The sequence below is a fragment of the Leptosomus discolor genome, chromosome 11 (genome assembly GCF_034619465.1).
Source record: "Leptosomus discolor isolate bLepDis1 chromosome 11, bLepDis1.hap2, whole genome shotgun sequence".
Taxonomy (NCBI): domain Eukaryota; kingdom Metazoa; phylum Chordata; class Aves; order Leptosomiformes; family Leptosomidae; genus Leptosomus; species Leptosomus discolor.
Window position 1 is genome coordinate 715,703 of NC_141401.1, and position 141,094 is coordinate 856,796.

At 57.8% G+C, this 141,094-nt stretch overlaps 2 protein-coding genes across 5 annotated transcripts in view; one reads left to right on the plus strand and one right to left on the minus strand.

The window, feature by feature from the left end:
* WDR76 (WD repeat domain 76) overlaps positions 1-119 on the plus strand; it is a 10,933-nt gene extending 10,814 nt beyond the window's left edge. The window contains exon 13 of the mRNA XM_086471353.1: positions 1-119. This exon is cut by the window's left edge and continues 137 nt beyond it. Coding sequence (XP_086327479.1) covers positions 1-119 — 119 coding nt within the window.
* Positions 120-3,395: 3,276 nt separating this feature from the next.
* Positions 3,396-107,065, minus strand: FRMD5 (FERM domain containing 5). Of its 4 annotated transcripts, XM_086471509.1 has the most exons (15): positions 106,964-107,065; positions 27,348-27,452; positions 22,980-23,022; positions 22,325-22,403; positions 18,209-18,306; positions 16,211-16,334; positions 15,104-15,191; positions 12,621-12,709; positions 11,576-11,639; positions 10,775-10,866; positions 8,787-8,861; positions 7,978-8,046; positions 7,688-7,794; positions 3,630-3,982; positions 3,403-3,450 (listed from the first exon to the last, which is right to left on the minus strand). In XM_086471509.1, the coding sequence occupies exons 1-15, from the start codon at positions 107,063-107,065 to the stop codon at positions 3,403-3,405; spliced, it is 1,536 nt and encodes a 511-aa protein (XP_086327635.1). The 4 variants fall into 4 exon arrangements, with proteins under 4 accessions (XP_086327633.1, XP_086327634.1, XP_086327635.1 ...); XM_086471507.1 differs by having other exon boundaries at positions 3,396-3,982; XM_086471508.1 differs by lacking the exon at positions 27,348-27,452 and having other exon boundaries at positions 3,396-3,982.
* Between the last annotated feature and the right edge of the window lie 34,029 nt (positions 107,066-141,094).

Sequence of the window (141,094 nt, forward strand, 5' to 3'; positions counted from 1 at the left end):
ACTCCTTTTCTAACCTCGACTGCCTTGGGTCCGTGTGTTCCATTAATGTGCTTCATCCCACTCGGAACATCCTAGTGGGCGGCAACTCCAGCGGCCGCCTTCACGTGTTCAAAGAGTAAAAACATGGGGCTCAGAAATTTTTTTTTTTTAATTTATTTTTTTTTTTTTTACTTTTTGCATTAAATCTGTTTCATCTGTATTAAGCTGTTCCTAAGCTGACTGCTTTCTCAGGACAAAAGTGTATTTTAAAGGCTTAAAAATAAATCTTCTAAACTACCTTTGGCCTTCTCCCCTTCAGTTAAAAGAAGACGTTAATCCTGCTCTGGCAGTCCCTTTGTACCAAAACGGGTATTTTCCCCCAATACCGAAGGTGTGTTTCAAAACCAGAAGAAGGGCTGGAGCGGCAGGGTGCTCGCTGCGGCCTGAGGCACCGGATGATCGGCACCGGAGAACCTGGAGCACTCGCTCCCTGCCAGCGGGTGTGGGGATCCCGGTAAGATCCTGCGGCCAGCGGGTGCGGGGGTCTGAGTCTTCAGCAAAATTTGTCCCTTCAGTAAATGTCTGGTGTCTCGCTAAAGCCCTGCTGAGGCAGAAGAGCCTCTGTGTGGGCTGACGCGCTGGGCACAGCTTCGAGGGCAGCTCCGTGGCTGTGAGTTGAACTTGGAGCTGTGGCGGCGCCGGCAGAGCGGGCCGCGGGCGCTGCCCAGGGGTTGTGGCCCTGCTGCCGCAGGCGGCCCCCCGAGACGTCCCCCCGAGGCTCCCCGGGGTACTCCGGCCTCGGCCACTCGCGCCCGCGGCTGCACGAGGGTCCTCGCCAAGTCCACGCGGTTTCACTCAAGTGACAAATCGGCACCGACGCCGTCCGTGCTGAACAGAGCTCATGCCAACTCTGCTTTTCATGATATTTAAGTATTTATTTCAATTTAAAAATACTTTTCATGGCACCAATGATTTTATGCTAACTAAGATACTGAATATGTAGAAAAAGGTACATTTTGAAGGAAAAATGTAACTTACAGTATTTGGCACATGAAAGGTTAATGTCTAGATTTTTTTTTTTCTTATGAAAACTAAGAAATTCACATTTTCAGGTATTTTACTGTCTACTGCTTAAAGATGCAGTACGCTATTGTTGTTTTCTGATGTAAGAACCTATGGAAACAACATTTTAATATAAAGACGGGTAAAACTAACAGGTAGTGAAACACAAGACGCAAGATGGACCGTACAGGAAAAACGTACAATGGAAAATCACCAGTTCTCGTGGTTTTGCAGTAAAACGCTGGGTGGAAACTGCAGAGGTAAACTAGGGCTGGCATTTACCGCTAGTCTAGAGAAAGCCGACGGGGGAGGGTTCGGGGTCAGCACTCGGAGGCTGCGCTTCGTTCGGAAGGAAGATGTCTGGTGTCCGGGCGCCTCGCTGGCGACGGGGCTGTGCTGTCACGACATCACGCAGTACATCAGCAGTGGTGAGGAGGAGGAGGAGGGAACACCGCATCCTTAACCCGGGGCGAAAAACGGCAGGTTCGGGACTACCACGCACTGCATAGAAACGCCATTCACTACGGACTGAGGTAGGAGCACTACACTAAGAGTTAATTGCGCTATGTTGCATAAAACGGGATTATCGCGTAAAAATCGACCCTCGGGGCGGCTCCTGCCCGCTCGAGGGTGAGGGGCGGCACGCCAAACCCGCCCCGGCCCTCGCGCTGGAGGCGGGCGGCCGCGTCCTCAGTGGTGAGATGCGACGGCTTCGGTCCCTGTCCCCTGCCCCCACCCCGCCAGCCAAGTCGCCCAACGGGACCTCGCTCGTTATTGCAGTGACAAACGCTCCAAGTCCGGCCGGCTTGTGGCGTTGGATCAACCAACGTCAACGTCACTCGCCTTCGCCAGGCGCCGGCCGAGGGGGTTCAGCCCGGGCGGGAGCTGGCCTCGGCGGGGGGCGGCGCGCGCAGGGATGGATGTGGGATGCTCAGAGACAAGAACACGGAAATCAGGCTTTTTAAAACTGCAGTTATGGCCCCAGCTTACGTAAAATCTCTCCCTGAGATGAAATAAAACTTGCTCACCTGTTTTCACCTTTTTTTTTTGTTAGGTGTGTCCAACTTCTCAACCCAAACTGAACAGAACTGGCTTTTATTGCTCCCTGTGTAAATAGACTGCTGCGTCCCAGGTAACCCAAGGTCCCGGTGGCTGTCTCACAAGTACGATGAGTCGGTTTTACTGATTTTTGCTTAAGAACAGACAGGTCTAATGGTTGTCCGTTGGCTTGGTCAGTGTCACCTCCACTCCTGTAGTTCCATCCTTTTTTGTCGTCAGAAAAGTCACAAAACTACAGCTCCTTTTGCTATTCCAACACTAGCAACAGGTTAATCTGGTGTTAGGCTTCTGGGCTACAAAAGTGGCCGCTCTTAAACCATTTGCTCAACGTGAACCGCTTGGTACAGCGCACCACGGCCACCCAATCCGTGAAGTAAAAAAAAGACTTGATTAGATTCGATAACAAAATAGCATTTCGTTGTTAAAATAGACCTTGAAAGTCTCTTTTTTTTTTTTTTTTTTTTTTTTTTGTACAAAACAGGTACAACTTTAGGAGGCTAAAGGTCTTCCTAATAAATCCAACACGGTCACTACCGGCTACGCACGCAGGCTTGGCCAAGGGGGCCGGGGGTGCTCCCGCCTGCCCGTGCCCTCCCTGCCCCGGGGAGCACCGGCACGTCAAGGCTTAGGACCAGCGAGGACAGGCTGCGCCCGCAGCGCGGGGCGAGGGCTCCCGCCGGCCGGGCGATGCTGCGCCGCGGGGAGCCGCCTCGCGCACCCACCCGGGCGCGGGGGGAGCCGCGGCGTCCCCCGGAGCGCGTCGCGCCGCCGCGGAGGAGGCTCCGGGTAGCGGGGAGGGATGTCTGCGAAGCGGTACTTGGAAGGTGGTGGTGGTGGTGGTGTGCACAGTGGCGGATTTAATAACCTAACAGTACACGAGTGTTTGAATTCATACTCAGTAGCACCATTGCTAAAGCTCCTGCATACCGCGGCCCGGCCACCCGCCCGGCCGCTGCTCGTACAACGAAGGGTGGCGACAGTAAAATAAATTCCTCTCTTTGCTCGGTGCTGCCGAAGTCGTACGCGCGTCGGTGAGAATCGGAACGGTAAAGTGTTGTGCGGGCTCCGGGGGTGGGAGCAGCGCGGCTGAGCGCGGGCAGGAGGAGGCCCCGGGGGCTGCGCCCACCCTCCTCTTCCTCCCGGAAAGCCGCCTCCTGGGCCGCGCCGTGCTCTGGGTCGGGAAGGGAGGATTAGTGTGTGTGTGCCGAAGGCGCCCCGGCGGGTCCCCCCGCGCGGGGGGGACGGCGGCAGGTCTCTCCCCAGGCCCCCGGCTAGTTACGTGGCGACTCCTGCCTTCAGGTGTCAATGAGCAGGCTTACCACGGCGCGGACTTTGCAGGCAAACCATCGCCTGAGGGGACAAAAGTATTGGTAATGGAACTGCTCGAACTCGGGGGTCTGGCGGATATCACGGAAAAAGGCAGTGTCAAGGTCGGACTCGGTAAGGACGATCAGGAGGAGGAGCAAAACAAAGAGGAGTCCAACTGTCACAAGGAGCAAACGGAGGACACTTAAAACAAACTTATTCACCTGTTCGGCCTGCGCCGCCCCCAGGCCGCCGGCGCCGGGGCAGAGGGCCCGCAGCTCGCCGCCCGCCTCCTCCGCCTCGCCCGCCGCCGGCGTGCCGGCCTCCGACTCCTTCTCCTCCTCGATGCTGCACGGGGCCCCGTTCGCCTGCCGCGAGAGCAGCATCAGCTCCAGGCTGTGCTCGGCCACCGGCGTGGGCAGCACGCTGTCCGCCGGGCTGTAGTTCTCGTCGGCGATGACGGCCACCCGCTCGCTGCTCTCGGCGCGGCCGCTCCGCCCGGGGGCCGTGAAGGCGTCGCCGTGGGAGGCCGAGCGCACCGGGGTCGAGTGGGCGCTGTCGCGCAGAGACTCCAGGCCTGGAGGGGAGAGCGGGGTGGGGGGGGGAAAGGGGGGCGGTCAGCGGTGCGGAGTGGGGGTCTCTCCCACGGCTGGAAGCCCCCTCCCTCACCCGGCACTGCCCCCAGCCCCGTGTCCCCTGCAGGGACCAGGCGCGGCTGCCACGGGTTGGGTTTTGGGTTGGTTTCGGTCGCCGAGGCCGGCAGCCGCAGCCCAGCTCAGCTCGTGACTGCGACGGCGACGCTCAAACACCCGCGTGACTCGTCGCCGGCGGCCGCTGGCAGCCACCCTGCACCGCAGGCGGGGGCCTGGGCTCGGCGTCAATCCGTCACCAACACGTCCCCATGCTGTCACTGCTCTGAGGTGACGGCCCCTCCCCGGCAGCCGCCCCCGGCGCGCTGGAGGCTCCTCTGCCTCAACGCCAACCCGGGAGCAGGCGCTGGTGTGGGCAGGGGTGAGCCATAGCTGCGGGGGGGGGGGGGCGGGCCAGAAACACACCCCAGGGGGTCTGTGCTGTGGCAGCCGGTGGGTCCAGCGCTGAGCCAGGGATGAGCTCTCCCCGCGGCCGAGCCCGCTGCAGCCCCCGGGGCTGATCCTTGCGGGTTTATCCTTACGGATTGACCCGCCTGCCCCGCCAAACCCCTGCTCGCTGAAGAGAGCGGTGGGGTCCCCCCCTCAAGGTGACGAGTTACAAGTTGGCCCCAGGAGGGCACATGCCTGGCAGGGGGGGATGACATGTCCTGGGGCTGCAGCCCCATCCCCTGCAGGAGACTTCCCCGCAGCAGCGCAGGCTGCTCGGGGGCTGCACGCCAGGCTGGAGTCGCCGACGGCGCCGATTTCTAGCAATTCAGCACAAAACGCAGCGTTTTACACACACACACACACACACACGAACAAGAGCGGCACAGGGAGCTGTATGACTTGCCCCCACCCCCCCCCCCCCCTACAGCTACAGCTACAGCCCGGCTGCCCTTTGCGGCAGGCAGGACGAGGGGATCTCCTTCTCCGCACCAACTCCCCCTCCCCAAAACCCCCAAATTCCAAGAAACGCTGCAAGCGCTGGGACTTGTTCCTTGCAGTTTTCACAGCAAGACGGCAGGCGGTTCTGCCACCGCAGCGTCCCGTGCCTCGGCGAGGGTGTCTAGGGGTGGCGGCGGCCGGGAGATCAGGCTGGACCCTTCCCCAGGTTTGGAGGGCACAGCTCACCAACGCACCATGGCACGGTGTCACCGGGTGCCCTGGCCCCGTGTGCTGCCGGAGGGCGAAGCGGAGAGCCCAGAGCCCGGCCTGCCTGCATTCCCCGGGGCTTTGCAACCTCTTCTTGTAAATACTCCCCGGATGCCTCCGGAGCAGCTCGGCTTAACGCGCGTGCCGCCGCGGGCACCGAGTGCGAGGGGCAGCGCAGGCAATAAGCTCAGCAGAGGAACGAACACGTTCTCGCCCTGCCAGCCACGTTTTCTCGTGTCACAAAGCTCATGCAAATGTCCAAAATCCCCTTGCAGCACCCGCTGCATCCCCGATGGGGTGGGCACCTGCCGGGGCAGGCAGCAGCTCGGCTCCCCAGGGAAGGCAGCTGATGGGGGGGGGATTATCCCTGCTCATCACTGCAAGGAGAGTGGTGCTGGCCCCCCCCAGACCCAAACTGTCCTGCCACCTGCTTGCTCCACAGAACTGGTGTAAAAAAACCTAGAAAATCTGTGGAAAGCTGGGTCCAGCCCCCAAAACAGAGCTGCATCGTGGCAATAACAACCAGCCAGCACGGGAGACCCCAGCCCGCTGCCCATGGCACGTATCCTGCACCCCGTGTTCCTGCGTCCCGCACCCACCCGGCGCTGCAGTCACAGGAAGCCTGGGGGGACCCCCGGGGACACTGAAGAGCCCAGACCCGGCGCAGCACGGCGGCGCAGCGTTACCTGGCACGGATGCATCCCCGGGGCCGTGCGGAGCATCGCGGCCGAGGCCAGGCAGAGCCGGCAGGAGCGGCAAAGCCCCCAGAGCCCGGGCCAGCAGCCGCGGCCCCAGGGCCAGCACCCGGACCCTCACCTCCCGGCAGCAGTGGTTGATGAGCCGCAGGTGGACGCTGACTTTGGTTTTAATCTTTATCAGGCACTTCACCATGGCGGCACGGGCAGTGGCCAGCCTGGCCCGCGGCACCTGCAGGGACTGCGAGGGGGCGCAGGGATGGCCGCTCGCCCACCGGCGCGGCCGACGCAAGCGGCGCTGGTGCCGCTGGCCCCGGGGCCAGGGCTATTTTGGGCTCCTGCCTTTCCACAGGACCGAGCTGAAGTGAGAGCGAAGAAAAGCAGCTGCCGGGGCAGGGGTGGTGCCGGGAGGCCGTGCCAGCTCGGGGGAATTTATTGTGGGAGGCTATTTAATGCTCTGGCCACTTCGCAACGGCACGGGTGGGAGGCGGGGGAGAGGGTGCTCACATTTAGCTGGGCGGCAGAGGTGACCCTGTCTGCAGGGCTGCCGCAGCTGCCAGGCACGCTCTCGCCCCAAAAGCCAGCACAGACGTCAGCCCTGGGCGCCCTCGATGGAAATAAACCCCTCCCCTGCTCCAAGGAACCCGTCCCTTCAGGCAGGCAGCATTTCTGCACCTCGTCCGTGCCCGTAGCCCGGGGAGCAGGATCGGTGCGGTTGTGCTGGGGCAGGCGCTGGCCTCGCAGCCCGTGCGGGAGCAGGGCACGACCGCAGGGTGCACCCGTCCCCCCCCAGCCTGACGCTCCCTCCCCTCCCTGTTTCCTTGTCCACCTTCCACTTTTCCAAACTTCTGTGTATCTTCACATGGCCCCCCCACACCCCAGCAGCACCCACCCCACACACTGCTCCCCATCATCGCCCAGTGTCACCGGGAGCCAGACACTGCGGGTACCACAGCCACTGCCAGCAGCACAGCCACAGCCCCCAGCGTTGTCCCCAGCCCCTCAGGGCAGCTCCAGGGCTGGTCCTGGTGTTTTGCCCTCTGCCAACCCTCCTTCCCGGGTGCATCCCACCCTGCACAGCCCCAATCTCGGCTGCAGCCCGGCCCCGAGACGGGGGGGACCAGCCTCCCCGCCTCAGGCTGGCATCGTGCTCCAGCCTGGCAGCCTGACAAGCCGCTGGCCGGCCAGGGGCAGCTCCCAGGTGGGTGACGAGTTCTTTCGCAGTTTGACCCCCAGCCCGGCAGCTCTCAGTAACACTCTGCTCTGTTGGGAGCCCACCGGGTGCTGCTGACCCTCTCCAGGCTGGTTTGCTTTGCTTTCGAACCCGGGCAGTGCTGGGAAGAGCAGAGCGAGGCACGCCGGCACGCGGCCGCCGGGGTACCTTCACAGCAGGGCTCCCTCTCCGGGCCAGAGCTACCTGGGCAACCCGGGGCTTTCTGCTGTGGTTCCAATTTAATCTAAACTAACACTGCCAAGAAATTCTCCTCGGCTTTGCTTCTGCACTGGAAACTTCCGTCGCCCAGCCAGCCCTCCACTTGGCCTGGGCTCAGCCATTGGTGCCAAACTGGCCCCGAGCCGCAAGAGCAACCTCTGGCGCTGCCCAGCCTTGCCGTGAGAGCCCGGGGGGACACCAGGGACCTTCCCTGCCCCGGTGTCCCCACAGCAGCACCAGGGGCTGGTGGCGTGTGGCTGCTTCGTGTGTGCGCACACGTGCGTGGGGGCACGCGTGCGCTGGCGCCTCGCACCGGGGCCGCCCTGGCTCCCCAGCCCCGGCGGCGGCGGGAGAGCCGCCCCGCGCCCTACCTTCCATGATGGAGATGTGCACGGCTCTCCTCCGGGTGCGGGGCACGCTGCTCAGGCGGGGGCCGTGGGTGATGGAGGGGCAGCTCCGGCTCGGCACCAGCCCCGCCCTGGGGACGAGAACGGGGACAGTGTCAGAGCGCCGGGCGGTGCCGGAGCCCCGGGTGCGTGGCGCCTCTCCCGCTTCGGTCCTGCGCCCTCCTCCGCCGCCCCGGGGAGCCGGGTACCGAACCCCTGCGAGACCCCAGCCCCGGGGGCTGCACCGTGCCCTGCCGCTGCTGCCGGGCTCTTACCGGTGAATCTCGGGCGGCTCCCTCTTGATCTTGGCGCTGGACTCCATCACCTCCTTCGCAACGCGGCCGCTGCGGGTGGGTCAAGAACAGCAGCCGTGAGGACGGGAGCACTGCGCCGGCGAGCTGCGAGCTCCCCCCGCGGCACACCGCGCCCCGGCACGGCCTGGCCCCCTCCCCACACACAGGGGCCGAGCCGGGGGGTGTCTCCCCGTGGCTCCAGGGGCAAGCAGAAGTGTTTGCTGGAAACAGGGGTGACGGGGAAGGCTGGGAGGACACCTCTGCCGCCACGTTTTGCTGCTTCTGCTGGCACGAGATGCTGGACGCTGCGGGGTCACCGCCTCTCTATGGTGGGGGGGACACGCCATGGGTGTCCAGGCCCCCCCGTGCCAGCGAGTAAGGTGCTGGCATCGCAGCTGGGGATGCACAGGGGGTTGCTCATCCTGGAGACACGAGGTCCCAAGTCCAGGCTCTCGCTCCAGGGACAGGGAAGAGCAACACCCCCCAGGAATTTAGGAGCTGTGGTGACTTGTTCACTCTTTGTTGGTCCCAAAAAACAAACCCCAAAGCTCCCCCCCACCCGCCGTCCTCTCCCCTCCTGTCCCTCCAGAAACCTGCAGCTCTAGGGCTGGGCAGAGGGACGTCAGCTGTCAGACACAGAGAGAAGCCGTGACAGCCTTGCTGAGGCCGCAGAGCTGCGACGGGAGGACCTTTGGTGACAGGAGGACCCTTAGCACGTCCTCGGACCGCTGCAGCCCTGAGCTGCTCCCCACAGCATCCAGCAGCAGCGGCTACTTACTGCCGTTATTTACCTGTAGCGGAACCGGCTCCCCTTGAAGAACAAGTTACTGCTGGACACCGTCCGGACCTGGCTCGACTTCTCCAACCTGCAACGGCACCAAGAGCCGCGTGAGCACCCCACACCGCCGGCCCGGCGCCGAGCACCCGGGCAGGGTACGGCCCCCAGCATCGCTCCATGGCGAAGCCTTCGCCCGGTTTTGTTTCCCACGCGCCGCACCGGCGATGAGGATGGATTGCTCTGCCGATGCTGGCACGGCAGCATCCCCACCAGACTGACCCCCAGCATCATCCCCACCAGACTGACCCCCAGCAGCAGAGGGAGGGGCCGGCAAGCGGCAGCAAGGCGAAACAGCAAGAGCAAAGCCCGGGAGATGCGAAACGCCACCAAGAACGAAAGGAGCTGCCGGCAGCGGTGGGCTGGCACCGGCTGGTGGGCCACGAGCACCGGGACCATCACGGCATCGCCCCGCAGCCCTCTCCGCCAGCACAGCACGTCCCTGCCGGCAGCGGGAGCGCTGCCCAGCCTGCGCCCGGGCTCCACGACGGACCCGCTGCCGATGGCTTCGGGCTGCAGCTCACACCGGGTCCCCCAGGGCCACCAGCGAGCACCCACACGCAGGAGACGTGGGGGCTGAAGCTCCCCTGGGGGGGGCTAAGACCCTCACCACGAGCTCTGCATGGCAGGGCTGCGGGACCCGGCCCGTCCCAGGCAGGGTGGCATGCACGGGGGCCAGTGGTGGGCAAAACCGCCGGGAGGGACAGTCCTGTCTCCTCCTCACCCCTGGGGCGCTGGTCCCTCGGCCCGGGAGGAGCCCAGCAGCACCTCGGCCGAGCCCAGGGTCCACTCCACCGGGTGCATAATCCAGCGGTAATTCACTGACGTGATTAATCATAAAAAGATTTGTAAAGCAATATTGCAATTTCATTTCATGTTAAGATAACGAGGAATGAAACCTGCTGATTGCAGCTGCTGATTGCAGTATTCCCAAAGAGAATACATCACACGCTTTATCTCGCATCTTGCTGATTAAAATAAAGCTCATTACAAAGCACAAAGCAGGCTATTTTTAAGCACACCACGAGCAGGATGGTAAAACCAAACCTGGTACCTCCCTGTTCTTTCGGCAGACGGCCCCGCCCGTGACTGCTCCCTTCTGTCGGACAGCCCAGTTAACCAAACCGGGGGCACAACAGCTGCCTTGGGGACCACGAACCAGGGAGCCCAGAGCTCCCGGGGACGGGCAGAAGGACACCACCCCCCCCTCCGCCCCAGGCAGGAGCTCCCACTGCCCAGCTGAGACGCCCAGCACGGAGGTCCCCCAGTGCCGGGTCCCTCAAGCCACCGTCCCCAGCTGCCCAAGCTCATGGCTGCAGCCCAGACTGCACTTCACCTCCCTGGTCCCTCGAGTATTTCCCATGAATAATGAACTTGTTCCCAAAAAGCCTTGAAGCAGATGATTTCTGAAGGTTTTTGAGCCTTCCCCATCAAAAGGCAGGCTTTTCCAAGCACCCCGGGGCACTGGCTCGACTTCAGTGGGGATTTTCGTGCCGGATTCAGCACAAACAGACCCTGCGAAGCCATTTTTGAATATTAGGTCAGAAAATATTCCCTGAGTTTTGCCGGCGTCCATCCCTGCTGCATCCCACACCGCACTCGCAGCACCTGAGCATCCAAACAAGCCGTTAACCATTAGCCAGGAACACGCTAAAACACATCTGCTGTCGGACAGGCCGTGGGCCGGCTGCTCAGCATTAAAGGCTTCATCACCAAACTATTAATCTCCTGATTAAAGGTTCACTGGGGCAGATGAGCACAGCGGAGTGGGGTGGGAGAGCCCCCAGCCCAGGGGAACCAGCACTTTTGGTGGCTGGTGACTCTGCCGGGGCCACCAGGACACGGGTGCAATGCGGCTGGTGACAGCCAGTGCCGGAGCCCCGGTGCCTGGATGGAGCCCTCGGGCGGGCGCTGTGCGGGGGAGATGGGGAGCCCGGCACTTACTTGTAGAAAGCCTGGTTTTCTATCCCACACTTCCAGAGGTGTTTGCAGGCTTCTGGTGTTGGGGCAAAATAGGTAAGAACAATTTTCTTTTCCTGAAGGAGAAAGACAAGGAGTCGGTAGGGGAACACGCGAGGGATGCCCCCGGGGCAGCACGCCAGCAGTGTGGAGCGGGGCCAGAGCAGGCGGAGCTGGAGAGCGGCGCTGACACGGGGCAGACCCTCCTCCAGAGCCGCTCCGGACACGGGGAGATGCTGGAGCATCAGCCGACACCCTGGCACAGCACCTCGCGTGAGGGATGGGCAGCCGCGGGCGCCACGGACCTGCCACCCACCTCCTCTGGCTTACCCGCCTTCGGGAATATCCAGAAATACACTGCTTTTTTAAAAACCATGCTGATGGCTTGCATGGGAGCCAGTTTCAGCCAGTGGTTTTTGTTAACCAGGGTGGTAACCAATAACCACAACAATCCCAAACGCAGCACGGGGCCGTGGTGGGCTGGCACGGCGAGAAGCTGCCGGAGGTCCCAGGCTGGTGCTCAGGGCAGAGCCCTCACCACGGCCCAGCCCGGGGCTAACCCGGCGTCTGCGGGCTCCAACGCCCAGAGCAAGGTGCCGGCGGGAGCAGGGAGGTGACCCCAGCGCTGCCACCGACCCGCAGCCCCTGCCGCCGTGCCCGTGTCCCTGCGCCGCCAGGCACGGGGTGACGCCGCTGCAGGCTGCAGCCTGCCCAGTTCAGGGAGAACCTCCTGAAGCAACGACACGGCGGCGCCCGGGAAGTCCCACGGGAAGGGAAAGCACTCACCTCCTTCTGACTTACGTACAAATAGAAAGTCTTCCCTTCGAATTTCATCTTGGTCACCTCGTTCCTGAAAGGACAGGGCCAGGCAGGTGAGGGGCTGCGCAGAGCCCACCGTCGCCCGGCCGGCTCATGGGCACAGCCCCGGCCAAGGCTGGGAGCCGGCGCTCTGGGGATGGCAGCGGGGCGGCTTCGAGACCCTGTTTTCTGTCACCCCCCGGAGCTGCCACAGGGCAGCGAGATGAGCCCTGGCTCAGAGACCAGCAGCTGGAAAGGGGGATGCCCTGGGGGGACGCTGGGGTGCCCCAGAGTCACTGGGACCTTGTCACCGGTCGGGTGGTCAATGCCGGCCCCGAGGCACACACCGGCCAAAATCTGAGAGGCACCAAAGACGAGGATCAAGGCAGGCAGGTCCAGAGGGGCTGGGGGGGCTTTCGGGGCACTTGGCCAACGGGTGGACAATGCAGCCTGCAGATGCGCGGGCGCAGCTCGCACGGAGGGCCCTGCTGCGCGCTGACCAGGAGCGAGCTTCGGCGCCAGGGTGGAAAAGCCTTGGGGCCACCGGCGTGCGGCGGCAGCACAGGGGGCAGCCAGGCTGCTGGGCTCCTCCAGGCGGGGGACAAAGCACGAAGGGACACCCTGAATGCGCAGCGTGGCTCCGCTCAGCCCCGTCTCAGCAGCGTCCCGCTGCCCCAGCCATGCGTGCGGGGCTCGGGATGGTTCTCCAGCCACCGCAGCATCGCTCCCCTCCGCATCCTCTGCTCCGACCCCGTCCCAGCTCAGACGCGGGCACTGGGTGCACTTACCACCCCCCTGTACGGGCACATTGGCCCTACCCCGGTGCGGTGGGAGCGCCTGGGGAAGGCACCCAGCACCCAGCGCTGGGATCACCCCCATGCCCCGTCCCCGGGAGCTCACCCGAGCACCCCTCCAACACCCCGGGGTGACGTGGGGAGCTCACAGCCCCGGCCCCGCAGCACCACGCGCATCTCACGACGGAGCGAGCCGGCCGGCACGGCTCCAAGCGAGCGATGCCAGGGCGGGAACTCACCACTTGATGAAGTGAACTCTCTTGTTCCCCTGCAGAACCACAAAACCGAAGGGAGTGAAGGCCAAAAACGCCGCGTTCCCCGACACGTCCTGGAAGACAACAGCGATTTCTCACCAGAACGTCGCCGAGCCAGCAATGCTGTCCATCAACAGCGACCCTCAGCCCCAAAGGCAGCGGCGGTGCAGAAGCCTCTGTGCCGACTCCGCCAGCGGGAGGCTCCCAGCAGGTTCCCCCAGCCCGTGACACCCTGCCCAGGCAGAGCAAAACCCGCAGCCGAGTAACGGGGCAGCTGCTCCAGCGGCACTGATGAGGAGAAACCACAACACAGCTCCCAGCCCCAGCGGTCCCGTCCACTTGCTAGTGAGGAACAACCAGCGAAGGCAGTGCCCCACCAACCCTTTCACTAGTAATTACACCAGAACGTGGGAAAAAAACCCCGTTACACTCGACTCCCTCAAAGCCCAGCACAGCCAGTGCAGCCGGGCGGCATCAAGGCAGTTTAAAACCAGTAATTAGTGTCATGTACGGAGCGAGGCAGCAGTTTAACCTAATCATAATGTCTAGACTCCAGGGAAGTGATCATTAACTGCACTGGTGCGCATGGAAAAAAACAGAGACACACTGAATTTTTAAAAATACCATGAAACGGTTGTGGCCACTCGGTGATTGTTAGGTTCGCCCTGACTTTTAGCTGGCTGACAGACGTTCAGGCTCTCAAAGGATGCTGAGAGGAAGGGAAGGTGTGTGCCAGGCTCAGGATTTTACGGGAGTGGTTGCAGAAAAGCGATGCCTGTTTGGCGTTTGAGATGTTTTCTGGGGGGAAAGCGCAGCATGGGGTGTCTCAGCGGCGAGCAGAGCTGCCCTGCATCCGCGGGGCAGGTCTGCTCGCCGCTGGGACACCCCGTGCCCAGGATCTGCCCAGCTTGGGAGTACAACCCTCCCGCCTCTGCTGTTTGTTTTCCACCCCGGGGCGCTGGATCTCAGTTACTCTGCTGGCACGCTGCAGGAACAGCAGGGAACCAGCGCCGTGATAAGATCTTCCGAACTTGAGCGGAGGACAAAGTGGTTTTAAATCCAGATTCGATCAAAAAAATCTGTCTTAATCTGTCAAGGGTGAATGGCTAAAAGCAGAAAGCCCTGAACCTCAACCCAATACCCTGCACAGGGCGAGATGGGAACCCCCAAACTCATCGTGTCTGACACGCCGCAGCCCCGTCTCGTGGAGGAAGGAGGATTCCCGGGCAGCTTCGCAGAAACCAGCCCAGCAGCAGCTCCTGTGGCTCCGCCCTTGGGCTGCCCAAAGGCGCTTTGGCTCTTTCCGGAATCTGGGAAAACCTTTGGGAAAGGGGGAAACAGGGTCTGGGCAGAGGGACGGACCCCCTCGCCCCCCTGACACACCAACCCACCCGGTACCTGCCCTGGCTGCGGCTGACGGTGCAGCCGTGGGCAGCAAGAGGAGCAGCTCGAAGATTCACGGGGCGTCGGGCTGGAAGCTGCGGGGTTTTGGAGTCGCTGCTTCGGGATGGGAGGAGCAGGGCAGAGCTTCCCCCGGCTCAGGGCGGAGGGGGGAGCTGAGTGCCCCCAGGAAGGCCGGGGGATGCTGGGGGTGCAGAGGCTCACCAGGGGCTGGGGAGGCTAAACAGGGCACAGGACCCTACGGGGAAAAAAGAGCAAAGCACAGACCCCCTTGGCCAGCACTGGTGCTGAGCCAGACGTGCCCAGCAGGGCCCAGCATCGCTCCCAGGGCAGCACCGCCCCATCCAGGGGAGCTGAACTGGTGCAGCGAGTCAGCTCCTCCGGCCTGGCAACCTCTTCGGCAACCACAGGCTGCCAGGAAACGGGACACCCCCCACCCCCCACCCCGGGCCAGGTATATTTTTGTGGCACAAACGAGTTAAAAGCGCCTCTGTGGGGGCACAGAGCAGGCACTGCCCTTAGAGTAAAACTCCCCGTCAGCTTTGCATCCCGCATCCATCTGCATGTGACAGGATGACAAGGGACCACAGAGAGCCACACGCAGCAGCATCCGCAGTCAATAAAAAGCATTTCAAAGAGAAAACTGAATTACTGGCCAGGGAAGAGCACAGCGATAGACTCTCTCTGGCAGATTAATGCTTGTTGGTTTCTCAGATACATTACTGACCTTGTTACTGCCTCCAAATTACAGGCTTTAGCAGAAGATGATCGGCCACCGTCTTTTATGGCTGTCTGCACGTGAAAACGCTTTCTTACGGCTTCCCTAAACGCTCCCTAGAAGGATCCTGGAGCACTCGCCCTTCCCGCTCCCCTCTGCGCACACATGCCTGGCTGGGGCTGGGTTTTAAGGCCGGAGAGGGCTGCTGGCTCCAGCACACCCCACGTACCACAGCTCTGCCGGCGCCAAAGCCCGCTGGCAGGTGACCAGTCACCGGTACCTCTGCGGCTTGGTACCGGCTGGAGCGAGAAATCCAATGCACAGAACAGCGTTCGGAAAACTGTTTTACCTTGCAAGGGTGTGGGTCAACCCCATAGGTCTCCAGAGTCTGGGCTTTCCTGAGAAAATTCAGCTCTGAAGTAGCTGGTGTCTGCCCGCTACAGGAGGGAAAAAAAAAAGGTGGAAAAAAATATTCCATGGAAGACACGAATGTGAAAGTCAGCCCTTGGCTACAGGTTTCTCTTAACAAGAGGCATCAGTCAGGGCATATTCCTGTGACATTCGTCAGCACAATCAAGCAGCAGCAGCAGAGCAGCAGCGAAACCCAGCCTTTCTCCTGCCAGCCCGGCCTCGCAGGGAGACGCCGAACCGGCAGCACCGGAAAGGACCGATGCTCGGGGGCACCTGCAGAAGCCAGGGCTGGATTTCCTCCCCGCAGCGCAGGCACTTCTTTGGGGCAGGGAGGAAAGGGGGTTTTGCTGGGCAGAAGGCAGCAGCCCACAGCACGTAGGGGCACGGCTCTGCCGGGTTTGGGGGGGTGAAAACCCCACTCGGCCACCCGGGGGACCAGTGTGCGGCTGCCCGGTCCGGTGGCACTGCCAGTGCCACGGGAGGACGGGGCTTCGCTGACGGTCTCTCACACCCCGTGTCCCCAGACTGGGGTGAAGGCAGGACGGGATTTGAGGTGGGGGTGTTGGTCACTGTCCCCATCCTGCCAGGGATGACCAGGAATCCCCCGGGTTGTGGCAGCTGAGCCAACAGCCAGGAGCAGGAGGAACCCCTCTGCCCTCCCTGGGGCAGGAGGGATCGGGGCTGATTTTGCACCGGGACTGGGCAGCCGCATGTTGTTTTATTTGTTTGCACTTTTCTGCGGCTTGTCCTTGGCCGCTCGATCACGTTTTTCCTTGCAGCGAGCAGCGGTTTGGCGAGACACGGCAGCTCCTCTCGCACGGCGGTTTGCCATGATCCCAGTCCGCCACCAAAGCTTTCCCAAAGCCTGCGCTGCATTTTCGCTACTACCAACGCTGCCAAGAGCCCCGCTGGCTCCCAGCTGGATCCGACAGACCGGCATGGTGCGCGCTCATCCCATGGCACAACCGAAAATCCCGAACTGGGATAAAAATCAGCCGAGCATCAGCGATGCCTGCAGCAGCATCCCTACAGCCCCCGGCCGTACCTCAGCTCCGACTTGTGGATCTCCGCAATTTTCCTCTCCAGCTTCTCCGAGTGTTTGGGGAAGAACTGGAACTTGGAGCTGTAGCCTTCCGGGTGCTTCCCTGGGTCGTAGTCCCCGATCTCGGCTGGGGGGAGACAGAACCGGTCAGGGGGACCCAGACTGCAGTGCACGTCCCCATCCGGCAGCGAGGCCAGCGATGGCCGGGCACAGGGTTGGGGCTCAGAGCATCCTGGGGCCGCCACGACCCCGCCGTGCTGCCCACCGGAAGGGATCCTTTGTCAGGCATTAACTACGCCCAGTTAATTTCACCGTTTGCTTGGGAACCACCCAGCAGCAGATGGTCACTGTCCCAAATTTCTTAACTCCTCGAGCCATTTGCCAAGACCCTCCCGGCAGCCCCGCTGGGTCCGTGCGATGGCAGCCCTGGGGCGGACAGCCCTGAGCACCCCGGGCGCACCCCTGGCCCCCACCCCGAGCCCGGCCGGCTGGGGACAAGGCAGCGAGCAAATTCTGCTCGCCCAGTGACTGCGACTGCTCCTGGAAAAATCACAATTAGTTGGAAATCTGTAAAGGGACACTGAGAAAAACTCCTTCCCCCCTTCACCTACCCCGGGGACGTGCTGCCGGGCGATCACGGGACAGGCTGACCCAGCCGCTCTGCCCTCGCTGGGGCAGGCAGGGATTGATCCCCCCCGGAAAACCCGCTCCAAGGCTGGGCAAGCTGCACGCGCAGCAACAGGAGGTCTGTCCTCAAGGTGATCTCAGTGGCCCCGACCCCGAGCACTGAGACCAGGGTGCAGAAACACCCGAGATGAGCCGATGCCCGAGCTCAGCCCTGCTCTCCCTGGGGCGCGGGCTGGCGCAGCCCCGCTCCCTCTCCCAGCGCCCGGCGGGAGCCGGCAGTGATCGCTGCTGGCATTTCCCCGTAGCCCGGCTCCGTGGCTGGTGTCTCCTGCCGGCATTGACAGTAATCCAGCAGCCTCCCGCCACGGGGGATGAAAGGACTTTGCTGTGATCTAATTCCCTCCAGCCTCAGGTCCTAAGCGAAATGGAGACGTTACATTAATTTTTATGACTCCTGCTTAAAATACTAAATGGGGGGAAACACGCCAGCACTGTGAAATAACTCAAAAATGCTTCAAAGCTGAAAATGGGCTTTTTTTGATTGCTGGGACGCACCTCCCCAGCTCATCCCAGGGACACGACCACAGGCACCAGAGGACTGCAGAGAGGGGTCCCGGCACAGCGCTGAGCCCAGCAGCCTTGGGCGGGGAAGCCCACTCGCGTGCCTGGCATCACGGTGCTAGCAGCACATCAAGGCGCTTTTCCACCACGGCAGCACCACCCAGCGCTTCCAAACAGCCCCACGGCCCTCTCTGAGCATCTGGGTGTTGCAGCACCCTGGGCAAACACCGGCCACCTCCGCTCTCGCGGTGCCACGGGCAGTGGAGGCACAAGCAGGCAGGAAAACGGGCAGGAGGGCCAGTCAGGCAGATGGTTTGCAGAGGTTTTCCCACCTCCTGCTCCAAACTCCACCAGCGCCTCTGCAGCTTGCTGAGAGCCATGAGCTCAGCCGAGGCCGGCTTCACCCGTCCCGGCGATCGGCAAGACGGCGTTTCACGCCGGAGCCCTCTTGGCAGCTGCCAACCGCAGGCGCCTGCCAGGGTCCCCGCAGCCGTGCACAGCCCCAGCTGCCTCTGGGCCAGCACAGGACCAGGAGGCACGGGCTGCGTTAGCCCAGGGAATGCTCGTGGGGACGACGAGGTGGGACAGCGCGGGGAGCGGGCGGCAGCGCCGCGCTTCTGCTGCGGGCGAGACCCCAGCGCCCGTCCCCACCCGCCTCCCGCCAGCGCCACACGGCACAAGCGCGGCCTTGAAGCGCGAGCCCCGCGCCGGCGGGGTGACATTTGAATTCTAGGTGCAGTGATCTGTTGTAAGTGAAATAATGTAATCAGTACTTAGCATGAAAAGCAAATTTATCTTGTCAAAAAGCATTACCTTGAAGGATATAGGCGGCCAACAAAGCAGCATCCGAAGTCTTACAGAGGAGACGGCCATGGTAGAGATCCCTTTTGATCTGCAGGAAGACTAAATACCTGAGGACAGAAGAGACAGTCCATTTATTAAGCAAAGTTTAAATTACCTAAACAGGCCATTTCGACGTGGAATATCTGTCACCAGACACTTGCACTAACGTTGCTCTCGGGGCAGCCCGCTTACAAGGCGTTGGGCTCGCTGGGAGCCAACAAGTGCCAATGCCCAGGCACTTCCCCCGGTCAGGGCCGGTGCTGGGGCTCAGGTCTTCACCTCCCAGCCCCGCTCCAGCCCACGGGGACCCGGTGCCTGTTCCGGGGCCGGCACCTGACCCGCAGGCTGATGGAGGGCTCTGGTGAAGTGAAATTTTCTACCTTTGTATGAATTTTGGTTTTGCTGACATTTGAATCAGGGGCTGTGAAACGGTGTGAAACTTTGGGTCTGCACAGCCCGTTTGCTGCTGAGAGAGGAATGCAGGGAGGCGGCAGGAGCCGCAGGAGCTCCCCAAAGCCATCTGCCAGGTATCAGGGAGACAAAGCCGGCTGTTCACACCAGATATCCAGGAGACATCAAGGAGACAAAGCTATGCTAAGGAGATGCCAAGGAGACGCCCAGCAAACATCTACGTGGCTGATTGTTATGCATCAGAAAAGGGGCCCTGGCTTGTGCTCAAGAAGGAGGACTCAACCAGAGGACACCGTGAGGAAGATTGTGAACGCCGGGAACTCATCACCATAAGACTGTCCTTCTCAGGAAATCTGATGAATATGTATGATTTTTGTGTATAGGAACTGATGTGTTTTGCTAGCCCGTTGGAGCACGGATGGAAGGAGCCATCCCCCGGGCTGCCCGGCGCCGTAATAAAGAATCCCTGCTTAATAACACTGAGTTGTTATTGAGTTTTCTTTGATTCATCACAGAGCGAAGGAGCAAAGTGGAAACCGGAGTGCTCAGAAATGTGGTTTATAAATGATCAGCCCCGCACTCTGCAGTATCTCAGTCACGCTTCACTTCTCAAATCCGTATATATGATGAGAGAAACCACTAATTTTCACAGATAAAATATATTAAAGAGAAACACAGACATTAAAGTGCACTCGGTCCAGGGGAAAGTGGATTTTAAGCCCAGGTCTCAGCCGCAGAGCCAGGCGCAGCCCGCCCGCACCGTGGGGGACCCGTGGGGGACAGTCGGCCCCGGACCCCATCCCACAAACACCCCCCACCCCACCCCCCCCGGGCTCCCTTCAGGCGGGGGCAGTCTGTAGATCGGAGCCGGTTTTACAAACAAAAAGAACATTCAGCAGATTGCAAAGCCTCGGAAACGGCCCGAGGCAAGTGGTGGGGGGGTGTGGGGTGTGGGTGGGGGGATTTTGCTGGGGCAGTGCCGGGCTGGGGGATGCGGCTGCCTCGGAAAAGACGGGCAATACTGCCGAGGGGGGCTCCTGGGCCCCAGCTCCCACCCCCCCCCGCCAGGGTAAACCCCTGACCTGCGCTTCCATTCTCCGCCCCGGGCAACCGCGGAGGTTCGCTGAGCGCCCGTTCAAGGACAGAAACCCCGTTCACCCGTCGGACGGGCGGCTCCACGCCCGCACATCGGCAGTCGTCACCCGGCGGCGATGCTCGGAGCGGCCCTTTCACGTTCAAAGGAAGCCCCGACGGCTGCAGGGTCGCAGCTGCCGGGAGCAAACGTGAAGGCTGCAAAGGGAGCAAACGCCCCCCCCGAGCGAACCAAGGAGATGCAGTGAGGGTGTCCCCCAGCACTGCCGTGGGTCCCCTGAAATGTGCCTGTATGAAAACCAGCTCAGTCCCCCCCCCAGAAAGCCGACTGACTGCAGCCCATGTCCTGCACAGCGGAGGGACTGGCATTCTGGACGTGAAGACGCTATTTTAAACAGGCCCAGCAGATGTGCCCAGGGCTCTGTACAAATGCTCTCCTCCTAATGTGCATCTCCCGCCTAAGGACGGACCCGAAACATTCCCTAAAAAAACCCAGACAACATCTTGTTAGTTTTGGGTCCTTCTGTGAAACACGAGCAAAGCTTTCATTACTTTTGTGCATTATAATGGAGAAACCAAACTCCAGAAGAGTTTTTGAAACACCTCACCACCCTCTGCTTCTTCTAATGAAAATACAGAGCCTATTAATGCAAAACTGAAGGAAACAGCTGAGCCCAGGTATATTCCGATCATGCTGCATTACCGGCTGCAAAATCCCAGAGATCCTCTCTCATTTGCTGCCTGTGGAAATAGACTGAAAATCCCAAGAATTAAATCCCAAAATATATTTAGCTCTATCAGTAAGTCTCCTTAATTCTCGATGCGCTCAGCAAGGACCCCGGCTATTCACCGGGAACACGCGCTGGCAGCCCAGCACGGGGTCTGGGCACGCAGGGGGATTCGGGGCCACGTGGCTTCAGGCTGCTGAGCCCCATCCGCCCCGAGTGAGTGACAAGGGCTACTGGCCACCGTTCAAGGGATTCTGGGGCCCGGACGCCATCGGGGGTCCTGCAGTCTGCAGCAGCCGACTGTCCGCAGCGCCACAGCGCCCGGCCCAGCAGCAGGGCGACGAGCGGCAGAGCTGGGGGACGAGGCACTCGCTGTGCCCGACGCCCCGACAGCCCTCCGGGCTCCCCCAGCTCCCTCGAGCCCAGGCTGAGCCGACAGGCCAGGTGCGCAGCGGGTCCCACGGCACGCTGCCACGCTGCCTTTCACGCCCTCACCTTGTCTTTCAACGCAAAATCCCCCGCAGCACCTTTAAGCATCCCCAGCCGATTTTACCCAGCGTTTAACAACGCCTGTGCCCCCAAGACCTGCCACGTTTGGGAACAAAAAAGCGAGGCTGGCGGCGTCCACCCAGCCCTCGGGTGAGGCTGAACTGCTTCTTGCTCCCCTGCACCATTGCACAGCGGGGAAATGGCACAGCCTGCACCCCCCGCCGCAGCCTGCACCCCGTGCCAGTGGGTGACGCTGGGTGCCCGTGCCACGGCAGCGCTCTGCGCCCTCGGCATGCTCCCTCCGGCGTGCCTGCACCCGGTCCACGCCATTTATTACCTTCTCCCTAACGAACCCCAGGCTTGTAAAGACAACTATTTGCAGCAATAACGGCAAAATGTTGCAGGGGGAAAATGCAGAAACCTTCAGCCAAGGCGCCAGCCCGGCTGCCTCAGGCAGAGACCCGACCCCCCGCACCAGGGCAGGCGGGGGGGCCTGGGCTGTCGCGCCCCGGAGATCCACAGTCGCGGCTTGTTTTCCAAAGCTGCTGCGATTTCTCCGCGAGTGCTCCTCACGTCCTTCCTTCTGGCAGGAAGAGCGGCACGAAGAGCCCCTAAAGATAGCAACTCGAGGGAAGCGCTGTCAACTTTCTGCATCGCAGTTTATCGCCCATTTCTCCCAGAGCGTTCGTGCCCCCCTTATGTAAAAGGGACGCAGCTAATTACTTCCAGGGGACGACAAGGGAACAGGAGACGCTCAAACCCTTCCCGACAGCCCGAGCACACGTAATGACACCCCGAGCTAAGGACGTGCTCAGGCAGTGGCACTAACAGCTCACGCAGGAGCGGCAAGAGTCTGAGCAGGAGCAGAAAAGGGACTCGCAGGAGAACGGCTGCTCCTGCTTGAACCCCCCTTCCTGCACTGAGCGGGGCGGGGGGGCTCCAGCTGGAAGGAGAGGTTTTGGAGGGAAGGGCACGGGCCTGGCGCAGCCCAGGAGCCGTTGTGCATTGGCAGGGCGGTACCGAAGCCGCGACGGGCGCCCCGGTGAGCAGCGCGGCGCTCTGAGCTCTTGGCCCGGGAAACGGGGTTTTGTAACCGACCCCAGACAAAGACCAAGTCAGTGGGTTTAAGCCCCCAGCTAGTGCTCCCCGCAGCTCCCCACGCTAACAAATCCCCCGTTGGCATTTCCACGCTTCCCCCCCCCTAGTTGGGACCATCCAGAAACGTTCAGGCTGGTTTGCAAACGTAAACGGCTGCTGCTCTCCCCTGACGATAAAATGAAGCTCGGCAGAGCGTGCTCCTGCCTTGGCCAAGCCTTCGCTGCCTGGGGCCGGCTGGTCCCGCCGCCCCCCCATGCCCCATCCTTACCTGGTGATCTCCTCCTTCAGAGCAGCGGGGTCCGTGGGATAAAACTTCACGCGGAAGCACATGGTGAAGGGCGGCTGGGCTGCGGCGAGAACAGCGATACCGCCGTCACCCAACGGCAGGGTCTGTCCCCTTCGTCCTCCCAAATAACCCCGCTCCACAAGAGGGTCAGATATTGCTGGGGGTCCCACCTGCCCTCCCCGTTACCCCCAAACACACCCAGGCGCCCTTGGTAAGGGAGGGGGGCAGACGGGCGCGGGGCCATTCCCTGCTGCCGTGGCCACGGCAGAAGCAGATGCCCCCCGTAAAGCCACGGGGGAGCGGCCGTGGCACCATTTGCCGGCCACACAACCCGCTCACCAGGCGGGCCCCGGCGCTGGCAAATCTCGTTTGTTCATCCCCATCATTTCTGTCGTGGTCTCCGGCAGGGCCGGTGCCTCATGCCAGTGTGCTGGGGGGCACGTCTGGCTGCAACGGCAGTGGGACCAGTGGAGGATGATCTCACTTTTGACCCAGCAGAACAGCTTTGTGGCTAATCCAAAAGGCCCTTGTTCTGAGGGGAATTGACCCCAGAGGGGAAGGACTGGAGAACATGGTGATGTAACTAAAACGAGAGGAGCACACGGTGTCCAGGACATCTGCTCGCGGCGATACTCACCCCGCATCTGCTTCACAACCGACTTGGTAAATTCCAGCCAATGCTGAAACAAACAAGAAGGTAATTAAAGCAACTCACTAACAAATACTTTCGACTAATAACATGGATTTTGGGGGGCAAAATTAAAGAACCCCCCTGTGCTTGGAATAAAAGCCTACGCTGCGGCAGATCGCTAAGCAGCGCGACAGAGGAGGGGCTGCAGCCCGAGGGAGGGCCCCAGCAGGACCCGAGCCCCAGCGCCCCCCACCCAACGTCGCTTTCTCTGCACGGCCCCAGGCAAAGCCGCGTCCTCCACGTCCCCTCTTGGCAGCCCCGTCCCCTCTTGGCAGCCCCGTCGGGTCGAGGCGGTGGCACAGCCGGGCTCTGGTGACACCGGGCAAGCGGTTGCGTTTGCTCAGCGCCCAGCAAGGACCCGCCGCCAGCCCCAGGAGAGGTGCTGGGCAGAGCAGGGGCTTGCTGGGAAGCACCTTCCTTTGCTCAATGGGACGTGCTGTCCCCAAGGTCAGGCACAGTTTTCCGTCGGGGACAACACTGTGGCCAAGTTACAGGGCGAAGGCACCTTTCTTCAGCCTCAGCAACCTCCCGTGCTCGGCCCTCTGTGCACCAGCTAGCTGAGTGAGCGAGCACGGCGAGGTGGGCAACGCTTTTGTGCCCAGGAACCTGCTCCTCAGTTGTCTGAGTCGCCCTTCGCTGGTGCCACACGTGCCCCAGATGGCGCTGAAGAAGCGCTGGACCGGTCACTTCAAGGTCCGACTTTTAAAGCCTAACTCAAGGGGCTGGATGCAAAGAGCACAAACCCACCTCGCCACGGGCTGGCTGCTGCGGGGAACGTGGGGTTCCCCCGGTCTCTGCCCGGTGTCCCGCTGACCCCACCGTGGGGAAGGGGATGTGCCGCTCCTGGGGTTTGTGGCTGCTGGGGAGGGCAATGGCTCTGCCGCGCTGGCTGCAACGATCAGCTGAAATCCCCCGGGCTACCCCCAACAGCAACCGGGATCTGCCGTTGCAGCGTGGCGCCGGGCAGGTTCAGCTCAAGCCTGTATTTCTGCAGTTATGCTTCTGGGCCATCAAAAATAACCCACAAGCGCTGCCTGCAGCAAAGCCTCTGCGATAGCTGCTGCTTTGACGTGACGGCGTTTGGGCAGGCACAGGTAGGGAACAAAGTGTTGTCGGTCAAGAAGCGGAACAGGGAGCCCCAAAACACCAAAGCGAAGCGACCACGATCAGGCCAACACTAGTTAGCACGCGGGGTCACAGACCTACAAACACACACCGCTGAAATCTGGGATTGCCACAGAAAACTCTGAATATTGAGATCCACCGCTGAGACAAAACCAGCGAGCAGTCGCTCCACGCAGCTGCACAAACGGGGCTGGGTTTCACTCGGGGATTTCTGGGGTGCATTTGGCACCTGATGCCGGCAGCACTGCAAAAACCAGTGGCAGGGGCTGCGGGGGTCACGGCATGCCCAGTTACCTGGGGGTCGGGTCCCCCATGTTGGCAACTCCCGGGACTGTGCAGACACAGCCCCTTGCTGGGGAGGCTTTGGGAAGGCGGAGGCGCGGGGCAGCCCCTGGGATCCGAGGGCCGCTAGCAGCGAGCGCTCCCGGGGCTCTGACAGCGGCTTTGGGGACGGGGAACATCACGCACGGAGGGTTCCTGTGGGAAACGCCTGTCCTGGTCTCAGGAACCCATCGCAGGACGAAGGGAACCTCGAGGTGACGACGGTCCCCACCATGCTGGGAAGAAGCACCGTCGTCCTTTGGACTGGGCTGAAACGGTTTGAGTGCTGGTACCAGCACCCCCTGACCCAGACCCAGCAGAGTGCTGGGAAAAGCCGGGTCAGGAGGCAGGATTCGTTTCTTTTCTTGCTTCACTTGGCAGCCCCTCCGCTCTCCGTAGCCCTGGGCTCTCAACAGACACATCTCACTTGCAGCAGCCCCGGGGCAGGCACAGGCTCCCCTTGGCCACGCTTAAAAACGATGAGGTTTGCAATGATCGTCGTGTGCCCTCCCGGCAGGAGCTGGAGCTGTGCCGGCAGCACGCCGCGGGCTGCAGCAGCCGCCTCCCCCACATCACACGAGCGCTGCGGGTCCCAGCCCAGCCCCGGGCAGGAGCAGAATCCGGCCCCGCTCGCTGTGCCCCCCTGGCTTCTTTCTCCTCTGCCCCGGCTGCCAGTCAGGCACATGGCAGAGCACACTTCCAGTAAGGAGCATTGACTGGTGCACCAGAAATGATGGGCTGAAGCGAGAGCTGAGCTCATCACGGGTTTAAACGCAGCACTCCCAGCTAAGGAAATGCTAAAGCCGGGCAGCCCTTGACAGCCCCAGCGCCCAGGAGCTGCAGGGCTGGGGCTGGCTCTCACGTGGAGGGGTCTCGTCCTGGGATGCTGCTCAAAGCTGAGCGGCAGCTCTTGCCTCAACCCTCGTGACCTGAACCAGATCAGATTATTCCCAGGAGAAGCAAAGCACCGCTAAAAGGAGTGTCCTGGGCACCGCCGAGCGTGCCAGCTCTGCCTCCGCACCCCTCTCCCCAGGGGCTCCCACGCTGCTGCCGCAGCCACTGCCTGCTTTGGGCTTTGCATCCAGGGCAGAAGCAGGATCCGGACTTGGGCACTGACCCACCACACGTGACACCGGAGAAACGTCCTCTCCTTGCACCGGTTTGGACAAGGCACAGACCCTGCGTTCTCCATCTGCCATTTGCTGCAAGAGAAGATGCTCTGAGAAAAAAAACCACCCCAGTACACCCCCTCCACGCAGGCCGAGGGGTTCCCAGAGCGCCGTGCGGAGCTCTCGGTGAGCGCAGACTTCGGCAGCGCTCGCTCTCCACCGACCGTGCCCACAGAGACGGTGCATAATCACGCGTTAGGCCCAGGGTTTTATTTCTACATGTGTTTAAAGAGGCGATTCGCCAAAAAGCAGGGAAACAAAGAGCCGACAGCAGCGGAGCGGCAGTTAACGACCCCTCAGCATCACGCAAGAGTAACACTGCTCTCCAGCGCTGAAGAGCCGCAGCCCACGGCAAATCCAGCCCTCAGACAGGTCGATGACGACGGCCAGAGGCAAATCTGGGAGAGGGCTGGAGAAGTTGGGAGGGAGAGAGCGCAGAATACGCAAGCCAAGGGGCACAAGTGATGGGGGGGGGTGATGGTGCAGAGACACTGCGAGAGGCAGCAGCCTCACGTGCTCCCTGATGGCTGTGACTTAGCAAGGTGGAGAGGAGGAGGAAGAGGAGGCTACCGCTCTGGGTGAGAAAAGCCACGTGAGTGTCAGTGGGTGCCCCTGGGAGGGAGAAACGGGGAGCGAGGGGCTCAGAGCGGCCCCGTCCCACTGCAGGCAGCAGCGAGGCAGCAGCTCCTCGCTCAGCAGCGGCTGCTCCCTCCGCCAGGCAGGGCAGAAGGTGCCTCGGGGAGCTCACAGCTCTCCTCACGCCCAGACCTCGAGCGCTCCAAGGGCCAGCAGGGGCTGAACGCGGGGTCACACAGAGCTGGCGTGCTGCACGCGGCTTCCAAGGAGCGGGGAAATCCGGCTCGTTGGGACCGTGGCACACGGGACCCACCCGCGGGGCTCTGTCCCTGCCAGAGGCTGTGCCAGCTCTGCCCGGACCCGCCGCGGCTGCCCGGGGACTCGGCGGGACTCCGCATGGATCCGTGCTGGGAGCGGCACTGCCGGGTCAGACCAGGTCCTGCCGCAGGGGCGCTCGGCTCCGCGCACTCCGATGTCTTGTCTCACTCTTCATCGCCCGAGGCAACACGCACAAGCGTTTGGATTCTCGGCACAAAGCTGTCGCGCGGCCTAATCTCGGTGTTAAAACGCGACTCCGCGCTAGAAACAGTCCAGCAAACCCCGTGCCAGGAGATTTCCCCCTTCGCCTTTGCAACAGCGTCAAATCCTCTCTCTTTGCAAACGCGAGATGCTCTCACCGCTCGCACGGGGATCTGAGACCCGAGCGAGCTCCTCCGGCTCGCACATCCCGACCGACGCCGAGGATGTGTCAGCGGGTCCGGGACACTGAGGCTGCTGCTGCCGGAGCCCTGGTGCACCCTGACACCCCCCTCCCTGGGGCTGCAGCACGAGATGCAGCCCTGGCTCAGGTAGAAGGAGTGGGAAGGGGCAGGGGGTCTCCCCAGGGCACTCAGGGGACCACGAGCATCTGGGGCAAAGCGGTGACCCCATCGGAGCATCTGTGACCCGCCTTGCCCAGCAGCAGGATGGGGAGAACTGCTGGGGAAGAGCCCCTCATCACTGCCTGAGCCGAACTTCACCGCAGCCGTTTGCCTCATGCTCTGGTTCTCTGCTGCAGCAGCGAGGACAAGTCTGACACCACCGAGCTGCAAGAGTCCCCAGCCCGGGCAGGAAGGGTGCTCACCCTTTGCTTGTCGGGGTCCACAAACCGAATGCCGAAGTAGTCCTTCTCCAGCAGGTTCAGGTGGTGGCAGAGAAGGTCGAACAGGTACTGGCCCTTGGCATCTCTCTGCAAGACAAAGAAACCCGTTTACAAAGCGGCAGGAGGAGGGTGGTGGAGCCGAGGAGCTGGGGCACGCCGGGTGGGTGGAGGGTCCAAACCTTGTAAAGGGACACCAAGGACAGTGCAAATCCCACCAACTTCCCTCGTGCTTCACCAGCAACGCTTTCAGCTCAGAAACCATCTCCCATCCCACCTGAGGGGCAGCCCAACCGCAGCCGGGAGCAGGACCCCATCACACACCGGTCCCCATCCCCAGCCCGAGACCTGCAGCTCGTGCCCTGGCAGGAGGCTGAGGCTGCCCAGGGCTCGGCAGGAGACCGCAGCACCCACCAAAACCCACATTTGCTTGGACAACAAATCTGCATCCTGGCAGCCCCGGGCTGCGGAGGCGAAGCTGCCTGGATGGAGCGCGCGGCGAGAGCAGGAGCAGGGCAGAACGGCAACCGCCCCGAACGCGGCCTGAACGCCACGGAACACGCCGGGGCTTTTAAGAGCATAAAGAAAACGGTGACCAAGGTCAGAGCCTGCCTGGGAACCACCCTGCAGCTCGAGCCGGGCTGAGGCGTGAGGCGGGCAAGCTGCGGATTTCGGGGTCTGTCTGCCTGGTCCCTGCTTCCAGGCAGATCAGCAAGGACGTGGGTTTGCTGCTGTCGTGATCCCTGTTGGATCACACTCCCTTGCCGGAGACACGGCACAGGTCCCCGTCAGCTCATCGCTTCTCCTCTCTTCTGGCCCTGTCAGTCTTTCCCTGGTCTGGCACTACGGCGTTGGCATCTTTCTTCTGTGCCCTTCTCTGCCCTTGACCTTCCCCCTTCCTGGGCCCTGGGGCTCTGCATCGCTGCGGCCGTGGCAGAGGGGCTCCACAGGCTTCTGCTTTCTCCAGGACCAGCCTGTGCTGCCAGACCCCCACTCTGGGGAGGGTCGGGGTGTCTGGGCAATGAGCCCTACGGCTTACAAGGCCCTACGTGCCAGCACAACTTACAGATAGTGCTAGACTGAACATTAACAGGGAATTTTAAACTACTGTAGATATGAAATCTAATACCTCTCAAAATTATTATAAATGTAATTTCCAGCGATGGAAAGACTGAAGTACACACTTCATTCGAGTGCTGTAGGCTGCTCCACAGCGGTGCTGGGCCCAGGACATCATGGTCCTTCCTGCATTTGGTGTGGAAATGCAGCACCCAAGAGAGACAGGGGCTTCAGGACCCCGGTGACACCCACTCACAGCCCCCCAGGACCCCACTGACAGCTCGTCCAGCCGTGGGGTCACTGCTGGAGACGGGCTGTGTGTCCCCCCCCGTCAAAAAGATGATCACTGTTTTTTCCAGAATTGGTTTTCCTACGTGCTAAAGGTTTGAGGTCAGTAAACCAAGAAGAATAAGGAGTTATATCGAGGTTCTTCTGCTTCAACACCTCCTTTGCTCTCCAGAATCGCACCCCAAGGGCCAGAGCCCCCCCATGAGAGCTGATTTATCAGCTTTAATGGGATATACCCAGACCAAGTGTACAGCTGTGCAACGCTGTGTATCAAACCCCTTATACGACAGCAATTTAATGACTCCAAATTTTCCAGACAATTTATAACCAACCACTGTGACATTTTGCTCATGGACAAGAACTCAGATACACCCGAATAATTCGCGAACCTTTGCTCAGTGGAGCTGCCCGCAGGATCCGCCCCGGGGACAGCAGCTCCGTGCTGAGCGGAGCCCTCACCCCCTGAGGCTCAGCGCTGGCTAGTGGGGTCCTCTCAGTCTGTGTCAGGTTTGGGATCAAACCCAGCATTTTACCTATTTCTGAAAAGCTTAAACCAGGTGCTGCTGCCCTGGGAAACCCCCCTGCCTGGGGCCAGAGAAGAAGGGGTAAAACCAACTGCACCCTGCTGTCTCTGCCCCGGTGTGGCAGAGCAAAGAGCACCCAGGTGCCCGGGCGGAGGGGGATGCGCTGGCAGGATGGGGCCCCTCAGCCCTCCCTGCTGCCTGCCCTGGGCCGTGCTCGGGGGCTACAGAAGGACCCGGAACGGCTGCGCTGCAGGGGAGGGGGGACCCGCTTTACTTCACAGGGGATGGAGGGGACCCGCTTTACCTCGCAGTCGACGGGGGACCCGCTTTACAGCGCCGCATCTCCGCAGATCAAAGGCTGCTCCTGACAGCCCACGCTGCCTCCTTCAGATAACACAGGTTTCTGTTTCCCGACAAATATATTTAACACCTGCATTATCTGATCAAATAATCACTCGGCAGACACAGGCTGTGAAATGGGGGGAACACCGTGGATCTGGCATTAACCCGTTCCTGGGGCTTGGTACAAGATGACGAACATCTCTGCATTTCAAACAAATAGTGCTGCCTTTAGAGTCGTGAAGTTCAGGCTGCGACCGTGCAGCTGCTAAAACGAGCTGCCCCCGGTGCCAGCGCCCGGCGGGCAGCGGGGCAGCAGCAAGGCACAGCCCTGCAGCCCTGGGAGCAAGTCCCTGCTGTCCTGCTGTCCCCTCCCCAGCCCTCTTGCAGAACGGGGTAGGGCTCACTCAGGCATCGGCCGAGCTTAAGCCAAGTCTTAAAAACCCTCCTGTGGCAAATGTGTTTGATGGATCTGTTTGGGATGCAGCCAAGGGCGGCTTTTTATGCAGTGACCGATGCAGGGTAAAACACAGGGCGTTAAAAGGTATTGAGCCGTACCCGAGCCCTCGGGGGCGTGCAGACGTCTCTCCCCCTGCCAAGGGGCACGGGCCTGTTCACCGTCCTCAGAAGAACCACAGCTCTGCGGATGAACAGAGCTCCCCCCTGTTAGCCCCGTCAGCCGTGTCCCTGCGGGCTGCCCGCACACGCAAGAGAGAACTGACTCCAGAAGAGCTCGGTTTGAGCAGATGAGACGACTTGGAGAGAAGTGGCAGCAGACGGGCGCTCCCCCGGAGAGCACCCCGACACGGCCGAGCATCATGGCTGAGCCCTGCTGGGCTCTGCACCAGCCACACCAGCGGCTGTGGGACACGAAGCTCCTGTTCTGGGGGCGGTAAAACCCCTCCGGGCCCATGAACAGGTCTGCGGCTTTGCTCTCACACGCTGCGGGCATCAGCCAGGTTTTGCTTTCCTGCAAGTGAATCCCCCTGGGAGGGATCGCAGAGGATCTGAGGAGGAGCACTGGAGAGATGGGGACCCCACGTCCCGCAGCCGCGGCACCGGCAGCAGCTGCCATCGAAAGCCAACACGTGAGAGCAGCCCCGGCACGGCTGCCGGCTCATCGCTTGGTCCCGAGGGCACCTGCCCCAGCCCAGGACCTGCCCCAGCCCCAGCTCAACTCCAGACTCAGCCCAGTCCCAGCTCCAGCCCCAGCTCCAGCCCCAGCCCAGCCCAGCTCAGCCCCACCGCTCATGCTGCCCATGTACCAGCTACAGGTCAGCACCCTGCTCCAGCACCGCAGCTTGGGGTGGCACCCACCACCCCAAGGGAATGCAGCCGAGGACTCCAGATGCTGTTCACGGGGCCATGAGGCTGTCTGGCACCCGAGGGGATGGGTGTCCTTGTGCCGGCCAGGCTGCCGCCGCTGGCAGGGCACAGCAAGCTGCCCTCGCGTTCACGTGGAGGGGCCCGGCCCCTTGCAGCCTGGCAGTAAAAGGCTCGCCAAACCTCGCCTGGCTCACGCCAAAGTAAAACAGCGCTGGGCTCTTGGACACTGCTGTTAAAATGCAGCAGAGCAGCCAAGAGCCTGCTTGCAGAGGCTGCTGCTGGGGGCGGCTGCTGGCTGGGCACCGCAGTGAAGCCCAGCCTGGCTCAGCTCAACTGACTCACGCTGCTCCTCAATTTATTACCGAGTTTTTAAGCAACTCTCCTTGTTGTGGAAATGGAGACATGAAGCAGCTGTTCTGGGCAGAAAGAAGGTGAAGTAGCAGGAGAGTGTTGAGAGCGGTGCCAGGGGAGCTTGCACCGAGGCAGCTGAAGGGTTTTGCAGCCGCAGCACGGCTGGGGAGATGGGCTGGAGCTGTGCAGGCAGCGGTCCTGCCAAACCCATCCCAGTCCTTGGGAGATGCTGAGACCATAAACAAACAGAACTGCCTGCAGGCAGCAAGTCCTGCCAGCCGACAGGAACAACACTGACAGCGCAGAGCTAAAATTTCAGGAATCGGCTCTGCCTGTTCTCCTCTCCTGCATCCCCCTCTGCCTCCCTCCCAGGCCAGGCAGCAAAGCCCCCCACTCACCCTCACTATGATGTCCAAATGCACCCGGCACTGGAAAACACGACAGATTCCCATTTCCTTACACAGACGCCAAACGTCGTATTTCAGCCGCCGCCAGCCGCAGCCTGCCCTGCAGGCTGGACCTCACCAGGCTGGGTTCGTGGTGCTGGTCGGCCCCGCACCACGCAGGTCAGCTGCGTTTGTCACAGCCCTGCAGCCACGGCCGTCGGCTGGGGAGCCGGTGGCGAAGCCGCAGGCTGGGCACCAGCCCCGGGAGGCTTCGATGCGTTGCAGCCATGCAGGACGGGCACCCACGCAGCAGCTCCCGCGCAGCCCACAGGCACCCCTGGCGCTGCCCCGTGCTCGGGAAGCATCCTCAGCTGGTGTCCAGCAGAGACCACCCCGCAGAGGCACGAGATGCCAGTCCACGGTGGGGAGAGCGGACACACGGGGAGCAGGAAGGACGGCGAGGAGCCCAGGGCCCCAAATGTCCCTTTTTTGCCCGGCTCGAGGACCAGAGACACGGAGTTTGAGCTCAACCGCTCGGCTCCAGCCGGAGGCAACGGCAACTCCTCGGGCTGGCAAAGCAAGCGTCCCCCAGGACCCCAGTGCTGGCAGGGCTGAGCGCCCACCTCGCCCCGCAGCCCTCCCCGGCTCCGTGTGCAGAGACCTTCATTTAACGCGGCTGGGCATCGGCAGCTCCCTGTCATTGCTGCTCCCGCTGGGAAAGCGGGTGTGGACGGTCCTGGGCCGGGTCCCCACGGCTGCGGTGCCCCCCGTTCCCACCCCAAACCAGACCCTGAGCCCGGGGTCACAGAGCAAAGCGCCTCCGTCTCGGCTGAGCAGGGACCTGCTGGCTGGCTCGCCAGCATGCGGGGGTCACCGGCACCGCCAGCCACTGCTTGGGAAACGGGGCTGCTCGTTTATGAGCCTGAAGACGGATTTAGGTGCCGAACGTGGAAAACCGTGGCCTAGATCGCGCTGTATCAACGGGCTAACGGGTTCTCTGCGCGTCCATCACTGTCAAACACAGCCGCTGCCCGGTACGGGCTGCGTGCCCGGCTCAGGCACAAGGGCGCAGGATGGAAAGGAACAACAAAACCTGCCAGAATCCAGATCCCTTTCCCTGAGATACTGTTCTTTCATTAAATCATAGTCTTTTTTGTCAACGAGGACTGAAGCAGCAACACGGAGCTTTGTTGAGAGAAGCGGAAAACCGCAGCAGCATCGTGCCCGCCGCAGGACCAACACCCGCGCCCTGCTCGCCTGGCAGGCTCGAAATCACCCGCCCAGACCAGCCGCTACGTGCGTTAGGGAGACTGGGCCCCCTCCCGCGTTATACAGCGAACAGTAATAAACACCGATTTCACCTTCTTCCCCTGGAAAAGACGACTTCGCCGGCTGAGCTGAAGGGACATTTGACACAGCCACAGAGGTTAAAACAACTGACCGTAAACGAGAAATTGTAGTTGCATAACTAAAGACGTGCTCGGAAATCAGCCCCAGTTAGACCCGAAGGGCTGCTGGAACCGTGCGCTCTCCCGCCCCTCCCCGCCGCCAGCCGTGGTGGCCCATCTGGCCGGGCACGCTGCTCCTCGCCCAGCGACGGCCGCCCTGCCCCGCTCGTGCCGACACAACCTGCACGCTCAGCGAGGTCCGTTACAGACAGCCGTCATGGAAAGCGCCAGAGGAAGCTGCAAAAGCCTGAAGGTTTCCCACCAGCCGAGAAGAGCAGAGGGACGGCTCGCCACCCCCAGCATCACACCCCTCCTCGCCTCCCAGAGCCAGTTTTGGAGGGATTTGCTCCAGGCTCTTCTCCTTTTTCCCTACCCATGCCCCAAATTAGCACGAACGCCTGCATAATGCTTCCCTCTGCAATTTTAACACAGAGAAATGGCAATAAAAGACAAATCAGACATCCCCCCCAGTCCAACGGAACACGGTGAAAGTGTAAAAACGCAAACGGCATTACAGGGGGAAATGCTTTCCCTTTGATCTCTCTAACTTGAATTAAACATAATCTAAATTAATCATTATGAGTATGTCTTTCAGGAAATTATCCGAACTGTCTTTACAAATCACAACTTAAAAGAGCTGTCTATTGCGTAATATCAGCTTAAATATTCTATGTTTTGATCTTTATACGTTCTTATAAAATAAGACTTCTATCTGTCTTAAGGGCTGCCGGTTTTTGAGGCCAGCCTTTCAGGGTACAGCGCGAACGGGGAGACTATCGCCAGCTGCACCATCGGCAGCCCCCGCTCGCACCCACCGGGCACAGGTATATGCTGCCGCATACGAACACCCGCCAACGACTGTTTTCTGCCTTAAACACGAAAACTCGAGGAAGGGCAGGTCAGCGTGGCATCACGCCCAGCCCCGCCGGGACGCCGCAGGGTGGAGCGTCACCGTCACCCCTTTCAGGGGTGGGACTGAGCAGCACCAGGAGCGTTGCCGGCGCGGGCTGCTTGGCAGAGGCAGCGCAGGGGCTGTGCCCGGAGCCAGCTGACGCTGTGCTGCTCCTTCCCGTGCAGAGCTGCGGAGGGCAACACGGGCTGCCAGTGACCTACCACACCGAACCGTTCCGGCTCGTAACGGTCCCCAGTTTTGCCCAGCCTCATGGCAAAGGAGATGCAGAAGTGCCGCTGCTCGCAGAAGGATGCGTTGTGGCCCGGGCAGGCGGAACGGCTGCGTTTTGCTGTGGTGGTCCCTGCCCCCGCCCCGTGCATCGCCCCGAAGCGCGAGCGAGACCCGAACGGTCGCAGCGCCGCAGGGCAGTGGGGCAGCACGGGGCAACGCCATCGGGGGCCCGACCTGCCTCAGCTCAGCCTCCGCACCCTTCCCCGCACCCCACGTCATCCAAGGGTGCTGGGACATCACCGGGACCAGATCTCATGGCAGTCCCCGTTTCTACGGGATCTCTGGAGCCCTGAGCACACCCCAGTACCCCAGTCACAGCCTCGCTGGACCTCTGCAGACCTGCTGAGCTCCTCAGGGCAGCAGGCGGCTTTGGGGCCAGACTCTGGGAGAAGACTCATTTGGGGCTGGACGGGCTCAGGGGCTGCCTCAGCTGGAGATAGAGCTGCCGTCCATGAGTCCCTCTGTATCCAGGGGTGCAGGCTCTGCCCCGCTCCCCCAGCCCTGCCCACGCTCCCCGGCCAGACCAGGGGCTCTCCCGCGGAGGAGAGGAGCCGGCTGAGGAACAAACCCTGCGGAGGGGGACGGTGCCACGGGAGAGGGGAGCGGTGCTGGCTCCGGGAACCCATCGCCAGCCCTGCGGCTCCTCCACGAAGCACTTCAGAGCCGTCCAGCCCCGCAGCATCCTTACGAGGTACCTGAGGAGCATCAACATGGCAGCAGCAGCTTCACACAGAGATGCTCTGCTCGGGGAGGAGACAGGTTCGCCAGTGGCCTCGGGAACGAGCTCTTCCAGGGAGTTTTATGAACCCTTTTTATGGGGGCACAGAAAGTCAGTGCTGTGCATCGGCAGGGAGATCCTGCCAGGACTTTCCAGTTGCAAACGCACTCATCCCACGGCTCGGTGACAGGAACCTCCCTGTGCCGAGCGCTGCCGGGGCTGCTCCTCAACAATCTTCCCTTGGGACCCACCTGGCCCCAGACCCGCAGCAAGGATGCTGCCAGCCCAGCATCGCGGTTCCCCTTCCCGACGCGGTGCAGAGGAGCCCCCGAGCACCTCGCCACGCCGAGCATCAGCACCTGTAAAGTCTCCTAAGATGGAAAGTGCAGAATGCTGAAATTTGGCACCCATTGCTGCAAAAGAGCTTCGCACAAGGCACTGCAAAACAGAAACAAGGTTTCTACAGGGAGAGAAGCGCCTCCAGCACTATCAAACAGAAGAATCCCACATGATTTTTAAACTTTAAGTAGATTAAAGTAACCTTGCATTGTTAGCTTTTCTAAGCTGCTCAGCCAAAATTAGGGTCATCCACAGCTGAAAAAGTAGAGAGAGACATTTAAAAATAGCAGCTCATCTAAAACTGAACGGTGTGTCTCACTTTAGGCAGGAGCATTCCCCGTCCCACCGAGCACGGCAGCTCTCCAGCAGCACACCCGCACGCCCCAGCCATGCTCAGAGCCGTGACCTCGCGGTGAGGGACAGCTTTCCACCGCAGGATGAGACCCGGGTCTGTCCTAAAGCCTTGCTTACAGACATTGGTAGCAGAGCCGTTTTTTAAACCATTTACCACGTGCCGTGATGGTTTTGTTTCTTAATCAGGCATCACACTGCACCAAGCCCAAAGCCACATACAAGTGACACCTCCCGCGTCAGCCCGAGCACCACTGCCACCCAAACCTGCCACCTCCACGACCAATGCCACCCCAGGAAGGCCACTTTCCATGATGAAGCGGAGCACAAGCAGCCCCTTCACCAGCCTGGTGACAGCCAGCCGGGTCCTGCCGATGGCCCGTGCACGGGGACAGCACGCCGCGTCTGCTGGAGACCCCCCCTCAGCCAACCCGCAACGTGGCTCCTGCAAGGGGAAGGTGAGGGTTGGGCGCCACGCGCTCGCTCCACCGTCGCCCCACGCACCGCTCTTGTGGCACGGGACACCTCAGAAGTCCCCCGGCAGGCAGGTTCTTCCCACCCCCTTCAGCGTGCTTGCGCTGCAAAACTCTGCTCTGAGATAAGAAACGGCCTCAGAAGCACCAGAGCAGACGGGCTCACGCTTCGCAGGGCTCCTCGCGAGGGTCCTGCCCCAGCTGGGAGCCCCGAGCGGGTGGAGGGGCTGGTCCTGGGGACGGGACGATGGCGGGGGGGAGCCCAGGAAAGCACGAGGGGCTGCAGAGAGCGGCTGATGCCCCCAGCCCCCGTGTTCGCTTCACGGCCAAGGCTCTGCAAGGCAGACGAGCATGAGCTGTGGCCACGGGGAGATGCTGGAAGCGTGCTCGCTCCAGAGAGAAAGAGCAGGGGGTCGTTGGCGTTACTCAAGCGGGCGCGACGCACGCCTCGTGAGGTGGGGAAGCTCCTGGGAAGCAATTCTTACAGCCATGGGCTGCAGGGGAGGCTGGGAGCAAAGCGGGGGGAACTGGGGGGACTGGGGCCCTTCTGCCTCCCGCCAGGGGAAAAGAGAAAAGACGTCAGCAGAAGCTGGGAGGCATCCCGCAGCTCCCCGTGCAGGGGCACGGGAGCAGGTGGGACGCCCAGAGGCACAGACGAGTTCAAAGCCGCTCGGTGCGGGCTGGGAAAAGCTGGGGAGCAGCAGCGACAGCTCTGCTGCACCTCAGCCCCATCGACCACCCCAGAGAGTCGTCTGAGATCGCTCCAAACTGCCTAATTACAGATTCCCTCTCCCCTCCCGTGTAATAGTTTTGTGCTTCCATCCACACCAACTGGTGGGCACCTCTCCTCCACGGCACCCAGCACCGCAGCTCCGGCTGCACCGAGCCAGGGCTCCAGCGGCTCAGGGCAGAAAGGGGGTTCAGAGCCCCGAGCAGCCCCTCTGAGTGGGCTCACAGCCCCGGGACAGCTGGATCTGCTCCATGGATGGGGCCAAAAAGGGCTGGTGAGGAGCAGAGCTGAAGAGGGGCAGCAGGGCTCTGCAACCCCCCGGGCTGAGCTCCCACATCAACTGGCCCCGGGGCTGCAGGAAAATGCTGCTCACCCGGAGCAGCACCGGCCACCACCAGCCCCAACCCGACCCTGCCGGACCCCCAGCCCCACCGCAACGTCTGCACTTCTGGAGCTGCAATGATGAACTACCCCGCAGCCGCCCTGCGGATTAAGCACAGGATTTACGAAAGAAATAGCAGCGGTTGAAAGCGGCTCCTTTCTGCGCTCTTCGGTTTGGCAATCTCATTGCGGGGCTGGCCGTTCCTCCCTGCTGCCTGAGCTTAGGGGAAGATTACTTTTTTAAAGGAAACTGTCAAAAAAAGTCTATTTTACAAAGTGAAGTTTAAGCTTAAGTCTCTTTGGCAGCGACATCTGAGCTGGGAGAGATCAAAGACCCACCAGCTCCAGTGCCAACATGAAGAGATTTTCGCTAGCAATTTGATTGCAAAATTGTGGTTTAAATGCTTCATTTTCAAAATTCAGCATTGTACTGTATGAGCCCAGGATTTATTATCCCTCGGACAAAGTTAACATTCACTTTGCAGGCAGGGTCCTCCTCACCGAGAGCTCTCCCTCAGCCCTCAAAGTAAGCCGGTTTCTCATCTGAGCTGCGGTACGAGGAAGAAATGGGCAAACCCAGGCCCGGGAATTCATTTCCAGGCAGGGAACAAGCAGCTCAGACATCTGTGACCCCGCCGGGAGCGGAGCGCTCAAGCCTGCAGGGACAGGCTGTGACCCCACCGGGCTGCGGTACCTGCAGGGACCTCTCTTTCCCTACGGCCCCCCAGGGAGGGGCTGCGGGGCGGGGGGGCAGGAGCAGCCTCAGCACCGTCCCAAACGTCAGCCGGGTGTCCCCGAGGGGGACGGCACGCTCCCCAAGGGGGCGGGAGGGCAGGGCCCTGCGCAGCTCTCGCACCGCCCGCTGCTCCCGTGCGGGTGCCGAGACCTTCCTTCTCCTGCCCTGTCCCCCCGGGCCCTCTCCCGGCCCCTGCTCCATTGCCACAGAATGAATTGCTTATTATTGGCTATTTTGACTTATTATTATTGGCTATTTTGCTGCTCTTGCGCCAGCTGATGCACTTGCTCCACAGAAGCAGGGCACCGGGCACCCACCATGGTGAGGAGGGGAGCAGAGTCACCCGCCCTGCCCACGACCCCTCCGACTCCAACACGGGGGGAGCTCAGCCAAAGGCTGTCGTGCTCAAGCACGCTGCGGCAAAAGCTTAAACCCTGTTCCCAGAAAGGACTTCGCAACACCAAGGAGCCTCAGTGTCATAAGAAGCCCCCAGGAAGACGCTCTTGGAGCCACCGGTGAAGCCAGGACTTCAGGAGGGGGCCAAGGAACCGTTCCCAGGAATGGTCCCTTGGTTTCTGAGAAGACCCAGCGAGGACGAGCCCCGAGGACGAGCAGCCCGGCGCAGCAGGGAGGAGAGGGGCGAGCACGGGCGCGTTTCCAGGCAAACCCCTGAGCCCTGGGCTGGTGCCCAGCTGCCACAGCACCGTTGCAGTGAGCGGGAAGGGACGCAGGGGCGAGGGGAATGATTTTTCTTGGGGGAATGCCACAGACCGCTTCCAAAGGTAGCCCCAGCATGGGGGAAAAGGAGGACAAAAGGCCATGGAGGGGGGCCTGTTGCGATAGAACAAGGAGTAATGGATTTTGGCTAAAGGAGAGCAGATTTAGACTAGATACAAGGAAGAAAATTTTCCAACGAGGTGGTGAAACACTGAACCACGTTGCCCAGAGAGGTGGTAGAAGCCCCATCCCTGGAAACCTTTGAAGGTCCCTTCCAGCCCAAACTATCCGAGGGTTCTGATTCTAACCAGGCGGCCGGGGAGGACTCGGAACAGGGACACGCGGACCCCAAGGAGCATCAGCCCCCAACAGCAAGGTGCTGGGGAAGCCCACCCTGCCCTGGGCCACCAGGCGCCTTCGCACGTGCCAAACCAGCCGGTCTCACGCAACGCACACAAAAAGCCCTTTGAGCAAAGGCGGCAGCAGAAGCAGAGTCACCCCGTGAGCCCCAGCTCCCACCCGCTCCACCGCACGCTGCAGACCCCGGAGCCTCGCTGCCAGAGCCCGGGGCTACCTTGCCCACCGGAGGAGACTCAGAGTAAAGAAAAGGGGTTTTACATAACTCTGAATGTAATCCTGTTATATTTATAGCATATGCATTTCAGCATTAATTCCCTGTTATCTGTAATCCTTCTTCCTAGCTGACACAGTAATTTCTGTCTTCAAGACTTATCCGGGGAGTTTGCTCCAGAAGTTTATAAAGCTTTTGAGAAGGAAAGTTCCTAATGAAGTGGCTCTCGGAGCCTTAAACTCCAGATTATCGATTCCTTGTTTTAATCCACAAGCAGGCTCTTAAAAACCTTTGACATGCTGGCGTAAGCGAAAGGTCCTCCAGAGCTCTCCATCACCGAATTTCAGCCGCTGAGATTTCTGCTTATGTCTCCATTTGGGAAAGAATCCACTTTAGGACAGCAGCGCAGCACATTTCTAAATCCTACACCATAATCAGGGACTTACCCCCCTAGAACCCACCAGCCTCCCCTAAACCGATGTGGCTGTAACCCCGTCCATACCTCGCTGCTGCATCTGGTGAGGTTTTAGCTCCTCATTTGATGAGGAAGTTTTCCTGACAGCTCGGGGCTCTGGAAAACTTGCTCTGCACTTCCCCCTGCCCTTACCAAGCCCAGTCCCGATGTCTGCACCGCAGCTCTCCGGGCACAATCCCCCCAGCCCTGGCATTTTCTCAGCAAGGAGCAGGATCTCGCTGGAAACAGAGCGGAGAACAGCAAAGCAACGCCATCCTCCCGTCCTCCATCCCCGGCGAGGGCGGCTCGTCCCTGCACCCTCTGCGCGGTGGTGGCAGACCCCGGCGGGACCGACGCTGCCCGGCCGGCCCCACTCCTCCCCGGCGCCAATGCCCGGTGGGGCAAACGGCACCTCACTGCCGAGCCCCATCTCCCACAGGACAGGCGGCAGCTCCCCGGTGCCCGCTCTGGACCCTCGGGAAGGCACGGACGGAGGCACCGGAGCTGCTCTCAGAAGTCCGGCCCCAGCTGCAGAGGGGACAGGGCTGCCAGAAACCACCGGCCGCTGCGTTCTACACAAGCCAGAACACAGCCCAGCAGCTCCGTCAGAAACATCTCCTGTGGAGGCTCCAGCCCCGCCGCCCCGGTGCCGGCAGCAGGGCCATCCGTTTGCTGTTCTCGCAGCAAAACATCCTCGGTGAGTCACGGTTAAGAGCACACGTGGCACGAGTCTCTGCCAGGATGCTGAATTTGACACCATTCAAATATTTATCAAGGATAAAATACAGGGGATTTAAAAAAATTAATTAAAGGAAAAAATACTTATTTTTTCCTAAATAATCCCAACAAGCGCCGCAGTCACTCGCGGTTTCCAGGCAGGCTGCGGCACAGCAGGCGAGGCGAGCAGCGCGGTGCCAGCGCTGCTGCACGTTGCCCGGGGGTGTGCGAGCAAAGGACCAGCCGGCAGAGAAGCACAGGAGACCCCCCCCCCACCAGCAGGACCCCCCCCATCGCCTCTCCCGACGACCCCAAGACCAGGGGCCGTGCTCCCGCCTGCGCCTATTTCGCAGCCAGCTTCGAGGGCCAGCGTCAGGCGGGGAATTTTTCCCCAGAAATCCAAGCTGCGCCTCGGAACTCGAGCTGCCTCATTTCTGCAAGGGCAACCTAGAGCAGGGAGACGGTGCCTGCGCCAAAGCCCCAAGCTGCCAAAATACGCCGGGGAAGTTAATACCAAGCGGTGGCAACCTGCGTCCCTGGGACATCCCCGAGCGTCGGAGCTGTATTTAGTTTTTAAATGAAAACTCCGTTATTACTTCTACTCATTTTTAGGTCCACTAAAAGGCGGGAGGACTCAGCTGGCTCACCCCAAGCCCTCCTTTGGGGTGCAGGAGCTGGGCGCTCTGCTCCGGCACAGGCTCGCCCAAAGCCGCCGTGCCCCGACGTGACACGGCCCCGGCAGAAACGCGCGACGGGCGCTTCTCCTGCGCTCGCTTCCTAAAGCGACTGCGCTCCCCTCGTCACGGGGGGAGCTCCTGCTGGAAACAGGGCGGGTAAGCGCCTTTCGCCACTCGCCGGATCCCACCCGGCTCTGCTGGGTTTAAGGGCCGAAGGCAGCGCGGGCAGCAGCGGCGCCCGATGAAAGCCCCGACCCCCCCGCAGCATCCCCGGGGCAGCCGTGCAGGACACGAGTGGGTCCGTGGGTGAAGCCATTACCGGGATCTGCCGGGAGGCCCAAGACGCTGACGTGGCACGTCCAGGCTCGCTGGGAAGTGCCGCACCAGAACCAAACAGTCCTGGCCAGCCAAAAGCAGGAGCTATCCAGACTCTGCCTTCCCACTCGCTCCTCAGCCCATCTGAACAGACAGGGAACGGGTCTAAGGGAAATCTTTGGTTTTACCTCTGCATCTTCCCGAAACCAGCTTTAGGCGCCCCCCTTCCCCCCACCGGGGTGGGGGCACAAGGACACGGTTCTATATGGAAAATTAAAGGATGAGGACAGGTTACTCACAGCTGAGCGTGAAGGAGGCAGGACCTCGGGCCAGCGGCGAGGTTCAGCCCTTGTCCAGGATGACACAGCCCCGCGCTGTCCTCCCCAGCCCCAGGTCACAGAGGAGTTCAGACCTTTGTGTGAAATGCTCAGCCCGTGGGACACCCTCACAGGGCTGTTTTGGCTTTCTGCTGGTCCACGGGCTCACCGGAGGTTTAATCCGGATCCGGGAGCCACAGCCTTTTCTCATGCAAAGCCACCACCAAAATCAGGTGGAGCTGGGGCTCCCCCGTGGCCACCGCAGCGCCTGGTGACACTGCGGCCACACTCACCATTGAGGGCTTCATGGCATCATGGTAGCAATGGAAAACCTGAACACGAGTGCTTAGGGATAAGAAAAACAGATCCTGCTCTGCAAAGCCCGAGGTACCGACACTTTATTTTGTGAAGAATCCACTGCCCTGACTCATTTAAGGCAGGAAACAGTTTTTTCCGTGTTTCCCCTGAACACCCACAGGATCACCTAGAGCCCCAGCATCGCTTTGAGTTAGTGACTTCTTTCATCACCAAAAATATCATTGCCTCCTCCCGTCCCGACACGGGCCAGCGCGAGGCAGGGTGTCCCCGTCTGCTGACCCTGACCTGGGCTGAGCAGGTCCTCGCTGGCGTCAGCGCGGCTCCTGCCACAGAGCCTCCGCGGGGATCGCAGAGCAGCCTGCAGCCCTGAACGCAGCTCTCGAGCAATCCATACGTTAAGTCCCAGTGACTGATGACACGTCACCTTATATTTTGCTACTTAGTGCTGCCGTGTAACTTTTATGAATTAAATTTAGAATTTATGAGCCTATAATTTGGAGGCACTGAAAACCTCTCTCCATAAAACCAAATTGGTTCTTCCAATAACTCAAACTCACCTTTTTCATTCATGCAAGCCTGGAGCGGCTCCACGTGTGCTTTTGTTTAAATTGGCACTTTCTCCATCAGCATGCAAGAGATTCTTGGTGCAACTAATCCTGGTACATATTATTTAGAGGCCGATAAAAATGTTCACAGTAATCATCTGATGATGGATATTGCCTTGTCAGAAAGCAAGCCCTACTCGCTGCACACAAGAGACACTGCCCATGCAAGCCGTGCTGCCTGTAGCACATCGGAACCAAAAATGCTTTAGCAGCTTCACTTGCAGCGGCTGCACGACCCAGGCAGCGGCAGAGCTGCCTGGTTTTGCTTCTGCAAACGGGACGGCTGCACTTCCAAACCCAAACGAGGAGCCACCGAAGCCTCGGTGCCCTCTGATCGGCAAAGCAGTATTAGACGCCACGCGGTTGGTGCCAGGTAACGCTGTGCTGGAGCTTCTGCCTTTGTACCTGGGTGTCACATGGTGGTCGAGCGGCTCTGGTACCTGTGCAAACTGGTAACCGCTCCTTGGACCTGAGCCCCCTGTTCCCACGGGATCCCAGCTCTGTCAGCTCTGGCTCAGCACCCTCCGACTTCAGCAGAGCTGGGTCGGACCTCGTGGCGCTCGCAGAAGGACGGACAGCAATCACAGTGGCCGTGCTAAGCAGCACCCTCCCATTTATGCCACTGTGACCCCCAAAGCGGCGCAGAGGTGCTGTGAAACCCCCCCGGGACGCCGGGCATAAGGCAGCCCCGAGCCAATGGCCCTGCCCACTGGGGGGACGGGGATTTGCAGGGTCCTGTGGGGAATCTCCCTTTCCAAGCAGCGTCCTCTTCCAGACCCTGCGGGAATGAGCTCTGCACCTCGTGGCCAAAGCTATCGCACACGCAGCCGATGAAAAACAAAATAAAACAAACAACAAAAACCCGCGTGTGCTACTCGCAACCAGAAAACCAGGCCCCTTCCGTTTTCCTGGCAATGTTCCTGCCAAGAGGCTCCCTTCTCTTCCAGCAGCTGAATGCAGCAAAAAGCTCATGGGAGAAAAGAAAGAAAAGTATAAATGGTTCATTAAAAATTTACTTTTCATGAAAGCGAAGTGAGGCGCTGGAAGAAACACAGGGGTGAGAGCTGCAGTTACACCCAGCGGGGCTGCAGTCCAGCCGAGCTCTTCCTTCACCCTCCCCAGTCCCGGCAGGAGGCGGCAGCAGCTCCCCGAGCCCACAGCCCCCAAACCAGCAGCCCCGCGGGTCCCGGCAGCCGCCCTGGACCAACCGCTCGAGTGTCACATCCCAGGGATGGAGCTGCAGGTGAAGCCCAGCATCCCAGCGTGCTGAGGAAGGTGGGACGAGCTGTCTAAGCTGTTTGTGCTCCACAAGCCTCATGTGCCCCAAATCCCTGCTATCCTGTCGTGTACGCTACTGGAATAACCTGGTGTGAGATGCTGGACCAAAGCCCTGGGCCAGAGGTGTCTGTAAGACCCCTGAGCAAGCAGAGAAAGCCCATGAGCCAGACGTGAGCCCTCCCAGACCCCCCTCCTCCACTGAGACCAACGCCAAGGTTACAGCTTCCCCCCGAATTATTTCCCAGAAGAGACGTTCACCCCGGCAGGCTCCCGGATGGAGGGGAGGGGAGGCAGCTCATGCTCCTATGGTCTTAAAAAGAGAACCAAACCAAAACGGCAAAGAAAGAAGAGCAAAATCCAAATCCAACAAAGGTAGAAGTTCAAACCCTCGATTTGGAATCAAATCTAAGAGCAAGTTCAAAAGCAATTCATATTTACATCTCCCTGAACTGCACCTCAAGAATAAAGGTTGTCAGGCAAGGAAGGATGAGCACAAGCCTTGTGATTAGGGGAAAACAGATCTTATTTGTGCTACAGAAATGACCATATGTGGAATCCTTTTGGGAGCCCGTAATCAGTCAGATTAACATGATAATGAACTCTGATTTACCCAGCAATGGGAAGATCTTTGTCCTCGGAGACATCGCATTGCTCACTGAATATTAACAAAGATGACTTTTTTTTTTTTTAAACCACGGATATCACTTGACTGCAAGACTGTTAATCCTCCCAAAAGGTGATTTCCTGGGGAGAGGAAGGAGAGTCATTTTAAGGTGTAAATGATCCTCACTAATAGAGGGGCAGACAGCAGAAACTTTCCAATAAATCTGATACTGCCTTCAGCAGAAAATGAGATACAGAAACAGGCACTGCGTGATGTAGATCTTCAAGATGACAATGTTATTTTACCAATAACACCGTGGAATAAACCTTAGATAACAGGCTGGGCGCTGTGCAGAGGACCTGCAATCTCTTTCAGAGAGTCCATCCTTGATGAGAGCAGCCTCCCACGAGGCTGGAAAAGCACAAAATCGGGGGTAAAACCCTCTTTCCGAAAAGGGGCCCCAGGGAAGGCTGCGCCAGCATCGCTCTGCTCTGGGACAGCCCCTCGCCGAGCGGGGATGCTGCGGACGCCAGGGAAGCCGCACCAGGAGCCGCTCTCCCGCGGTAAGAGCCGTGCCACTGCCCGCTCCCCGCTCCCCTTCCCCACGTGAGGGACACTTTGCTCAGCGAGCTCAATTCGGGGGGATTCGGATGTGCAGAAGCAAACACGCTCAGCCGGCGCCCTGCTGCCAGCATCCTCATCACCACCAACAGGCACGGCTTGGCCAAAGGCAGCCGGGGAAGCTGACGCAGATGCTGCCGGACAGCATCGGGGTACAAGAAAGACAAAGCAGAGAGACCCTCGGCAGGGGAATCCACCCCCAGAGTCACCTGAAGGGACCGAGGGCAGGGAGGCAGCAGAGCACCCGGCCCCACAGACTGGCTGGCCCCTCCGTGGCAGCCGGCAAGGGCGGGCAGCGCCGTCCGGCAGCGTGCCCGAAGTCAGGCCTGTCCAAGGGAAGGGGCACCAGCACCGGCCCCTTGTCCCCTGAAGCTGTGGCCCAGGGAAGCGGGCAGGGGCTGCGGCGCAGGCAGCGGCGCAGGCAGCGGCGCATTGCTTGCGCCAGGCGGGGAGCCGATCCTTGCCAGCTGTCAGCCCCGGCTCGGGGAGCGTGCGAGCGGAGACAGCCGCACGTTTGATCACAGCCCCGCTCCTCCGCTAAACGCTTTACAAGCTTGTTGAGCAGCTGGGTGTCGACTTCGGAGCGCAGCAAAGAGCCTTGTTTTATTTATCAGAAGTCTGAGATAAAAACACTCCAGATGAGAACCCGAACAGCAGCAGAGCCCCGTAACTGTTTGTTTGTTTGTTTTACAGTGCGCGTCCCTCCAAAGCCCCGTGCTGGCTGGCACAGGACCCCCGCCCGCTGCCTCCCCTCGCAGAGCCTGGCCAGCGGCCCCGGCAGCCCCGTGCCGCTTCGGCAGACGGCAGGTCGGCTCTCACCTCCCCCGGCACCCAAAGCGCTGCCTGACACCACCCAGTGCTGACTGGGAATCAAAGGGACCGACTGGGCGCAGAAGATGCCGTGCAGGACTCCTGCCACCAGCAGCTCACAGCGCCAGAGACCGAGGCTGCTGCTTGCCGTGGTCCAAGCCCTGGTGAGTGGCCATCCCAGCCCTACCCATGTGTGCTGGTGCCGCTCGCTCCACCGTGGGGTCTGGGGGCCGGAGCCCCCGGCTCAGCACCCAGCCTGCCCATGGATGGGGCTTCGGGTTGCACCAAGGACTTAGAAAACAGACAAACAAACAACAAAGCCCCACTTTGCTTCCCAGGTCACCCCTAGCTGACCTGTTTTTTCCCCTCCTCTCTAAGCAGATTTTTCTCTTTTCATTAGGATTTTAGGATGAAAGAGAAGCTGACCTGGAACTGCGGAACAGTCCCGAGATCGTTCCCGTGCGCATCACACGCAGACCCCGCAAATCCACCAGTTCTTTTCTTTTATCATTTCAAGTTTCAGTAGCTCAGCTCCACACCAAATACTCATGGTAGGCTGTGGTTTTCAGAAAAAAAAAAGGTAGAAAAACTGCTTTAGCTGACGTGGTTTTAATTCTAAAGGCTGGCTGGTGTAATATCAGGAACAAGCACTAGAAGCAATGCATTTGTCATCTCAGCAAGGCCGTTATTTTGCCCGTGGGTTTAATGTCTCAAAATACATATTCATTTAAATGCAAATTTCTGGTTTCACCTGGGACCCAACAAAAGCTTTTGCAGAATTGAGTGTTGACCTTTTCCATTGACTCTCCAGCTCTCCCAGCTTTCTTCTGTAAATCAAAGCCTTTGAAGATGACCTGGACTCCCTGACCTTGCTGGGAAGAAAGCAGCCTCCTCCTTGGCGAACCGCAGCCATTAATTGCCGACCCCTCTCCGCCTGCCCCAGCCCGGAGCATCCTGAGGACGTGGGCCAGGAGAGAGGAGCTCGGCGATAACTGACTCCTGCGGGCAAAAGGCTCCCCGAAAAATGCACCTTGACTGCCCGGGAGGGGCTGGTGCCGCGGTGCTGCCTGAGCTGCCGCAGGCTCTTGCCAGGCACGGGGCACAAACCCCGCCGAGATGCCGAGCGTCAACGTGGCGCTTCCCAGCAGCTCCTCATCGGGCAGAGGACGCCGCGGTCCCCTCCCCGGGGGTGCAGGGGGATGCCCGGGCAGCCCCACGGCATCGCTCGGACGACCCTTCAGTGAGCAGGGGGGCTGCAGGGGCGGCACAGCCCCTGTCCCCCTCCGTCTGCTCCCTGTCCCTGTGCTGGGAGCTCTGTCCAGGGGACAAGCTGCAGGCACGGGGGTCTGCAAGGTGCCATCCTGCTGAAGGTACTTGTTCCCCACAGACCCCCGGGAGCCCCCCGGCCGGCACAGCCAGCGCCCTGCTAGAGCCACGTGCACTGCGCGCAGCCGCGGAGGAACCAGCCCAGAGACGGGCTCGGCCCAAAGCTCTCGTGGCACCAGCGGGATGTTTCCAGCAGCGAGGGAACGGGGCTTCGCTCGGCTGTTGCTATTTTTAAAGAAAAGCCCCCAAAAGGCCTCTGACCTTCCAGTCACGTGCCGGTGTCACACGCGACCTTTTCAGATTAACCCGAGAGGGCAAAAAACATTCTCTTGGTAACGTGATTCGGGGGATGGTTATGCGGGCTGACATCTCCCCCTGCAAACACCCACAGGACACAGCGCGTTGGTATTTCGCAGAAAACATGTCAGGGAACTTCAGGCCCTTTCAGAGCTCAGAGCTGGCGCCCGGCATGCGATGCTGCGCCCCCACGCCAGCTCCCCCTCCTCCGGGGTCTCTCCCCACCTTCCCCCCCCCCCCCCCCAGCCGGGCTTCCAGGGGCCGTGGCTGCAGGGGGCAAAACGCAGCCCGGCTTACAGCCCAGCTGGGGAAAAAAGAGAGATCGGTTCCTACGCAGGCTGTGAACGCAGAGGGGTCTGTTGATATTTAAAGCCATGGGCTGAGGCAGGATCTGCAGTTAACACCTGCAGGAAGGATGTGCCATCCTTTGTGGGAAACTCTTGGGGAAGCAGAAAGAAAACTGTCCTTCCATCCATTCCCCAAGTTCTCCGTCAGGACCCAATTATCCACAACAAGCCATGAGCAGAATGACTGTTTGTTTGGTTTTTTTTTTAAAAAAGTGAAACAAGTGACCTTATTTCTCTGTTCTGCCCTGACCACTGGGGTATTTTGCCCGCCTCGGCCCCATCCCACCCCGTGGCAGGGACAGCTGTGGAGAGCTGGGGGCTGTCCCCTCGCTGCCAGGCAGCAGGGCTACTCACGCTCCTGCAGAAAAACACCGTTTTAAGCCCAGATGGCTGCGTAAGCCCTACCGCAGCCCAGATCAGGGGATGGGAATCGTCCCCCCGGCCCACCGAGCTGCGCAGGGGGTGCGCAGCAGCCCGCAGCCCCCCGTGGGGCTGAGTCTGTCCCCTGTCCGTCCCCCCCCCCCGGGCTTCTGAACGCCAGTCCCGGGCCCTTCCACCTACGCAGCAAAACACCCCTGTACGGGATGTAAGGGAAAAGTCCGGTAAGAAACCACGAGCCTCTTTGCAAACCCCCCAGCCCGTTGGTGGTGGGCAAACGGGGGGAGCAGGGACCTGAGGTGGTGCGTGAGAAAACGCACGAAACCAGCCTGGATTTCTAACAGCAAAAGCGTTTCCTCTATTATGATGTGGGAAACAATCCACGCCAGCACCACGGCAGGCAGCGCATCGCTCCCATCGCTCTCTAATGCCCGGTGCACAGCAGCACCGCGCACACAGCACCCCCGGTCGCTGGGCACCCGCCCGCCTTCAGAGGGTGGTGGGGAGGGAACCCTGCCCACTGCAACCCAAACGCAGTTAGAAAGATGCCTTGATGTTAACTTGTTCACTTTCCATATCAAAGGCAGAATAAAGGATTCTTAGCTCCACTCCACAAAAAAAAACGTTTGACAAAGCATCACAGCTAGAGATAGGAAGCAGCCAGAGAAGCGGGCTGAGGCTTTACAGAAATGTTATTGCTGCATTTGCACAACAGCGAAGGAACAGGAGCACCCCCAGGGGAGGGGGAACCCACCAGGCCCCCCATAACCATGTGCCAAACCCTCCCATCGCTGCAGCCACCGCCTCGGGCTGCGCAGCCGAGGAGGAACCAAAGGCACCGCCACATGTCTGATGGAGATGCTGCCAGCGTGAAGGCAAGCCCGCAACCTGGAAAGGATAAAGCCCCAAGCACGGGCTGCTCCGGAGCCCCGTGAAGCCCATTTCAAACCCTCCTTGCTGAGCCCCTCCGCAGGGCAGGCGGTGGGCGAGCACCGGGAGAATAAGCAACTCCTGGACAGTGTGGGCTCCGAAAGGGTTCAGCTTCCCAACATCTGGGGAAGCAGCAGCTTTCTGTAAGAGCGGGAAACGAAGGACAAGGTCTCCAAACCCCACGGCTGCTCATGTGCAGAGGTGCCTGGCCAAGCCACCCCGCAGGGCTGGGTTACCCCACGGAGACCCCGGTCTATCTGCCCTGCAGAGAAGTTAGCTCCAGCATCTCCCCAAACCCAAAAAACCACCCCAACCCCCCAAAAAACCCAGCAGGCACCTTGGAGAACTGTGGCGTGAAATGACTCTGCCAAGGTCGGAAACAGGCGCAGCCTCAGAAAGGGCAGGTCCCAGGCTCCTGCCCGCAGCAGGCAGGGCAGGGCGAGGCACGTGGGGACCCGGGACCCGCCAGCTGCAGCTCTGACATTTCTGCATAACCTTTAGTTACTAAAATGACAAAAACTCTTATGGTTTAACTCCCTCGTTTTATACCGAGGGAGCAATACACAAAATCCTGTCTTGGAAGCCACGCAGGAGCCCTGTCCCCCCACCAGTGCGCCCCAAAGGCTGAGCCTCCCAGGGGCGCGCCACCCTTTCCGTGGGCCTAAGGTGGTTCTGGCAACACATGGCTCCCGTTCCCTGCTCCGGCGATGGCTGTTCCCGGCACAGCACAGCCGGCTGCCTATCGGTTTATATGCAAACCAGAGATGCCACCCTCGCAGCCCCCAGCTGGCAGGCTGGGGCTGTCCCGCCAGCGCTTTCGGGTACCAGTTCCCACACGAGCACATCCCAACCAACCTGCTGCCAGGCACAGCTCACCCTCCAAAAAAATGCCCTTCCCACAGGCGGCGGGGCCGCAGGGAGAGCTGGCATGGGCAGAGGGGTGAGCAGAATGAGTGAGAATCACCAAGATTTTCATTTTAAGTTGAAATGCAGAGCGGTTCCCACTCCCCAAAGCACTGGTGAACGCTGGGGGCAGTCCCTGGGAGCGCCCCGGGGAGGGCAGCCAAGCCCCAGAGAAACCAGGCAGAGCCCTGGCCTTCGCGTGGAGCGGGATGTGCTCGGGCAGCAGCCGTGCTGGTGCTGCGGCAGTGGGACGGGTGAGGAATTTTGGATACTGGAGCAGAGACAGAGCAGGAGGTGCAGGCAGCAGGACCGGTGCCTGATGAGCAGCCAGCTCCCACCTCTCCCTTTGTGCAACGGAAACCAAGAGGCATCCAGCAGGGCTTTAAGGAAAGAAGGGGATATTTTTAAAGCCACCCATTAAATGTAGCACCAGGATGAGTCCAGTCAGGGGTCCCACAGCTGGGCGGGGGCTGTACCAGCAGGGTGCAGCTCAGGCGGGTGCATTCCTGCTCCCTCTCACAGGGAGACCCCAGCTCCACCAGTCTCCCACCAACGATTTACTGTCCGGGAGCACTTGGAGACGGGCTTAACGCAGTCCCACAGGCGGGCTGCAATCCACAGGGATTCGTGCCCCAGTACTGAATGGCAGCCCCCCCCGCCAGAGCACGCAGGGGCAGGAGGTGCGGGGCAGGGCACACACTGCAGCGCTGCTCCGGAGCACTCGGGTTGTTTCTGCTCCCTGAAAGAACGTGGGAATTACAGCCGAGCAGAGCATAATCATCCCCTTCGAGCTTGGCCAGTTCATTAAACAGACTCCAACAAGTTCAAGCAAATCACTTTATCGCTTTTAAAAATCAACTCCTGGCAACACTGAGAATCACAGACATCAGAAGAAATGGGCTGAATTCTTGTGCCAGAAGCCACGTTTTCCATGTGCACGTCGATGCCCTGGACAGCCACCGCTGCCAGGGCAATGACATTAGTTTTAAATGCTGCTTAGAGATAATTTCATCTTTAGAGATAAAAATAATCCGCAGAAACATGGCCCAGGGCTCTCCCATGGGCTCGGAAGCAGCTGAGTTTGTACACAACCTGAATTTCAGGACAGATCTCCCCTGACAGCAGCAGTTTACAGGAGGGGCTGGCCCTGCTGCACCCCCCCTCAGGTGCAGGGGCCCTGGGGACACCCAGCCTGAGCACCTCCATCACACGGGACCTCAGCACCCCACCGCACAATTTGCCCTGGCTTCCCGGGCGCAGGCCTTCTGCACCACGGACCCCCACGCTCGGGCACGGGGCGTTTGTCCTTCGTGGCGGAGGCAGCTCTGGGAACCCGAACTGCACCCACGGCCCGGTGCATTCACACTGCCTTCAGACAAAATACTGATTAAATGATGTCAGGCAGCAGGATTACTCATGTTGATGCAGAAAGTCATTGTTTTAAGCCCAGATGGCTGTGTAAGCTTTACCACAGCCCAGATCAGCGGATGAGAATTGCACGACTTAATAGCAGGAGACTTCCGATCGAGCGCTTGATTGAAGCTAATGCGAGCTGAATATCCAAACACGAAACACGAGATTACTCTGCTAGCCGCAGCTCAGCGCTAAACACAAATTATTTTTGTTCTGTGCTGCGCAGAGCTGCTCTCCCTCTGGGTACCACAGGGCACGCGTTTTGCAGAGGCCAGCTCGGATGTCCACAAAACGAACATCTCCTCCAGAAAGCCTTTGGCGTGAGCTGGGGAGCCCGGCAAGGGCCGGCGAGCCTCAACGGTGGGCGAGCACGTGGAGAACCGGGACGCGCACGAGAGGCGAGCGCAGCTGCAGGGGGCTGTGCCATGGCGCAGCAGCAGGCGGGAGCTTGCCAGGAGGTTTTATCTTGTCAGGTGAAATCAGAGCTGGGTCACAAGCCTAAGAAGTCCTGCCTTTGAGTACTGCCCATTCTCCCAGCATCACAGTGGGGTCCCAGCTTCTGCAGGAGCCTCTCCCACCCCTCAGACCAAAGGCTAAGTTGAAAATCCATGGTACAGCCTTGTGTGGCAACACCCGAGCCCACCCCAGTAACCTGGAGAGGGGGAAGAAGCGAGCAAAGCTGGGTAAACCTGGCACTGCGGAACAACTGAACATTCAGTCCTTCAGGCAAAATGCAGTAAAGGAGATGAAGATGTAACCCAACACATCGGCTCCTGAGTTTATTTTAAAACACAGGCCTGCAGAGGAAACAAAAATAATGACAGGAATGGAGCCATTGTGCCTGCACCATCACATCCAGGTCTCTCAAGGCTGACAAGAGATGAGGCCCAGGGAAGAGTCTCCCTTTATGCAGCCGCACCAGGAGCGCTGCCAGGACAGCCCCCACATCGCCGGGCCGGTACGGCTCCCTGCGCCCTGCTGCCACCGAGGTTTCATCCGAGACATTATTTTCCTCCCCTTGCAGCGAGATGGTGAGGAGGAGCATCCCTGCCCACGGCTGCGGGCAGAGGATCAGCTCGGCGGCAGATGCCGGATCGCTCTGCTCCCCTGTGCCGCACCAAAAGGCACCGACCTTCTCCCAGCACAAGTCTCCCACCCCGCACACTGCAGAAATGTGCTTTTTCCAGGCTCTCTGCTACTGCTGCCGGCTGGCACCTTATCTCCGCTGTCACCGAGTTCAAAGAGCCTCTGGCACTATCTCTGAAAAGGGACTGGAAGGGCTCTGCAGGCGGCACCAGGACTCATTTAGCCCCAGGTCTCCTGTGACAGCACGGGTGCAGCACCTCTGCCCCATCAGCTCCCCCAACCCGGCACCTTTCCCCACTTCATCTGCTTTGCCAGTAATAAAGGAAAGCAAGACAGTGCCGCCAGCACCTCGGCAAGGCTGTGTCTCGGTTATTAGAGAGGAAAAATCCTTCCACTGCAGGCTTCAACAGCCTTCACATATTCCATAAGACAGAACAATTCACGGGAAAGTTCAGAGTTGTCACCAAGTTCCTCCAGAGCAAGGGGAGATGTGAAGGAGAGAAACCACTAAATGGTGACTCAGCTCTGGCAAAGTAGCTCTGCAGCGAGTATTTAAGAGATGTGAGAAAGGAGAACACAGGAGGCCTAACAAAGAGAAAAGACAAAAGAAAAACAGGCAAGTGCAGGCATCTCAGAAGCTTCCCAGCACCACCAGATTCTAGATGCCTCCACAAATGAGACCTCTGATCTGTCCCCAAAGGACATTTTTCCAAATTAAACCCTCTCCTGGCTGGGACCTGCAGAGCAAAGGGCAGCAGATGTGCCAACAGTTGACAATGACTTCCCACCAACCGGGAGCAGCCGAAGCCTCTGCCAGCTCCCGAAGCACCATCCCCGACAGCTCCTTTCAGCAGGTACAAGGGCCCACGCTCCCGAACGCTGCTGCCCCCAGCACCTTCAGCCCCACGGCAGGGACGCTCCAGGCCCACAGCCACATGCTTGGCTCCTTCTCCTGTCTGACATTCCTACGGTGCCAGACACCACAGCCCTGAGAAACCACCTCGAAATAACCACCACAGCCCAAGAACTTCATTCTGAGCATCCCAGGGTGTCCCCGCTTCCCAGATCTCGGGTACCACAGAAACAGGGAATTTGTGCCAAACACATCCCTGTCCTGCAGCCCAGCTGAGGCAGAGAGGAGGACACGGGCTCCGGGATGCTCCATCACTCCACGGTCTGCACCACTGCCAAGTCCCACACCTGCCTCTGAACCCGGGCTGGGATTCCCTTGGAAAGCGCTGGAGTTTACTTCAGCCCTCCAGTAACCAACACTTCACTCTAAAAAGCCTCTGCAATGGGCGGGTAGGAGAGACGCCCGCCCCACAAACCGCATCCTAGATCGCAGCTCAGCACCGTGACCAGGCGCCGCAGCACGCGGTGAGCTCGCTGGCCCTGGGGGGCTGGAGCCAAGAGCCACCAACTCCCGGGGGGCCGGAGCAGGGTCAGAGCGGCACAAGGGCCAGGCCCCCACAGCGAGGGGGCTGCGGGAAGTGTCCCCTGCCCGCAGGCAAACCCAAAGCCCTGCACAGCAGCGCCCTTGGGGGACGCTCGCCCCAGCTGCAGAGGGAGCCCCCTGCCCCGGTAGCCAGCCGTGTGTGCTATTAGCCCACGTCAGGGTCCGCACTGGCTATGCAGAGGACGCTGCCCACGCAGCCCCTGCCGGTCTGTCTGTCCTTCTGTCCACCAGCAGCACCCCGGGTACCTCCAGCTTTGAGGGAGCCCCAGTGCAGAGCGCTCCCAGCCACCAGCCAGGCGTGCCACCACCAGGCACAGCCCATGCTTAAAAAGGAATATTTTTTCCAAAGGGGAATGGTGAGAGGGTTCGTAAGGGCAAGGTTTGCTTCCACAGATGAGGTTTTAAGTGGTTTTGTGCTGAAGTTTCAGCTGACCAGAGTCACCCCTCTCTCAGTCTCATACATGCACACAGCTGTATAGGGAGAGAAATAAAAAAATCTTTAAGGAAATAATAGCTGGTGGAAGCAGGTGCACATTGTCCTTCGGCAGCCTTCAATCCTGCAAATTTTTAGCACGCCATAACTGTCAGCGTTACAGTTTTGCAGCTGGTTTATTAGGGCAGAAATCACCCCCACAAAAGCCTGCCAAACCAGGGAGATTTCACCAGAATTATGTTCGCTCTGCCTTCACTGCAGTTCCCCACAGATGGGCTGGGATCCTCGTCACCCCAGCAAAGAGCCCAAGCCTGGGATCTTAAGGCAAGCTTTGCAGTATTTGAGGGCTCCCTACACGTTCCACCTTTATACTATTGTATAAAAACATGTACTTGAAGCATTACTGGAATACGGAGTAATCTTGTTTTCTCTACAACAAACAACTGCAAGAATAATGAACACCAAAACATATTCCTGAAGCCACGCAATTATGAGCAAACCTGCAATTACGTCCTGCTGCTCGCCTGCAAAGCACGAAGTTAAACCCAGTCATTTGAACGGAGCTCTCTGAACGGAACGGGCTGCGGAGAGGTCTGTAATGCAGCACGCTGTATCTGGATTCAGAGATCAATTGCCATTGCAGATACAAAAAAAAAAAGGGAAAAAGAAAATGTGGCGGAACCATTTTTCACAGCAGGTATTATTGGATCTACCTCCGGTAGAGCCGATCTGAGCTAAGCCTTGTCCCTCTAACTGCCAACAATATCCATTTCCACTCCCTTCTGCGGTGCACGGCTCCTCACCTGCAACCATTTGCAAAGGACAGCTTCAGGCAGCAAAACGCTCCATCACTGACAAACGGAACCACCAAAGCTGGCAGGCGGGGAGAAACAGCCACGGGGAGAAACAACGCGGTCACCAAACGTGGTGAAACCCCCTCCCCCAGGACCCCACCGCCCCTGCCCCGAGCGCTGCCCCAGGCGCTGCCGCATTTGCCGCCTCTGTCTGCAGAAACAAAAAGGAGGATTTTGGGAGACGTGTCATGAAAAACGACCTAGCAACACCACACTCCACCGGATTTAGGTCTGCTTTGCCCTCTCTTTCCCCCCAGCACGGGCATGGACACAAAACACAGAACTACACGGAGTAAAACTCCAGCGATTAGAACAACAGGGAGGCATTTCAGTAAAAAAATCTGGTTCCAGCTAAACCACTCGGACCCCTCCCGTGTTCCTCCGCCGGGATGAAGCAGCAGCAGCGAGCGGGGCTGGGGACACGGCCCCAGAGGAGCAGCACGGCTGCTCGGTGCGTTCACCGGAGCAGGGTTTGGAGGACGAGAGCAAAGCGCAGCTCAGAAACCTCCCCAGCCCCGCGGCTCTGCGCCTCCAGCGAACCCGCCCAGGCTGCTGCCCTCCGTCCCCAAGCGCTCCCAGCCTCAGCTCCTCCACCTTCAGCGCCTGGTCAGATAAAACCCATCTCCAGCAGAACCTCGGCGTTCATTTCACCACCTCACCAGATCCCGGGCACAAAGACCCATCCCCTGCCCAGCCCAAGAGCTCCTTTCCCCCTCCTGCTGCATCTTGTATTACCAAGAGCATTTCAAATTATTCATGTTTATTATTCATGTTTAAAAGGCCTCTCGACCCACATCAGCAATATTTACCTCCCTTAATTAAAGATGGCAGTAATAAACACGAGATACGGACAAAAAAAGATTTTAATAAATACTGCCTCAGGGAGCTTGGAGGCGAGCTGGAAACACTTAATATCAGATGTGGCATTGTTACAAAATTAAAACAATATATTGCCACATAAAAGCAATATTAAAAATAATTATCATAAATTAGGCTCGGGTAGGCTGGAACCCCCCGGGGCAGGAGGGAAACCGCCTTCCCACAGCCCTCCCAGGACAACCCGTGTGCCTGCCTCCAGCCCCGGGGCTGCTCCTGCAACGGGACCGTCCGACAAGAGAACCAAACTCCTGCGTCTGCTTCCAGGAGCCGTGGCCATAAATCCTGTTCCCCAACCCCCCACAACCCCATCCTCAGTCACGGATTTCAAGGTGACCAAACCTGAAAAAAATTAGTCAATGCCTAATTAGCTTTCCCCTACTCAGCTCGTGGTTTGTATGCGATGGCAGAATTCAAATATTTGCATTCAGAAAGAGAAAACTCCTGGCAGGCTCTGGGTTTAAGCATTCGGATCGCGATTTCTTTGGGACAGGGGCTATCGGTCACTTCAGGGTTACGCAGTTTCCCTTACAGCCAGAAATTCATCTCTCTGCACACAAAGCAGCGCATTCTGCCAATAAATAGAATGGGTGGGCGTCAGCGGGGGCCAGCGCCGTCCCTCCAGCCCAACCTGAGCACGGGGAAGATAAAGGACCGGCCGATCCAAGCTGCTGACCCCGGGGAGCCCAACACAGCCTGTGAAAAATGAACCCTGTCAAACCCATTTCATTTTTCAATGAGTTTAAGAATTGGTTAATAAAGGCAACAGTGTTGATTTAATATATTTAGACTTCCGTAAAACACTTAACCTGCTATTGCATGACATTTTGATTAAAAATTACAACGATACAACATCAACATGACACGCACTAAAGGGATTAAAAGCTGTCTGCGATGCAATTAGGATGCTGAAACCGCTGGGTGCGTGTTTAACAGAGATCCTTGAGAAAATGGGTCCTGTTCCCAAGATTTTAACCAAAAATCTACAAGAACACACAGCATTGCTGCGAAGCTGGCAGACAACACAGAGCAGCAAACAAGAAGATGCCAGGCTGCTGGTACAGAGCAATTGGAATTGCTTGGTAAACTAAACACAAATTAAAAATCAACATTTTCTCTCTGCCAAGTGAAGCGCACACACCTGGGAACGGGAAGCACATATGTATTTCTCCTTCATTAAAGTAACGAAGCATCCCCTTCTCTTGGCCGAGAAGGAACTGAGGACCATGGGGTGACGGGATGATGGACAGAGGGACCAGGGGATGCCAGCGGGACCTGGGCACCAAGGCAGGGATGTCACCACCAGCCCCAGCGCTTCCAGAGAAGCACCACAACAACATAAAAAAAACCAACGTAAAAATATCACCCCCCAGGCCGGAGCAGAGCTTCCGCCCAGCCTGCCCCGACACCACTGCACAAAAGAATACAAGAAAGAGCGAATAAAGTGAATCTTCCCTAAGGACGGCACCCGCGCTCACAGCAGCCAGGCTTTGGGGACACCTCCGCTAGCTGCACGCAGCCCCCACGCTCTCCCCGAGCTCCGAGCACGCAACCTCGGGGGAAAAGCTGGTTTTGAGCTTGCTCCCCGACAGAGGAGCAGGGGTTTCTGCCCCCTTCCTCCACCGCTCATCACCCCATGCTCCCACTGCTGGTGGGCCCTCCAGACTGCTCCTGCTCTTCGCCTCCTCAGGTTTTGCTCTGCGAGGAACACCTCACACCTCCCAGCACAGCCACCGATCCCCCCACCGCCCCTTCCATCCCCCTTTGGCAGATTTAGCTAAAGGCGCCGCTGGAAGTGAAGAAACCACAGCGGGACCCAAGTTAAAAGTCACAATGGGATTCAGGAGGGAGATGTTTCCAGGCCACGGGAATTCCAGCCAAGGCAGCTCTACAGCACATCACCAGGGGGGTGAGACACCCCAGCTCCTTGCCTGTGAGCAGTGGTTGAATTAAAGGCAGGACGGATGGTGACAGCCCACAGCTAAGTCACTGCAGGGGTCAAAAAAAAATCCTCCAACCTCCCGGAGAGGCAAAGCGTTCCCATCCCACCGAGCTCAGCACAACCACAGAGCTTTGTAAGTGGCTTTGTACTCACTGCGGACCAGCACACAGCTACCTGCCACCAACAGCCCCAAAGAGCTCCCTGCCCCACAGCTGCTCCCCATAAACAAAGCCTGGTCCCACCTCAGTGGGGTGCAGCAGAGGGTACCCAGGTGGGTGCAGTTGGGACCCGTTAACACCAGGGAGGAGCCTCCACCCACCCAGCCCTCGTTTTTAGGTGTGAACTTCACTGTCAACAGTTGTCCCGAAGATGAATGTGAGATTTTCATCGCCTGACACTCCCCTGAATAAAACCTCACACCTTAATCCTGTCAGTGGCATTGAAGGTCACCTCATGGGACAGAGAGTGAGCGGTGTTTCCCACTCAGAGACCCGCTGCAGGTTATGCCCACGCAGCCGACACGGAGGCGGTGCGTCCCCCTCCAAAATCTTCCAGAGCAGCTTCAGCATTAAAACCAGCAAAAGCCCTTCACCTCACCTAGCGCCCAGCTTAAACCGGGCATGAAAAGAGCCCCGGAGCCCACGGGCTCCAGCCGGCTGTCAAGGCGGACAAAGGCACAGGGGACAGGCGGGCTGTCAGTCCCGAGGCAGGGGTGCCCACCGCCGAGCCCACGACCGCCCCGGAGATGGGGAGCGGGCTGCGACGGGCTGTCTGCCGCCAGCGTCTGGGCTTAGCAGACCTCCAGTGCCCGTGCCTTTGCCAAGACCGAGCTGCGATGCCAGAAGTGCCAAATTGCTGCACTCCAGCAGCTGAGGCGACAATATCTGCTGGTTATTTACACACAGAGCAGCATATGGCCACGAGCAGTAACTGTGTGTTAAGCAGAACATAAAACAGTTCTAGTTCCTCCTTAGCAAACCTTCACCATCCATCAGCAGCACAGATTATTATTATTAATCACCTTTTCTGCCCTACCACAGGAGTCAATCAAACGGGAACGCTGCAAAACAGTGTTCTGTGATGAACCTATTTTATAGTTACTGGTGATATCCATCATTATTTTAACATTGCTGATACTTAATATTTCTGCTTAATACAGAAGCTGTGTCTGTATCTCATGCGTGTGCAGACAAAAAATTAGGCCTTGATGGGTGTCATCTGTTGTAGCCTGGTTCAATGCAAGAGAAGAACGAGGGTTTGTCCTGGCAGAGGATCGGGTCTGAGCACCAGAAGGTCACAGAGCAGAAGCACGTTTGCAGGACCAGCCATGTACTTATCCTGCTCCTCATCCCCACGTGCAGGGCAACATGATGTAGTGCTACGGCAGGACTCGCCCCCCTTCTGTAGATGAAAACGAAGTGCAAAATGGGGGTTTCCTACGGAAATACTAACGGTGGCACCCCTAAAGCTGCAGGTGCTGAGCGGGAGGCTGAGCCCCGGCGGCAGCAGCACCGGCCCCGCACGGGTCTGCGGGTGTGGTGTCAGTCGCGGGGGAAGATCCATCTCCCTGAACGTGTTTCCTCCGACATCACGGGCGACCTCATCCGTCCCTCCGCAGTTCTAGGGAAGGGCAGACAAGCGCCTCGTTCTGCTTAATTCCTCACGCTGCGGCTGGCGATGCCGAGGAGCCGCGGGCAGCCGCGGCGCAGCCCCGCCAGCCTGGCTCCCCGCGCAGCCCCCCGCCCGGGCAGGCGCGGGTTAAACCAACGGCGGCTGCTGCTGCTGGAACCACCGGCACCGAACTCCCGAAACACAGGAACGGGCACAGCTCCGGGCCAGGTAAAAAGCACTAATCGGACGGCGGTTAGCTGGTTAGCTGGATTGATTCCATCTCGGCTTTCTGAAAAAAAATCACAGACGACTCGAATTCCCCTCGGACTCACCTATTTTGAAGTCGCCAGATAACTCTGACCTTCTAATTTTATCTTTCGAATAAAATATGCCACCACCACCCCCCGCCCCCAAATGACATGCATGCATTAACAACCGTGTATGATAAACCTAGCCATGGCTTTATAGATAACTTGAATCAGACAGAGAGGGATAAAATCTCCATCATTTCCCTTGGTAAATTCTTTCCACCCTTAAATACACTTTCTGTTAAAGTAACGCACAATCCTACCAACATCACACCAACATCAGCCCCCAGTGACTAGATTTTGTAGCATTTTGGGGACTAACCGGGATTAAAAACACATTTAATATCGGGTTTCTTCCCCAAATCCCTCTACCTCCCTCCACCTAGGCTGAACTTTCAAAATTACAGTTTCTAGTCTTCAATTTTTTACTATTTTTTGCTGGTTTGTGTCGTAATCACTTCTGGGCCTGACTGAGCAGCCCGGCTCCAACAGGTCCCAGCATCCCACCAGGTGCCTTCCAATGCAAGTGCAACGCTCAGGTATCAATAAAGGCCACGTTCCTCCCTCGGGAGGAAATGTTTTAGCATGTGAGTCCAACACCCTTGTTACCTGCTCTCGTTACTGCCACCTCTAAAACCCGCAGCGGTGCCCTTCCTGCGCCCTGCAGTCTGACTTGCAGCTAGCAACCAGGAATCCCAGGGCAGCTTTGCCTAACGCTCATCACGGCAATACTTTTTGACTAATTACTGCTATAAAAAGAAAAAAGCTGTCAAAGAGAATTATTCAGATTTTGCAGTCCCGAAACAGAGACATTTGTGATAGGAAATGGTGCCCCTTCAGACTCCAGCTCTGCCTGCAATAATCAAATCAACCCTCGCAGCACCTACTAATGACAAATTTCACCACACCCACCCTAAAATGCTCAAACTGCACAGAAAATTTGGGGGAAGGCAGCCCGGGGCAGCCGGAGGGGCTGGGGGAGCAGGAAACCCAGCCAGAGGGATTCGCCTCCAAGGCTTCCATAATCCAAATATCACCCATCACACCAGCAGAAAGCCCCGGGGGCTCAAGCCGGGCTCCCTCAGACGGTAAATCCCGATGTCCTTGCTGGGATGTGCCCCACCATGGGATGGAGCTCAGCACCAGCACGACCCAGCCCGTGATTCAGGTCTGCCCAGAAAACAGCTGGTGGTGACAGACGTGAGGTTCCGATTTGCCAACTAACAAGCAGCTTTTAAAGTTTTAAACCCAGCATTCCGTATCCTTATGGAGCAAAACTGAAGCCAGCCTCCTCCTCAGGCACCCTGCAGCAAAGCCACTTGTGAAGGGTAAGATTTAAACCCCCAACCTCTGGCACCAAAAAAGTGCATTTTCCGACACGACCTCAGAAAGAGATGATGTAGCAAACTCCCTCGGCTCGTGCCCTTAATACCTCCAAGAGCAGCCCCCTCGCAGGCACTGAAGCAGGAGAGAAAAGGACCATCTCAGCTAAGCCCCAGCAGGGAGGACCACCCTCTCAAGATGTTCATGGGCTATTTCAGGATTCCGAATTCCAACCCAGAGGGTCTTCTGAAAATGGCATGTGGGGAGGATACGTGAAACTTGCTTCCCACAAGGTGAAACACCTGCACTTTCTCCACATAAAAACACAATTTTCTTGCGGCTACCTCGCAATTTGAAAAGAATGCGCAATTTCAGATTTCAGAGTGATTCCAAGCAGTCGTGACACAAGTGACTAACGCGTTTATCAGCATCACGGTCAGCCTTCACAGGACATTGGTGCTGTCTCCAGGTCCTCTGGTGAGATCCTGTCCACGGAAGCTCTTCGGTGTCTGAGCCAGGCTGGTCCCAAGCATCCTCAAACCTCAAGCCGAGATGCTGCCACCCCTCCTCGGGGCCCTCGTTCTCCGTAGCCCCCAGAACAGGGCTCCTGCAGGCCCTGAAGGTGGAGGGCAGGGTGACTTGGACCGTAATAAACAACAGCAAAGTGCTGGGGACCAACGTGTCTGGGAGGTGATGTGGAAGGGGGCTTGCTCTCCTGCTGCCCCCAGCCAGGTGATGGGGGAATTCCCCGTGGAAATGCGACGATCCTTGGACAATCTCCTCTGTCTCAGCGAGAGCCAAGGCAAAAGCTCAGCCGGACCGTGGGGGTTTGCTCTGGAGGCTCCCCAAGCGCACACCAGCCAGTGATGGGACACCACCGTGTCCTCTCCGGCTCCTCCAGCCTGCTGACCGTGGGAAAATGGGGATTTTCCAGCAGCTCTGGCAGCAGCTGAGCCGGAGGAAGAGATAAATCTGCTTGAAAACTGAAATCCTAGAGATTCTGCTGTTTGGATTTTGTCGTGAGTCCCAGGCGACGCATCAAACCCAGCAACGTGCAGGACCGTTTATCGTAGCTTCTCTTCCCTGCAGCGATGGATGCCGCTGCTTTTCCTGCTGCTCCCATGGTTAAACAAACTCCGAGATCAACCCAGACCTTCGGCCACTGTTGGAGCATGGGGACAGGAGCCCAAGGAGACGGTGTGGGGCTACCGCCCTGCGTGCTGACCGCCGGGACAGCGGGGTGGCTCCTGAAGGTGGAGCTTGGGCCATCGGGCAGATGTCCGCAGAGACCCGCAGGGGCAGGCAGAGGTGAGCAGGAGGTAGCAGAGGGACAAGTTGATGAGATGGGTGGGAAGGAGACCGGGGAGCTGGGGCGAAGGGGAAAGCTGGGACTCTGCTGGGGGGGTCCTCTGCCATCATGGGGTGAACCCAGACGGCGCGGCTCTGGCTCCGCAAGCTGCTCCCCTTGCTCCGTCCCGGGGGGAGCTGCAGGGCGCGGGCTGGAGGCTGCCCCACCGTCGGTCTCCGAGCAGCACCGTGTTTAAAGGAGCTAGTTTGTTTTCCGAGGGTTTAATTTTCTGGCTGTGCACATGCCGTGACTCAGAGGCTCCCCGGGGGGAAGGCTGGCTGCCATCCTCGGCCCGACCTTCAACGTACAGAGCGGCTTTAAATGAGAGGATCTTCCAACACCCACCGACCACCGTGGTGCTACGATTCCTCCTGCTTTGCGGGGGGTGGAGCATAAGATGAATAAGATGAGACTGGAGAGAAATTAAGGCATTTGGGAATGGCCCCATACTGTTAGGAGCACCTCAGCTGAACGAAGCCGTGTTCGTGTCCTGCCCCGTGTGGATGCTGCAGTGCCCTGAACCCACAACCGCTGCTCCTGTGCCTCCACGGGGAAAAGGCAGGGAAGGGAAGGCAAGGCGACATTTCTAACCACCACCTTTAGGTATCGCCCTAAAACTTCATTTATCACCAGCCAAGTCATCTGGAAACAGCAGCAGCAGCTTCACTCCCCACATATTCTCCCTGTAAGTCAGAAATGCCTGTCCTTCAGCTGCAGACTTATTGAAAATATTTCCCTGTAACTCTAAATATTGCCATCTGCTCTTCCTGCCAGTCCCGCTCCCCTTGCACAATCAGTCCCTGCCTCTCCATCCTTTCTGCCAAGCACGAACTAGAAATTGTCCCGTCCCCTTTCTCCGTGCCCTGGCAGCGCTGAGCCTCGCTCCACCACCCACCACCCTGCCCGAGCCCGAGCCCCGCATCCCTCTCAAGCCCCTTCTCACTGCGCTGCCTCCTCCTCCTCCTCCTCCTCCTCCTCCTCCTCCTCCTCCTCCTCCTCCTCCTCCTCCCTGACACCAGGGCAGCCGAGTCGCTGCCTCATGAATTAGCAACATGCCCTGGCACAAAATGTCCCCACGCTGCGACGCTGACGGAGTGACCCTCGTAACAGCCTGGTGTCTGGATGAGCCTTCAAGATCATTCCAGTGCCTTACGCTGAAGTGCTAATGTCCTTTGTCACATAAGGTGACCTTGCAAAGGGTTTGTAAAGACTGTATATACAGCCTTTTCTCCCGTCTGTCTATCTACATACGTGTATATGTACACACACACCTCCCCAGGCGGGCAGAGGCAGCACAGTCCCACCCGGTGTGCGCTGCAGGAGCGGCAGGGAGGCCGAGGGGAAGCTCTTGGACAAGTCTTTAGAGGAAGACCAGGATTTGGAAGAGGCACCTCTGCTAAGAGAGACCATGGCTGTCCTGGAACACGCAGCCACATCGCAGCTCTGCCTCCCCGCAGGGAAGGGGCGCACGTGCCGTCCGGGGGACGCTGCAAACAGCACCGCGTTCCCTCTCCCTCCTTCTCCGGCGCTGCAGAGCGTGAGGCCGCGTCTCCCCACGACAGGCACAGGGCTCTGCTCTGCACGTGGGCCAGCCCTGAAGGGCTTGCTGGCAAACGCAAAGGATGGGGAGAGAAGAAAAGGGACAAAAAGGGCATGTGCAGCTCGCCCACCTTCAGTCTTCCGCCAGCGCACCGCTGCCATGGGTACCCTGACCCCGGTGCACAGCATGAACGAGTGACAACCGCTTTGTCCCCCAAACCGTCGGACGTCCTGCCCACCGCAAGCAAGCCGTGGCCGCAGCTGCCCGCCACCTCCCTGCCAACGACTGGCAAAAATCAGGTCTCGCGGTGTTAGAACCTCCTTTGTCTACCTCGCGCTCCTGGGGGAGATGGGCTCGGGATGCATAAAATTATTAACTGCGTACGACAGTATGGAAATTCACTGCCGTGGGCACCGCGGCCGCAGATGCCCCAGATTCGGCTGTTGCCAGCTGCGGCTGTACGAAGATCTCGGTGGACAGCCACGAGTATTTTTATGCGAGTGTGACATCATGCGCAAAAGTGTCACATTGTTTTATGTCACGCGGGCGTCCAGGAACGCGCCCGCACGCCGGCCAAGGGGAAGCGGCAATCTGCTGCCGCGGCCCCACCAGAAGGTAATGCCAGCAACAAGCCCACGCGGCTGCAAACAGTCCCCCCCCAGGCCCCCACGGGCTGAGGGGACTCGGTGGGCAGTTGCTTTTCCAAACACCTCTGCGACTCTCTCTTCTCTGGCAGATGCCCTGGGGTCTGGGGACCACCGCGAAACCCTCTGGGCGAGGCAGATGCCGGCCGGTGCTGAGCCCCAAGAGCTTCATGCCAGGTCTGCACCCGCTCTGCTCCCTCCATCCTCCTCCTCGCCTGGTGTGGGACCAGCCCAGACCTGCCAAGGCAGCCCCTCATTAAAATTAAAACCTCAAAACTAGAATCACAGGGAGCAAATGTGGGCAGAGTAACCCAGAAAGCCCCTCAAAAATATAGGAGCTAACCATCCATCGGTCTTGGGGGACAAAACCTGCAACTAGCTCGTTCTTGGCTGAGCTCTACTTCTAACCACGCCATTTCTTGTCTGTCACGGGCCCTTTCTCCTTCTTGCACTGCGTTTGTTGTCCAATTTGGTTGCTCTAAAGCCTCTTTCTGTGTTTTCATTTAAATTTTCACCTTCACTGCTTTCCTGAGCAAAAAGCCATCGGATGAGGAGCCCTGCACAGGCACGCGGGGACGCCACCACCGTGCCCACGGCTGGATGAGGCAGCTACGGTTCAAACTGCCACCCTCGGCTCTGAAATCAGAGTCCCAACTGGAGCAGCGTCCCAGCGTCCAGGGCACCCCCTTCCCCGCGGCCAGGTCTGGATGCGATGAAGGGCAGCCCCCTGAAGCTCGCTCCCCTGCGACCGTGACCTCCGCAGCAGGACGGGCTGACGTCGTTAAAGCTCGTGAAATGCAAGCGTGGCTTTTTTCAAGCTGGCTCTCGAGGAGAAGGACCAGAAGGGCCCATACACGCCACACGGCGATGCCACCGGCGCGGTCCCAGCAGCTCGGAGCCGCAGCCCCCCAGTACCTCCCCTGTGGCAGAGGCTGGCAGAGGGTGCTGGCGACGGGGGCAGAAGCAGATGGGACGTGCTGTGCTGCCCGCCTCCACACGCAGAAAAGACAACTACACAAAGGATGCAACAAGTCGGGGACACCGGTGTCACCTGGCTGTGTTGGCAGAGCTGGGAGGGGAGCGGGAGCTGGGGCCAGCCCCAGCACGGGCACCAAACAGCAGCGTGGTAGCTGGAGGTGTGAACAGGGGGCTCTGAGGGAGCTGTGGGGAGAGGCTTTTGCCTCTGCACAGCCTTCCTGGGTGGGATGCTGGAAGGCTCAGCCTGGCCTCGGCACCCGCGTCACGAAGGGGGAGGTGAAAATACTGGGGAGGCTGCAAAAAGAGACAGAAATGGTTTGGAAGCCGGAGAAGCCGCCGTGCAGTGGGAGTGCTGAAAAGCTCAGCCTCTCCAATATATCAAAAAGGAGAGTGAGAGGTGACATGATCATCATCGGTAAGTGCCTCCACAGACAGAAGATATCAGCTACTAAAGGTCTCTTCAATCAAGTGAAGAAAAGCAGCAGCAGAACCAGCCTCTGGGAGCTGGAAGCAGAGACATTTGAATTAGAAACAGGGAGCAGTTTTTAAGAACAAGGGTGGTTAAACAGAGGAATGAACTGCCCCGGGAGGTGGTGGATCCCACAGCTCACGGTCACCCAGGCTAGCGCTGCTCCGAACGCAGGCTCCAGAAAACGTCCCCGGCTGCCGCTTGCACGAGGCGGCACGGGGCTGGGCACGGAGCTGCCGGCGGGCGAGGCAGCGGGGCTGCACACCGCGGGGCCGCTCCACCGACGCGGCACACGTACGCGTGCCGGACACCTCCCCGCAGGTCACCCGCGGTTTTAAATCATCCGACTTGCACCGCGCCTCCGAGCGACCTTCCAGCGTGACCCCCGGCGGCACGGGGCACGCGTGGCTCCCGTGTAAAGGCGACACGAGGTGGGTGTGGAGGCAGGAATCGGTGGGACACGGGCACCCGCCCGGACCCTGCGGCCAGTGCCAGAGCTGCCCTCGCCTCTGCCGCAGGGGCTGGTGAAGAGGCGCCCTTCTCCCACCCCACTCTCCACCACTGACCACCGATTTTTAAACAAAGGCAAATGGGCCAATTCGCTGTAAATTTCCCCTGGTTTCCCAGCGGGGCAGCGGCACCGCCAGCACGAGCTTTGCCTTGAGGAATATTCCGCTCACATTAACCGCGGTATTTGGGAAAGGAGGCAGGAATAAATGGGAATGCTTTGTAAAATGGATGCGAAGCTGGCGGTTGGTGTGCAGGCATTCCTGACGGTTTAAAATGCAAATACCCCAGCCCGAGACGATACAGATCTGAGAAAGCACTAAGGCAAGCAGGCTCCACCATGGCAGCAGCTGGGAGCATCGCTGGAGGATGCCGTAGCCGTGGCAACGGGAGGGAACACGCCACCACACAAACCGAGGATGCGATTTTATTGTCCAAGCGCCGAGTCTTTCAGACCAGTTTCTAGGGACCGCGTGTTAATAACGGTTGCATCCTATTTATCATGGGCCTTTATTGTCTCTGTAATGAGCTCTCCAGGAAAACCTGGAGAGCGTTTCCTCGGAGGCTGAACGCCAGCAACGCAACTCCAAGTTAAGTGGCTTGCTTCGCTGGCAATTCCCTCCCATGCCCACACGCTTTGAAATACAGAGCAGACTGATTAACTATTAATAACAGGACAGTCACAAACAACATATTATGCCCCATTTTGTGCCACGTTGTTCCAAACACACCCGGAGCTTTCGCTGGCGCTGGAGCTGCCGGCAGCGTGGGAGGGCGAGCGGCGGCGAGGCTCCTCGCCCGCTGCAGGGCGGACGCACGAGGTTTTGCCCAGGCTCAGCTGCGCCCTGGGGTGAGCTCTGGCTTGGCCCTGGCACATCAAGGCGTTTGCAAACTCTACAGCAGTCGGACTTCCCAGCAAACCTTCGGCGGGTTCCCAGAGCCTCCTCCGGGCTTGGCTGGTTGAGCTGTGCTGGAGCAGCCCGGGGGTGGCACTGCCTGACGCCCGGGAGCTGCACCCGCCCTCAGTTTGGGCAGGGACCAGCTCAGGTGGGTGACGACGATGACAAACGGTGGGGCATGGCTGCGCACACAAAGCTACCCAGTGCACCTCAAGGACAACGCCATAACCACGTGAATAAAGCCTGGAATTGCCTTCCTGCTTACAAATACAGCAATAACCATTGCTGTGCCGCTAAATTACTTCCTGTAGAGAAGGAAATCTTGGCTGGCTCCGTAAGGTTTGCCTCCAAGGAACGCAATCCCTTATCCCTTCTGCATCGCAGCAGTGATTACCGGCGACCCTCGCTGAAACCTGCCTTGAAACCAGGGACCTCCAACGTGATCGTGTCCTGAGAGCCCAGACACGACCCCACGCAGGGTGAAGGCACATATTCACCAGCACTTTGGAGCACCAAACACCTCTGCATAAAAGAAATGCTCACGATACCATCGAACGTGATTTATTCTGGTTACCGCACTGTTTCTACGCGTAATGAACATCACCAGGCCATCAGCTTTTTAGTCTTCGAGAAGTACAAATGTCACCCTGAAGCGCTGAACGTTGCCCAGATGTGGCTGGAGAAGGGAAGCCGTTTGCCAGCTGCGGTTATCAGCTTTCCCCCCCCAAACCAGTCCTCCCAGCACCTTCCCAGCCTGCAGGCTCAGGTGGGAGCGTGAAATGGGGCGAAAGCACCTCCGGCTCAGCAGCGGCATGCCGGTTTCGCCCCATTTCACCCTCCCTCCTACCCGAGTGCTGAGCTAGAGATGCTTTCACCTCACATTGTTTAAATCCCGGTGGTCGCTGCAGCACTGGGGAAGAGCTCAGCAAACCTGCCGGCTGCAGGCGCTGCCAAGCCCGGCTTTGCAGCAGCTTTACCTCCGTGCAGCCTGGCTACCCTCAAAAGACCCGGGATTTACCACTCGAGCTGCCCTGTCTGACCCCGTGCCAACAGCCCAGGACCCTCCAGCACGGAAATCCCCACCGTGCCGTGACAGAGACCGGGGCTGCAGCCATGGGTGAGCACCAACGGCTTGTCCTGCAGCCTTGGGCAACTCGAGCAGCCCACAAGTGCCCCGTGCTGGCTCGTGCCTGGCGCTCCTCAGCTAGCAGCCGGCTCGGAGCAGAGCTCGGCAGAGCCCCGGCACCACGTGCCATCACCAAGAGTGGCCACCAGCTGCTCTTGGTTGGGGTCGAGCCGAGCTGGAGGCTTACCAAGGCACAGCTCAGAGGGCAGGCTCAGCTGGAACTTGCTCACCTCGCCCCGCTCTGGCAGGAGGCGGCTGGTGTGGGGTCTGAAACCATCGCCCTCGGGAAGGCGCCGGAGAAACAGCACCTAAAAACGCCTTAACGATGCATTTCACCTCTCGTCCATACCCATATTCTGAGCAGCTCTTCACCCCAGCGCCCACCACGTCCCTGTACGACGCTCGCCAGCCGCAGGACCTGCAGACCAGGTTTGGTTTTGCATTCAGCGTTGGCCATGAACCGTTATCCCTCCGCGGCACTGCCAGCTTTCTGCTCCACGACTAGCCCAAGCCAACCACGGTAAACAACTCGGTCATTCAAACGCACAGAAAGCTCGTCTTTTCTTTTTTAACCGACGAACACAGTCACTCAACCCCCCTTTCTGCTTAATGCAGTTTTGCATCAAAGCACCTACAAGGCAATTCATTTATACCAGGCAAACTTCTAAGGCTTGAATTTTCCCTGACAGCACCGCTGGAAGGCTACAATACCCCAGCAGGTCAGCAAGTTGAAAGCAGTATTTCATCTGGCAATTTATTCAAATAAATCCTTAAGAAACGTGAAATAAACTATAAAGATGGAGCCTGTCACATCGGCTGCGCTAGCTGAGCTCCTGAGCAGAATGACCAAGCATGAAACGCTGCAGCAGCAGCAGCCTGGAGGGCACCGAACACCACGGCCCGGCTACCCGTGCCTCCCCGGTAAGCTCCGCGGGGGCGGGAGGATTAAGCAGCCGATGTCTGCGGAGCACTCGGCGAGATAAAAGCTATAGGTTTAAAGATGAAAAAGTGTTTTTGTTAATTACTATCATTATCGTCACCATAGCACTGATGTTGTTCCTGCTATTACCATCCAAAGCCACAGTCAGAAAAATGGGAAGCCGAGTCCTTCACCTTGTCGGGAAGATTTTCCACCAGATCCCCCGCGACGGCCCTCTGGGGCGGGCGGCTCCTGCCCGCCGATGCGGCGCCTCCACCTCCCGGCGGCTTCGCACCTCCCCGCCGCCGCCCCGCAACACGCTCGTGCCCTTGGCACCGTGCGTCGCCCTGCGGTGGCACCCTGGCTGTGCTGCCCACGCGGGTGAGACCGGCCAGGCCTGTGGGGTCTGGGCCAGGGAACCCCTGTGGGGTTTTTGGGGACAGGATGGAGCCCCAGTCCCAGCTCCGGGCACAGGAGGTGCTGCCACAGTATGCATAATGGGGTAAAACCATGGGTTTTCTTTCCAAGCCAGCACAGGACAGAAAGGGGCAGGGGCTGACTGCGCCACCACCCGCACCGTGAGCCCCTGGGCTCTCCGGGAGCGGCGCTGGGGGCTGCAAGGCGACGTGCAGGACGAGGACTCGCCCTGCCCCGGCTCACGCCACGGGGAATGGCACGACCTTGGCACCTAAGAGACAAACGGACTGACCCATGTGGAAAGTCACCAGCTCCCACCAGCTGTTCCTTGGCACGGGCACTTTTTTAAAGAAGGCTACGAAAGCCCCAGGTCTGGGCTGAGCCAAAACCACGCAGCCCCTGCCTGGGAGACCACGAGAGCAACCGAGGGGAACTCCAGTGCAAACAAAGGTTTTCCTGCCATTGTTTGGGGGGGGGGGGAGGAGCTGGAGCAAGTGGCTGCACATGCTTTGGGTGAAGAAAAGCCCCTTTGTGCCGCGCACATCGTGGGCATTGTCCGCTGGCCGCTCGCACCAGGGCTGCCCTGCTCGGCTGCCAAGGTTAGCGGGAGCCTGAGTCATCGGTCACGTCAGAGCTGCCTCCGTTTGTGCCATTTACTTCTCTTTTCTAACATTTTACAATTAGGCTCAGCTCCCTCACCAAGTCCTCTTTCCTCTTCACTACATTAGGGAAGAGAAGAAGTGATGGGGACTCACTAATAGCACACATAAATCATTGGTACTTATGTTGGATCCATCAGGTACTCCAAAAACCTCAGCCTCAGAGGGAAATGGTTTTGCTAAAACCAGCAAAGGCTGACCTGGATTGGGCTCCTGCTTTATCAGGAATTCCGAAATTCGGAGGAAAAGGGAGCAAGTAATTGGATTTTTATGCTTGCGATGCAGCTCTACCTGCGCACAAGGGACTCCACCGAAAGGCAAACGCTCGGGGCCCTCCCCAGTTGCCCCGATGGAAACACGGTGCCGGCACGGAGGGCACGGAGTCACGGCCGGCTCACCAGTCGGACCAGTAGCTCCGCAGCCCACAGCGCCGGGAAGCGAATGGGCTGCTCAGGAAAACCCAGGCAACACAGGCTAATCCAGCAGCTGATGCGCTGGTGTCTGTTGTGAAGATTAAAGACCTGGTGGTATCTGTGGTCTTTGCTCTTCTTTCATGGATCCTCCAAAATTAATAATGGCTTTGAAAATCCTCGAATTATTGTGCCTTAACCCTGGATCTCACCGTGTGCATTTGATGGCCCCGAGGCGTTTCTGCAGTATCTGGTTCAGCCCCACTCTCCGGTCTGAAAAGGAGCTTTAGGACCTGCAACCCAGTTCCCCCACAGCGGGGAGACTGTGTCTCTTCTCCACCTCCCCTCCCGGTGGGGGACCAGCCCCTGCCTGCCCACGGCGGGTCCCTGCCGCGCCACCCCTGCTCCTGCTGCTGCCACGGCACGGCACGGCACAGCTTCACTGCGCTGGGCAAGTCACCCTGGTGATGTCCATCAGCCCTAATGGGAAGCTACACCACCAGTACTTCCCATGAGGGCTAACTGGGCGCTGCAGGGATAATGCGGTTACCTCTGCAGAGACACGGCAGCTTCCCCGTCAGCTACACAGCCCATCAGGGTGACGAGCCACGGCTCGATTCTCTTCGGTACAGGAACCAAACCAGTCAGTGCTGTGGACGGGCACAGAAGTCCATTAAAGTGGGATGATGCAAGAGGAGCGCTGGGCATCGCCCTTCGTCCCACAGCCCCCACGCTGCCCTGAAGCACCCAGGGACGTCCCGAGCCAAAGCGGGGACAGACCTGGCGCAGCAAAATCCTCATCCCACGTCACTCCAGCACCGTAGGACTCTGCAGGCTTCGACATCTCAAACCCCGTTAAAGTGTCTGGGCTTGGGAGAACCCTCTGGTCAGCTAAAGGAGGGATGGGGGGGCCCCAGACGTGTGTAGGGAGCCCTCTTCCCGCTCCAGCATCCCGCTCTGCTGGACCAGTTTCTTCCCGCTGTCCCGGCAGCAGATACGGGGACTCCTTGTTCATTTATTTCACACATTAATCACGTTCACTTCACATTAATTCAGCGTGCCTACTGGGTCATGAAAGGATTTCCACATTTATCTCCCCTTACAAACTCAGGATAAACTACAACTTGTTGTCGGGCTGCAGGGGGAGGGAGATGCTTTTCATCCCCCCCAGATCCAGCCCAACCCGCTCTCCGGAGCAGTTCGCAAGGCCAAACTCTTGATCCTCCCCAAACATCTTGGATTCTGAACAGAAACTTGATTGTTTCTGGGTCTACTTTGATGTGAAGTTTTCATAATGAAGCCATTTGCAGCATGAGAATTAGGATTGTGTAACGATTTCTACTGGAGATAAGGGCTCTGCAGGAGCTGCTGGCTGAGAGCACTGGCACTGAACGGAACTTGCAACGGAGGATCCCAGCCTTGGGAATTTCTTTTTAAGTGTTAGTATTTACTAAAAAAGGTTTTGATTTCTAATTCCAGAAAAATAAAGTAGCTGAAGAGCTTTGCCGGTCTGATTCGGGCTTGCAACAGCATGACATGGCCTCGAGGTTGGCACTGCCGCTTGGCAGGCTGATTCGGCAGTCTGCTCACATCCAGCGCCCTGTGGGCGATGGGAAACGGTCCAGAATGCAAACCCAGGGAACGTTTCATTTCTTCCCTCCACAAACTTACTCCCTTCATCCCCAGGATCAGAACACACAGAAACAGCCCCGTGCAGAAGATCAGGTTCCCGACTGCCTGGAGACATGTCAGGCACTTACCGGCTGTCGTCAGCACCGACATCTGTATCGCGACAGTGCTGGCAACCCCCAGCCCACGCTGCCGAGGATGGGGCAGGAGAGGAAGAAAGCCCAGGTGAGCCCCACCTCGGCACAGCTCCGCTCCAGCTCCTCTGCAGTCACTATTTTCACAACAGGCAGGTGGTGAAAATGCTGCGTCTGCCCCTCCCGGCAGAGGGGGACCGAATGCCCAAAGCCACCAAAGCCACCACACCGGCGACCCAACGAGATGGAGCCAAGGGCACGGCTGTGCCAGCGCGGCCGGCACCTTCCCACCCAACCTGGGGAGCCCCAGCACGGACACCAGCGCTGCTCCTCCACTGGGATGTTCCAGTCACCGGGGAGGAGGAGCGCCTTCCGGCAGATCGCTGCCACCACGACTGACCAGCTCTGCCTCTTCCCGGGGAGATGGCGGTGTCGGCAAGTGATGCGCACGGAAACCAGACAGCAAAGGTGCCTCGCCGCCAGCACACCTCCCGGCCCCAGAGTGCACCTCTCTGCCGCTGGGGGTTTGCAGCTCTTTAACAGAAAACACGGTATTAAAAGGCTCGGGCACCCGTGCAAGAGCAGCACCTCCAAACCACCGCGCTCGTGGCAGATGCAGGAACACGCCGCTGCGCTGCCACAGCTAATGGACCTCGGGGCAGCTCCAGAGGCCGCTCGCACGGCGCGGACTGTCTCGCTCTTCCCCCGGAGTGCCCAACAGCCACCGCTCCCAGCAGTGATATTAGGAGGGACCTCGGGAGGGACTTCTGCTCGGGGGTGAGGCGGCTGAGGCAGGGCAGAGCTGGGTGTGCGGAGCACGCGTGCGTGCACCGGCGCTCCCGCGATCCTCCCGGCGCACGTGAGGGCCAACCAAACCCACCTCGGAAACCCACGCTGAGACTCTCACTGGATCAAACTAATAATTACGAATAAAAATAGGACTGGAGCTTCTGGGTTGCATAACGAGGAATCGTGAGAGAACAACCCGGGCGGGACCAAGCCTGGGGGATGCTCGGGTTCGTTCAGACGGTTCCTACAGCTCCAGCATGGTTCGTGCTTTGTTTTGCTGCAGGAGCTGGGACCGCAGCTGGGCTGGCAGCTGAACCCAAAAAGAGGACAAAAAAAGCTGCCACAGTCCAGAAAGTTGCAGATGGCCTGGAGCAGAGAGAGGCTGGAGCGATGAGCTTATCTCCGCTCAAGTTCAGCTGCAGAGAGCGCACGGATGATTAGCCCCGCTCCAAGGCAGGAGCTCATCCCACCACAGGGGCCAGGGCACGGGCAGGAGCCCCCTGGGAGGGCAGCACAGACACACATTCAAGGCATGGCAGAAAGGGGTGTTCATGCAGAAGTCAGGAAAAAGAATAAAAAGGGGCTTTACAACAAGGGCAGCACAGTGAAATAATATGGGGAAGGGAAACTGGGCATCCAGGTTTGCTTCTGAAAGGGCAGGAGCAGAAGAAAAGGGCTGGGTGGGCAGCCAGCAGCACTGGCTCTGTCTGCGCTGGAGAGGGGTCTAGCTCCGCTTCAATCTGGGGAGGAATCGGCCCAAACCGTGGCCGCCAGCCAGAAGCATCAGGAATCCTCATTCCCGCAGCAGGAAGGATGATCCCGACACTGCCACCCCCGAGGGGCTCCATGGCAGAGGGGGCTCAGCAGAGGAGCAGGACCTGTGCCCCCCGGCAGACGCTGCCTGCAGGCACCCTGCTGCCCTCTTTTTTTGGCCGGGGCAGAATAAACTCTGCATTCGGGTAACATCGTACCAGCGGAGCGACGTCTCCACGGTGCGCACGCTCACAGCACGCGACGGGCAATTACGTCTTGAAGCATCTCGTTAAGCGTTCAAATTGAGGGTGACCCAACGGCATCACCGGTGTCCGTCAGGGCAAGAAAATAACGAACGTCAGCAGCGAAACTTCAGCTGGAAACCCTTCCTGCAAAATTGTCTTTGGCTTTAGCGCAGGTGATCAGAGGTTACCCAACGCCCACCCGGGCTGGAGGACGGAGCACCACAGCTGGAGCCCCCCGGCTCGTGCCCGCAGCCCAGGACACCCCGACTGGGGACCGCTCTGTGCCGGCACTGCCGCCCTCGCACGAGCTGCCCGGTGCCGATTCCCCGCAAGGGATGGAGGAGGTGTGTGGGCGCTGGGGCTCACGGTGACAAACAGCACCAGTTTCCCCCCCCGTTGCGTTTGCCCGTTGTCCTCCACATCCCCTTATTCCTCCACGACGGGCAGCCCTCGCCCGTGGCTCGTGGCCGCGGCGGCAGCACCGGCAGGTCGGGCAGGCGAGCGCAGGTGCGGCGGCGTTTCCTCGAAAGCCGCTCGCCAGACGCCCGCCGAGAGGGACCGAGGCCAAGGGCAGGGCTGGGGCCGGTGCCGGCCCCCCGCGCAGCCCGGGACTGTGCCCGCCGCCGCTCTGCCAGCAGCTCCAGACCGCTCGCCCTGCCAGCCCGCCCTTCCCTGCCCTGGCTCAGCCCTCCCACAGCCCCTTTCCCCACAGTCCCCCCTGGGCTTCGTCCCGCTCCCTGCCATCGCCCTCCTCTGCCGCCCCGCACAGCTCAGCACCCTGCACGGGGTCCTGGGCATCGGAGGATTTAACCTTCCCGCGGCTTCAGCCATGCCCTTCCCTGCGCCGGTACCATGTCAGTACACGAACAGCGTCCGACTGCAACAAGCCAGAGGAGCCCCGCGCCACTACCGAGTGCTGTTTGTACGCCAGAGCCCTCCTCAAACACCGTTAAATCTCCGCTGCCCTCTGGGACTTCTCTGCGTACACTTTAAAACATCCCCTGGTTGCTCCTGGGCTGGGAAGCAAACCATTTACAGCCTCATCACAACCATGACCAGAAGAATCCCCTCCTGTCCCATTTGCACCCCGCTAACGAGCCGCAGCATCCCCCCGGGCGCCCGGGTAGGAGCTGAGCCGACGGCAGCAGCTTTCACCACGACAGGTTTCCCATCAGGTGCTCCACGAACCCTTTAGCCCTTGTGCCCGTTTAGCACAAGAAGAAATATCACCCTGACGTTCCTGACGTACAGCCCTCTGTAATGGTACTTCAGTAAACACCCAGAAGCTGCTCAGAGCCCCACGCTCCGGCAGAGCCATCGCTTCCCCGGCACCTCTGAGTCCCCCCTAAGGTGTTGTGCTCAGTTTATTCCCTGTCGATCCGCACGGCGACGGGAAAAATGAGGTGGGGGCTCTCAATGTAATTTCAGCTTTTAATGCCCCTCACTGCTTATCAGCAGAGACACAGACACCCGAACAAGAGCCGACCCCCACTCAAACCACAACGTCTGTCCCAGGCACCTCAGGAGGGTGACAGTGACCCTCCCTGGGCAGCCACCCGGCCGTCCCCCGCTGCCCGCGCTCCCGTGCCACGAGGGCAGCCCGCGGATGCGCGCCAGCATTTGCAACCGCAGCCCCAGTATTAAACTGGAAGCACAAAATGGGAAGTTTATTGCGATGATCAGACCCACGGAGACACCAAATCCCCAACCGAAGCCTTTGTGCAGCTGCAGCACTGGGGGGGCTTTCCGGGCACCCGGCTCTCCGTAGCCAGGGGACGCAGGAGCAAGAGCTGCAACACGCCCGGCTGCTGGGTAGGGTGCCACTCGGCAGGGGGAAGGTCGGGAACGCCCATCCTCCTGATCTCCCAGACATAATTCTCCCACAAAACAAGACAAGATTTATTCTGTAATGTTTGACAGGGCAACAGGAGGAATCCAGCTCAACAAGCCCCTTGATGTGCCTTGTCCTACGGAGCTTCCTAGAGGGCTCTTCTCTGTCCTACAGACCTTCCTACAGGGCTCTTCTCCTCCAGGTAAAGGAACTGAAATTAGCTGCGACACAAATATCATTCTGAAAATACAACCGAGTTCTGTGAAAGTACAATTTAATTTTTAAGCCTCACGGCATTTTTGCACTTTCCTGTACCAATTCTTTGCTGTCTCCAAGGAGTGCAGATGAAGCTAAAGCTTCTCATCACCATTATCTAGAGAAAAACCACATTCTAGGCTGCAAACGCTCTCAGGCCAGTCTATTTACATGGAATTTCTAATGTTTACTTTTTACCCCACCTTTCTGTGCAGTCAGTGCACTGAATCATCTCCGTTTGATTAATGCCTAATTAATTGTAAGAAGTCCACGCACTCTAAAGGTACATTAACTGAAAAAGCCTGTCTGTGTGGGTGCAGGTTACTGATCTGCCATTCATCTGCGAAGACAAATGCCTCATTTCTAATCGGGACACGCAAAACGATTAATTGAAGTTTTATCTTTTCTGCCCATACCTAAACCATCCCAGCAGAGCCCAGGTACGCCTCCCCCCGGATTCACAGCTTTGTCCCCTGTGAACAAGGTGTCAACAAGCTGGAGAATTCATTTCAAGAACTTAAATCAGCTTAAACCAAGAGCTTTTCAAGCGATGTTTAGCCACTCCAAAGGAAAGGCAATGTTTATCTCTCAGTCCTTAAGCCCAGCCTGGGACTGGAAGCAGAGCCAGCAGGTTATGACCCAAAGGCACGCCAAAGCCAAGCAGAGACTCTCTCCTCTCCTGTGCTCGGACGGCTGGCGTGATATCAGGGAAACTAGTCCAGCTCCGCAACGGCACAAAAAATCTCTTGTGAATTCTGGATCCAATTAAAATTATTTCAGGCTTAATGATGTGAGGTGCTGCTGGTGATGGAGAGCTCCAAACCTTATTGCAGTGCCTCACTCCTATTTTTATGCTGTCCCTCAGAAGCAAACCAGAAAAGGAGTGTTCCCTGCAGCAACGGGTCTCCTGGACCCTGGGCCAAAGCTTTGTGGCAGTGAGAGACCCCGTGCCAGGGGACCCTCGTGTCCACCCCAGGGGCGTGGGGAGATGCCCAGCCAGTCCCACGCCTTTCAGCGGGGTGCAGGTTACCAGCTCCCCATCTATAGCACAGACTAGTAACAGGGAAAACGTGATGCTTTTCTCTGTAAAACACAAGAAAAGCAAATCCTTAGTCTTTGCACGTGGATACGGGCACTCGCCTTTCAGTACACGGCACCGAGCGGGTGAGGAAAGCTGCCCCGTGGAGCAGAAGGCAGCCCAGACGCGTGCAGTCCTGCCGGGTGCGAGCCTGCCCGCACCCCTAACGTATCGCCAGAGCCCGGAGCATTTCTCCAGTGGAAGAGGAGAGTATTTAATGCCCAAGCACGCCCGGAGCTCCTCTGCCCCCCAGCAAAGCCCTTCCCCCCCGGCAGGGCCGCCGTGACTTTGGCCGGGTGCAGGCAGAGCCCGACAGCGGGCAGGGAGAGCAGCAGCCCCGCTCCGGGGGGCAAGGGGAGCCCCTGCCCCAGGGCACTCGACTGCTGGAGGCAGCCCGGGTGAATCGCTCTTCACGGGCCTGCCCAGAGCAGCCCAGCGTCTCCCCGCCGGCAGCCGGTCGTGCCAGCGGCCCTGCGGAGATGGGAAGCAGGAGGCAGAACCGCCACCAACCCGCCGGACCACGAGTTGCTCCGAGGTTTCACCACGCTCGGACGCCTTGAGGGGTGGGGAGGACTTGTTGTCTGAGCTCCATCAGGTCTGAACACACGGCTGTCGGGCACCGTCCCAAGGGCTCCACCAATTGCAGCAATCTCCTCCTCTCTTGGTCTTCCTTCTCACTCTCATTTCTCCTTCCCCTCTTTGCTGCTCTAATTCTTATCCAGGCTGACAGCCTTTTACCCTCTAGGAGCTCCTGCAAATGCTCTGCCCAGAGCTCTTAAACCTTACAGATACCACCGAGCCCGCAGGAACAAGCGGTACTGGGACCTGCAGCCATCCCCTCCCAGCACCAGCTCCGCCAGGACCTCCCAGGGTAGTTACAGACCAGCCCTCAGAGCTGGAGGTAACTTGGGCGGGTTTGCTGCTGTTGTCTGCATCAGCCAAGGCTTTGCTCCCATAAAGCTGCCACTAAAGCTTTGCTGGCCAAGCGGGGACTGCACGTCCTCGCCAGTGCCCTTGGCCCTGCTGGCTCACCCGCAGCTAAGGGGGCCAAGGGACACCGAGCTGGAAGCCCTGGTGGCCGGGGCAGATGTCCACCGCCTGAACTGAGCTGGGTCTGTCTTCGCCGTGAATTCTGCAGGTGAAAAAAATACCACACGAAATTCCATATCAAACGCTGCTTTATTTCACCTTTGCTCATTTACTGGAAGGAGAGGGGAGCAAAACTACCTCCTCCTGCACAGAGTCACGGGAATAGCTCTCCGGGTGGGCATCGAGACGGGAAGGATCACAGCTCCCATTTCCCACAGGTTCTCCCCAGGGCTCGGCAGTGCTGGGGACCCCGCATGGGGGGTCCTGCCCCGCAACCGCCCTCCCACCCCACGCCCGCCCATGAGAGGGATGGGGCAGACCCAGCCGTGGGGACGTGGGGCTGAGCGAGGCAGCACCCTGCCCCCCCCGGGCTGGCAGCGATGCTGGGAGGGCTCCCACCCAGGAGGGGGACCTCCTCCCCCCATGAGCCCTCCTGGAGCCCACCGGTCCTGGGCACACCCCTGGCACCCCCTGCCCTACATCCAGCTTCCCCACATCTCTACCCTATGCCTCCCTCGTTGACCTGATAGAGTTTATCTCCTGTCTTAACGAAGAGGAGATCGCTGTGCCCACGCTAAAGCAGCAGACCCGCCGGCACTGGTGGGCCGAGCGCCCCAGGCAGCGCGGGGACGTGCGGGCGATGGGGGGAAGGAGAGCACGGGCAGCGCGTCCCCATCTCCTGTTGGGCAGAAAGCGATGGCTCCGCTGGCTCGCCCGGCGCTCCCCACTCTGCAGAGACCGGCTGCAGCCCCACGGGGACCTCCTGAGATGTGTCAGCACCGTGACAGGTCAACTCCTGGACTTAACGGCCTCGGATGTGCCCTTAAAAAACCCTGCCCAAACGAGCTGCCCGTAAGGCAGAGAGGGATCAGACTGGAACAGAAGCCCACACTGGACAGAGGGAGGCTTCTTTCTTTTTAATGGCCACAACAAAGGCAAACGAGGGAGCTCTCCCAGCAGCTCAACCTCATAATTTTCAGAAAGCAAGCGAGCCGTGCTGCCTCAGCAGTGCAGCCGCGTATCCCGAGAGCATGTAAAGCCAAGGTATCATGTCTGCAGATAACACTCCCCCAGCACGCTGTGTGCACAAGAGCCTGCGACTCGAGTTTAATGTAAAAAAGGTTCTGCCTGTCTGTTCCACTTACTCACATCAGACCAGGTTTCACATATGATTAGAGAGGGCCTCTGCTAAAGGGAGGCAATGTTTTGTGAAACCTGCGGGAAGGAAGACGAAAATGCACCTAAGGAACGCTCACACGGGTTAGAGATCAATGCAAGGTGCACTAACCTGATCAGGAATAAACGTTCCTATTACACTTTCCATCTCTCATGTATTATTTGCGCTACAAGAACCACTGAAGGGTCTCAGACCAGTGTCCGTTTACATGCACCCACACATCAGGGGCAGAGAAATCAAGTTAAGAAGGTTCCTCACCCCCGACTTCAGAGAGGGGCCGGCCAGCGCACCCGCACCCCACGGGCCGTCCCAGTCCCACGGCAGCGCTCGGAAAACCAGCCTATGGTCCCAGCAGCTCCCGGCTCCTCCCCAGTGCCCATCCCAGTGAGCCCACCGCGGTCACGGAGCAGCTCATCCCGCGGGCACGGCCCGGGATGCTGAGGATGCTGCTGGAGACGGCACCTTCCCTCCTTCGGCCCTGACTGGAACCCAAGCGAGGGGCGGCCACCCCCGTCCCCCAGTCCCACAGCTATGGCACACGCTGCACAGACGTTGGGCTTGGTGGGGTGGGGTTTTTTCTGGAAACTCCAATATTAGAAAATTCCTGGGAGCTGCGTTGCTTCAAACTGAGAGGCTATTGCTGACAACAGCAGTAAAAAAAAGTGCAACCAAGCGCTGCCCTGTGTGGTCCTGTGACGAGGGAGGAGCATTGCAGCATGGATGTTCTTCCCACTCACCGAAACTCTACAGAAGAATTTGGGCTTGAAGAGCTGGAAAAGGGGGAGTTGAGAAGGTCCCTTCACCGCTGCCAGCAGAGACAAAGGCAGCGTGCCCGAATCCACCCGCTGCAGACACAGGGATCTCGCTGGGGGAAACGGCTGTGGAGCAATTCCACCACCTCGCACCGAGTTACCCCGGAGTAACACGAGAAGAATTAAAGCCACGAGGACGCAGGAGTCCTTAACTCGTCAGCAGGAGAGAAGACGTTGTGCAGAGAGCACCAGCACCCTGCCCCGGCTGCCCGAGCCGAGCCGTGCTCTCACGACACAACCGCAAACGAACGTAACCCACGTGCGGGCAGCAGATGAGGAGACAGAAGCGATTTGTGTCTTATATTTACATCGGAGAAAGCGCAGCCCATAGAAATGACGCACGTGCACCTCACCCTTTACGGGGCAGAGCCAGCCCGGCTCCTGCCCACGCCTCCTCCCGAGAGCGCCACAAACGCCGCTTTACCACAGAGCCCGCTGTAAACCCCGGTCTTGCAGGCGGCTGCTGCCCTCACGCACCCCGCACGGCTGCACCCCACTGCCCACTCACCAAACCTCCCCCTCCTGCCTCCTCAGCAGCTCCAGGAGCAGGATCCTCGCTCCCAAGTCCTGCGCGGAGCCCCCAGCCAGGTCCCCAGCAGAGCTCAGCAGGCGAGGGTGGCCGGCAGCCGCCCTGCACCCCTTGGTCCGTCCGTCTGTCCTGCACAGACCCAGGTTAGGAGAAAGTCAGGGCGAAGGACCGGCCATCCGCCCCAGGCAGGGCTGCGCCCACACCCCCCCTCACCCCCAACGCCGTGGGAAGCTGGAGAGCGGGCTGCGGAAGGCTGAGCCAGGTCTATGCACGCAAGGGCTGCCCGAGCTGCTTTATTTCATCAAACATATCAAAATCGGGGCGGTTCCTACCCCCGCAGTGACGCTCCCTCGTGCCGGTGCTGCTCCGGAGGGGGAGGCAGACGGGCACCCACCAGCATCGTTCCCAGCCGCCGTCCAGCGCCCTGCCTGCAGCCCTGCCTCCGGCAACGCGCCGGCTGGCGTCAGAGGAGTTCTGCCGCAGGGTAAGGGCAAACGAGAGCGAGACCTTCCCGGCCACAGCCCGGTCTGGTGCCACAGCTCAGCCCCGGGCGTGCGTGGGCAACGCCGCCCTCTCCGTCACCTGGCGGCTGCTCGCTCAAACGGCCCAGCACCGCTGTGCAGCCGCGGTCCGTGGTTTCAGCACGGCTGTACTCGGTCCTCTGGGGGTCTTAGCGCCGATCCCGTCTGCCCAGATCCTCCTCGTAACCTCATGGCATCCCCTCCGTTACACCTTGAGGATACGGATCCATTCTCAGCTGTGGCTTTGCAAGGGGAAGGTAAAGCAGAAACCAAGCAGACCATCTGCGGCTTCAGCCAAGGCCGGCTTAGCACGCGTGACTCACGCTGGGCTGGGTACGTATGGCACATTAGTGACCCTTAAACACCCTCAAGGACTTTCCAAATTGTGTCAGTCACTTGCCTGATTAGACAACGCAATTGTATTTCACTTAGCTACACGGCGGGGGGGGGGGGGGGTGCTCTGGTTGGAGATTTCACTTTTCCAGCTGCAAGAGCAGACGTTTGCACAGCAAAAACTAAACCCAGTTCCAAGAGGAACTGCTCCTCTGGGCTCAGCACTCGGCAGAAGCGGGTTTGCGATGGTTTGCTAAGGACTGGGCTTTGCTCATATCTAAAAGTGGGCGCTGGCTTCGCTCAACATCTCTGGGGGGGGCTGAGAGGCCACAGGAGCTCTGGGAACCAGCGCAGAGCCGAGACCCCATCGAGGAACCACTCTGATCCCATCCCAGGGGAACGGGGATGTTTGTACCGGGGATGTTTCCTGGGCTGGGTCTGAACATGCCACAGATGGATGCTGCAACCCCTGGGGCCAAAGCAGACTTTCTCCAGGGTCCTGCCCCCATGGCACAAACCAGTGTGCAGTAACCCCCCCCCACATCGGGCACTGCAGACCCTTGGGGATCGGGTCCCTGGCAGGATGCGTGACCCACGCTCGCCCCGAGCGGGGACCGGGGCCATCCATCAGCGACTGCACGCCCTGCCGCAAATGGCTCAGAATGAAAAGCTTTCCCCAAAATCTAAAGCGCTGCGCCACGGCTTTTCAGAGCCATCAGCTCGTACATTATGCGCTCAATTAGGTCCATACTCTGCAGAAATAGATGGGTAAATAGACACAGGAGCGCAATCCTGTCATCCTGAGCTGCTAAAAAATTAAGGTGGCTGCATGGTCAGTGCTGATGGTGTGTCAGAAATACACAGGGGTGGGAGAGAGAGAAAGGCAGGCTCTGCCCGGCAGTCACAAGCATTGTGATCTCTTGCAATCAAGGCAGCACCTTTCGCTGCCAGCAAGTCTTCGTATCAGGCCTGATACAGAAACACGTTTTCAAACGGCTCGCTATCGTGAAGATCCACTGCTCCCTATCTATCACTCAAAGCTCCTGGAGTTTAGCAAAGGAAATAGAGGCTCTGGACTGTCAGAGATTTAATTCCAAGCCTCTGTGAAGATGCCCGTATCTCAACCACCTCCAGAAACACCCGCAGGATGTAGCAGGGTGCCAAGGCAGACTCCTCCAGCCTGCCCAGGGGCACCTTTCCTGAGCCAGTCGTGGACAAAACCACATCCTTCACAGCATCACGGAGATCGCAAATGCAAACAGAAGGTGGTGGAGGACGGCAGGGAGCCCACCAAGGAAACAAGCAGCTGCCTGTCCCTCCCAGTGCTCCCAGCTTAGCGCAAGGGCAGACTGGGAGCAGCCTGGCAGGGATGCAGGCATTGCCCATGCAACCAGGGGACAGTCAGGGGAGGGGAGCAGCCTGGAAAGAGCAGGGGGAAGGTGGTGATGGGATGTGGAGGACGAGTGAGTGTCTTCGTAACGAACATGAACATTCTCAGCGTTTCAGGCCACCTTCTCCCACCCAGTCCGAGACAAAACCCCGTCGGTCAGCACTTGCCAAAGGGCGCCGTTCTGCCAGCACGGCACCCAGCCAGCATCAAGAGCCCTTAAATTGGCCCTCGAAGCTTGGATGACAACAGGCACCTCCCGTGCACGCCAACACGTGCTCCGAGGTACAACAGCCCATCCTGTGCGACGCTGCTCTCAGAAAAACAGGCTGCCAGGCACTTCCCAGATACGCAGGGCAGGATGGCCTGCTCCCTCCAGGTAGAGGCTCAGGCATTTTACTACAAAATGACACCAGAAGTGAAAACAAACAAACAAAAAAAAAACAGAAAAAAAACCCCTCATCATCTTATCCATTCTCAGCTGCTTTGCATCATATAATTCACATTTGGATCAGCACGGGTACGGAGCTGCAATTATCCAACCATGCCCGGTAGCTCTGCTGCTCCGCTTCGCCCACCCCACGCCACCAGAACCGCTTTGCAGTTCTAAATGCAATTCTCCAGCAGCCTAAACAACGCCGGGGACCGTGCCCGCCGGGGAACACGGCACCCCGAGAGGAGCTGCCTCCCCGCGCAGAGCGAGCATCACCCCGGGGGCGGGACTGGGGGCACCGGCAGGCGGCGTGCCTGGGGAGCACCTGTGGCTCGGCAGGGTCCGGGCACCAGCACCCACAGCCCCTGGGACCCCTCTGGTCCCAGCAGCGCTCAGCACACCAATTACTGGGAGCAAAACACCGAGGGCTCGGTGCCAAGCAAGGCAGCAGAGAGCCACTGCGGGCAAGGTGGGAGGGCAAACAGCAACCCCCTTTGCCGAGCAGCCCCTGGTTGTCGTGTCCCAACTGGGCAGCGGGTCCTGCCCTCCCCAGGCGAGGCCGGGGCTCTCGGCCAGCGCTGACGGTCTGGGCGAGCTCCTGCTCCTGGCGGGGGACGGATGGGGATGGAGGGCTCTGCTCTGCCCCGCCGATGGCAGCGACGCTCCCGCCGGGGAGGGAGGGGGAAACTTCCTGGCAGCCCCAGCCCCGCAGCGGGACACGGAACCCTCAAGTGTCACCTGCACCTCTGGCCCGGCGCCTTTCCACCACCCAGAAACGGGCAGGTTGTGGTTTTTTTTGGGGTCTGGTCTAAAAACGGTAATCAAGCGAGCACACTGCATAGGATGAACAGCTTCCCCCTGTATCCTCCAACAGACGTGGTCATCAGCATTAATTACAGCGAACGTCCCGCAGCAGCCCAGGAGGTGAAACACGGCGTTCACCAACTAGAAGATAGAGATATCATGGCGTGGCCTCTGAAACACCCGCACGCCGCTGCCACATCCTTCCCACAGCGAGGACCACGATCGTTCCTAACTTAATGCTTTGCTTATGTTGATACCGTGCCAGAGGTGTTATCTGCAAGCAACAGACCCCTCTGGTTTTATTAACGTGGCGACGTTTGTATCGCAAAGGAGCTGCTCTAACTGCACGGAGGCGCCGCAGCCGCGGCTCTCACCACCACAGCAACTCACGCCCCGCACGGTGCCTCCCCGGGAGGAGCCGCAGCAGCTTCAGGACAGCACCTCGTCCCCCCGCCGTGGGTCGGGGCCCCTGCCCCACCGGCCCCACGCCGGGTGGGTGGCAGCAGAGCGGGGGGCACCCGCAGGCTGAGCTGGGTGAAGGCGTCCAGCCACGTCCCCGCGCCCGCCCGGAGGATCCCGTTAAACGCCGCCCGTCGCCGCGGCTCTGCTCGCCAGCACCCGTCGCTCCGCCGGCGGCGTCGGGGGCCGCTTCGGAGGGCGGCAAGGGGAGGGCCGGGGTCCTTCCCCCCTCCGCAGGGGTTGCATAAGCAGCCAGCTTTGGTCCTCGGAGCCGCGCAGCCGGCAAAGGCACGTCAAGCAAACGGCGCTCGATCCCCTCTGACAGCTTCTTCCTGAAGCACAACGCTCGCGACGCGGCTGTTCAGCCCGGTTTCTAATGCGGGCGCTTGTTTTAAAGAAGGTCGAGCAAAATAACGTGCAACGCTGACAGCCCAGGACTTCAAAATCCCATCGCTCACGTGAGCCCGGGGCGGAAACACGAGCGGAGCACGAGGTGCCACGTGAAGGAGCGCGTTCCCAACCCGCCCGCCTGTTCCGATTCTCTGACGCCCGACAGAAAGCTTTAACCCGCAGCCACTGACCTCACCGACAGGAGGGGGGTGGGTTTATGCGAGCACTTCACTGGCTATAGCCACGCTTGGAAAAAACAGAAAAATGAGGAAATCCTGTCTCCATAAAACACGAGTGACGGCTTTACAAGCTCTTCCCCTCGTAGCGAGGCGCTCGCCTACCTGGAGCAGCTGTAGGAACCCGAAGCTGGAGAGGTTATAGCCCAGCATCGCCGGGCGGGAGCGAAACTGCAGATCCATAAATCTGGCTGTAATTGGGGAAATACGTTGGAGACTGAGATAAAGAAAAGCCACAGGATTACACGGGATTGGGAAACGCGCTGTACCGTAAGATCAGCACCTCTCGCCTTACAAAAGGAAAAATTGATTCAGACAAAACGTTCTGAATGGTTTACATTCTTAATACCTTATCAGATTAGTTACAAAGATGTAACAGCGGTAGATGTAATTTACCTATTTCATGCAAGCACTAGACACTCTACAGCACGGTAAATTGATTTACAAAGCTGGGAGGCAAAGCAGGACTACAGGAGATTATTTATTGACCCAGGGACAGCAAACCGTCTGCAGGGGAAAGGTGGGTCCGTCCCCTCCCCGCCCGCTCCATCAGCCCCCCAGGCATCACGAGCTGACAGGGGCAGACAGGCTTCAGAGGGTGCACAGGGGAGCAGTGGCTTTTAGGGTAACCTCTCGGAGGGCATAGCCTGATAGAGTGGGTGGCACGTCATACTTTCTCAATCTATATCCTAACTCCTGTTAAGATAACCCCTAACTACGGTAAAGCACTTTTAAATACCGGTTTGAAGACATTAAACACATTAAAACATTCTTTTATAGATAGGAAACTGACTCCTGCCACCTCCCCAGGTGGCATTCACCTTTCACACACCCTCAGTGACGAGCACAGCAGCGATGCTCGTGCTTATTCCAGGATTTCCCTTACAAGCAGCGCAGGCCAGGGTGACTTGTGACGGAGGGTGACGTGTGACGGAGGCTGTTGTGCCCCCAACACCCGTGGAGAAATCAGGGAAGGGCCGACAGGCCATCGCCTTCCTACCTCCCCGCAGATGCTTCAGCCCTGCTGTGGGACGTCTGCCCTTTCACGAGCGAGCGCAGAATCCTTTAGGCTTCTTGAAAACCCTCTCTTTGTCAGCCAAGCACACCCTATCTTCAGCTCTTTCTCACCAAAAGGTAATTACCTTAAGAGCTCATTACGACTACAGGATGTGCAATTACTGCCTGGAAATAATGCGCTATTTTTAGCACATCAGAGTAAAAAGTGGCAGATTGACAAGAATTATCCCTCAAGCAGTAAGGCAACTGGCTTGTTAAAATGGACTTTTTTCTTTTTTTTTTTTTTTTTTTGGCTAGAAAATCAGTTCCTGCCCCTTCAGAGCAGATGAGGCACCACCAGCAGACCCGGTGCAGGGTCCCCTGCCACCGACGGTCCTCTCGTGCATCCCGCCCCACGGATCCCAGCCCGCGGTGGACACGCCTGGGCTGGGGATCTACTGCTCTGCCTTTGGCTCTTCTGGCACGTTTTCACACATGGATCGGCTCAGCAACCCCTTCGTGGTCCCAGGGCCACCGCAGCCGGGTGTCACACCTCCCTTCCAGGGCTGGCGTGGAGCCACACGTCCCCCCTCTGCAGTGTCAGCGCCCTGGAGTCACTTACCCCATCGGAGCAACCCTGCGTCCTGCATGGATCCATGCAGAGACCGTGGGTCTCCTCAGGACCTGGGGAGGGAAACGGGCCGGTCCTGCCTTCCTGGCAGCCACCAAGGGGTGAAGGCAAACGGCCACACTGCCAAGGAGGTGAGGACGGAGGATGACCCCAGGAACAGCATGGTGCCCAAGAAAAGGGAGATGCTCAACTGCATACTCAGAATATCCCAAAGATGCCGCTCAGGTCTCTGGGACTGCCCCCTGTGTCTGACAAGACCCTTTTGAACATCCTGCTGCTCCTGTTGTTGTAGACATCGTCTCGATGACAAACGCCAGGGTGTCATCCCGCACCAGCCTGAGCTGAACGTGCTGGCAGCTGCGGTGGCCACCCCACTGCAGACCCCGATGGGACAGACGAGGCTGCCCGGGGCTCGCCGCTGCCCAGGAAGGGGCCATGGGAATGGTCTTCCCAAACAAGAAAAAGCCCTACTGCCCCATTCCCATGGAGACCGTCACGAGCACAAAAACCTCTGGTCGTGCTCCTCAGCCCCGGCACACAACAGCCCACGGTCACCACAGGCAACTGCAGGCAGGCAGAAATATTTCTGGGTCAAGAGAAAGCCCAGGAGGTGAAACGCTTGGAGATTTCAGCCTCCAAGGGAGGAAAAGGTAAAAGAAAGGGACGACACACACACAAATAATGGTGTCCCCAGCTGGAAGCTGCCAACCGCCCCACTCCCTGCCAAGAATTCCCCGTTCTCCTCCCCAGACCACGGGAACAGGTAATGGTCTCACACCACCCTCCCTCCCGCAGCTCCCCGCAGAGGTTTGTTTATTCACCCGCCCACGGCACACGCGTGTCCCCCCAGAGCACCGAGGCTTTCGCCGCACCGGCACAGCTCCGAACGCCGGCACTGCGAGCCTCGGTGTTCAGCAGGCAGACGGCACCACGCTACGTGCTCCCTGGAGGTAAACCTACGCCATGGACACAATAAAATGGCCTCCCAGCACATCATCCCAGGTTGTGAGAGAAATTCCAGCTGCAGCAGCCCCAGCAGCCACCCCTGGGCACTGCCACCACCCAGCCCACGTCCTCCTGTCCTTCAGCAGGTCCTCTGCCCCACCTCAGAGCACTGCAGGGGCTTCCTAAACACACCGAGCACCCGGCGGGGAGGCCACCGCAGGTACAGACTCGATAGGGACTGAGCTGCGGCTCTGCCACGGGCACCGGCCACCCTGTCCCTCCCGTCGCTGCTCCCACCGGCTGAGGCAGCTTCAGGGGAGGTTTCACCCCAGGCAGCCGCCCAGCTGCGCCCTCCTCCACCCCGGATCAGCTCCGCAGAGGAAGCCCAAGACCAACGCTGTTCAGCAGGCAGGAGCTTCAGGCACGATGGAAGGGGCAGAAGTGAGGGGAGAGATGGAGGAGACACAGCGCAGAGAGAAAGGGAAGATGCTGGAGCTCATCTGATGGAATCTGACATAAGAGGGTTTTCTCTGGGCTGCCCTTTAAAAACGATTGTTTTACCCACAAGAGAAAAAAAATCCAGGCAGTTTTTAAATTAAGAAATGCCCCCCCATGCCGTGGCAGAGAGGAAGGGGGCATCAACATTTCCAGTTCTGATGATTTTTTAAATCTCCTGCACAACCACGTTAGCCCAATTTCGAAGGAACCAGCACGCCGTGGGGCTTCACGGACCACATCCAGGGGCTGGTGCCTCCCCTTCCACGCACCGGTGCTGCCCGGGGAAACCCGCAGCCCAACGCCTGCACGATGCCCCGCCGGTCCCATCAAACCAGCACCCCGTGCCCCAGCCCTCGGCAGCATTTCCCCACCACGGGGAGGAGGAGGAGGAAGAGGAGGTGGCTGCTCTCTCAGCCACTCAGGATACGACCAAAAATGAGCGAGGGAGGATGGAGGGAGGATGGAGGGAGGATGGAGGGAGGATGGAGGGAGGATGGAGGGAGGATGGAGGGAGGATGGAGGGAGGATGGAGGGAGGATGGAGGGAGGAGTGCTGCTGTGCAGACAAATTGCCCGGCCAAAGAGACGATCCCTCCCGTTTAGCCGGGTTTTGACAGCTTCAAAGGAACCTCAAATCCTCCCAGCCGTGCCGAGAGCTGCAGAGCTCCCCCGAACCAGGCTGCTGCGACGTGACGGCCCCCAAGGCCCCGCCGCGCCGGCGCTCGCAGCCGCGGTGACAGGTCCCCCAGCTCCCCGGGGCAGGGGAAGGCGCTTCGGGAACGCGGCGCACGACGGGGTGACTTTGAGTCACCGATGAAACGGCCGAGACATCTTCTTCTCCTCAGGCTGCCTCCCTTCCCCGCGGGCGATGGAGAGCCGGGGGCAGCGCGGGGGGCGGCCGGGCATGGAGGGAAGGGATGAGCCCTGCAGCCCAAACCCTCCTCGCCCAGCCAGCGCCGGGACGTATCCTGCACCCCAATGCCATCCCCTGCACGAGCAGTCGGTCCCCTTCGCAAGCGCTGTGCAAAGCCCCTCCTCGCGCTGCGAAGAGCTCTCCAGGAACAGACTTCCTGACTCCTTTCTAAATCTCAGCTATAAAAACACACCGGCAGCGCACGGCTACCTGCAGCGACCTCCTACCAGCCGCGCAGTGATGCTCTCTGGAGCCTCTCCATAAGCAATGACAGATACAAGAGCAGTGCAGGATGATGTCAAATATGCTTAAAACGTGTATGGATTACAACGCCATCAATATTTTAAGGGCTTGAGTGAATCTGTTGCTAACGCTGTACCAAGCTCCGCCAGCCCTCTCAGCCCTTCCCGCGGCAGTGGATGCCATCCAGGCAAAAGCAGAGTATTTTTACCCTGGTGCTATCACTGTGCCTGATACTCAAAAGAAAGGCCAGAATAATTATAGCACATACAGAAGAATCAAGTGCATTCAAAATAGTCTCTTTCGGCTTCCGCGGTTTACCAGAGGATTTTATTTTCCCAAACACACCCGAAAAGACAGCGTGCCGTCAGCACTCAGCCTCTTCGTGCTTGCTCTGTGCGTTATTTCATGACAGCTTGCTGACTTGGAAGAACACAACAGCAAAACGGCAGCGTGCTTCCTTTGCCTGGCCACTGAGAAAACACCAGGAAAGGGAACCGCGCGGCTCCTTCAGCAACATCGACGTGCCGACCCCACCAGCACGCAGCACAGGCTGCACCAGCACAGGCTGCACCAGCACAGGCTTGCCCACAACGCCGTCACAGACCTTAAACAATCCGAACGCTTGCAGACAAGCTGTTATGGTCACCAGGAACAATTCGGGTGGATTCTGGCCAACGCCAAAGAGAAACTCATCCCTCCAGAACGGGCCCACTGGAGCATCCAACAGGCACCAGATTTAGAAACCCCGTACGCCAACAAGCACAGAGCATCGGTCCCCGTGTCCCCTTCCATGCCCAGGTCCCGCAGAGGTGGGGAGCTTGGTCCCAGCCTGCTGCCAGGCAAAGGAATCCATGTCCACCCACGCCTGCCCTGCAGATTTCACCCAGGTACGACCGGAGGGACATCTGCTTTTGCCAAAACAACCCTTCCCATGCGGTGTGTCACGTCACAGCCCGTCCCTGCGAAGGTCTGTGTGCGTGAGGGACTGGCCAAAGAGACCCGGACCCTCCACAGTCACCACAGGGTGCTAAAAGAAATAAAGATTGTAGCCACTGGCACGTCAACCAGCCAACCACACCAGCCCCAAGAATGCCCAACTTAATGCCCAGCTGCCACCCCACCACACCCGGCAGCGTCACCAGTACCTGTGTACCCACCTCGGCGCCTGCCTCCGAGCGAGGAGCGACCTTGCTTCGGCCGGCAGCGAGGCACCTGCCACGGCAGGCGGGGAACCGGCGGGGAGGCGGGGAGGAAGAGGCGATGGTTACGTGCAACGCTGCAAACAAGGGATCGTGGCAAACACCCCTGCTCCCCTTCGGCCCTTGGATGCAATCATGACCTTCCCTCGCCCCTCCCCAATTCAACGGATTCAAGAGAATCCTTCAAATACGCATTTTATTTATCATCATGGCAGCACACAGAGTTTCCAAGGGCGGACACTGTTACAAAAGCACAAGGAAAAGGAAGCAGCAGCACCGGCAGCCGCTCACGCTGCCTGCAGAACCCCGGCACGGCGCGGAGACCACTTCAGTTCGGCAGGCACGACAAAATTTATAAGAACGACTAATAGCAACTGACAGGCGGCCGTAACTCATCGCAGGCTCCGCAGGCCCTGCAGAAAATCACCGGCTGCAGCACACAGCCCGTGTCTGACGCGCCCTCGCACCCGCCGCCAGCGAGCTCGAGCCCGGAGGGACGGCAGAGCGCAGCGTGCGTCGCACCACGGAGCTCTCCTGGCACCGCGGCAGTTATCGGTTCAGAGCTGGGGGCTTTGTCGTTCCAAGATCAAGCGCAAAGGGGCTCGTTCATTGACTTCCTTCCGTGTTTGCTTCTGCCTGCTGCAACCCAACCCGGATCCTTCCCCGCCTCCTTGGGGATGCTGCTCATCAGCCGCGGTCCTGGCGCTGGGACGCTCACCCCGTGCACCGCCACCAGCAGCGGTCCGGTCCCGCTGCTCTCCGAGACACGTCCTGCAAGGGACTAACGCCCACCACACCCAGATGTGCCCCCCGGGGTGACTCTGACCTCTGGCACCCAACTCCCGTCCACCGGTGGGTCTCTGCCCCGGCGCAGCACCCGCAGGGGCAGCGCAGCCGCCTGCACCGCGGGCGTTCGCAGGCTCAAAGCAGAATTGCGTCTGCTGGAAGGGCTTTAAAAGCCCAACCACGCCAGGACAGGGAAGCTTCAAGTAACAACTACTTTACCTGCAGTGCTGGCTAACCTGACTGCGCTAATCACAGAAATGCTGGGTTAGCACAAGTTCTTTGCCTAAATGGTGCTTTAAACCCAGGCGGCCTTTTCCAGAAGCTCACAGGACAAGGGTCATTGGAGTCTGTGTCGACCTTCAGTGCTTCCCTACATCACCCAGCACCACAGCGATCACCCCGCAGGAGCAGAGCTCTTAACCCACCCCAGGACCCCCTTCCACAGGCAGGGGCGCTTCCCCCGCGTGGGCAGCAGCTCCACACTTCAGTTCCCACGAACTGTGTCCCATTCAGATGAAACGGCAGGTTTCACAGAGGAAGTAAATCAGGAACAAAAAAAAGGAGGGATGAGATGCCATCCATCAGCGGTCCGAATCCTCCGCACGAGGTGTGAGCATCCCAGGGCATCCATCCAGGGTGAGGTCTACGGAGGAGCTCAGCCCCCTCCTCCCTCCATTGCTGGTGCTGAGGACCCAACTGATGCCGAGGGCCACGACGGCACGGACACAGGGAACCCCACGGAGGAGTCCCCACAGCCCAGCGGCTGGGACACGGCTGGACCTGGAATAACACCAGTGGGTTACGGCTCCTCGTTGTCACGTCCAGGGGCTGGATGTGAAGCTCCGGCACAATGTCCCTGAAGCAGCAGCGGGGACGAGGGCATCTCCCAGGCAATGGCAGTGTCCCCTGCTCACCATCAGCCCCATTCCCCCATTCCCAGGGCAATCCCCAGCCCCGTCAGCTGCACCACCGCGTTGACTTTTCCTCTCTCTCCGTAGCGATCCGTGGAACAAAGGGAGACAGAACAATTAGGCAGGGTCTGCGGGGGTCGACGTGCAGTCACTCCTTTCAGCCCGATCTACCGTTTCCCAAGTCCTGTGCAGAAGCCAGCACTGGGGCCATTCTGGGCTCTTTTACTCTTATCCCCGTCTCATGGAAACTGCACAGGCTGTAGAACTGCAGCCCAGCTCAACCCACCTTCTGATCCTTGTGTTTACCCCACAGGCACCAGGACCACCAAGCCACTGCCAACACCACTGCCAAGCCCCCCAGGCCGGCCCCGAGGCTGTGCCTGCTGGAGCTGGGACTTCTCCGCAGAGGGGAGGAATAAGCAGACAAACAAGCGGAGGGAATGGGAAGTCCCGTGTTAAGAGGACTGGTTAACAGAGCGGCCCAGCATTCCAGTCAAGGTCCGTCACTGCTGCTGGCTCCATGCAGGAAACACCAGCGCCCTTTCACTCGGGGAAGCTTTTTGGCCACTGCGCCTGAGCACTGGGAAGAGCAGACCATTTTCTAGACCTGGGGTACAACTTTCACACCCATCCTGGAGAATCTGGACTTTGACTCAGAATTTACGTCAAGGAGAGCTCGTCTGGCTGCAACAGAAAACAGTCATGGAAGGAAGACGGTGGCCTGGCAGGGGCAGCTGCCTACCTCCCCAGCCCAGGCACCCAAAATCTCTCCCGGTCTCAGGGAACCATTTAACCTGCCAGTGACAACCTCACAAAGGACACCGAAGAGGGCTGCAGAAGACCAGGGCCACCAGCTGCCACCCAGCAGCCTCCCAGCTTTCCAGCACGCTTCCCCACCTGGGCTCTCCCAGTACCCCTGCTGAAGCCCCCACTGGGGGCTAATCCCCGTTGCCAGCTCCCAGCACCGGTTCTCCCAGTGAGATGGAGTGAACGGGCACCGGGTCTGCTGGGAGGGGCACTGGGTCTGCTGGGATGCTGGAGCCCCCAGCCGCTGCGGGCAGCTGGCCCCAGGCGCCTGTCCCTGCTCGAGGCACGGCGCCTTCCCACACCCAAGGGCGACAGCAGCTCGTTAGGAAATAATAACACAGCAGATCAGGCTCAGAGAATTGATCTTCTCCCTGTTCGCTTCCCGGGGGGAACAGAGAGCCAAAGGGATCTGGAAATTCCTCTCTCGAGTGCGCTGAGGTTTAATTGCTTGCGCCCTCCGTCGCTAATGCCCGCCCCTGGCAAAACCCGCGGCCACCCCCTCCTCATCCAGCTACGTAGGAGCCATAATTGAGCTGCAGCTCGGCCGTGATAAGCCCTCCCGTGGTGATGCTCCCGGGGGACAAGCCCTGCCCCAGGCTGGAACCATCTCCTGCTCATCCCTGCGCTGTCACCGATGCCAGCGGTGCTGTGGCACTGCCACCCCCCTCCCAGTTCTCAGGTCCTCCCAGGGGGACCCGCTCACCGCTGCTGGGTTTTGCACTTCTCTGCACCCAAGGGTGGATCGCCGCCTCCGCCAACACACTGCAGTTACGTTTCAGGCTCAGAACGGTATTTCTGGGGGCTGCGGGTCTCGGGCTGGTGATGGAGGAGGAGCTGTGACCCGGCGCTCGCTGCTCAGCCCCGGGGCTGCCGGAGCTGCCCCTGCCGGGGTCCCGCACCCCGCGCACGGCCGTGGGGCAGCGGGTGGGCATGACGGGGGCTGAAGGCTTCACCCTCCTCGCCTGGTGCGAGACACGAAGGGTCAGGACGTGCCCTGCGCTGGGCCAAGAAAAAGCTCTGCTGCAGGCTGCTCTGCTTGTGCTTGGCTTGCAACACGGCAGCACAAAGCAACACCAAGCCCGTACAGCCAAGTCACCCTCGCTGCCCCTGCCCTGGCCACTCCAGGAACCCGAGCGCCGTGCCAGGCAAGCGCCACGTCCCTCTTCACGTGCTCCCTGCACCCAGTCTCTCCCCAGCACGTCCTCAGAGAAACTCTGACGGAACGAGGACAAGCCATTAGCCCAGTTTGGCAGCTGGTGGAGGCTGCGGGGCCGCGAGGAGCCGTGGCGGACCCCAAGCAGCACCCTGCCGAACCCGGGGTGCCGGGGCTGCGCTGCCGCTCCCCGAGCGCGTTTGGCCCCCGGCAGCACCAGGACGGGGGCAGGAGGTGACACGGCTCATCAGCCTCAGCTCACGGATACGGACACTAACCGTGTCCAAACACACATCTCTGGAAAAGCCCAGTGGAGCCGACTGGGAATTACACACCGCCCACGGAAGTTTAACACCAGACCAGCCCCAAACGCCTCAGACACCGTTCCCCGTGACAGACGGTGACAGCCCCGTCACAAAGTGCCACGCGTTAATTGAAAAGCCCTGCGGAAACCGGAGCGCTCGCCGCTCGGTGGCACCGGGGGCACTAAGGAAAGCCTCAGCCGTATTTCTTTCCTCCAAGCCCTCTTAGTCGTGTTCTTATTAATCCTGGGGGACTCAGCCAAGGGGCCAATGTGTTAATGCTGACAGTGGGAAGCGTCCCGCAAGGGCAGAGAGAAATCACCGTCATCGCTATCTAAGGCACGCTACGTTGGGATTCATTTCGTATTGGCACCTTATTTATGTCCAGAACAAGACCCAGAGGTTAAGCTGGGGGACACGGTACCCAGCCAACACCAAAGCAGCGCTAGGGAGCCGTGCAACCTCCCTCTCCGGCCTGGGGAAGCCAGGCAGGGCCAAGGCAGCCACCGCTCCCCCCTCAGCCGGCAGCTGCCCCGCGGCTTTATTCCAAAACCCCAGAGGAAGAAGCCTGTCATCGGAAAGCAAAAGGCACAACCGGTTAAAGCCCCTCAGTGGGCTGAAGGAGTTGCTTCCAAGAAGCGGTGACAGGCTGGGGAATCATTCCAGGTGTTGGGTTCCCACATCAATGTGCAAGCGAGAACGATGCAAAAGCGTGAAAACACGGGTGAGAAACGCGAGTGGAAGGAAGGAAGGACGGACAGTAGTAACGCGGGCCTGGGCTAGAAGACAGAAGAGCCCATTCTGGGTCAGAAGAACCTTAGTTTTGAGGAACAGCCCAGAACACCAAGATGCAGGCAGCAGCTTGGTCCAAGAGACACCCTGGCGGGAGGTCCGACAGCCCCACCGCAAGGCAGGGGCTGGGGCTCGGTCCAGACAGCAGTGCCGAGGCGCGGGGTCGTGGGGGTCCCTGCACGGATGGAGGAGGGCGGCCGGGCATGGCGGGGGACGTCCCCAACATCGATCGCACCCCTGTGGCCCTGGTCCCGTCTCACTGTCACCTCCAACCCCAGCCCTCTCCTCCGCTGCTGCGTTTTCCATTGCCCTCACGTCTTCTCTCCTCCGCTTCCAATGGCCCCAGGAGCTCCGGGTTTCCAGATGCCGAAGACATTCTGTTCTCATTACACATTTCCTTTGGAAAGCCATTGTTGTTTGCAAGCCAGAAATATTAGTCAGCACGCTATATAGTGCAACGCTAATGAGAATTAAATCGATTCATGAAAAGTACCTGCTCAGCATCTTTATCATCTATTTTTCAAACATAACTATATTGGATTCTGGCCTTTTTTCTTCCCCAGTCCCAGTATACTGTCCATTCTATGAGTTAAGTACATAGATAACGTACAGTTACAGTCGCTATAAACTACCTAATCTATATATTCCTAAAGTCTCTCTCCAGCTCCAGAATGGCTTAATCAATTTTTGTAATTTTTTTTATTAAAGAAAAACGTCAGAGAGGCAGCTAGATGGATATTTCCTTTGGGATCCCAGCTTACGTGCCAAGCTAAAAGCCAATATGATCTGAAATAGCCCTGCTATAAACCCTCTGAAAAATAGAAAAACCTCATCGATATGACAGATATGTCACTATAATTAAAGTCTTCGGTAACAGACATTATGCAGCCAAAATATTCTATTTCCAGCTGCAGCATTGATCAAATTTTGACATCCAGCATGAACTGGCTGAGGTCTCTCTGGCCTCACAAAGCACAACGCCACAAAGCTTTTGTTATCGTTCAGAAAAACGCCTTGTCTCTCTGGTGTGACAGCGGGACCGGGCGAGGGCTGACCCACCGGACTTCCCTCCTTCCCGCAGCATCCCGAACCAGCCTAGGATTCTTCTCCACGCTCAGGAGAAAAACTGTTCTTTTTCTTTATATTCTTTACTGCCAGATCCAAAAGACCAAAATCCGTGCAGACATTGAATTTCCAGTGAGATGCTCAATGCACAAAAATGTCTCTCCCAGGGAAAGAAAATGGGTCTCAGCGCACGCTCAGCTCCAGCGGGACCACAACCCGGCCAGGAGCAGAGGGAGGCTCCCAGCTCAAAAATCCAAAGAAAATACGTTAAAATGATTATGTTAAAATTGTGAGGGCACAGCCAGCGCGTGGCTCTGAGCCCTGCAGCGCTCGCGCCTCTTCGGGAGGGATCTCCCCCAGGCGGAGCGCAGCCCTCACGCCCAGACCGGCTCTTCAGGCCCTTCCCTCGCCCGCGCGGGGGCAGGTTCCAGGTACATCAGCTCTCCTGGGCAGGACCAAAGACTGAACAACCCGGGAGGACAGACCCCCGGGTTTCCCCCTAAGGAGAACTGGGACCGTCCGCTAACGGAAGCGCAAAGCTGATCCTCGGAGCAGCTAAAAGATCCCGTGGCTTCAAGTACGGCTCTGCTCCACACACGGCGAACGTACGACTGGCACCACCGCGCTCGGCAGCCCAGCTGCTGACGTGGATCTGGAGAGACAGCCGCTGACTTCACTGAGGAAAATGAGGTCTGGCTGTATTTCACCCTGTTGTCCCCTGCAGACAACACGGCGGAGGAAGCACGAGGGCACCTCACACTTGGTGTGTGCGCAGAACAAGCGGTTCCTCGAGACACTTCAGCGGCCGAGTCACGCCTGCAAATGAAGACAGGGGTTACCAGCGAAGGTCGACGCGGACGGTCACTGCCCAAGTGTCATTGAGGGCGAAGCGCCGCCTGCATCTGTAAAAGGACGGTGCGGGAGGAACAGAGCGCCCGGCTGCTCCCCAGGACCAGGACAGATCGGACCAATGGCAGTGACAAAAATCCTGGTTTTGCTTAGGAAAAACGAGCCGCTCTCCGCCGGCAGCCCGAAGCACAGTCCCCACAACTTCCCTCTGCACCGGCCCCTTACAGACAACAGTCTGACTCTAAGGACCAGGCGCTTTTTGCTGATACTCAGTTCAGTCTCGGCCACAGTCACACAACGGACACAACACCCGCTGCACCCCGCGCAGGGAAACTGCCCGACCAGCCCCAAATCCCACGGGTCGCTTTAGAAACAGCCATATCCCAGTACATCTCACCCAGTGAATTCCTGGGAAACCCCATCATCGCAAAGCCCGCGCCAGAGCAACGGGAGAGGGAAATGGCACCTGGCTGTCACACACCCACCCACCGACCGTGCACCCGGGGGACGGGGTGCAGCGACTTCAGACCTCACCACTCCTCCCCTCGTTTCCAGACGCCACTGAACGCAAAAGGCAGCAGTGACTCCTCTGTCTGGCCACACAAACACCACCACGGGTATTTAACAGCTGCCTTCAACCGCGAGAACTCCTTGTGTCGATGTCCCAGAATACACGAAATAAAAGACGGGCTCCTTTGAATAGGAGCCGGCGGGGGGTGGCGGCGGGGGGAGACACGCAGAATTTGAGCAGAAGCTTAAAAATACGTTTCCATTCGAGATGGCCAGCGAGGCACGTGCCCACCAGCCCGGGGGTGGTTTACGGGCCGCGATGGCACGCACACACAAACCCCTGAACCACAACACCCCGTGGGGATGACGGCGGTGAAGAACCGTCTCCCATCCCCGACCCCGCTGCCGGCACAGAGGGGCGCAGGAAAGCAGCACGATTCCCCTGCCGGGGAGGAAGGGGCTGATCCACCGGCCACGCGCCAGCACCCCGAACACAAGCCACACACACAGGAACACCTCTGGGGCGACATATTTCGTGAGGATTTAATTCCCATTTTAATTTTTTTTTTTTTTTTAGATGCAAAACATTGTAAACCTAGATTAAACTGCCCAATACCCACGCTCTTGTTTTCTAGAAGCACCAGTATTTCGGTGGCGCGAACCGGGGGTGACAGGCGAAGCCGGGGATGTTCACTGCCGTTGCGATCCGCTCGCTGCGGTGTAACAACAAACGGCTTTCGCGCCCCTGAGTCCCAGCGAACGTGTTTCCACGGGGGGGCCAGCTCGCACGCCCCCGCCCCGCGGCACCCCGGTCGCTGCCCTTCGCGCTCCTCTTCCTCACCGCGCAGAAACGCCCCGGCAGCCGCAGGGCTCGTGCAGGGAGTCGCTCACCCCTCGGTCCACGCTGCTGCGCCCTCCGAAAGGCTGCTCTCGCCCCCTGGCCCGGGTGAGGGCAGGGCTGGGGGTGCAGGAGGTTCGGCTCGGGGCATCGCCCGGCCTGCAGGAACGCCGTCACGTCGGCCCACGGACTTCAGAGCGGGTTTGGCAGACCACCACCTCCTGAGGAAAAACCTGGCTGGTGTTTCAGGCTCAGAAGATACCCTTAGGTTTCCGGATAAATGCAGATGATGACCACGCAAACCCTAACTCTGGCATCCTTACTTGTGCGCACGGAGTCTTCTCGCTTCTTCAGACATTTCTGAAAACTCACCCCATTTCTTCCACATCTCCTCCTTCGTCCTGGGGCTCAGAGCAAAGCAACCTTCGCTTCGGGCCGGCCTCCGCTGTCACTCTGCTCCGTAGCCCGGGTAGGTCTGTAGCTGTTGCCCAGTTCTGTAAGGGACGTAACGAATCCAGACTGCACCAGCTAACGGCACCTCGTGCAACATCAGGGCTGGTTAAGATGTTGCCGTGCTTAGACAAAAACTCCAAAAAACGTTCCAAGGATTAATTCCTCTCTGTCGTGACTGAAGACGGTGGGTTTGCCTTTCTCCTGGGCTCTGGCAGGAGCTGGCAGAGCTCTGCTGACACGGTGAGGGAGCGCAAGCAAAAACATCTCCTGGGATGGCGAAGGTGCCACACACATTCGAGGAGATTTTAGAAAGTCGCCAAGAGCCACAGCAGCTGTAGCTCCATTGGGAACACAAGGGGGAATCCACAAGACGTGGCTGATGAAGAAACAAATTAGGATACGTTTTCCTCAGTTCTGAAGCTTCTAAGAGGCTGGTAGGAACAACTACCAAAACCAACTAACCACAAACCAAAACCAACTAACCACAAGTCCCGCCACAAGAAGGGATTTAGCCCCATCCTTTCAAACCATCCCCCCAGCCCTGGCAGGACGAACTCAGGCCCATGTACACGCCCACGTTAACCGGTGTCGCGGCACCCGCCAGAACCTGCCGCCCGTCTCCTTCTTGCCATGCAAGAGCCACAGTCTCTGCAGACATTTGTTGTGGATTCATCAGCCTTGCAGGCAGTTCCAGATCATCAATACGAAATTGCTCTCGTACTGCTGTGATAATTTACTCCAGAAAAGTTTCAGAGAAAAGAATTTGACCTGAAACCTTCTTATTTGCAGAGGCAAGTCCAAAGCTTTCCGCAACCAAACAACAATTGTTTCTGCTGACCACAAACAAGTGGCTGATGAGAGAAGCTCCGTTCAGTTCCCTCTGCGACAGCACCAACGTCTGACCCCTGCCCTAACCAGGTATTGTCCGTTTTTGACAGAACTGATAGCAAATAAAACACAGCACTTCTGGCACGGCAAACCCCTGCTTGTTCCCAGCCGTCTCCAGCGACGCGCTGCCGTTTCTAACAGGTGACAGCAGCACCACGCTTCCTCTGCCGTTGGGAAGCCAGGCGATTTCGGAGGGTTTGCTCCACAGGGCCAGCCCTCCTCGGGGAGCCAGCCGCCCTGCACGAGGCAGAGGGAGCGCTCCCATTGCGGTGGGAGCACACGGGGGCTCTGCTCTGCGTCTCGCGTCAGGATTCCCGCCAGTCCTGCACCAACCGGGCTCACCACGGGGTACGCAGCATTCCTACAAGTCCCCCAGAAGGCTCAAGCGTTGAGGGCACCATGGGGTTTGGGTTTTCCCACCGGCAAACTCCCATCCCGCAGAGCTTGAGACAAAGACAAGCACACACCACCCTCCAACACGCAGGACCAAGTGCCTACAGGCTATCGACAGCAACTCCCAAGCCAACAAGGACTCCACTTCCCACTGCCCCCCAAATTCGCCCAACACCGTGCTGTCCCCAGCACCCCCACCCATGCTTAGGAACCCACCCGCACGCCTGACGCCACACACCCCGGAGAGGACACCCACCCCTACGTGAGCTGTGGAGGAGCTTCCACCGGCTGACGGCATCTCCACGCGGACCTTGCCCGCCACCACTGACGGCGCCTCAACGAGGGTCCTGCTCGCTGCCCAGCCTTGGCCCGTCATCACACACGGCTCCCAGGAGAAGCCAACCTGAAGCCAGGTTTCAGCCCGAGACCAGATCAGCCAGGGCGACCAGCGGAGAGGCCTCACAGACACGTTCGGTGCCCCTGGGCTCGTACGGGGCAAACCGAAGCATCGCGCAAGTCTCGGCTTTGCTGGAATTGGCCACGGACGTCATTCCCGTGTACCCGGTGCCTTTGAGCTGCCGGGGAGTGAGTCAAAAATTAAAAATAAGTGAGCTGCTCAAGGCACTTTTAGTATTCCCCAGACACCTTAAAAAAAGCCTCCTACTGTGCATTACCTAATTTTTACATGACAGAAGCACGAATTTTCTTCTTTCAGGATGCTATTGTACATTATCTTTCTACAGTGGTATCACCATGGGGGTGCGCGTGTGTGTGTGAGTGTGTGTATATACATATACATCCATATGGATTGGTCTTCAACATCTTACAGGGGAAAGTGATAAGCAAAGTAGTTCTTTCAGGAAACGGGCTCCTAAGAGGGGGACAGCCGGCAGTTTCACAGCAGGCAGCGCTGTAAAGCAGGTACGGAAAGTTAACAGAAAACAGACGTTTCAGCTGGTGAAGGAACAGCAGCACTAGAAACATTTTCAATGGGTCTCCATAACAACTTGTGTTTCTGCCTCCCATTAAAATGAGAGTAAACATGCCACTAGTTTTTCTGTGGACATTTAGGGGATGTTTTCCTCAGCTGCCTTTCGTATCCTTTGTATTTAAAATTATGTCCTTGGAAATAAATTTAAAAGGAAAAGGAGATGAAACCCAAGAATCTCTCAGCTTTGACTGTTACTTTGTCTTCAAATTTATTGCGCATCTCAGGCAGTTTTCCTCCGAGCCCCCAAGCCATCGTATGTAAGTGTTTGAGCAGGGGATGAAGGATGCTGCCCTGACAGCGCGCCGCTCTACGGAGATTTAGCGGCGCGAGCACGATGGGTTTCTGTTGCAAATACCTTTCCAACGCTCTAAAAACAAACATTCCTCAGAACAGAGCCCACAGCGAAGCGGCCAGAGAAACCTGCCCGTGCTGCTCTCACCGTCCCTGGGACCTGCGGGCTGGGCGGGGGGCGATCCTGCACCCGCTGCAGCCCAGAGGCTTTGCTGAGGGACTTCTCCCCCCTACCACAACGCCCCAGCGGTGCCGCGGTGGCTTTGACAGAGCTTCACCGGCACCGGACCGCGAGACCAGGGGATGCTCAGAGAGCCCGACACCCCCCCCAGGCCCCGGACCCAAAGTCCACCTCACTCCATGCTTCTGACAACAGGTTTGGCACCGGTCCCTGTTCCTGCAGCTCGGGTTCGGGCTGCGGGAGAGAAGGGGGGGGCTCTGGGAGCAGACACAAACTTCTCGGCACGAAGCCTCATGGTTTCTGGTGCTCTTGGCAGCAGGGAGCAACCTCCGGTGCAGAACACGTCACCTGTGCTCAGGACTTCAGACAGAGACCCCACTGCGTCAGCAGCGGTCTGCTAACCTATTTCCCGGCAAAGGCCGCTGGAAACTCTCAGAAGATAAAAAGATAATGAACAAATAACCTTCACAGTAGCCAGCGCTGCAAAACCCAAGGTTTCCCTTTGTGTTGACTGCCTGTTATTAATGATCCTGTCAGGTCTCCTAATGAACTTTGTGCTTCATGTGGAAAACATGGGGTTTGTCCAAGAGCGCAGGCAAGAGCTCGTTCTCATTTATTTCCAATCTTACGCGGGAAAGTTCTTACATTCTCCATCTAAGAAATCGCGGGTTTATATTTATTTTCTCACGTCCCCACGTTCTTGTAGTACTACTGAGGTTTGAAACAAAACGCCACTGTCTTTTCAGGAAAATGCTTGATGCATCAAGCAACAGCAAATCATTAATTATTTCAAGCCTTTTACACCACCGCTGACACCACAGTGAAGAATCTAAAACATTTCCTCAGACAAGCAGCTCAGTCACAGCACAACCGCAGCGCGAGAGCGTTGCTTTGTTTTTTTCAAAGCTCGCTTTATTCGCACAAGGGCTGCGAGGCTGCCCGGCTGGCAAACTGCTTCACGATTCTGTCTGGAGGCACGGAGCCCAAGGTGGTAAACAGAAATTCAGTATACTGCTAGCCCAGGCCCTCGCCATGGAGATGAACAAAAACGCCTTCGGGAATGGCTGCCCCTCTCTGCCAGCCCAGCCGCCCCCCGGGGATGTGTCTCGGGGCGGTGATGCCCACGGGAGCGGGTCCCCAGCACGCCTGGCCAGCACTCAGCACACCGGCAAGGGCAGTGCTGCCTTCTCACATCTGACGTCCCCACACAGAAAAAAAAACGCCTTCATTGCTCCTAAAAGGTGCCCCCGAGGCACGTAGCGTTACAGGATCAGCTGCTTGAGTCAGGAAAGCCCAACATCTCCACGGATCGGGCAGCTGTGGGAGCCCCCAGGTCGCAGCCGGTGGCCGAGACCCGCAGCCCCGCTCGCCGGCAGACACAGCCCGTGCCGCGGAGCCCAGCGGAGATGGATGCTGGGACAGCGTCCTCCCCAAAACAGCGAACTATGAGAACACAAAAAAACCCAACCAACACCAAAACCGTTTATGGCAGCGCCGACCCAGCTGCCCCAACCGACTGCCTCTGCCGGCAGCAGCTCTGTCCCCCCAACACCGTCCCCGAGCCCCCAGGGGACGAGCTCTCCAGGCTCCTCCGCCTGCTCAGACGGGCTGTCCCGGGGTGAAAAGGAGGGCGAAGGAGAGGAAGGATTCATCCAAGCTCAGGCAAGGAACCGTTTGTTCAACGTGGGAACGTTACCACAGTAAACTTCGGATAATCAAATAAAAAGGCTTTCTTTACAAACAGAATAGTCAGGTATCCCTAGCAGCACCGCAGCCCTACCCGCACGCCTTGATCGAGCGCAGCCAGAGGTTAGTTTTGTCGACAGGTTTAACCAGCGCCATTATCCGGAACGTAAATAAATAAGACCTCCCAAAATCAGCTTTGCCTCTGAGGGCTTCTTCCTTTTCCCCAGCGATGGAGAAGTCAGCTGATGCACCAGAGGGGCCACGCTCCAGGGAGGGCGTAAAGCCCGTCGCATCCCCGGGAGTGCCGGGGTGAGCGGCACACACACACACGGGGACAGCGGCAGGAACACACGTTACAAACTTCCAGCGAGCAGCTCCGCGCCTCAGATGTGCGCCGTGATGAACAGCACTGCGTATGAAAACGATGACTTATGCTTTGGACAGTTTCTCCATATTTAAGTAAAAATAGAAATACAGAAATTAGAAACAACAGGCGCAGAAACAGCCTGGGTGAGGAAACACGATGGATCTCGGCAAGACGTGAAATATCTGCGCTGTGAGGGAATGACCTTCAAAACTCATTCACCGCTCGCAGCCCGTACGGCGACGGTTTTTCTCACTTGCGAGACATTATACATTCCCACTATGTAGCTTTAATTTTGCACGGACTATAAATACTTGGCTTATAAGGCAGCATGAAGGCAATAGAAAACAAATATTTAACTGGGGTAACCTTGATAGCGAGGGTAATGCAAGCTAATTCTTTATACCTTAGGTCATGCATGCTAAACGCCAGGATTCACTGTTTACCATGCTAAACATAAAATAAGCCACGGAAATATGTGATCAAGTGGTATTGTCTCCTAAAAAAAAAAAAAAAAAGACAGGTAAAATGACGACACCGTGTTAAATTATCTTAAGGACAGAAAATCCAGATTTTTCTTAACTGCATTGCCTACACTTTCTCTCCCAAACTACAGCTTTCCATTCAATTTGTATTAAAAGCAGTCTCTGAGAGCCGGATTAGTTTTGCTTATGCAAAATGAACTGGGTTGCCGTTACAGTTGTTTACTGGGTCACACTTTACAACCCGGGCGGGGGGGGGGGGGGGGGGTGCGGGAGGAAGGAGCGGCATTTGCATCCTTCGCCGTTATTTGCACAAAACACCTTATTTATCTATTTCAGGCGATTTAAGCAAAACCGCCGGAGCCTCCCGCAGCCTGCAGCGCTCCCGGTCACCGTGCTGGAGCTTTGGCGTTTGAAGCCCGTAGAGGAGAAGATGCTCCGTCCTCCTCTGGGGAGCCGCAGGACGGAGGAGCCGGGACCCCGGCGAGGCGGGGGGGGGTCGTTCTGTTGACGAGTGGAGTCACCTTCGCCCCAAACTCTGCCCCGAATCCTCCGCTGCCCGCGGACCGGGCTGCCGCCGGCCGGGAGAGCGGCGGGGGCTCCGGCGCGGAGCTTCCCGGCAGAGGGGCCGATCGCGGGGGAAGGAGGAGCCGGAGCGGCCGGAGCCGGGGATGCTCCTCTCGGCCCCCCGCGTCCCGTTACCGAACTCGCTGCAGCGGCGGAGCCCGTGAGCGCGTTCCGCCGGTTTGGGGGCACACGGCATCCCGCGGCGCTGCGCCGCCACCGCCGGGAAAGGGGGCGACGGCTCCGGTCCCGGTCCCCGTCCTGCCCTCGGGGACCGCAGACGCGCACCCCGTCCCCGGCTGTGACAAAACCCGAGGGCTCGTAGGGCAGAGCCGGCCGCTAACGAGGGAGGCAACCGGGGTACGGCCGCCCCCCCACCCCGTGCAGCAGCCCGCACGCACCCCTGCCCCGCAGCACCCCCGCCACTTCACTTCGCACCCAAGTCCTCCCCGCGATGCGCGGAACCTCCGCGGCCGGCGGAGGAGGGCGAAGCCCCGCCTGGCTCCGCGGGGCACGGCCGAAGCTCTCCCCGGGGCTGCCCCTGCCCCGCTCCGGGGGCTGCGGCCACCCCCGCACCGGGGGACGGCGGGCGGCTCTCCGCGCCATCCCCGCACACCTCCGCGGCGCGGGGCGGCGGAGCGGGATCGGGGGAGTGGGGGGCTCTGCGCCGGGGGGCTCCTCGCCGCCGGTAGCCGCGGCCCGTCTCCCGCAGCCACGCTCCGGTCGCCTCCCGAGAGCCGGAGGTGCCTCGGGATGGATGGATGGGGGGGGTCCCTTTGTTCGCAGGACCGGCCCCCCCCCCCCCCTCGCCGCTCCGCTCCTTTTGTCTGCCGGCTCCGGGCGGCAGCGCGGCGGCTCCGGGGGCAGCGCGACCCCGGTGCGGGGCTGTCCGGTGTGTGTGTGTGTCCCCTCGCTGCCCCCCCCCGCCCCCCCAGCCCGTCGGGACGCTGACCTGGATGGTGCAGGTGTACTCGCTGTCGTCCAGCAGCCGCACGGTGCAGTTGTACTCGCGGTCCAGGTTCCTGCTGCTGCCACTCATCCACCTGCTCAGCATCTTCCCGGGGCGCGGAGCGGGGCGCGGAGCGGCGGGCGCTGCCGGCGGAGCCTCCGCTCACATCCCCGCTGCCCGGTGCGGTGCGATGCGGTACGGCGGGGCGAAACCCCCCAACACACCTTCCCCCCTCCCCCCGCCCGCCCCCCGCTACCGGCTCGGCTCGGCCCGGCCCTGCCCCCGCTGCGGGCCGAGCGGAGCGGAGCGGCGCGGAGCGGAGCGCAGTGCCCGTGCCCGGGCCGCGGCGCACGGCGGGCGGGGTGGAGGCAGGCCCGGGGCGGGGGGTGGGGGGGGCCAATCTCGGCGCCGCGGCGGTGACGGGCTCCGCCGCAAACCAATGCGGCAGGGGCGGCGCGGATCCGCCGCCTCCGCTGGGCAGCCCCGCGCGGGAGGGAGGGGGCTCCGCGGGCGCGGAGGGGCGGGGGGGGGAGCGGGGGGGGGGGGGTGTCTGCGTGCGCGGCGCTGCACCGGCCGGCGGGGGCGCGGGGCTCCCCGGGGCCGGCTGCGGGGGTCTGCCGTGGGGGTCCTCCCCTCCTGCCCGCGGGCGCTGGCTCCGCTCCCCGCATCCTGACGCCCGCGGAGGGGTTCCACCGCACCCGGGAGTTGGGGGGGGGGGGGGTGGGCAGCGGGGCAGGGTAGTGGGGGCAGCCCCCGGTCTGTGGGGATAGACCCCGGTCCATGGGGATAGACCCCGGTCCATGGGGATAGACCCCGGTCCGGGGGCAGCCGCCGCTGAGAGCGCTGCCGTTGGGGCGAGCCCGGCCGGTGATGGGGAGCGGGCTCAGGGGCGTGTGGCCGGGTCTGTCCTCTCCCCGGACCCCCGGAGCGGAGAGGTTTGGAGGTGCCGCTGCCGTCCCGTGGAAGAGGGGGCTGCGTCCCTGGGGGTGGCGGGTGAACCAGCCCCAACCGTCAGGCCTGCAAGTCACGGCCGAGCACCAGCCTGAGCCCGGCTCTCGCAGGTTCGGGTCCCTCGGCGGGTGTTCCCGCGGCGGGGTGAGCCATCGCGGCCCGCTGAGCAGAGCCGTGCGCCAGCCCGAGCGCTGAGGTGGTCCCCAGGGCAGGAGCTTCTCTCTTAGCGTTCATTCGCTATGGAAGGAAACTTTTTAAATCCCCGGTGATGAGACAAAATGGACTCTAAAAGTGATCAGCGCTCGCTGGGATGCAGCTGGTGCCGCAGCTGGTGCTGCTCCGGAGAAGCGAAATACCTGGTAGCAGCGTCTGCAGCACCAGGGGTGGGAGCCCGGCCGGCAGCGCTGCACATCTCCGGATCTGGCTGTTCCCTGGCTGGGTGTCACACTCGGTCCATGGCCACCCCCGCAGAGAGGATGGCCCCCACCGAGGGGTTCAGCATCGCTCCCACCACCGCCCTGGCTCCGCACACGCTGACAAATGCCCAAACCAAACAGGCCACAGCGAGGGTCTCTGCTCAGCTGCCTCCAGCCTTCCCACCGCACCACGGGCCCTCTCCCAGCTGCGCCTGCCCGACTCAGCTCATCTTTGCCTGGAGACTCCCATCCATCCCCTCCAGCCCCATCCACAGGCTGCAGCGCAGCTCCCGTCCCCCCACCATGAGCCCCAGCCCTAGACTCCAACTGTGCAGCTCTCTAACTGGTCCCCGTATTTTCTCTCACCAACTTTGCTCCTTCCTGGCCAGACGGACGGTCTATAACACGATGCTCCTCACCTTTCCCTGGGCAGCGGGGCTCCCTTCCCACCAGCCCTCCCAGAGCTCTCCCTGCTGCAGGGCAGCACCCCGTCCTGCACCCTGCTGCCCAGCTCGAAAGAACTGCTCCGAGGCACCGGTGGCTCTCCGGGCTCTGTTACCCCCCAACACACCGCCTTCTGCGTGGGGAGCCCACACTCCAGCGTGTGGGGCTGGAATCCTGGTGCTTTTCTTTGGGGGGCAGGATCCTGGTGCTGTTCTTTGGGGCCATACAGTTCAGGGGTGTCCCCATGATGGGGTGACAAGAGATGTGTCTTTCCCAGCCCCTGCCCCCCTGTCCCAAGCCGGGCTGGCCGTCCTGGGTCTGCCCATCAGGCCGGGTGCCCCCCCCCCGCGACGGCTGTGCTCAGGAGGGACCACAGAGGAGGACCAGGCTCAGTTATCTTGGTACCCAATTAACCTGAATGTCTAATGAATATAAGTGACAGTGGGCAGGAGGCGCCACAGGCAGCGGTGCTGCAGCAGTGAGACCCGGGCAGTGGGCAACAGCTTGAAGACGACATTATTCTGTGGAGAAAATGATGGCAACCCCAGAGGCTTGGCCTGAGCGGGATGTCTGTCAGGAGACCAAATTCTGCAGCTCCCCAGGAAGATGGGTTGTACCCGGCACGTTGTCAGGAGGCGTGATGCAGAGCCCAGAACAACAACGGCGCTTTTCACAAAGAATGGGACTCGCTCCTGAACCATCTGGGCACTTTTACAAAGATGCTTGTATTCACTAAAGTAGCTGCTACTTTGTCATGTATCCCACTCTGCATAAATTGTTCATCTGCCTCAGAGCTCCCCTTCTGAACCAGCTGAACTGTTAACGAAGAATGGGATCCTCAGCATTAGCAGGTGCTGCTTTCATCAAGAACAGAAGCTTCTGAGCCAGCTGAGCAGCTTAATGAAGAGAGCATTCATGCCACAGCAGCCACGGCTTTGTCAGGGAGCCTCTCACCCATGCCACAGCTCGGCTACCAACTTTGTTACTCGACCAAAGGAGCAGTTTTGCTGAGGTTCCAGTTTTCAGCAGAGAAACTGCATTTTTTTTGTAAAGACCCTCGCGGCGGCAGTGCAGGAGCCCCTTGAGGGAGTTCATCCCCCTCCGCTGCCGCAGCCTCGTCCTCAGAGCGGGGAACGCTGCTGGACCCGGACATCTGAGGGCAGCTCGACGCTTCTCTCACACTACCTGAAAAGGTTTCCACCGAGCCTAGCAAAGGCTGGGAGATGCTTTTATAAAAACACTCTCTGTTCCCCAGCTTTGATTGACAAGAATGCAGTTTTGATGAGTAATATCTTTTTTTTTTTTTCCTTTTTAATAATTAACACAGTAAAGTCCTACAAAATCCATATTTAGGTTCTCTGTTATTTGCAGCTTTGAGTTAAAAAACCCAAAACGCAGCTTTCCCAATGTACCTCTAAAGTGAATCCTTGGATGTCTTTTGTTTCCCAGTAAGTTATATTCCACTGAAAAAATCTCGTCTCAAACCCCTGGGAGGCCAGAGCGCGGGTGCCCGCTGCTCAGAGGGGCAGAGCGCTCCCCACGAGGGCGGCGTGGACGGGGCTGGCAGGGCCGGACGCCCTTCGCCGCTGCCGCAGGCCACAAACCGAGCTCCGGCCGTGTCCCGCCGAGGACCACGGCTGCGCCAGCCCCGGCCCGGCGTGCCCGGCTCATCGGCCCCGCTGCGGCTCCGGGGTGCGCCGGGCTGCCTCCGGCTCGGCGTCCAGCACGCCGGTGCAACCGGCACCGCCAGGCCTAAGAACCGCCGATGCATTTCCAAGCGTCAACGGCCAAGTACGTGTCTTGCTCTGCATTTACTGGGTGCAGTAACAGATGGTGCATCGGCAAAGTTAACGCCGGTCCAGCCTGGTGTGCTCAGGTGATGTTTGGAAAGCACCCAGCTGTCCCCACGTTTCATGTTAACAAGGCAAAGCTGCAATAACGGCCTTAAATTCAGCAGGAATGCATCGCTCTGTACCTGTCTCAGGTGCTTCAGTACAAAATGCCGCCCATTATCTATTTATCACCCACTGTCATTTACCACCCACCACCAGCTGTGGCTCCGAGAGTGGATGCAGCTGCGCACGAGGGTGGGTGTTCCCAGAGGCAAGGCTGGCGGCAGAGACCTGCCCGCTGGGGATGCCCGAGCGCCTGGATGCGGCTGGAGACCTCACCGAACCAGCAGCCACGCTCTGACTCGGCACAGCGTTGAAGGATGGCTGTTCATCTTTAAATTATGCTAATGTTTGCAAACCATAACTACTTGCGGTGCTCCAGATGACCAAAATGCAGACGTCTGCTTTAACTGGCATTCCTTGTTCCACTGCAGCCTGTTCTCTTCGGACACTTCCTGCATTTTCTTCATCCGGAGCTGGGAAACGAGGCTGTCAGCTTTGGTTTGCTTTTCAGCAGGTACCTGGAGCTGAAACGATAGAAAAGCAACAGTTCTGACCATCTGAGCTCCAACACGAGCCCAGCACCATGCAGATGAGGTGTCAAAACGTGGCCCAGCTCACGGGCTTTACCCATCATTCAAACGGCCAACGGCGCTGTCAGCGCCAGCATTACACTTCCAAATTGGCCGCACTCACGGCCCCTGGCCAGTTCTCCCAGGCTATCCGCGGCGTGAAGCAAGCAGCGATTCACCGGTTCACACCGACTCTGTTTTCTATGCTCTGAGAAGAGACAGAAAGGGAAGAGCAAACTCTGTTATCCCTTCATTACTTTTTGTTGAGGAGATGTTTTGGAAAAGAAGAGTGAACCTCTCCTGGAAAGAGGCCCACCCAGCTATTGCAACCAGCCCACTGCGTATCGGAGGTCCTTCCCATCTACCTGGCCTGAATCTGGAATAAATGCTTGTATATGCTTCGCACGGTGTTTTTGGGCAAGAACGCATCCCTATAAACACTGTGGAGGGACCCATCGCTGGCTTTAGGCCAGTGCTTCAGAACTGCATGCTGGCTACGGACGGGAGATCTTTCCAGGGGACGCAGACAAGGGAGTGTTCCGCCACCAGCTCCTGTCTGTGGCATGTGGAAGCCCTTTAGCTCGTGCTTGTACATCTTTCATCCTCAGCCGAACGCTAGCGGCCATGGGAAACAGGTGGACCAGCAACTGAGTTACCTCCTCCAGCAGAATCAGGCCAGTAAGTTCTAGTTGTTCAGGCTTAGATGATGTCCCTCAGGCACGTCTCATGCAGCGCTGGTGGTGGGACTGGCTGGGGCAGAGACACGTACCAACAAGACATCCCCCGAGTCTTGTTTCTCTCAGCACAGGGGGAAGGAGGATGACGTGCCCCATACATATTGGTATGTGTGTGTTCGGTCCCTTGGCTGTTTCTAGATACCCTGATATTATTTCTAGGAGCACCATCTGATGGGAAGGGGCTGCTGTGCTCAGAGGTGGCTTCACATGCCACGAGGGAAGGGACGATCATCTCCCACCACACTCCTGGAGGGTGTTTCATGCTGAGCTGAAGAGGAAAGAAGGAGGTAAAGAAAGGTGAGGAAAGAAGGGGACTCAAAATGAGAGAGAAAGAGAAGAAAAGGGGATGAGGGAGGAGAACAGGGTGGTGAGGATGAAAGTCAGCTGTAAGAAGACCAGGAGAGAAAGAAGGGGCTGGAACCGTCCCAGCAGCCACCCCACATGTACCCACGGGGGATCGAGCTGTAGCATCCAGCTTCCCCACTCCCAGGCATTTAAAATTTTAACCATAATTTGCAATTATAACCAGAGGATAACATTTCAGTCTGTTAGGAGGAGGTGGGAACCTGCAGGGCGATGCACATTAATTACTGCTGACATACAGGGCCAGGCTCATTAGACAGAGGTCTAGCACACGATTTTTGGCTCAAGGCAGGTATTTCAGGCAGTAATTATAGAGCCTGTGCTGTGAGGCAGGTCACAGTAGTCGGCCACATAGACCTTTTCGCTCCTCCCTGAGCTGCAGGGATGCAGAGCAGCTCTCGGGGCAGGGAAGGTGCTGGGAAGAGCCTGGCAAGGAGCAGGGGGAAGCTCAGACCTCCTCCCTGCAGCCCCACGTGTGGTGGGTTCTGTGCAGGTCGTCGCTGCAGGTCACCTGTGGCAATGGTGACGGAGAAAGAAGGGGAGGGGGGGTCCTGTGCTCAGGGACCACCACCCTGGGCACAGTCCAGAGAAAACCTCGCTCAGCCTCTGTTCTGAGCAGCCTGATTTGTTACCCAAGAGCCTCTGCCCGGCAGGACCGGCAACAACCTGACTCACAGCAACGTGACTTCTATGCCAGCAAGGCTTAAAAGTCTCCATCTGATGTCACACCCTATAACTTGCTGCTTCTCTGGCATGATCCCGGAGAAGGAGCACCTCTCCAGAGGGTGTTTGCTGCCACGCTCCCCAGGAAACAAGGCACGATTTCTCCCTGGATGCCTGCCAGGGATGGAGTCCTCTCGCAGCACCCGCAGTCTGTACCGCTGGGTCGCTCCGGAGCACCTAGTTCGTTCTCCTCCATTGGCATTGCTGCGGGCCTGCACCTCGCCGTGGGACTCCCCTCCAAGCTCTCCGGGCGGTTCAGGACACCCTGCAATGCCCTGAGCCATGGGCAGCGCCAGACGTGTCTCCACCTTCACTTCTGGCATCCAACGGGGCTTGGCTCTTCTGGGACAACGGACTCCTCCATCAGGCCGAGCCTCTATCTTCTGCCAGGTTCCCTGTGGGATCAAAGTCACCAGCCTTTTTTGGGTCCTAAAGATCCTTTTTAGGCTCTTCATCCCCGGATTTCTTCACTTTCCTTAGGGAGCTCTTTACGGTCGAGCCCCTCGCAGGGGGGAGCTCACTGCCCGCTCCCGGCATCGCGCCCATGGCACCACCTCGTAGCGGAAGGTGCCTGTGGAGGAGAGAGACAGCACGAAGCGAGACTGTTCAAGTCAGCAGTTCGCAGCGAGCAATGGCTGTGAGTTCTTCCCCTGCTTGCAGAGCTCACCACAAGCTCGTCAGAAGAAGCCTTGCTCCGCGCGCTCGCGGCAGAGACTCCAGATCGAGGCACTGTGCGTGTGACCGGCTAGACGGGGCACGCAGGATTTCCTCCTCTTTCTGAGTCACCGGTTTGGCAGACATGTACATCACCAGTCCTTAAAAGTGCAAATACAACTTTCAGTCTCCTCTGGTACTCGTGGAGGTAACACTGAAAAACGCTCTCGGCAGCTTTTCGCTAGCAAGATACGCTCTGGTTTACACGTAGGGAACAAAAATAGGGAATAGTTCTGAATCCAGCCCAGAAATCCATTTAATATGGATTCTATAATTCTGTTTACAGACCAGTTCTGTAAATGTTGTAACAGGCAGAGGGAAGGGTATCTCCGTCTCTGTGTCTGGGGACTCTGTCCTGTGAACTGGGGGGTCCGTACAAACACGTTACTGGGGTCATGTGTCCCCACCAACACGCCCAGTGAAATTTTGCCATGACCCACCACTGCCCATCATGGCCAACACTTGTGATTTCTTTTATGATTCTTGTGATATTTAGTGGTATTTTTCTGGAAGTCTCGCTTCTTGCTCTCCATGACATAAGTAACCACAGTCTCTATCAAAAAAATTAAAATTCTGTCTAAAAAATCTAAATAATAAATCTAAAAAAAATAATCTATCCCTCCTGATTGCAAAGGAAGCCTTGAAAATGTGGGGCATACGGACCAGAGAGTGCTCAGCGGGAGTCAGAAACAGGAGAGCAGGAAGAGCAGCCCTGGGGTTTTTTGCTCTCCATCTCAGGCTTTGCTCCCGACTTTCAGGCATGAGGTCTTGGGTTTGCCAACGCTGCCCCTGATGCACATCCAAGAATTTAAGTGTATGTAAACAGCTACCTTTCAAGGGCGCTTGGTGGACTTGGGCACATAATCCACCCAGATTCGGGCACCACAACTCTGCTCAGCTCTGCTGAAGCCCCATCCTTTCAGCACCCGCGGGAACCCTCGTCTGTGCGGGGCTCCCATCCTGCCACCTCCCCAGGAGCAGGGCCGGGCTCCCCGGGTGTCAGCGGGCACCGAGAGGCAGCAGAAAAGCCCTCACAACCCGAGAGCCTGCGTTCAAACCAGCCAAAATGGGTGGGAGGGCACCAAGTGCGGGAGGACCTGGGCACTCCAGGAATTTGGCTGGCATTTCGCTGCAGGGGAAGATGGTAATGACGTGCAGCAGCTGCCAAGGGCGGGCACGTGGGGACCATCCAGAGCTGGTTTCAGGAGCTGCAGGTCTGGGTCTGGAGCCAAGATGAGCAGGAGAAGCTGAGCGTGTGGTTCTGGGTCCTTCTGCACACGGCGTGCCCGGTGGGATGTCAGCAAGCGAGGGTGGCGCTGGGAGATGGGGACAGGGTTCGGGGGGGCCAGGTATCAGGTGTGACTCTTCTCACCTTAACCAGACAGGCCACCCCATAGCGAGACACGCGATGAGCCCTTGCAAAAAAAACCCAAACCAGAGCACCCTTGCCTGAATGCCGTGTTTTTCCAAACCACAGAAGAGCAGCTGCCGCCACCACCACAGGCCCCATCTGCCTGCGGGCTGCCAGCCACGGTTTGAGCCGACCCAGGCCCCGAGCTGTGCACAGAGAGCAGCCAAGTTGGCGTGTTTCCCACAGAAAAAACCACGGCTCATCCTCCGGTGTTAATTCAAGCTTGCTCCCCGGCCTCCGCGAGGGGATGGCAAGACACAAGCCTTTGGGAAACCTCCTAAAATATCTCTTTCCCTGAGGAAGGCAGGGAGGTGCGCTGCCCCGAGGGACGGCGAGTCTGCTCAGCAGCAGCCTGGCCTGACCCTATTAATAGCAAATAGCCGAGCACTCTGCTCCCGCCGCTCCTTGGAATAGCACGAGGTTTGACAAGCAGTGGCTTTACTCTGGATTTCATCTAAACTACCCGTGGCATTTCTGCTTTGAACTCTGTCTGATTGTCCCAGCGGCAGGTGGAAGGGCTGTCGCTTTGGCTCTCGTACAGCCTCCCTGTACGGGTGAAACACCAAACTCCCGGCACACGGAGCTGCCCCACGGGAGCGGAGCCTGCCGCAGACAGAGCAAGGGACAGCCAGGAGGACCGGGCTGTCCGGCCGACATCACCGTACCACCTTGGCTGCAGGAGCATTTCTGTGGCTCTTGCATGAAGCAGGGCTGGAGACTCTTCCCTTCCATTTGTAAAACATCTTCACAGCCTTGGTGGGAAGAGGACGTCTGCCCCTGCAGCCCCCGCGCGCTGCTGGAGGCGATGGCTCCGCAGAGAAATGCGGGATGACAACGGCCTGTCCCGGCGGGCTCCCAGCCCAAGGGCCTCATCCTGCTCTCCTCGGTCAGGCTGAGATGTGCCGCGATGCCGCGGTGCGATGCCGACGGGCTGGCTGCGGAGGACGGCGCTGTCCTGCCGATGGGTGGGAAACTCCAATGCTCAATCGGTATTTTCCCGAAGGGAGGAGGAAGGGGTGAAGCTCCGCAGTTGACACACTCATTGTGCAGGTCTGAGAGACTTTAAAATGGTGGGTAAGAATGGAACGAGGGTAAATTTAGACTAGATATGAGGAAGAAATCCTTCCCTGTGAGGGCGGTGAGGCCCTGGCCCAGGCTGCCCAGAGCAGCCGGGGCTGCCCCCTCCCTGGCAGGGCTCAAGGCCAGGCTGGATGGGGCTGGGAGCGACCTGCTCTGGTGGGAGGTGTCCCTGCCCAGGGCAGGGGGGTGGAACCAGCTGAGCTTCAAGATCCCTTCCAACCCCAACCGTTCTGCCACTCTGTGCTTGCTGGCCAAGGGAAGAGGGGAGGGAGCTCGTCAGCCTCAGCCGTCTTCCTAAAACAACCGGTGCTTGGGCACCATGTAAAGAAAATGCATTTGCATGATGAGTGTTTCAGGCAACGGGCATTGCTTTCCCTAACTTGCTTTTATTTTTCTCTTAAATATGTTTAAAATTACTTCCTTCAAAATTATTTCTAGTAGGACCCTGTTGTCTGAAGAAAATGGACTCCTGGGGTGCTTCTACATCTAAAAATCCAACAGCCCGTGTTGAATATTTACTGCTTATTAGCTTCATTTTATATAGGGATTTTTTTGGCAATGGTAGCTGCAAGAGAACTGCAAAGATAATTTCTGCATTCGCAGACACATCGTTAGGCCGTCAGCAGGGAGTGGATAATCCCTTGCATTTCTGAGGCTTGTGCATTTACTGCACATTTCGGGTGGCAAGAGATCAAGAGACCTGTGGTAGCTGCTCAGGGCCCACCTGGACGGGCAGCGGACGCACCGAGACGCTGCTGCCCCTGTAGAAAATCTCCAAACGTTCCGGCGTTTCGATGACACAAACGTACTCGACCGTCTCAGCGTGCGCAGGCAGGCGGGATGGCGAAGCTGGGGCCGGGCAAGGCGGGTGAGCTGGCTGCGGCCACGGGGGCTGCGCCCAGCCAGCCCTGCCAGCGCCCTGCTCCTCTTCGTGCTGCCCTTCTGAAACCACGCTGCCACGGAGCTGCCTTTCGTTAGAGCCTAACGAGGCAAAGCCAGTGTGTTAGTCCACAGCCTCCAGCCTGTCCGAGGTCCTTCATGCTGTTTCTATTGATAAGACCCTGGAAAATCAATGCAGTGACGATGTCCACTTGTTGTTCAGTAAATGGCCTGTTCTCCACAAAACGGAGCCCTTTTGCAGGTTGATGAATTATAAGGAAAACGAGGCATTCCAAAGGATTTTACTCAGAGGAGAGGGCAGGGGGGGATGAAAGCTCTTGCAGTCTCATGGTGCTGCAGCAGGGCTGTTCTCTGGGCGCTACAGCAGCGGCGCTGGGTAACAAATTAAACCTTCCTTTCCACTTCAGGAAGCCCCAGGGTTTTTGCTTCTGCTTTGTTTGGGTTTTTTTTTTCTTTGTGTAAAGTTAGCCTTTTATTTAGAGTCAATATGAAATCCTCTCGTCCCTGCGGATTTCTGAATGCTGTCTGGGAGCCAGAGATTGTGCCAAGCTGCAGAAAAAAATTTAAGAAGTAGGTACTGTGCACAGGAACCGTAAGCAGTTCCCGTAAGAGAAAATACCCTGGTGGAAGCATAACAGGAAAGCAACTGGCATCTGGTTTCCAAACTGCAAGAAGCCCCTTTATCTGGGCTATTATCACAACATTGCCCCCCCTTTGCATTCACAATGCAGAGCTTTCCTCCTCCCCTTTGGTCTGCTCCGTTGCTGCCTTGTCCTAACGCAGCCAGGAGGGGCCCATCCTGGCTCCAGCACTTCGGTGCTGCGGGACGTGGGTTTTTCAGGCCTGAGGCTGCCCCCAAGGGCTGCGCCTCTTTTCTGGGCTTTACTGGGAGGAATAAAGAGGAGCAGCGCGTGGCTGCCCGGGGATCAGCAGGCACCACCCCACTGCGTTCAGCAGGAGCAGAAGAGGCTGGTCCAGCCCAGACCGTACCTAGGGATGTACGGACAGAGACACCCCACGCTCTGAAGAAGCTCCTTGACGTACAATCGTAAGCAGACTGTCCGTCTGCACTAAGGCAAACCTTTACAAAAGGCACGTTACACTTATACAGCTGTATTTAACACGGTATTAAACACAACTACAACACACCTTTATTAAACAAGCACATTCATTAACTGTAGTAATATTTTTACATACTTGATGCTTCTAATGAGTTGAATTAGGAACAATGAGATTGAGAAGAAAACAGAGACAGAGAAAAATGTGACTGAACGCTAACCCTCTGAGAGGAGCTCACTAGGCAGTCAATAGCGGCCACTCTGCAATCAAGAGCAAAGCGCTTCTGAGTAAAAACGTATTCCTGTTGTGAGTCTGCTCTTAGAAACTAAAGCCCAGTGCCTGGCAAACGAGCAGTGGGGAAGCAGACATGAGCTGGTCAATTAGAAGTCATAAAATGCACAAAACCGATGAAGTGAAAGAAGCCACTGGATGGGAAGGACCAGAAACATCCAGAAGACCTGTGTGTGTATCGGGAGCAATCGGCTAACGACACGTCGGACCCCAGCTCCCCCGAAACAGCGGGACAGCTGATTTTTGCGCACCGAAAGCAGACGGGGCAGTGAGTATCGTCTTCTGCAACTGGCAAGGGGCGGAGGGCAGTGCCCGAGCCACGGGAGAATGGCAAACACCCTTCCAATCTGTTGGCAACCAGGGAAGACGTGAAATAGCCCCAACCAGGAACACCTGAATCTGAAAAGAGTCAGTTGACCCAGCGCCGTTGATCTGGAATACACTCCTGAACAGGGGGGAAATCCGAAAGCAAGCCAAGTGCTGACGCTGTCCTGATAGCCAAGCAGAGCAGCAGGTTTCTAGACAGGAAAGCTAATGGGGAAATTGAGACAGAATTAAGGGACAAAAATGTAATTATTGCCAATATAGTTTTATAGACAGTAGATTCTGTCAAATAAACGTGTTTTCACTCCTCAGTAAGATGACAATTAAGTGAAGCTGTGCAGATGTGCTGTAATATGGGGTTTGTGAAGATGAGCATCATCTCGAGGTCCCGGCTGAGGCGGCGCTGGCCAGCTGGCAGGTCTGTGCCGCGACCGTGGCACAGCACCGACGCCTTGCTCTCTGAAGCCGCCAGGGACCCATAGGAATTGGTTTTAATCAGCAAATTGTTAGCAAATGCAGGATCACTGCTGATAAAACACCCCGATGACTAACAGCCTGGCAGGACGGTCACTGACAAGGAGCAGCTGAGGCGCGCAGTGCCCTGCAACGCTCCGCTCACCCACACGGAGAGGGTTTTAATACGGCTGAGAGTAAAACTGGACATGTGAGTGCCAGGTCCACCGGCCGTGCCCAGGCGGCGGGGCATGGTGGGGACGCCAGAGATTGCTCCTGGAAAGCTCCGGGAGAGCACGGGGGGCAAAGCAACACACCAGGAGTGTCCAGGGTGCTCCCTGGCAAGCAAAGCCAACAGCAAGAGGAGCAGGGCAGTGAATTTTCCCATGGAAAATTCAATTACCCGGTGTTCAGACCAACGCTGGAAATCTGCATTCAGGTTTGGTGTTTGAGTTCTTAACAGAGATGTGCAGAGAGCGCAGAGAGAATGAGTAAAATGTCTGAGAGGCTGGAAAAATACCCTACGAGCGCCATCTGTTTAACTTACAAAGAATACTGAGAGTCGACTTTATTAAAGTATATAAATATCTTTATGGTAAGGAAAACACCTGGTGGTTAAAGGTTCTGTTTGACACAGAAAGGCAGAGATGGTGCCAACGGCTGAGAGCTAAAGCAGAGAGGCTGAGATGGGAGATGAGGCACACGGGGTTTACAGTGGGGCCAGGCCACCCTTGGGAGCGGGGCCCGATGACTGCCCACACCCTTCAAACCTCTTTCTACAAAATCCCTCTTGCTGGAACACAGGTTCCTGCACACGGGACCACCGCAGCCCTGAGCTGGGTCTCCTCCATTTCTTCTCACCGGTCCTGAACCCGCGACTGGTTTGGACCCTGAAAAACAGATTTCTAAACGCTGTTCTTCAAAAAGCAGCCAGGGAAGATGAAAGCGAGAGGAGTTAAAAAAGGAGATAAAGGCTTTGAAAGCAAATAGCAATTAACCTTCCTGTTCTGCAAATCTGGCTTCCCAGAGCTCAGCCCCATCGCACCAGGGAGGGGGAGCACCACGTGCCCCCGCTGCGGCACAGCCCTGCCGGGGATGCGGTGCCGGCTGAGCGCCGCGGCTGGCACAGCTCTGCTTTTGCACCGGCTCTGTTGCGACCGTGGGTGCTGCAGTGTGCGTCGGGGCCCAGAGCAGGGAGGGATGTCACCGCCATGCCCATGGTGGCACCGAGGGCAGGGCACGGCGGTCCACGTCCCGGCTCTCTGAAGCCAGGGTGATGGAGGCGGGAGGCTGCTCCCACGGCCACGGGCGGTCGGCGGGGATGGGAGCAGGAGCCAGCGCACCCTGGATGGAGCTCCCACCAGCCGGAGCGTGACGGTGCTGTGGGGGACGGTGTGGCAGGAGGAGAGCGGGCAGGTGAGTGCTGGCTGGGCTCTGCCCAGGTTTGGGCTGTCAGAAAGCAGAGGACGGCGCAGGTACAAAGCCAGCGGCGGGGTCAGGAGAGGGCAGGACCCTGCTGCAGGCAGCGCTGGTCTCTCCTGCTTGAAAGTGCTCCCCTCCACAGCCCTCCCTGCCACAGCATCTCTTCAGGGGGGTGAACCACCCTTCCTGGGGATTTAATGTCTGTCTGCTACTCCCAGCAGAACAGGAAGATTGCATTAGGCAGTGCTGCACTTTATTAGTCAGCTGAAACGACTGTATTACGCCCTTGCATACTAAATCCGTTCCTGTGCCGCTGAAGAACCCCTACACAACAGGGCACATCGGCTCTGCTTCAGCAGGGGACACGGTGGCAGAGCAGGTATGAGCCGTGGCTGCATCCACAAGTACCGGGCAGGATCTGAGAGCCAAGACCCATGGCCACAGGGTCAGAAGGAGCCAGGACGGGGACAGTGGGGGCTCAGCACGGCCAGCCTGGCACGGGGCAGGGACAGCCCCGAGGACTGGGGCGCGCAGCCCTGCGGAGCTCTTCCCTTCGGCGCCAGAGGCCATGACCGAGGCGGTCTCTTGTGCTCGGCTCCGACACGTGGGCAGCTCTGACAAGCTGCAATTGTAGTTTTGCACCTGCCAAGCAGTTGGCAAAGACACACCCCGCTAGAGAGTGACGATGCAGGGCCCGGCACAGCCGGCGGCACCTTCCCAGTGCACAGCTCCTTGGAACCAGGAGCGAGGCGGCACAGCTTGACCAGCAGAAAGGTCTCGTGCCAAACAAAGGGGGCTGAGAGACCGGGTGGGACAAACAGAAGGTAAAGACTCCTCAGCACGAGTTGTGAGCCAGGGAAGCTCCCAGGGAAGGGGCTCTGGAGGCAGGCGGCAGGCTGGGGCATGAAGCCAGCTGGGAACAGTGGGACACGAGCGCTATCTCAGTGCATCGGTGCTGGGACCCTGATGTCAGTGCCACTTGCCAGGCTGGCGCCTCAGCACGGTGTGTGTCCCCGGCTCCCACCGTCCACGACCTGAGCGCTGGGCGCAGACAGATTCCCTCTGCCCAGCAGAAACAGGGGCAGAGGCTGCACGCCCCCGGCCCGAGACATTAGCCGTCTCTGGAAGAGCTGTCAGCATCCTTCAGGAGTGGGAATACTCATGAATATGGAGTGGAAAATAGTTCAGTCAATAGGAGCAGCAGCTCTGAGGAGCAGCGCAGCTTTTGGCAGAGCCCATTGCCATGGTACCTGTCAGCAGCTCGCAGCATTGTTTCACACATCCTACTGCTCTGAAAGGATCTTTTTTAAGAAGCAGCATTTAAAACTGAGCAATGAAGAGAACTATCTTGCCGCCCCACCTTGGCACCCATAAACCCAGTGACCTCAGCGTGCGTTTGGTGCATTACATTAACTCAACACATTCCAGCACATAAACCCCCAGAAGCACTGACCGGCTGGAGCTCCCAAAGTCTGTTGCTGAGACTTTATCACAGTCAGATGACTTCAGGAGGGAATGGATTCCTGCTCACTTGGTTCCTAACTTGGAGATTCGTAACAGTAGCAAAATCAGGTTTTTACTCTAAGAATATGAGTTTCACCATCAGGAAGGCATTTCACTGCGATGCTTCTGTGTCCACCATGCTTCCCTCCGTACTGGGAAGATCCTGTACTCTCCCATGAGGTCACTGGGATCTTTGAAGAGAGCTTACAAGCAGGCTCATAACTGTTTTCCATCAGCTTCTGAACCTTCTCCCAGTTATGCCTTTTGCTGAGGCTGCCCCTGCAGGCGCAGAGCCGCTGGGCTCGTCCCCGCTCAGGGCAGGCAACGCCCGGGCAAGGAGCGGGGCTGCCCCATCCAGCCTCTGCTGAGCCGGGAACCAGGCGCGGTGGGCACACGCTCCCAGACAGCCCCCAGCCCCTCCAGTCCCAGTGCCTTCCAAGGCAACAGCGTGCCAACTGAAGAGCCAGGGTTCCCATGGGAACGGAAAGTGCTGACATTTCCAAACTAAAAAAGGAAAGAAGCAGCAAAGTGTGTGCTCAGCAGGACTGCGTGGACGTGGACGTGTGGGTATATTGCCTTTCTCCCCCTTCTGTGCTTGAAGGTAACGTACTTCTAAAATAATTCACGTTAGGGCACCGGCGCGGTTTGTAGCCACAAAGCGAGCAAAGCTCCTCTTCATCTGGTTTGGGTGTTTTAATTCAGGCTAATTGCCTGCAAGATTAATTTTTATGCAGGGGTGTATTGCGCAGCCTTCACCTGTAACCACATTAAAGGAGACGAAGCGTCCACATGAAATCGTGCTGAGGCATTCATCTCTCTCGTGCAAAACGATGGAGAGAAATAAGGCAAATTAAACTGCCATATCGTGGTAGCTGAATTATTTGTACTGGCAAAATAAAATGCACTTGCCACGTGGTAATTAAGTGTCCTACAGCTTCAGATCCTTAGCTCAGAGAGATGTTTCTGTCAGACCAAAGTGGCGTTAGAAGTGGATGGTCACTCAACGGAGATGTTGATGTCGGACACCCTTTTCTCCAGCAAAAGGGCAAGGTGCTGCCCCAGAAGCAGCTGGTCCCTAATGGACTGGAAGAGGTGCCACAATCCTGGCTCTTCTCTACAGCTCAAACAGCTTTGCCATTTAAAAACCACTAATGTCTTTTGCAAAGCGAAGAGGTCGATGAAGAAGCTGGTTGTTAGCTTCTGCTCACTCTAATCCATAACCACGGAACGGAGTTTTGGAGGGAAGAGAGGACACATCTAGCCAAGGAAAAGAGGGGGTTGAGAGTGCCTGGAAAGCAGTCTGAAGAAAGGAAGAGAAACAAAAAGGAATTACCAAATGTTTCTGACAGAGTGAATAAAAATAGCAAATGATTAATGTCTTCATTTAGGAATATCAAAAAGTGCCAGTTCTTGTGATCGAGGACCGGTTGTAAGAGGGAAGGTGGTGGTGCTGCCAGCTGGAAGGGTTACCTGCAGGCTCCCCTAATGAACAGCCACTTTCCCCATTTGAAAATCCGAACATAGAAAAAAGCTCTATTTAATTCCCCAGGGGACCAAAGGGGGATCTCCCAGTAAAAGGCACAGAAAAAATTGACTAAACTGACTAATTTTTTTTTTTCTTTAGGACTCACAGCACAGTTAAAGCAAAGACACCGCCTCTTCTCTGGAGACAGGATGCCAAGAGCATCCTCAAGCTGATACGGATAAAAGAATGCATAAAATCACGGGTTTGCTGGAAAATACACAACCCCCCCCCCAACCCTACAAGCAAGCTGTAGCTACTGCTCCCAGAGCACCAGGGCTGCTGGTGCATCAAACCAGAGGCAGTGCTGCCCAGGACCCCTGCGCACAGCCCCACACGCTGGGGCCATCTCCTGACGCGCGGTACCCAGGCCAGCCCCGGCCCCGCGTACACCCGTGGACTCTCCACCCCCTCCTGAGGCCGAGGGGGAGCGCTCCTCCACCCCACCCCGCAGCCCCTCCAGGACGGGCTCCAGCCGCAGGGGCCTGGGGAGGAGGGCGGCTGGCAGTGCGCCGCGAAGCTTCACGGGAGCGTGCGGATGGCCAGGCTCCCACCCACCACCCCAAATGCTAAACCCCTTCACGACAAGCTCCTTTGGAACGTTTCTGACTCTCCTGTTGGCAGTAAGAAGAAACGCATCACTCCGGGAGCAGCTACTGAGGGAAGCCCAGATGAATCACACACAGACCATTTCGCCGAGTCCATTGAGAGAGGTGTTCAAACTCCCTACGTTTTTATTAGGAGGAAATCATGATTTTTGAAAGAAATGCTTGAATTCCTCTCCTGGTAGAGCAGGTTTCTCTAATCACCAGCAGCGTCCCACAGGCTGCCCAGCTCTGCTGCAGCAGGAGAGGGCCTTTCTGGGGAGTTTCACGGGGGAATGCAGGTCCATCGCCCCGCAGCCGAAGGAGATGCTGCGGCCGGCTGCACGCGTGTTCCTGCCCAGCACGGCAGAGGAAGGCAGCTCTCCTCACCCCCTCTTCGCTGCACACAGCGCAAAGCCAGGGAGTCCTCAATGTCCCCAGCCTTTTGCATCCCCCCCAGCACATCACACCAACTTCTCCTCACCTTAGCCAGAGACTCTGGAGGCACCTGTCCCGACAAATGTATCAGCTAAAATCTCCCTGGTATAGATGTGCCTGATAGATCCACAGGGGAGCAGAGAGGAGGTGAGGGGCAGAGCCCAGCTAAGCCCTTCCAGTGCTCCTCCTGGCCCTCAGGTGAAACCCTGGCCCTGGGAGGTCAGTGGAAGTTCATCACTTATTTCTGTGGGGCCAAAATTTCATCTCCAGAGCCCAGCAGACTACAGCCTGGAGCACACATCCACACAACTACAAGCCTCTTTCTCTGATGCCTCACGTGAAAACACAAATATTTTTAGGTACTTGTTCTCACAAAAGGTTCAGGAGTATTTTCATCCCTCTTCTGTGCTTCTTCTTGCACCTCTGCTGGGTTTTAACATGCCCCATCGCAATATTGCCTTTTGGGGAGGCAGCACCACTGTGCTGAAGGAGCAGATGTGGAGGGAGAGGTTTCCCAAGCAACAGCAAGCAGGTGAGAGCAGTGCCCGTCCTCGTCCTCCTCGGTGGGGGAGCTCCGGGTGCAGGCTGGGCAGCCGGGACCCTCTCCAGCCACCAGCGCCGTCACCAAAGCAGGAGAGACAGAGAGTGTGAAATTATTCATCCCGCTCACTAGCCCGTGGGTGGCATTTGACAACTTGCTGCTGTCACGCAGGTCAGTACACCTCTAATTATAACAGGGCCACTTACAATAACTGTGCATTATTCAGCTCCGAGGAGAGGCAGGCAGCTCCGTGCACGCACGCTCCTGAACGCTGCAGAGCCTGTTTTCTAAATCAGCTCCTGCCTCGCTCCCACCCTCTCCCAGAGCCTGCTTTCCCGAGCCTGTCTCACTTCGTGACTGCTCCATGACAGCAGCAGGTTTATTGATGCTGCGCAAAGCAACTCCTAAAATAAGCATCGGAGATGGGCCCGGGCATCCCCCGCCTCCTGCGCCCAGGCCCCCCGCGAGGCAGGAGGTGCAGAGGCACCCCTGCTCCCGCTGGCAGCGATGACCCGCGACCGGCCACGGGGCTCTGCGGACCCGTGCAGACCCAGACCCTTACGGCCATCCTAAAAAGCCCTTTCAGCGTGGTGACCTCTTTCCCAGGAACGACTCCCCAGCGAGGAGCACCCAGCCAACGCCTGGTTCCTCCGCAGCACGTGCGTCGACGCAGGAGCCGTGAGGCAGCCCCAAGTGAGGCACCGCACGGTGAGTCACGGACTGGGCAGCATCCCTCTGTTGGAGAGACTGACTCATCGCCACCGCCGAGCAGCACGCATTCCTGTCCATCCACCGGAGACAGCTGACGCGGCTCTCCCTAATGAAGGAGAGAGGACAGCAGCAGATGTTGCACTTCCAGTATTTCAGGGTTTTTTTTTCAGCACAATAAAGAAGAGCAAGGGCAAAGCCCCTCCTGCCCACTGCAAGTCCATTGCTGGTAGCACCTAATGAAACTGAGCCAGGAGCTACCAAACTGCCCTGTACACATTGAGACCACACTCACTCAGCTGGCCACGACTAAGAGGCTCCACGCAGAACCACCAGGCGTTTGTCCAGGCAGAGGTGCCGAGCAGCATCCCTGCCTCCTCGGATCCTCACAGCAACCACTGACTGCCCCACCCACAGCAAAGCAATTTCTTGCTGCCTTCAGGAAGAATTAGTGGCAGCCCTGGCATCGAGACACTACCAGGTGAGGTAGTTTCCACCCCACTCGTACACATTTCAGCAGCAGGAGGACATGAGACAACCTGCAGTTCCTGCAGGGCCCCCAGAACTGGCCACAGAGCTGCTTCGGGTGCAGCCAGGGCAGGCAGCTGCCTGGAGCACCAGATCTCCAGCATGGCCAAAGGAAATGGTTGTCGTGGACTTGCTGTTTTGCTTGTGCTGGAGGAGACTGGAGGAGTTCTTTTGTCTTCATCCTTTGGATGCCAACAGTCCGTGCTGCTGAGGCTCCTGCCTGCACTGGCAGCGAGCGATGAATGCCCTGTAGTTTTCTGCCGTTGCTTTCACGGCTCAGGGGCAGTTTCCAACATGGAGCTTCAGAAGCAAATCCACTTCGGGCTGTGGATGTGTTGAAGGAAGACAATCTGTTCGTACCAAGACCAGCTTTCCAACGACAGGACTACGAAGACGTGCTGACAGACTCTGCTGGTCACTGATGGCGTTTGCTCCACAACTGCTTGTTCAGGGACTGAAGACGCAGGAATGTGTAGTAGGGGACAGGAGTGTTGTAACAGCCTTTTGTTTTGAGCCAAATTCTGATGCGGGCTGTCCTGGGACAACCCCGGCGGAGCCTCGCAGGACTCTGTGAGGACAGCTCAAGGTTACTCCACCCTAATGAGGGTGTGAACTCAGCTCAAAATCCTGATTTGTCCTGTTTCAAATCGCTTTCGCAGACTGTCAGAGCGCACCCCTCAGTGTCATCAGGGGAAGGAAGGAGGCAGCTCGTCTGTATTCATGAGGCTACACCAGTAGCTGCATTAAGCTTAAAATGGCAGTGCCAGCCCTTAGAAAAACAATATGGTCTCACATATGGTCTCACACCCATGATACAGTGCTGCAGTAACAGGAACACAGTGAAAACGAGAGGAGCCCTTCCAGCCGAGAGGTCAGTTTGCTGCAGCCAATGCAACTAAATGGGACTGAGGAAACGAGAACGCAGGCCAAGGGCCAGAGTACTCTTCCTGCATGGGAATTAGGTATGGGACAAAGCAACACAGACCAGTTCAGCAGCACACTGGAGCACACGGTGCAGAGAGCCATTTTACCTTAGTGGAGGTCTCTTCCACCACTCCTTTCTTTCCAAACTCAAGCCACAATTAGACCGACTCCTCTCCCTGAGAACCACTGCTTGTCTCAAGGTACCTGTCTCAGCCTATCTGTTTCCACCTCAGTAGCTGCTCAAAAAGATTTAAGACTTTGCGTTGACTCTGCACATGGTAGGAAGTGACAGAAACCTTGTCAAAAGGGAATACGCAAAAATAAGCAAAAAAAAAGAGGGTTACAAAAATCTCTGTACAACCTGTCCTTGAACTATCATGCCTGGCAACACTCAGCTAAAGTTCCTGGCCGCAAAGGCGAGGCTACGTGGGCAGCCTCTCAGCCCTCGTTTCTGCCCTTCACCCACGGGGCAGCCCCTCTGCCCGCAGGAGATGGCGCTGACAGCAGCCGATGCACCGAGCGGGGTCTGGAAACAACATGAAACGTCTCCTTTCTAACACAACGGGTTTGCTCTTGGCCAAACTGTTTTGAACATAAAAGGGAGCTGTTAGAGCAAGTCATGATTGTAAGAGTTCACCGTCCTGCTCGTACCGAACAGCACCAGCAAGCAATGAAGTGACACACAGAGCCTGCCCCAGCGCAGGGCATTCTGCTGGAGACCTCCCTGTTCGAGCAACTGCTTCTGCTCAATGACCAGAGCCCCGTGTTCACACTCAAGACAACCGTGGCTGTCAGCATACGTATCAGAAGCGCCTTTCTTGCTGTCCAAAGGGTGGCTGACGCTCTAAAGTCAATGATTACGAGCACGGCTGGGATGGGCAAGCCATCCTTTTCACTCATTCTGATGCACATCTCCCGATGGGGCTCCCCACAGATCCATGAAAACGTGCAGGGGCTGAAAGCAGCCCTGTTAAAATACTAATTGGGGGAAAAAATAAAAGACCCCAGCAGAATGGATTTGTCACCTCAACACCACTTTTTTTTGGAACTTGTAGAATTCAAAATGACTGAAAAAAGGAAAGAGTTTAGGTTCCTGTGCAGGCTAACTGCTTTCGGTAGCTTAGAAAATAAGTTCGTTAAGATACGTTGTATAATGACTTCTCTGATGTACCCATTTGTCCACACGTGTAATTCTGTGACAGACCACAAAAGCGTTTTCAGCATCAACACGGCCTCCCGGGGAAGGGAGCATCACTCCTTAAAACCGCATGATCCCGCCCGCGAGCCGGCTGCCAGAGAGCTTTGAGGGGGAGACCCAACAGCAGCGGACTGTCATCCTGCTCACCGGTGGCAAAACTCCCGTGGGATGTCACGCAGGGATCGCAGCCGGGGTTTGGCCCTTAGCCTACGTACTGGGAAAAAGAGGAGCACAGACAGTGCACGGGCCTACACCAGGTCAGCCGCAGAAGCGGACCCAGAAGTCCTGACTTCAGCTCCCTTGAACTACAGCATGAATATTTCATAACCAGGCAACAAAAAGGCGTGCAAAACTACCTGCATTTCAAATTCCTCCACACCAAATGGGCCACGAAGCTCACAGGGGGTTACAAAAGCAATCCCACCCTTAACTCAAAACATTCTGCTGCTCATAGTTTAAATCTAATGAATTGTGCTATTTTAACGCACTTTAAAAAGTATGTCATCTGTATTCTAACCACTGACCTTTTCCTAACGCCCTTCAGCATGCAACAAATAGGTTACATCTGTCACTTCAAAACCAAGACAAGATGTGGAGGCCAACATCTCCTGGGGTTTTGAGCCAAGCAGCCTTATCTCTGCTCTTTAATGCAGCCTTATCTCTGCTCTTTAATGCAACCTGGAAGGCACAACTGTGAGCACCCCGGCTCCAGCGTCTGTAAGGACACTCAAAGGGGTCACAGTGCCAGGCTGGGCCTCCCACTTTTGTACGTTTTCGAGATCATCTTACGCTGAGTGATCCAGCACAAAGCACCAAGTTAGATTTTTGCTGACTTGTATTATTGTTAATCTTCACAGTTCAACTGTCTTCCATTCTCTAGCATCATCTTCTGTTCACAAAGTGAAACACTAGAGAGGACGATGGCTGCAGAGAACAACCACCCAACTGACCTGCTAGCTGTGAAGATGTCTGTAGTGCACAACAGAGATGGACGCTTCTCATCCAAACGGCATCTACCCAAACGCGCTCTGCTGAGAGCCAGCACCCACAAGTCCAACTTTCGCCTCTGTCAGCTCCTTCTCTTCACACTCCCCTGCACAACCACTGCCCCATCACTGAAGAGGTCCGTATCTGCTCCGGAGCAGACCCAGTCCATCCGTTCTGTAAGTCCACCACAGTGCTGGACAAGATCATCTTCTGCCCGGTGCAGAAACGGGCTCTGCTGCAATAGCTCACAGGTACAGAGGGAGACCGGCTCTCACTCTCACAGCCTGCCAGGCTGACTCTGTCACACTCCACGTCCTCAGTTAAGCAATCTCCAGCCACCACATTAATTTCCCCTTGAGCCAAGGAAACAATTCTCATGTCAAATAAGACCCTTGGCTCCTGCCATGCTCAACAGCAGGTAACCCTCTGTGGGTAGCAGAGCCCTAGAGGTGGTCATAACATATTGTCACCACCAGCTTTGGCCTTCACCTCACACTGTGCATGCTGGGGACGAGATCTGATGAGGTGGAATCCCATCTGATGACCCACGAGAGAACTTTAGGGATCCCCACTGGAAACAGCTTCCCAAGACTCTGCAAGCTATTTAACTTCCACAAGGAGAAAAACCTTTCTTAACTCAGTTTTAGGATTAAAAACCCCTTAAAGGCTGCCTCCTATGACATGAGATGTAACTAAACCCCGACGTGTCACTGTTCATCACTCGCCATATGCTTTGATGGCTGGAAGCGCGCATGACCAGGAAAAAACCTGAGATACCCTCTTTCTCTTGTGTGGCTTTTTTTTTAATGAGAAAGCTCTTTGAAAAGGGTTATGATTATTTTTCCCTACTTTTCAGACGGTTAGCAGGTTTGACATGCAGCAGAGCAATAAAGCACCCTTGATGTCTTCTCATGGACTAACTCCTGCTGTCAAAGAAGATAGCTCGCACCACTGAGTCTCATCCTGCCCAAAGTGGCTGACAACGGAGAAGGATCCACGGGACACAGCCACATCCTCCCCCACGGCTCAGGACGACGACGCAGCCTTAGAGTGCATCCAAAGAGAACTTACGGCCCAAACCAGTAACAGAAATCTAACAGAAACGGTCAATGAGAGATGTTTGGTGCCCGTCATCTGAACCAACGAAAGCATTTACCAGACCTGACTGAATTCGTGCTTGGATTTTTCTAACACCATTTACCAGCATTAAAAGGCCACGAAAGAGTGTCAAACAGTTGCAAAGCGGGAAGATCTTTTGGTTTCACTTTTCACCAGAGATTATAAAACCCAGCTGTCTTCCCACTGGAGAAGGTAATGGTAGAGCAGACTAATGTGCTTTTGCAGTAGTTCTGAGTGTGGACAAGAAACTTCATGGTTGATGTTTAGGTCCCTGCCAGAGGCCCCAAATCCCACAGGGGTGTGTCTCCGGAATGAGGAAGGTCTGGCTGACCAGACATGAACCTCCCTGGGCGTGGGGATGGTGAAACACACGGGAGCTCCTGTGGCTCACCCGGAGCTGGAGGTGATGCTACCCTACCAGCAGCAGTTCTCTGCTGGATCTTGCTGAATTCCAGCAGGAGTTTTGTATTTCTGTGGACTTCCAAGTGGCTGTCTGAGGAGATGCTGGCCACTAAACACCCTTGTTTGTGTGTCTGGGAGCTTCAAACGCCTTGACTCTGTTTCCACGCCTGTCTATGCCATCAGGCCCAGCGTTTAAGCCCCGGCTTTGTCTCGTCACCACCCAGGGTTGTTTATTGTGGTCCCAAAATAGGAAAGTACACAAAGCCCAAGAGGCTGGGACGAACCACGTCTGCAGGTCAGAGATGAGATCAGTACACGGCTTTACCATCACGCACACAAAACCCGCACATCATGCAATACTGCCAAATTTCATAAATGTGCCGTGACACAATGGTTACATCTGGAAGCTATTTCTGTAAAAAGCACACAGATGACGTGACCCTGTCTGCTCGAGAAACACACTGGTTTGATGCATCCCGCATTCCACAGTCCATCTTGAAACATGATCTTTAAAAAGCAACCAAGATTTCAAGTCAACTGTTATCATAGCTGCAGGTTTCCTACTCAGGTGCCAGAAGGGCTTCTGGCTCTGGTTGCAGACCGGGTAGGTGAGGCTGGTTATGGTCTGGTTTAGCTGGATCAGGACGTGGTGTAAGGTAAGTTTGGTCCAACTCCTGAATATTACTTCCATCGCCTCTCTCCAGAAGGCTCTGTGTTCACTCCCTGGCTCGTGCATCACTAAAGCAACTCCTCCTAACGGGAGCAGACATGTGTTAGTGGACTGCGGAATATATTCATTTGCCAAGGAAGCTATCAGGAGTGAAGGGAGCTCAGCTCCTGACAGGATCAGGCCCATTAATAACAGCTTCTTGCTATTTTCAGAAAATCACAGTGTTTAGAAAAAAAAAGTTTCCGGACATCCAAAGCAACATGGATTTTCCTGCAAAGTTGACACGCTGAGAAGCTCAGTTCATCAATGGTGGCAATGGCCAGGCCAGCCAGGCAGACCAGGAGCCAGGGCGTGGGAAAAGGGAACCCACATACGCACGTAGAGAAGCCAACAGGTCAATCGCATAGGGGCTAAACCAGGCAGCTGTTCCCAGTTGCTCTGTTAGATTTGATTTACCCCCGTGTGTTTTGTGCAGCGCAGGCTTGTTCCTGCAAGGCACGGTGAATCCTGCCCCAGTGCAGCCAACTGCTAAATAAGGTGCTTAATCCTGAGCACACGCTAAGCACTTTTCTAGACCACAACTGAAGAGCTCAGCACCTGAAGCTGGTCTGTATGAATCCAACTCCTAATAACTACAACCCAGGAAGATGCTGGAGGCACACACAGGGTGTCAAGAGGCCAGATGGCAGGCAGCACCCCGCCGGAGACCCGCCATCCCCAGGCGCAGCCCCAGACTGAACGCCGTATTCAGAGCTGCCTCTCCTCTCCCCTCCCAGAAGGCCTTTGCAGCCTCAACGGGACGCAGTAATTAAGCCGACATGGAAGAATACAACCATCCTTCAAAGGGCTGGCAGATTGTTTGGGGATTTCTCCTGTAGTTGCGCAGCTGCGCTTGGGGGGAATATGAATATTTGAAATGACAAAGAAGGAAAAGGAGGCAAGTAGAAGCAGGGGAACAACAGCAAGTGAGGAAGAGCAGAGGAGCGTGATGGAGAGAGTGTGCAGGAAAGACAAAACCCACAGAGAAGAAAAATCTTCTCTTTGCACAAATCAACACAGAGAACGCGAGGAATGGTGGAGCACATCTGACACTGCCACCGTGCTAACAGAGATGGTCAGAGAGAAATGTAGTTGGCACGAGACCGGATTGTGCTGGGCTCTAAGTTTAAAGTCTCCACTGTGTCGAGGGCTGGAATCTGCAGATCACAAGCTGTCTTCCTTAGTGTCTTGCTTGCAAAAGACACAAGTGCACGCGGTGAAGCACAGCGGCAGACAGAACACCGGCATCTGCTCGGGGGTACGGCACCGCCCGTGTCCCAGGCAGCTAAATGTGAAAGGCACGGCCAGTACCCGATGGGAAAACTCCCCTGGATTAGCAGGGAAATGGAGAGGTTTCGGTATATACTCTGAAAGTGAAGGCCAGTCTTCAGCTCTCCTGACTCGTACTTATTAACTGCACCACAGGCGGTGGTAATTGGGCTTGGAGATAGCAGGGCAGCGGGAGAGCCGGTGCTCGCAGGCAGGAGAGCACACCCACGTCCCGAAGCAGCTTCCGTCTTTATTTGTAAACCACGCCAGGCCTGGGGTGACTGTACGGTCTCCCGGGCTCTCAGGGCAGCACCATAACTGCACTGTCACCAGAAGTTGCTGCCCAACTGTACTGCTAGGGAGAGGAAAGCAGACCCGTTCCCCTAGAGATCTGCCAGGGCACCCAAGTCAGCGCGTGCGCTGGACTCATTCAACTTGAAATTTTTACCAAACGTGTCTGTGATCATTCAGTTGCATCTGTAACAAACACATTTCCAGAAAAACACAAAGAAGAAAAAAATCCTCTGAGGTAAGGAGCAATAGAGAGATAAGTCTGATTAGGAAGATAACTATTAATAGCAATTATGCTTTAATTACTCTGCCTAATCTTTTTGAACCAGCGGTTTCTGGCATGTCCTCTGCCGGACAAAGAACTTAACTCTTCTGGTTCTGTGTTCAATGAGATGCAGAAAGAAAATGAGTGGATCTACTTCCAGCTGATTCCCTAGCAGCTAGATATAAAACTGCTTTCAGAATATTGGCATAAACTATGCATGAGACAAGATGGCCTCGAAGAAAGGCAAGAACCGTCCTTCATGGTGCCACACTGCACGCGAGTGTAAACAATCCTAGCGCTTCTCTTTGTCCCGACAGCTGTTTCTGCAGGGCGAGGGTATCATGCTCCCAGGCTGCTGCTGCCACAAAATTCAGGGCATCAAAAAGGCACTGCAAAGGACATGAAACCGTCTAGACAGAGGGAAGCACTTCAATACTGCGGGAGGGAGACGCAGACTGTGGCTCGGAGCCATGGCTCAAACGGCATCTGACGTTCTTACTGCCCGGCAACCCAGGCTCGCAGCAGAGCCTTGAGCCAAGGAACACATCCAGCGCCTCCGCACACTGACCCTCTTCAGGGGCAACGGGGCGGACGGACAGAGCCTCCCAAAGCGCCTCCCTTCGCCTTAGTCTGAACGAGGACAAAACAGCCAAGAAGTCAAAAAAACCCGATTCCACCGATCCCTGCGGGTCACGGCCAGGCGTCCTCACTGACATTTAGTCATTATAAAGCTTCAGCTGTCCCACGGGCAGAGACCGAAGGGGACGCTGAGCTTGTTAGATGACAACTACACTGTGACTATAACAAAATGGATGTGAAAGTCCCCACTGAGAAATCATAACATTTTCCAGCATAATCTCATATGCCTGATACCACTTCGTGGGCACCTCAGGAGCCTATTCTGTCCTATTCCCCCACTGCCTTTGGGGCAAATATTTCTAAAAGTAAACCTCAATAGAGTTAACTTTTGAGAAATATTGAAGCATATCAAAAGCAAGTAGACTTGTAAAAAAAAAAGATAACACATTTCAAAGCCTTTTCCAATCTTGCAGATGCTGGATCTTGGGTTAATGCAACAGGACAGGACCTGGGGGAGGGCAAGGGGGAACTGTCTTCTGTATTCTCCATAGAAAACTGATGAACAAGAAGTTGATTGTCTAATGCTAAAAATGAATCTTTTTGTACATCTGAATAAAGTCCTACCAAGCGCTGTGGAACAACTGACCTTTGCTTTGACATCACACATAAATCTAAAGTGTACGGGACAATTAATCAGGGTATATCAGAACTTCTACCAATAACTTGAGTGTCTGGCCTGAATTAAAGAGAGGCCCCAAGCTCAACCTCAGCACAACGACACTGGAAGTTAACACAGTGGAACGGTCACAACAAAAACCTTGCAGGGGTGAGGAAAGCGACACCGTCAGCAGCGTTTCACCCAGCCGATAACCAGATAACCCCAGCAAGTGCAGGGTGCTGTGACACCCTGGAAGCTCATTTTCAGCACACACGGCAAGATCAGCGCCACCAGAATCTCTGCTCAAGGGCTCTCTGCAATTTAATCCAGCCTTAAAAAGACGTGAATTCAAGAACCTGCCTGTGAAGAGAAAGGGATTCACGCTGCTCTTCACTGGGCAGGGCAAAGCCCAACGGAGCGGGCACACGTTGGGGCCACCCGTGGCAGCGCCCCGCGGCAGCGTGACTGCGGGCTGCAGCCGGGACGGGGCTGCGGTTCTGCAGCGGGGAACGAGCCCGTTGCTGCGCCCAGCTCAGAGCACGGCAGGTCCCAGCAGTGGGCTGGGGAGAAAGCGAGCAGAAGGGTGCAGGCTCAGACGGGACGGAATGAGAGGTGCGTTACGGGTGCGGTCCCACTGACATGCAAAAATATCTCCAAGTAAGCAGCTGAGAGCGTCCAGGCCCTTACCTGTTCTTTGGGGAGAAAGAACAGCATTTCAGGGAAAAGCAGAACTAAAGACACCCACTTTCCAGAGCGTCTGTGTTCTGCCCCTACACACACCTCCTGATGGGTCTCCAGTCCTTCCCTCACCCGGCAGCTCAATGGGAAATGACCCTGGCTGGCTGACAACAGGTACCCATTTTCTCGGCACGCTAAGGAACACGGGGCTTTGCAGCCCCGCACGCTCCTGCCACGAGCGGACAAGAGGCACAAGAGCTCTTGGAGGGGGACTTGCAGACAGACAGATGGTGTGATGGCGAAGCTTCATTTCTTGGAAAAACTGGGCTAAAAATGTAGATCACTGTAACAGAAACAGTCTTGAGGAACAGGCTTAAGAGACTGACCTAAAACCATTTGAGGATGACCTTTCTGAAGAGGTCCCCAGCAATAATTACTCCTCTGTGGCCGCCTGCTGTTTGCTCCTCCCTTTATCCACAGCAGGATCATGCCCTCGGTGTCTGTTCCTTGGCTGAGGACACCTTCAGCACTGCACAGGACCACACAGGACACGGCTGATCGTAGCAACCCTGCACATAGAGCTTTGCCTACGCGTAGCCTGCTGCACATCTTCATGCACCCTGAGCGCTGTGATGCTATTAAACTGAAGGGGTTTATTATTAAATCCCAGTCACTCTGAAGTAACTGAATTATCCAAGTTTTAGTTGAACCAATTAACTGATATAACACACACTCTTGCTTTCTCAAATGAAGTGAAGTATCTTGCTTTCTGCTCATGTCTCACTGTGAAAGTGTTTTTTTTTAAACACTTTAATCTAATTCACTTTTTGAGACTGAGAATCTGTTGAAGGAGCTCAGGTGATGAGAACTGGATGTTGCCGTCTGTGGTGCTAACCAAGGAGAAAAACCTCTAGGGCTGTGAGGATGAGGGAGGCTTAGAAAAACAATGTCTTTCTTAGGACACACTGGTTTAAAGTCGGGGAGGTCTTCCTGGCTGACCTGCTGTTCTTCTAAAATGCTTCTAAAATCAAGCAATCAGGAAGAAGGATTTTCAGAGCGCCCTGGCTATGGTCCTGCTCCAGAGAGCAAAGCTAAACCAAAGGGGTGCGTGTGGCCGAGACCACAGAAACCCAGCTACAACGGGGAAGGCAAGGACGCGCCCGCACGGGCACAGACTGACCCCAGCACCCCCCGATCCCAAGCGTCCCCTCCCCCTGCTGAACGGTCCCTGCAGAGCCTTCCCTGTCGCGTCGAGATGCAGCACGAAAGGAGCGTCCTGACCATCAGCTGTCTGGCACAGACAGACGCTTCGAACGGAAACTGGAACGTGCCCAACGTGGAGCCTGATGCTGCAGCTCTGCCAGGGCAGGGAGCAGAGTCCCCAGGAGTCGAACGTGAATCATCCCCGTAGCGACGACCTTGCAAGCGTTTGTCACAGGGAATGACAGGCGCACAGCCCTCGATGAGCCCACTGCGAATGAAACACCCGTTGTGTCATCTCTTATGGGGACCTGCAGGTAGCACTAGATCACAAAGGGAAGGTAATTGTCTTGGACCGTACAGGCAAGGTGACAAGGAGCACAGGTCAAAGTGTGGCGTGAGGTAGATAATAACCGTGTTTCATGTCCATTATCTCCCCGTGTTTCTGTCTAGAAATCAACAGTGAATCAGAGGGAAGCATCACGGATTGATTCTGATAGGCCCTTGCCATGTTACTGTAAATGTTATTATAAAATAAAGGATTAGATATTGTAAATGATACTCTAAATGAAAGAAATCAAAAAAGGAAGGAGATTAAATTATACACTTGTTACTAAGGTTTACAAACATCATACTGAATCGCATGACCCACACACTTCAGCTGATTTTAAATAAGGAGAAAAATAGAGGTTTTCTTCCTTTTCTCATCGCGGCATTGGAGCTCCTGCAGTTACACCCCGGGGCACACACCGATGCTGGTCAAACCAGGTTGCCCAGGACTTCCTCTGCTGAGCACATCAGCCCAGAGCAGTTGGGGTAACCCGCATGTTGGGCTGGGTAAGGTCACAGGAGCCCTGGTGGCACTGCTCCCCATCTGCCCAGTGCATCTCCATCAGCCCTGACACTGCACACCCCTATCCAGCCCCTCGGTTTGCTCCACTGGGGCTTTAAATAGGAAATGGGCAGCTGCAGCCTCACGCAGGGGCCCTGCCTGGGGCGGCCTCCCTGCCCCACACGGGCACCCCACAAAACAGCACTTTCACTGGGTAAGAACAAGGGCAATGAGGGGCCAGGGCCACTCTCGGTGGGCAGCAGAAAGGAACCAGACCCTCTGGCAGGCTGCAGAAGGCAGGGGGAGCAGGAGGTCTGCGGCATCTTCTCTCCCCCAGGACAGCCAGCCCTCCTGCCCAACCCAGGGCCACGCAGAAGCCTGGCTGACACGGCACCTGCTAGCGAGGACAACGGGCCGTCAGGGGAGGCCAGCCCGGGCACGGGGCCCTGGAGGACACAACGTAGGTGTGATTCCCCTGGCCACCTGAGGCAGCAGTCCGGACAGTCTGAAGTGACACTGAGGCTGAGGTCACTCTGTTCTCTAAGCCCACAAGCCACCACTCTAGATGGGTCCTCAGACAGCTCCACTCTCCCCTTCAAGCCTGTCCCACCCCAACAACTTGCCGCAGAGAAGAGGAAAGGAGAGAGGCACGAGGGGTGGTCACACCCCAAATGTAGATGGAATTTGCGCTCCCCTGGTATTTTGACACTCTAGCTCGATGCAGGGATGAGATGAGGACATTGAGGGCATCTTAGTTTCTCAGCTGCTGCATAAGCGGATTAACTTTACGTGCAGCTGATCCATGGAGAAATGGATCAGCAGGAGTCCCTGACAAAGACAGATTTCTCCCCGACTCACATTCTGCTTGCTCACAGTAAACACACTGGATGATGTTATTTACATGACCAATCTTCTCTTCTCCGACTTGCATCACCTTACTACTCAACCTCCAACCTGGGTTGCTGCCATCCCATTAAATTAGGCCCGTTGCTGAAGCAGCCCTGACAGTCATTTTTCTTCCTGCTCTCTCTGTTCCTCCCAGGAATGCTCTTGACACCCACCGCAGCCCACTGCAAAAACAATTTAGAAGACCAAAAAGTAAACCAATTGCTGTGAAAGGCTCCATCACTTTTCCTCACCGGAGGAACAAGAACTGAACTTCTAACATGCCCTCCAAGAAGGCGGGAGCAGGGTTAGAAGGCACCAGCCCCGATCTACTCTCAGGAGGAGAGAAGCTGAGTCTTGAAGAGACCATTCCTGGCTCTCCCAGTCAGCAACTGCTGCGATGGGCTGCTCTGCTCCTTCGGAAACTCGTGTGTGCCAAAGGCACTGCGAAGGAAGGGAGAAGGACACAGGTGAAGGTATCTCCAGGAGAGGGAAAGCAGTTATGGTCCCTACATCCATCGATCTTCCCTTTTCCTCTCCCTGAGCCTGACACGATGCACCTCCTTCACCGCAGCATTCACAAGGACACCCCAGTAACAGCCGGGCCGTCTCCCACGGCATTTTCCTCTTCTCATTCCCGTGCACTGTAACAGCTTCTGGTGAGAAGCTCCTCGTGGTAATGGCTTGTCTTCAGTGTCCTTCTGAGGCTCTGAGTGGTCTGAGTCAGCTCACCCTGAACTGCCAGTCCAGAGCAACTCTGCTGAGGCGAACGGAAATTTCCTGCAGCGCATTCAGTGGAGTTACTCCAGGCTCACACCATGGAAGTGGGAGCACAATCGACCCTCTTGTTCTGCATCTCTTGGCTCAGAGGACCTAATTGGACTGAACATTTAAAAAAACCCTGAGTGACGAGAGGGAAGCTATTTGGCACTTAGAAAGCAACAAAAAATTTGAAGCGGGTACGTGGCAGAGGACAAGGAGCAAAGGCAGGAATAGGAAAATCAACATTCATAGCAGTAAGGAAATACCAATTTTCTCTGGAAGCATTATTTAAATGATTCGTAACCTAATTTAGCACATCAAAGACTGTTCATTTTTTCAGCGCCCTGGTGGTACTTCAGGCCAGCTCTAACTTCCAAGGACGCAAGCCCTTCCCTGGACTTAATGGAACCATTTCCTCTTGAAAACATATCACTGACCTGTTACTGACCCATATCAGCTTTTCCTTCTCCTGCCTCGACAGTCCTTTTGGGGAGCATCTACACAACGTCTGCTCCCACTTCCTTTAAGATCAGAGACCAGGATTGTACTACAGTGATTTACATTTAACAGACCTAGAAGAGACTTGGGAAGCCACCCAGTGCCCCTGAAAGTCTGCATCCTGTACGCTGTCCCACTAAGGGAGGACGCCAGCATTCTGTAACCCATACCCTCCCCATTCGCACCAGGCACACCAGTGAGCTGCCAGATTGCTCCAGTTTCCTCTTTCCTCCTTCTTCTCCTCCCCTGCTCAGGCTGTCTGTGCTACTCACCACTCTCTGGAAGGTTCCCAGACCAGTCCCAGGGAAGATGAGCCCTATATAATGTGATGAGCACAATGGCAGCAGGGTTGAGTACAGCTCTGTGCTGGAGAGGCAGTAAATATCAACTGTTGCAATAACAGCTATTTTCTTGACACCTAAATTAAATTAGAAATGCACACTTTTCATATAATTGAAAATATGCTAATGCACAACGCAGACGGACAGCTCTCCTAGTCCTCAGCTCAATACACTGTTGCCTTTCCTATACTGAAATGCCAATTCCTTTTAGAGAAATAAAGAAAATCTGCCAAAATTCTGACCAGTCGTTTATCATTCAAATCCTGCTTTTTCTACTGTGAAAGAAGAAATAAACACATGAGTACGTTCACACGTAAGTATGACAGGCAGTGCTTTCCAATCCCCGCGTTGTAACAATAATTGGTTTTCTTTCTTGTGTAGGACAAAGCAAGGTGTTCTTAAAATATGCTTGGGCAGACAATAGCATGCTTCAAGTTCAAGTCATGGTTTGACACACAGAGCAACCATCTCTGATGCTCAGTTTGTGGTTTTATTATGCTACAAGAAAATCCAAACCCACCTAAACCAGGAATCGTAACTGTAACCTACATGAGGTGCCCAACCAGCACAAGAAATTGGTCTACTGAGACAGTGGTTCTCCTGCACTCATACACGAATCGTAATCACCTGCTTGCAACAAATCCCCCTGTGTTTTAGAGCTCTTCCCTTGGAATTTCCATTTCCAGTTGTCCTCCAGCGTGTGAGTGGTAAAAAGGAGCAGCCATTTGCATGTAAGCTGGGGAAAGCAAAAGAACCAGCCAGGCTCCAGTACTACTCCTTACAGCCCAGCGAGCTCTCAGTGAATCTCTTAATCCTTAACAAGCATTTGGCCTTAATTGCTGATTTTATCTTAACCTGGTACTTATGCCGTAATTGATGAGCATTGTTTGCAGTGGAGTTTATAGCTCCTCAATGCAGATGGAAAGCCTTGCTTCAGTGCTCCTGCAATTGGATCTTCGAC

Bases quoted from the DNA above. Each gene is read 5' to 3' on its own strand.
- FRMD5 (XM_086471507.1), bottom strand. From the start codon at position 107,065: ATGCTGAGCAGGTGGATGAGTGGCAGCAGCAGGAACCTGGACCGCGAG. The intron at 10,867-11,575 runs GTGAGTGCTTTC...TTTCTCCTTCAG, and splicing joins TGTACGTAAGTCAGAAGGAG to GAAAAGAAAATTGTTCTTAC. The intron at 8,862-10,774 runs GTAAGTGCCGGG...GTGCCGTTGCAG, and splicing joins GAAAACCAGGCTTTCTACAA to GTTGGAGAAGTCGAGCCAGG.